Genomic DNA, 124,389 nt, shown 5'->3' on the forward strand with positions numbered 1-124,389 from the left:
GGAAGTCCTTTGTTTTTCTCTCTCTTTCTTTTTTTCCGGCTTTCTGGCACTCCGTGAAATTTATGACACAGATTGATAAACCGCCAGAAATTATGCCGAGCAACTCAGACTCTGCTTCTTCCTCCCTACCCCAAGTGGGGAAGCTGCCTCCCTCCCACGCATGAGCAAGAAGGGCTGGGGCCACCCGGGGAAGGGCATGACGGGTAAAGCAGTGCCCTCGAACAATTAAGCACTGTCCCAGGCACTGCACACCCCTGTCCCGGGAACAAAAGCGTCACACACAAGAGACCTGACTGTGAAGCCTCCATCCGCTTTCATCACTGACCCCCGGGGCAGTCAGGGCACAAGGTCAGTCCACTTAAACTCCAAACTCGGCCAGAAATAGAGCTGGGAAGTGGGCAAGGGTGGCCAAGTGCAGGGGTCCCCAACCATTTGAGGGGTTCTTTGACTGAGCCATTTCATTTCATCAAAGACACATTTTTTTCTGGAAGGAAAATGGAGAGCGGTGGGTGTGAAGGGAGTAAGGGAGAGGCGGGGTGTTCACCGTGAATTATGGCCACTCTCAACAAGAGTCTTTTACATCGCAGAGGTGAGGAGAGGATGGGGTAATTGGGCATGCTAGACCCATGCATAATGAGGGCAAGTCTCTGCCTGTTTCCCACCCTCCACCCTGCCACTGCTCACGAGATGTGGTCCCCCATATGCCCCATCACTATTCCACTGCGGGGCTCCACACCCCGAGGGCTCAACCCAAGGATCACGAGCTTTGACAGCACCTCGCCAGACTGGCAGTCCTGCTGGGCTGTGCGACAGCCTGTGGTCATGCCCCTGGTGTGGAAAGGCTGAAAGCTGCCTTGTAAATTAAAAACAATCAGCCAAGCTATGGCTCGTGCTTCCCACCTTCAGGGGCTCAGAAAACCCATCAGGCTTTAAGTCGCTGTGTTTTCAGGTTGTAAATACTGCCTTTGCATGTAATGTTTTCATGCAGGTAACAGCTGTGCCTTCCAGGGGTCAGCACGGAGCAGTATACTAGTGGTACGTAAGAACAGATGCTCCTGAGATCTATCTCCTCAACTAGGAGGAGAAATCTGTGGGGACAAAGTCAAGGGGGAATGAAACGTGTTTGGTGCATATGCAAATACAATGCATCTGTCATGGAGTGTCGTCCATTTCATCAGGTTTCTCCCCTCTGTTTAAGCTTTTGATAATCCTAAATCCAGGAAATTTCAAAGGAAGAACAATTAAAACACCCGGCCAAAAAAAAAGTACAAAACAAAACAATTGATCAATGCACAAAAATACTGCTTTTCATCCCCCAAAATGTGAAATTTCACCATCCAAACTATGTCAGTCTGAACTCCAAAGGGCAGCGATACTGTGCTCTGCTGAAACTTCATGGGACAAGCGCTCAGGGCTTGGTGCTCCTGTGGGGAGGGATAACTCCAGCTTGTCAGCAGAACGAACTGAGGGTACATCTCATTCTGGGAGGAGTTTGGATACAGCAGTGACAAGACATACAGGTTGGGAAATAAGCACTCAGGTCATTTGCAGCCACGTTTTCAATGTTCTCACCCCTTCCTCTCTGAGCTGGTGGCCCCAGGATGCCTGTGCTAACAGCAAACACCCACCCTAGTATGTGATGAACCACCCTTGCCTATGACTGTCCCCAGGGGATCCACCTGAGTGGGGCCACCACCACCTCCCTCTCCCACCTGCACCCTGTAGAGACCCCTGCAGGGGTCTGGAGCCCCCAGCAGAAGTGGGGCAGGGACAGAGCAGGCAGGCTGTGGAGTGGTGGGCAGGGATTACAATCCCCACGCTCACCCACCGAAAGTTCCCCCAAAACCAGACAACACAGCTCGAGGGAGAGCAGTCGAGGAGGATGTTAGCTCAGCAGTAGTCGTGTTGACGCTGACAACAGTAGCAGAAAAGCAGCCAGAAACAGAAGATTCAGCACAGAGCCAGTACAGAGAAATGCAGCTGAGTGCCAAGAAGCTAACTAGTCATGCAACGTGTGATCTGCTTGCAGACTCCTTATTACACGTGATGAAAGACAAGCAGAAGGCAGTTTGAATCTCAGAGCCTGGGCTGACTTTTCATGAGTTGTCTGTTTGGGAGTGGAAAAATGTCTGTACGTGCAAACTGAGGCCTCTTGATCCAAGCCATACTGGGAGACTGTAAGCAGTGAGCCCACTTTTCAGGATAAAGCTACGTTTCAAATTTTTGATACAACAATTAATCAGACCTATTCTTGAAAATGAACAGCTTCCTGGGATTTTTTTACACCTTGGCTAGCCTTATTTTTTTTTATTTTTAGATAACTGTTTTCATCAGTAACTCATTACTTTTTGCCTTGGGAGGAGGCAATCACCTGGATTTCTAATATTGAGACAGCCATGGCTTTAGGGCACGTGCAGATGCATTCTTCATCTCACGCAGAGAGAATCCAATCGATCTTGGACGCGTTGGAGCGACTGTACACAAAAGGCAGGATCAGTCAGCACGCGCGTACAAAGGCCGATGCTTCAGGGACATACTGAAGGACACACACGATGCGCACACACCACTGGAGCCGCACAAAAGCAAGGCACATCAGACCTACAGGTTTTGGCCTTGTGAGTGTCAGCAGGCCTGGTTTTATACCTCAGGCCAGTTCTGCCTCTTGTCTGTCTTCCTAATGGCAGGAGCTCCCAGGAAAGGAGACATTCGCTGCGTGTTCTTTTCCCCTGCAGCTCTAGCAGCAGAAATAGACCCAGAAGAAATGAGGTCCTGGTACTTCTTTTAACTGGTGTGTTGCACAGCCATGCACAAGGCCCTGAGTAATGATTTATGCTATGCAGGTGTCCTCCTAGGTGTGGGGGGACCTTTTCTTCCTCTTGCAGTAAAACAGGAGAAATCTCCCACAACTGCAAACCCAGTATGCCTGGGCCCCTCTTCCCGCAGCAGAAGTTCTCAGCAGCTCCCACACGGTGGAGCTCCCCCCTTAGAAATGCAGCCCAGCTGGCTGGCCTGGTGGTCTCCTCCGGGGTGACCCTGCAAAGCCCAAGGTCACGAAGCGGGAGGCAGCACAGGGACAGCGTGGGACTCCCAGACCCCTCACCCACCGCACGGAGCAGTCCTGCCGCGGCGTGGGGCGGGCTGCAGCCTCTGCCGACAATCTGTTGTATGACATTTGCTTAAATCATCTCTTGTCTGCATTAGCTGTCAGTTTGGGGGGGGAGGTTTATGCAGGATTTCCTCTGTGTTTGGCAGTGCCCAGGTAGGCAGGGGCCGGACTTCATCAGGGGCTGCAATGTAACTGTATCACAAATATGTTAACTCCTAGTTGTCAACAGGGAAGTTATATGCTCTGAGGAGGACAGGTGGACAGAGTTTCATAAAAATGCATTTCAAATTAACTATTTAAGAAGAAGAAAGTTATGGACAGTTGTTTCGATCCAAGAATTTGAAAGAGAATTACACAGGACAATGTTTCCAGATGTTGCAGGGTCTCTCTCGGGATCACAGCATCGCAGAATCCATCCAGTTACATTTTCACCATCTTGAGGGATGGATATTCCACCACCTCTCTGGGCTGCTGCAACAGTGCTTATCCACCCTTATAGCATTTTTTTTTCTTCTTATCTAACTGGAATTTCCATGCTGCAACTTGAGGCCCTTGCCTCTTCCCCTTTGCTGTGCAAAAGCCTCGGGAAGAGACTGGCTCTGTCTTCTCTGTATCATCCTCAGCCGCAGTCAAGTGCTGTTGTACCACTGAGCCCCAGTGAGCTCCTCACATGCAGAGATCAGGGCCTGGCTCATCAGTTCTAGTGGTTCACTGGTGTAAAATTCCTGTCACTGTCCCAGGTCAGGATGTCAGTCTCTTCTCCTCGGAGAGGTCCTACCTGAAGGACTGCATTTCTCATTCAGCTTCCCTTCATAAATAAATCGCCTCTTAGACCCGTGACTTCAAAGTGATTACTAACAACACGCTCTTGCCCTTGTACTCCAGCGTTGTGGGTGGCTTCAGTCAGTGTTTTGATGTATGCAGTCAAGAGGTTCATGGGGCTGCACACTGCAAACACTAACCACCCTCTCAGCCAGCAAGAGAGGTCATTGCCATCAGCCAGTCCTTGTTCGTGGTTGCGGAGGACTTAGTTCAAAGAGTAATGCTTTGGGGTTTTTTGATCTGTGTCAATAAGTCAGGTTTGGCTGCCTGGTAATTGCTCAGAAGCCAGCAGCAGCTGGAAGGGATGACACATAACGCAACAGGCAGCCGCATTCTTCCGGGAAATCAAAGCATTCCCCCAGTGATGGTGCTGTCTTGATGGAGGCGGCAAATTCATTTGAACACCCAGCCCCTACCCCCACATCGCAGAGGAGCAAAAGGCGCAGGAGCTCGCCAATCCTGCCATACACATGGCAGCGCGGTGGTTTTGCATACAGCTGTGCTGACTGGCTTCCAAATCCCTGCTTCCACAGGTCGCTGCTGGCCTGCCAGCAGTAGGGCTGATCGCGCCAACCAGTCTCAGAGCTCTTTGTGCCGCTGCTGTCGTCTGAGTCATCTGTCTGGGACGTGTTCACACTCACAAATATCTTTCTGAAACGCTCCCTTCTGTGGGAGGCCAGCGCTGGGTGCGTTTGTGTAGGGTACATAGGTAACAGCTCTGTATTTTTCCAAGTGAGAAATGCAAGAGAGCGTCTTTTCCTTGGGGTGGGCACACTTGGGGTGCCCCTCCTGGTGACTGAACAGCCGATAGCCCACCGCGACCCACTAATAAACAGCAGCCACGGCGCTGCCGTTCCACGCTGTGCCGTGAGCCCTGTTCAACTCAGCCGTCCCCATCCTCCTCTTCAGCTGCTGCCACCACCACCACCGCAGCTCCCCCTCTGCGACCTGCTGAGCCCACGGGCCCTGCCTCCCAGCGCCTGGCCACGACCGGGGACCTCGGAAGCCTCAAGCGGAGCTGGACGCGGCCCAGCACCTGGGCTGGAGGCTGCAGGCCTCGCTCCACCATATCGCCCAGCCCGGCCTCTGCGTGCGCTGTGGTGGCTGGAGGGGCCCGAAGGCCTCGGGGCAGGGGGGGGACGGACACACACGACACCCCCGGAGGCCGAGGCGACCCCTCCGCGGGGAGCCGGGCCGCGGGGATGCGCCGGGGCCGCACCGCCGGCGCCGCTCCCAAGATGGCGGCAGGAGCGGGCAGGGACCACCCCCCCCGCGGGTCTCCGTCCCCACGGCAACGCGGCACGACGCGAGCGGAGGGGGCGGGGCTCCGCCTCGCTCCCGGCTGCTTCCGGGCTGGCCCCCGGCGGTGACGTGTCGGCGGGCTGACAGCGCCGGGCGGCGGGGGCCGCGCGCCGGGCGGCCGCTTCCGGTGAGCCATGGGACACCCCCCCCCCCCCCCCTTCAGGGCCGGCCCCCCGCGGTTGCCCCGGTGACGGTTTCGGTGTGGGAGGGGCCGCGGGTCGCGCTCCTTCCCCCCCACCCCCCCCCCCCGGGCCCCGTCACCGCGACCCCTCCCCAGACGGTGTCTGCGGGCCGGGGCTGAGGCCTCGGGCCTTGGGGAGCCTCCCGCCGCCGCGGCCCAGCGCCGAGCTGCCGGCCGGGCCCTCGCCCCCGGGCGGCGAGGGGGGTGAAGGGAGTGGAGCATCTCTGCTCCGAGGAAAAGCTGAGGGAGCTGGGCTCGTTCAGCCTGGAGAACAGAGGGCTGAGGGGGGACCTTGTAAATGTCTATAAATATCTCAAGGGTGGGTGTCAGGAGGATGGGGCCAGACTCTTTTCAGTGGTACCCAGCAACAGGATAAGGGGCAATGGGCACAAACTGAAGCACAGGAAGTTCTAGCTGAACATGAGGAAGAACTTCTTCCCTCTGAGGGTGACGGAGCCCTGGAACAAGCTGCCCAGGGAGGATGTGGAGTCTCCTTCTCTGGAGATATTCAAGACCTGCCTGGACGTGGTCCTGTGCAGCCTGCTGTAGGTGACCCTGCTTTGGCAGGGGGGTTGGACCAGATGACCCACAGAGGTCCCTTCCAACCCCTAACGTTCTATGATTCTTTACTGAAAGAGTGGTCAGGCACTGGGACAGGCTGCCCAGGGCAGTGATGGAGTCACCATCCCTGGAGGTGTTCAAAAAACGTGTGGACATGGCACTTGGGGACATGTTTTAGCAGGCATGGTGGTGCTGGGTTGATGGTTGGACCTGATGATCTTAGGTTCATAGATGATTCTATGAAGCCAGGAACAAAACAGAGACTTTTAGCAGATGTAGCGGGTGGAACTGACAGTGCCCTTCGCAGCCATGGGGCAGGCAGAGTGTGTGAAGGAGGTGCTTCCAGAAGGGACTGCGCTTGGTTCTGTGCTTTGGGAATGCTGTGTGCAGGTGGGTTGCGGAATGCGCGGTATTCAGATGTGGGGACTTCCTCCTGTCTCATTCAGAGCAGAGGGTTGGAGACACTTGACATGGCTTTCATTTTCGGTGTAAGAACAGAGACCACGACGTGACATTTAAAAAAAGCAAGGAGAGGGGGGCTGACAAGGGCGACAGGTTGATTTTGTGCAGTTTTCTGTTGGGATCGCTGGTTTATTGGGGTTTATTCTGTTCTTTCCTCCCAAGGAGTTCGGAATAAGCAGTTTTGGGTGAACAGGCTCCACGTAACCAAAACGATGTTTGCAGATTTGGACTACGATATTGAGGAAGATAAACTGTGAGTATTTTGTTTGTCTTTTCCTGGGTTTTTTTTGCTAACAATAGAAATAGTCTTTGCAGCCAAGGTGTTATGGGAGTGGATAAATTTACCTGCTCCCGATACTGTGTGCTGAGGAGTCAGACTTGCTGTTCAGTCCTGATTCCTTGCTCCCTCTGGGGCCTGGGGATGAGGCATCGCCGTGCTGGCGAGCAAAGGAGAACGCTTCCCGTTGCTCTGCAGTGACTGCCCTGCCATTTCTGGTTGCAAAGCAGTGCTGATGAGTCTTCAGTAAATTAGTTACCTCAGCCAGAGAAAACATTATTTACAGCAGAGGAAAGGTAGCTAATAAGAGGCGGGAAGAAGCAGGGAGAGACTCTGGACTCCTTAGGTCTGTCTGGCATTTCCTGAGGAAGTAACAGGCTTGGTGAGATTAACAGTGAATTTGACATGGAGCACTTGTCTTGCAGCTGGTTTATGCTGTGCAAGTTTTCCTCTCGCTCTGGCAACAAGAGCAGATGAGACGCTCCATGAACCATGGTAGTGTTTCCTCAGTGCCTAGCGATGGAGGAGGGTGTCTCTCCCACCTCTAATCCTTGCGTGCAGCCTCAAAAAAGAGAGCCCAGAAGGTCTTTGTGCTGGCCCGTGCCAGTGGGCACTACGGCAGAGACAAGGCAATGAATTCAAACGTGCAGTGCCCATTATATTCCCAGTTTGTGTTGACTGGGATGCCGGAGCTGTTTCACACGCGTGCGGCTCTGCCTGCCATGTTCAGTTATTCGTTCCCCCTTTCTCATTGTAGGGGGATCCCCACTGTGCCTGGGACCGTGACCCTGAAGAAGGACTCTCAGAACCTGATTGGGATCAGCATCGGGGGGGGAGCGCAGTACTGCCCCTGTCTCTACATTGTCCAGGTGGGCACTCGGCAGGAAGAATCAACCACCTTTGTAAAACGGTGTTGACCTGAGAGATGGGGAGCGTGGAGAGCCCTATGCTGTTTGTTTGCCTCAAAGGGGGACACATCGTCTCACTGTCCAGTGAATAAGATTTTCTTACTCTAGTACCAAGTAGTTATGGAAGAATTAAATCAAGACTTCTGAAATTATCCTTCTCCTTGGAGAGCATGTTAGAATTCACAGGGGAACAGTGTGACATTCTCAACATCAGGAAGTCCTGTGCTTGAGGAGGTGCATCCTGGAGACAAGAACTTCCTGCGAGAACAAGATGATCAGCCCACCTCCGATTTAGGGAAAATTTGAGGCTTCACCATGAACAAAATACAACTGAGTTAAATAGGAGGAATGTAACTGTCCCTTTTTCATTCTTCAGCCCTGCATTCACCTTTCTCTTCCTCTTGATCCCAGACTACCTATGCTTTTTCTCCTCCCCACTAGGTATTTGATAACACGCCAGCAGCCTTAGACGGCACCGTGGCAGCTGGTGATGAAATCACAGGAGTGAATGGGAAGTCCGTCAAAGGGAAGACCAAGGTGGAGGTGGCCAAGATGATACAGATGGTAAAGGTGAGAGGTAGGAGGGGGCCGCTGGAGCTTCTGGGTCATAGCTTAGCTTTTTGTCCATTGGTAAAGGAAGCCACTGCTACTTGCTTCCACCACAGCAGTTTTGGATTTGCTCTTTCTACAGGGAGAAGTGACGATACACTACAACAAGCTTCAGGCCGACCCAAAGCAGGGCAAGTCTTTGGATATCGGTAAGACTGGTTTCTTTCTCCCTAGAGTGTTAAAGTGACATGGGGGGGTGAAAGACTGGTCCCAGCTAAAACCAAGGTAAAATTCTCATTCCATCCTTCCTCTTAACTCAGTCGTTTCCAAATGAATATTGTCAAAGAGAATTAAAGGTTTAAAAAAAATCCTTCCCTGACTGATTGAAATAGTCTTGAAAGTTCGTTAGAGGCAGGAGGCTTGTTTTTGTGCACTGTGTTTATCACAGATGACGAAACTCAACTAGATAATTATTTAATACATGTAAGTTATGCCAACCTATTGAGATTTTAGGTGTACACAGAACTGTGAGTGTCGAGAAACACTGGTTGCAGTTTCTCAGCTCAGATAACACTGATGAAATACACTGAGTTTTGTATAACCATAAATTTTATAGGAAAGAGGGGAGGCTTTATTTCTAAAACAAAGTGGGTGTTTGGAACTAAGCCTACACAGCTGTCTCCATTATATGGTCTATCTTTCTCGCTTTCCTAAAAAATCTATCTGTTCTTTTTGCTTTCGTTTCTTCTCATGGTGATTAAGGTGCTAATGAATTGACAGGAGTTCAGGGAAATGGTGAGGACTGAGGTGGATTTCTGGGGAAACAGAAGTGTGGTGAGAATATGGTATTTTCCAGAGATGCTGAACCCTGTGACTTCAGCTGGGTTCTTGGGAGCTGCAGGCACTTGGCACCTCTGCAAGTTTGCCTCTAAATAAATATAGCTGAGTCGTCTAATTCCAAAGAGGGCATAATTGTCTTCAGTAATTTGCAGCGTATGACCACCAAAGACAGAAACAAATTCCATCAAGGGGCGACAAAAGGGTTTAACTAAGATCCAAAAGACAAAAGTAAGCAAAGGGATAGCTTCGAGCATTAAATCCTGTTTGCCTTGCTTTCAGCCTCGTCTCCTGACTTCAGTTTAAGTAATACAGCAAGCAGAATAAGCAAAGTTTAGTTCCAAATATCATGACAGGTATCTTATAGTGAAGCGATTTACTGGAATAGTCTTCCAAAAGAAGTGCTGGAGCTCTGTTAATTGCACTATATAGGATGTGAGAGCTGGACAGATAGATAAGACAGAAGTGCTGTGCACAGCTGGACCCAACATCTAGTGTCTATGGTATTCTTTTTCTGCTTGCTACCTCAGTAGTGAGTGAAACTCAGTTTATTCAATACCTGAGAAACCAGTGAAGTATGCTAGTGTGCTTCTCAGGCCTATAGAAATGACCCTGACCCTGGTTTACCACTCTCTTTTGCCCTTTAGTATTGAAGAAGGTAAAGCATCGCCTGGTAGAGAACATGAGCTCAGGGACAGCGGATGCTCTGGGGTTAAGCCGAGCCATACTTTGCAATGGTAAGTATTGTCTGGGAGGACATTTTCTTAAGGGAACACTTACCTTCTTGTGCTTACCAGCTTTTTATTGTTACTTGCATGTTCCTCATTATTCCTTTGTAACTCTTTCCTTTCGCTATGCCTCGGTGTACTGATTTTTCTGAGTGATATATCCTGTCATTGGGGCCATTTAAATATTAACTAAGGTCAAATTAATTTGATGACCTGCTTAGTAAATGCTGATAGGTGATGACCCCACACTTTAAAACTAGTTTGCAGTTACTTTAAAATCTTCCCGTGTTGGACCAGGCGATAGGCTTTAAAGGCGAGAGAAGTTTGAACCAAAGATACAAAACTGGTGTTTTTCCAGTTGGTCAGGTCTTAACCGTGTCCTGGATTTGACTATTGTAATTCTGTATTCTGATTCTTGTTTCCATTTAGACGGATTGGTGAAGAGATTGGAGGAGCTGGAGAGGACTGCAGAGTTATACAAAGGTAAACAGACACCAGATGGGAGGGAAAGATGCCTCCGTTCATGTTTCCGTGAGGTGACTTAAATGTTTTTTCTGGCTTCCATCACAGGCTTGACAGAGCACACCAAGAGTCTTCTCAGAGCTTTCTTTGAGCTATCCCAGACACACAGAGGTAAAGAGTCTGAATGAAGGGAGCAGAAATCTTTGACCTCCAGTTTCAGGAGTGTTAGTTAGTACTTAGAGGTGCGATTCCCTTACCCAAAGAAAAACTAAATGTTTCAGAAATGAGCTGGGAAGGGCTGCCCTCCTGGCATTAGCGGTCACGGTGCTAACACAAGCCCTGTCTTTCACATGAGATGTTGAAGAAATGCCCTGCCAACCCCTGCTCTTTAGGGAATAGGTGGCATCATTCCCCAGCTATTTGCAAGGTTATGGGAAGGAGTTGTAGTGTTGGAGGCAAGATTCTTCTCCAGGGTCAACCTCTTCTTTCATCTGTTTCTATTTATTACCTTTATCCAGCATTTGGAGATGTTTTCTCTGTCATTGGTGTACGGGAACCGCAACCAGCTGCCAGTGAAGCCTTTGTGAAATTTGCTGATGCCCACCGCAACATTGAGAAGTTTGGGATTCACCTTCTGAAAACAATTAAGCCGGTAAAGAATTTAAACATAGGAGTACAGGGTCTGGAGAAGAGGGGAATCTAGAAAGACAGAAGCATGTCTATGAAGGTGTGGTGTTAAAGATCGTTCATTGTGGGAAGAACTGTCTTTGTCTGCTTTCCTTCAGGGAACTCTCTTCATGAAGACCCGAAGAGGTAACGTAGTGAATATATCAATCTTGTCCCTTTGTCTTTTGCACAGGAGTATAATTCCTCTCCTTTTGGGGACGCGGGGGTAGTTTGATCAGTGTAGTCCCCAAAGCCCTTTTGCTGGTATTGGTACCTGTAGTTAAAAGATGTCACTAAATTTAAAAGTGTTTAAGTAAGCAGCCCAGGAACACTTTAAGGATTTCAATCAATGTATTTGAGTGAGAGTCTCCAGGGGATCTGTCCACTTAGTTTAGCAGAGAGAGTATTAAATGTTGATCTGAGCACCACTTTAATTGCCATGTTGGATGGACAACATTGGGTAGTGGGACTTTGATTCAGGGAGGGCGGTGTCCAGGACTCACTGAAAGTGAAACAAGATTTTTTGAAAGAAGACAAATTCAGACTAGAGTGAGGCATGCATTTCTAACGCTGGAACCACTTCCCGGTGACTCTAATGGGTTCTCTAACCACGGTAATTCTGAGTCAAGATCAAATATTTGCTTTCAGATGTGCTCTAGTTAAAAAAAGTTAACTCGAGGCAGTCTCATGACCTGTGCTGGTTAGAAGGTTGCACTTGACGAATTCTAGTCATGCTTTTTGGTCTTTCATTCAGCAGCAGGATGTTTGCCTTGCAGATGCTTACTGACTTGAATACGTATCTGAATAAAGCCATTCCTGACACAAGGCTGACTATCAAAAAATACCTGGATGTCAAGTTTGAATATTTGGTGAGCTACCAATTTTTTTTCTTTTTTAAAAAGTTGAAATTAAGTTTCATAGAATTGTAGTTGAAATTAAGTTTCATAGAATCGTTGCTTGAGGGTCACATATAGCCTGTACCATCACACATCCATCCTTCCACAATCCATGCAAGAATGCTTTATTTTTTCCAATTCTTTGTCTATGGACGGATTACTCAGATTCAGACACCTGCTTTTTACTCAATACTTCTCACTGGCAAGAGAGAGCTGCTAGAACCTGGATGACTTATTTTCTACACCACCAGATTAATTTCCTTATTTATTTGTAAAGAGTTCCTGTGCAACTTACGTTCTTCAACTCCTCTAAATAGCTCACCAAGCCTCAAAGTCCATATTTTTCAGGTAGTTTTGAATAGTCTTTCTTTAGCCAGATTAAACCACTGTCAAATCATGTTTGTTTTCATTTAGACCGTGCCTTTTTTCCCCTTTCTCTATTCCACTCACCCCTTGTTTCCTACACTCCAAAAAATAGAGTAGGGTTGTTAAGTGCGTCTGTTCTATAACTGTAGGAGTCTATTTCCGTTTACCAGCTGAGAGAAGTATTTGGAGCTGCAGTCCTAAGGCAAGTGAATATGGCAGCATCTCTTCCCACATCAATCCTTCCCACAATTCATCATTTCCCTCCCCCCCCCGCTTTATATATTGCCTCCTCATACTTTTCTGTTACTGTGTTTTCCCAAACAGTAGATGAATACAGGATTTTTCTCTTACTCACGTTGCACTTATCGGAAGTATTTGCTCCTGTAGTATAAATAATAAGCACCTTCTCTCTCCCCCGCTGTTTTCTTTCACTGTCTTTCTCTAAATAGATTTTCTTTCCACCTGGGATGTTTAATATACCGTGATCCCACTGTGCTTTCCCCAATGGGGAAATGCTGCACCTTTGAAGGAAGGCTTGGAATGGTACAACCCCGTGGCTATGGGCGATGATGAAATTGCTTCTAATTCTTAATATTTCCTTCTTGTTTTACTTTTTGCATTTTTTCTCTTGAATCCTACGAAGTCTTACTGCCTGAAAGTCAAAGAGATGGATGATGAAGAGTACAGCTGCATTGTGAGTACCAGTACTGTGACAGTGACAACTGCATACTCTGTTTCTGCAGCTTCCCTGTGCACTCTGCCTTATGACTGCAAAAAGCCCGCTTTGCCTCTGTGCACCCAAACTAGTGAATGCATTGTACGAATGACACATGTTTGACCTTAACATATTAGAAACTGGAGATGCTTAAATGCTTCCTGGGAAACACTGCCAGTAACTGTCACTGGTGAATCACTGGTGCTGTGGAATAGTAAAGGGCCCAGACATCTCCTCTGCAGCTTGTTTGCTCGGTGGTTGCCTGTCTTAGTGTTTAAGTAATATTAGCTTGTGTAAGGAGGATTAAGGTGATGTTGTCACAGATTCCATTTGTGTGTAGGGTGCAGCTTATCGTTAATTCTGGACTTGTGTCTGAGAAATGGAGGTTTAGCTCCTCCGCAGCAAAGTGCATGTGAAAGCTGCATTTGTCGTTGAGGAAAATTGATTAAAGGATGTCTCTTAACAATAGGTTGTTTTGGTAAAAATAGATAATTTAAAATCAGAATACTTTAAAAAAAAACTGGCAACTTTCTCCAGTAACAGTTTGCTGTCTGGTTTAATTTTACAACTGTAATCCTTAACAGCTCTGTTTAAGATAGCTAAAGCTGTCCCCTACCCGCCCAGTCTCCCTGCATAAAACCAAGATCTTATTTTATCCTAGGAATTTATCTCAGAGCAGGAATTCGATTTTTTTTGAATGCCTAGTACCTAGTGCCAGGAAGGAGGAAATCTTTCCTTAACAGTTCATTTGATTATATCTTTCCTGCTAAATGGGAAGGAAAGTGTGCTGGTCTTGAACAGCAAGTAACATCTTTGGGGTCTGGCACATGCAGTGTGCATTACCAAGCCGTAGTCTGTAACACGGATTTTTATGAGTGTTATGTTTACAGGTGCAAGAGAGGAATGCTGTTTTGCTGACAGACCTAACCTCTTTCTCTCAAAACTATTTTGTGGGACAATGTATATGTCCATTCCTACTGGTTTCCAGTATTGTGTCTGGATGGTCACAGACACCACAGGGTTCCCTGTGTAGATGTATGATATGTCATGCAGTCAATGTAGGGTGAAGCTTGCAGAGGAGGGCAGAATTTTTTGTGTGATTGATGTGAATTAATATAGTCCTCAGACCCTAGACTTGCTTGTTCATAATGCCTGTCTTAATAGTTCAGATAAGAAGCCATCCCACATATCCATGCTGGATTGAAAGGTGCCTGTCCTTTTGCCTTTGCTTAGTAGTGATGCTTTTCTTTACCCTGGCTGGCGTGTATTTGGCCTGCAGAATCGCCCCACTGGCTGCCAGGTGTTGATGTGGCTCAGCGTTCCTCGTGTTTCGTGCTTCCTGACTGCAGTTCCAGTGAGCCTGAGAGGGCTGCGGTAACCCAAGGTCATCGTGAGCCCGCATCAGCAGGCAAGCTCTGCGTACCAGCACTGTTGTGGGAGTCTAAAACGGTGCCATGTTTTTGGCAGGCTCTGGGTGAACCCCTCTACCGGGTCAGCACTGGGAACTACGAATACCGCCTTATCCTACGCTGCCGGCAGGAGGCTCGCACACGGTTTGCCAAGATGAGGAAGGACGTGCTGGAGAAAATAGAGCTCCTAGACCAGAAACACGGTGAGTACCGCTGCTGCGCCCCGCACCTGTAGGGGCCAGGCGGACGTGGCTTTGGCCTTCATGCTCCTCCTTCATCTCAGCTCAGAAGTCTCTGCTGAAGAACCCATCTGTGGCTGTGCCCGAGGCATCCGCCCTCAGGGGCCAGAAGGGATGAATGCGTAGGAGGCTGTGTCTAACGCTGTCGAGGGAGGCTTGATCGCAGCCTTCACGCTCAGTTTGGGAAGGGGATTTTCGCCTAATTTCTTCCCAACTTGTCTCCACTGCAGTGCAAGACATCGTGTTCCAGCTGCAGCGTTTTGTCTCCACGATGTCCAAGTACTACGACGACTGCTATGCCGTGCTCCGAGATGCAGATGTCTTTCCCATTGAGGTGGACCTTGCCCGCACAACTCTTAACTATGGGCAGAAGGACACGTACACAGATGGGACAGAAGAAGAAGAAGGAGGAAGCGAGAGAGAAGGTAGCGGGAAGGAGGATGCAAATGGTGAAAAGCTCATTGATGATGCCTGAGTGTGTCGGCACGGCCAGAGGAAAGACTTTGCAGACTGTTATAAAAACTTTTATTTCACATGGCGATTCATCCTCCGTGACTTTCTGTGTATGTCCAGCCTGGGGTTCCTCCTCTGCTTTGGGTGGGGGTGGCTGGTTGGAGTGTGACCAGCCTCTGCTTTCCTCTCTCCTCCCTTGCTTGTTTGCCTGGATATTCCTTTTGCCCCCAGAGACTTCTGCTGCCCGACCCCGGTACTGAGGTGTGGGGAGGGAAATCTCCTACCATGCCATCATGCGACTCTGTGCAGACAGGACGCTGCTGAGCATGTGGGGTGCACCACTCCCCTCTGGCACGTGGAAGCCAGTTAAACATCTGGAGATGACTGCAAATGGCGAGAACAGCCCCCTTCTGTCCTCCCCTTGTGCCATGGGAAAGCATCGGCACCAGCATTGTTCTTCTCACCCCACTGCTCGCTGTCTTCATGCTTCCGGTTCTCTGACCTGTTTTAAGCTTGCTCTGTCTCTTCCATCTGACCCCATGGGCTGCAGGACCGATTTCTGCAGGATGATCACTCCCACCACTCCAGCCCTCTGCACCGCTGTTTTTAGGAAACAGGAGCAAGTCTGAGCTGATGCCTGGAACTGGTGGTGGTACGTGTGATCGGATCACCCCCCCATCCAAGGGGCTGCGGGAAGATCTCGAAGCAGGGACTGGTGGGAGAAGGTGCCTGGCGTGCTGGGCTGCTGCAGCCCTGCTGCAAAGATTTGGAAGTCTCTTCCCCTGACTACCATCCTCTTCATAGTCCGTGAGCTCCTGCGCAGCTGGCACCATGTGCACGCTCCATAGCTACACGCCAGGGCTAGAATCCTGCAGGATGTGGCTCTGCCCTTCCCTGTGGGAAGGAGGGACCTGGCTTGGGAAGGAGCCCTCCTACTCGGCAGAGATGCTGGGGTGAACGTGCTTGTCTGAGGCAGACGGGTTCCTGGGAATGACAGCAAAGCTGCGCGTTTCCTTCCCATCACTCTCTCTTAGGGCGCCTTGCGATGGGCAGTACCCAAATGTGCTTCTTGAGGACGTGCAGCCAGTCCTGCACACTCTTCCCTCATGTGGGTACCAGGAGGAGCCACCTTAGAACCACAAAGGAGGTGTCTCATCCTTCAGCTGGAGGGGAGAGACCAGCAGCCTTGTGGAGAGGGGAAGACGTGGCCTGTAGGCAGGGGCTTTGCGATTCCCTAGTGCTAAGCGTGAATAGCCCAACCCCCCCCAGCCAGCCATCTTGTGCTGCCTCCGGGCCAGCCAGGAGCAGTAGCTATGCCCCGTTCCTCAGCATAAGGGAAAGGGAGGAAAGGAAAACCAAGGTAAATGAGACTGCTTCTTCCCTCTTTCCTTTTCTCTTCTCCTCTCTCCATCCTTGTGGGCTGATCCCAGATGCAGACGGCACTTTCTCTTTTAGCGGGCAGCGGAGCTGCCAGGAGTGGTGTGCTTCTCAGGCGAGGGTTCTGACTTCTCTGTCATTACATTCTAGTGGTGGAGAAGTTATTTAAGGGCATTAATTTATGATTGTTTGTTTTGTTTTGTTCTGTTTTCTCTTTGATTTGTTTTTGGAGCTTCGTCATCTCTGTGGGTGCCTGGAAGAAAGCCATCCATGGTCGAGCTACTCTGGAAGATTTAAACGGACTCTGATGTACTGACGGTTGTCTCTAGTAAAGAAAAATGTGACATTTCATTTCCTGTCCTTCATGGGTTTTCTTTAGTGATTTTTTTGTTCATCCTCCATTGGTTTTAATTGTAAAATATAATCACAGGAAGAAGGTGGGTCATGTGCTGGCCTTAATTTTCCTACTCGTACTGGTGGATAATCTCTATGCCAAGAGGCAGTGGTCACTGCAGCACAGGTTTCCAGAGGAGGAGACTTATAAATGCTGTTTATAAGGCCAGTCCTCCATGTAATACCGGCTTCTCTGCCTCTTGGCTTCCCAGGGGAACAGCAGTCCTGGAAAGCCACCAGTTGCCTCAGCCCGGCCGGGCACTGTCCTTGCACCCTCCAGGGCCGCCTGCTCCACCCAGCTCAGCTGTTGCATCCCAAGCTTGAGCTGATGCCGATGTCCCTGATCCTCTTTCAGAGCTGTTTGTTGTGCCAAAATATGGAGCCGTTAAGTGGAACAGAGAAAACGCTTCCGCGGAGCCTGCCTGGAAGCCAACAAGGCAAAGTGGAAGGCAGCATAGCCAGGGTTTTGCAGCCTGGCGGGTGGAGGGGAAGGGAGAGGGCTGGGTATCTTACAACGCCGTCAGTAGCAAGATCGGGTGCCCTAAGGGCTTTTACATGCTTTTGTGGAAAGCTTTAAAAGCAGGAGGCTTAGTGGGAAATGTTGACTGGTGACGAGGAAACAGAGGGGACCTTGTTCTAGCGACCTGTCTGGTGCTGACAAGGGTGGTCGTTTTCACACTGTGGACCCTGGGCCTCTGGGAAGTTGTCAGCTGCTTCTTGGAGGGGCTGTTGGTGAATAAGGAAAACCCAGCCTGGGGGGCAGGGGCTTGGGGTCACTGGGGAAAGAGCTGTGGAGTAACTTTCTTGAGCAAAGCAGAAATAGTGATCTTACCTTGTGAGGAGGGGAGAACAAGATTGCAGAGCAGTGAATGAACACCTGCAGGGCTCCATCACCCTTGCTGCTGCTTCTCGTTCTCCCAGAGCTTTGCATATGGAGTTTGTCGGGGTGCTTATTCTGATTTGGGATGTGTCTAAGGGGATTTGAGTAGGAAAAAGCCCAAAGACACCACTGTGACTGGCTCATAAGCAGAGCTGTGGTGGGACCAGGTACAACCCCACGGGGTTTACCTTCCTGCCTCCAATTTCCAGTTCCTGTGTCTCTTCCTAAAGACATTCTTCATTCAGCTTTCTTTTGCTCATCATTTACCACTCTTTGCTTGGGAGCATCTAAAATGAAACCCTTTCCTTCCTGTCCCTGTACACCCATTGAGTCTAAACGGCTTTATGGACCCTGCAGGCTTTGCCCATTACCCATTCATTTGTAGTCAGTCTGGTCTGGAATGAAACGCCTTTGTCTGACGGTCCCAGGAGCTGCCTGCCCTGGAGCCCTCTGCTTTGTTCTCCATCCCTCGCTGCAGTCACAGGTTCCCCCAGGGCCGCTTGAGGTGAAGCAGTTCAGGAAAACGGAAGAAAGGGCTTTGGCCAGGGGTGTTTATAAAAGATCCAGCCCTAAAGCAGATTAAGAGTGGTTTAAGCATGCTGGGTAAAGGTTGTCCTCTCTGAATCTAGAAATCCACCGCCACAGCGGGGGTGGAGGGGTCATGCCTGCTTCACCACGTGCTCCAACACCCTCATTAGTGGCACCCAGGGGCTGCACGGCTTGTCCTTCTGCCTTACCTTTGATTCCTTTACTTAAAGGGGGTTTTCTCTGTTTAGAAGGAAAACACACACATGTCTGGTGCTATTCCTGCTGAGTGGATAATCGCTTGGGACACGGCTGTCTACCTGCCCTGAGACCCCCACCCCCACAGGGGCCAAGTTGTTCCCTCCACACGTCAACGGGTCTCACTTCAGCTGAGATAAAGCTGGCTCGCTGCTATTCCTGTCAGCGAGGCCCCGTCCCGTGGCTGCTCGCCTAATGGTATTAGCCTTTCTTAGGTGTCTTTTCCTCTCACCCCCAGCAGCAGCCTCTAACCCAGCGCTCCCCTACTTGGAAAAGCAGCATCATGTGTCACCGCCCCGGCTTTACCACCCACAAACGATGCTGCCGACGGAGGTGGTTGGAGCTGGTGTCCCCCCGGTTTGGCCGCGCCCGGGGGAGGTATGGCAGGGGACGCAGTGTCTACCCCCGTGCCAGCTGCAGCTGGAGGTGGCCCGGATGACAGCTGTGAGTTACACCACCTCCTAAACCTACCGCCAGCTGGCCTGGCACGATCCCGACCGTGGAAGTGCGGTGGAGAAAACACTGACACCAGACCGAAGCGTACCAGACCTGATAAAGAGTCTCTAATTGTTTGTGTTCTGTATTGTGACAATGCAGAAGGAAAAGGAGAGTCCTTGGCACCCTCCTCGAAAGACTTTCTCCAGGGCTGGTTTGGAAGTGAGGAAAGAAGTTTTGATTTTTTTTTTTCTTTTCAGTGTTTGGGCTGCTCTGAGCCTGTGCTGTACCGGCATGAGTGTAGGATGCAAGCAGACGTATCACTGGGGAGGTATGTGGACATATGTACAAGAGGACCAGCTATTCTTTGACTCTCTCCCTCTTACTTCTTAGATCTGCTTTTGTCTCGCCTTTCTCCACCCCATATCCCATGTACCCTCCCATGCTGAGGTGCGTGCAAACGAGGCCAGTTTTATACATCCCCGTTCCTCTGCCCTGGCTAAAAACTGTCCCTCTCCACTGTCTGGTCAGCGTTGCGGCCGTCTCGTGCCAACACCTCCCCGTCCCCCTCGGGACACCCGCCTCCCTCCCCGCTCTGCTCCTCAGCCACGTGGTTGGCCTCCTCGCTGGCTGCCACCATGGCATTGTCAGTGCTGTGGGACGGCTGGTGGTTGTCGCTGCTGTGCTCCTCAGCTTCCTGCACGTCGGACTCTGCTTCCTCAGTGTCGCTCCCGGCACCCACGGAGGGATTCTTCTCCAGGGGAGGCTCCTTCTTCTTCCCTCGGTTCAGGCAGCAGTAGGTGGCCATGGCCAGGAAGAGAGCGGAGAGCACCACCTCTGAGCCTGCCAGGTAGAAGATCACTTCGTAGTTCTTGAGAGCATCAACCAAGCGGCCTGATGGTTGGAGAAGAAATGAGACAATCAGCTTCAGCCTACGCACTCCCGCATGGACAGCCCAGCACAGGTGGGCAGCACCTGCGTCTGGCTGAGGACTCATTTCTCAAGGGAGGAGTGGGAAGCCTGGATATCTAAATATCGTCCTGGGCAAGAGCCACATGGTACCACCAGAGAAAGTACTGTAAGAGTGCGGGGTTGGTGTTTCCCTCATGTGGACAAGGTTAATAATTGTGATGTTATGGTCTTGTGTTGTGATGGGCCATCTTCTTCTTTCCAAGGTGAGACGAGCCTCCGAGGACTTGGCTTGTCCAGTCTCAGGGAAGAAACAAAATTTGAGAAGCTGTTGCTATTTCTTAAGCTATCATGTCAGGAAAACTGTCAGAGGGGGAGAAGAAATATCTCTTTGGCAGAGAAATCCCCTTGGCTAGCCCACCTCTGATGATTACTCTGCCAAAGAGATGTTCTCCGTGCATCTTCTGAATGCAGCAGGGCTGGCAATGGAGGGAGGGTTCCCAGTCCTCAGTGCTGGGGAGCCTGAGCAGCCACCACACTGCCATCAGGATGGCACCCACTGAGCTAGGACGGGGCCGTGGTGACCAGAGGCTTCATCCTTGTCCCACATCCTCCCGACTGCTCGTGTGACCTGTCGCTCTGTGGTGCGTGGCCCGCAACCAGCCCCAGGGCACGCTGAGGTGCCTCCCAGTGCAGCCGTGGGAGCAGGCGGTGAATTCCTCCCCAGTGAATGTGCCGCTGTTCGCCCAAGGCGGACAGTGAGCGAGGAGCCTGCGTGCATGCATGCGCGTGTGTGTGGGCGTGCGGCTTATCCCACGCCAAACCCCCTCACCCCCCGGAGCGGGAAGCAGCTCAGGAGGATTACACCAAACAAAGCCACTTTGTTCAACCCCCTTCTTCCAGCCAAGCGCCGCTCCCCCGAGTCCAAGCCGTCGGGTTGCCCTCAAGCTTCCCGGACCAGCGGGGTCCTGCAGCAGCGGGGCGAAGGTGGGAACTGCGACTTGGGTCCCCTCAACACCATTCTTTGGTGACCCTGCACCACCTGCGTGGGTGTGCAGGGTACTGAGACACAGCTGAACTGAGGCAAGAGGGCTGAGGGATGTCCCCCATCCCCACCCACCGGAGTGCCGTGCTCCTTGGAGTAAGGTGCTGTTAAATCCCCCTCTCGCCCCATGATCTCTGCAGCTGCCTCCGAGACACGTATTTCTTGACCCTCCCTGGCCTGGGACTGCTGACTGCCCCACAGGTTGTAAGATGGGACATGAATAATTGTTAGCACCGAGAGGGTCTTCACTCAGCCACCAATATTTACCTGAGAGCTGGGCAGACTTGCTGAGGGCAGGTTTCACTCTGAGCTGGGGGTACATGCTGGGCAAAAGCTCGTTCACACAGAGGTCTTCAGTGATGGGCTTTAGCCCACATGTTGCAGCTGAAGGAAGGGAGCGCAAGACGCGACGGAGTGGTTCCTCCCTGGGGATTTGCCCATGGTCTGTCCCTGACCCTTCCTCACAAATCACACATGCAGGAAACTGCACTTTGTTTGGAAATGATCCTTTGGCATGATTTGGCTTTCTAAAACCTGATGAGACACTTAACAGCAACCTACAGCAGCCCTCTGAGTGAAGGGTCTCTCCCCACTCAGCAGCCTGGTTGTGGGCTGTTTGTGGGGCATGGACCCTAGACTAGACTGGTTGAGAAGCTGTGTCTGAATCCCCTTTAAAAAAAAAGTAGCAGCAAATGCCTCAGATGGCTCTACAAACTGTTTTGACTTGACTGGCACCAAAACGCCCGTGCCTGGGGCCAACACAAATGGAGATCCTTATTCACAGCACCAACAAAAAGGCCAGGAACACAAAGGACAACTTGAAAGACCCTCACCTTGTCCTACTGGAGACTCTCAAAGGTTTTCCTGCAGCGTGTGCCTGACCCTACCCATAACATGATCTTATGCAATGTTGGCAGTGAAGGCAGAGACCTGGATCCCAGCATGAAGGAGAGGGAAGCGCCACTGAGCAGGACTGAGGGACAGTGGAAGCCATGCCACTCTGGAGAGCTCTTTATACCTTGCCTCTGAGCAAAGCAGTGAGAGAAATATCACTTGCCATTTTCTGCACCTGCTCAGATTCAATGTAGTGGCGCGTGTAGTGAGACTGGGAGCTCTCACTGCAGATCTCGGCTTCCAGGGGAGCTTTGAAGCTGAGACATAGGGTCTTTCTTCAAGCACTGTGCCCACGCCCAATACCTGCAATACCGTGGAATGGCAGCCCGACGAATCACCTGTGGTTTTCAGCAAGAGACCTACCTGCAGAGGGTGGACCGATGAGAACAGCAAAAGCCTCGATAAGTAGGACCAGCCCGATGGCACTGGAGAACTTCTGGGAGCCAACGATGGCCATCAGCACCTCGAACTGCAGTGCCCCCACCATGCCATAAGAGATGCCAAAAAAGACGCAGAAGATGACCAGCCCCGTGTAGTTGCTAGCCCTGGCACTGCAGATGTCTGTCAAGCCATTGAAGAGCATAGAGAAGCTGAACAGGTATGCCACGTGAGGGCGGACCCACTTCAGCCCTGCCACCATGCCGCAGGCTGGGCGGGCAAAGATGTCTATGAAACCGATGATGGAGAGCAAGAACGCAGCCTCTGTGTCTGGTACGCCTGTGTCCTTGGCGTAGTTGACCAGCAATATGGGGGGCACAAAGAGACCCAAGACCAGGATGAACTTTGAAATAGTGTAAATGATAAACCCTCGGTTGGAAAAGATGCTAAAATCCAGAAGCTTCTTTCCTTTCTTGGGCTTCTTCTTGGCTTTCTTGGCTTTCTTCATTCCATCAGTGGTGCTGATTCCTTCCTCTGATTTTCCTCCTATGGGCAGCATCTCCTTAGCTTCGTATTTGTCCTGAGCCTTCCCCATCTTCCGCTTCATGCCCATATCCAGGGGTCTCATGACTGCCCCACAAGTGCAGCAGTTAAGCAGAAGGCCCCCCATGATAAGGAACCCTCCTCGCCAACCAAACTTCTCCAGCAGCACTTGACCCAGTGGAGAGAGGGAGGAAAGGAAGACGGGGCTCCCAGCAGCAGCCAGTCCATTGGCAAGAGGCCGACGCTTGTCAAAGTAGGTGCCCAGCATGATCAGCGAGGGCTGGAAGTTCAGTGCCATACCCAGACCTACATGAGGGTGAGAGCCAGGAGTGAGACAGAAAGTGCGAGAACATGAGATGTGGTTTGCAACAAGCTGAAAACTCTCCTCAGACTATCCTAGTCCTGAAGGCCCATGATGGGATTCACATGTTCCTCACAGATCTCTGCTCCTTCATGTTAGTGGGCTGGCCCAAGAGAAGATGGGCTAAACCAGCCTGTCTACCTGAAGTGTGTTTGACTCAGGTAGCTGTGGCCATGTTTAGACAGGACATGTGCCTTAAACTGGAACTTTGCCTCCCTCCCCTACCACTATATACTGATGCCATCCCAGTTGCCACAATCATTGGGCATCACCTGCATTTCTTCTGTCCCTCTCCCCTCAGCCACAGGCCCTGCCTGTTTAGATGCAGTAGACACATCTCTCACAGGTGCAATGTTCCGGCCTAGATGCCTCCTGTAAGCAGGTGCAAACAAGTGAGGGGACACCTGATGCTAGCCATGGCAATGCTAAGGGGGGACACAACATGGTCTTGGCTCTTCCCCAGTTAAGTCTATCCCGCCCAGCTCCTGGGGCTCTCACCTGTCAGCACGCCAGCTGTCAGATAAAGCTCAATGATATTGGTGGTGAAAGATGCCAGGATCATCCCAGAAGAAGCTAGCAGCCCACCAATGAGCATCACGGGCCGGCAGCCAAACTGGTTCACCATGATGCTGCATACTGGTCCTAGGAGGAAGCAGAGGAGACAGAGTAGGAAACCAGAAGGAGGTAGGACAACTGGGAAGGTGCAGCCTGCCCAAGCGGGCACCTGGGGAAGATGAAACACTGATGACAGAGATCACTGCTTGGCTGCTCAGATACACAGCCCTTGGGCCCAGCCAAGGGAGAGATTGTATAGTGTGGAGACCTCTGTTTTGCCCTGCCTTCAGCCTCTTGTTCCCTGGGAACAAGAAGGGGCTTGGTGTGATACAGAAAGCACTTCAGCAATGGGAGCAAACCCCGTGTTAACTGCCTGAGAGGCGGGTGGGGTGACCCCTGAGTTCTCCTGGGGCAGGGGAAACAGAGACTTGAAATGCAACACACTCTAGAAGAGAAGTGGTGGGACTATTGTACTCTGCATGTTGGTTCATGACCAACACGACCAACAGGGAGCATGAGGAGAACCCATGGAGAAATGGTCTGGGCCCATAAGAGGGTTGGGAAGGCACAAGTTAGGGAAGGGGAATTGTATCCAAGCATCACCTGTCCCGTAGAGCATGGCCAGCATGATGGAGGAGATCCAGGCTGTGTCACTGTAGCCCACGTGGAAATCTTTCATGAGCTCCTTGAAGTAGACACTGACGGCTTTCGGGAAGGCATAGGAGAAACCGGTGATCACAAAGCAGCCAAAGAGCACGATCCAGCCCCAGCCACCATCCGGGGGCTTCACGGGAGCAGGGAGCTGCCCTTCCTCTGGGTCAGCTCTCCCCATCGTCTAGCCTGGGAGGGGAAAGGCAGGTCAAGAGGAGGTAGGGCAACAGAGATAGAGAGAAAGATAAAGAAATCTCCAGGTGCTGCAAGACGAGAAGAGCAGAGCAGGCAAACATTTACTGCAAGGTTTCTCTCCATGCCCACTGTCTCCAAGCTCCGAGACCCTCACCAGGGGACCACATCATCTCTCTGCACCTTCATCCTGCCAGGCAAGGCAGGACCGCTCCAGGGTGCGAGGCCAAGCCACACTTGGGCAGAGAAGGGAAGACCCCCCCCCAAGCTCAGGGCACCCCACAGCTCTGTCACCCTTGGTCAGAAGCAGACAAGCAGGGTCACAGCTCCTAGTTGAGACTGGAGAGCTGCACCTGACGTGGTGGGGCATCAGGATCTGCAGCACCCTACCTTGCTCTGGGGTCCCAAGATCACTCTTTGAGCCTTTTACCTCCTGGTCTGCTCTGTCTGGGAGGCCTCCAGGGTCTGCCCTGCTACAGAAGCCTCCAGCAGTGGGGCAGAGGAGGTCCATGAACCCCACTGTGCTTTCCCCTGGGAGGCTGCTGTGCACAGCCCTCACCCTCCCTTCCTCACCGCGAGTGGCCAGATTTGGGAAAATTGGTGAAGGGGGAGAGCACGGCAAAACCGGTGGTGGTGGCTACTCGCATGCCAGAGAGATTAGGGCTCTGTACCTACATGGAGGGGCCAGAACAAAGCCTAAGAGGGGAGAAGGAGGGAATTAGAGGGGATATCTTGTGAGTTGCTCTCAGGGCTGTTAAGCTGCCCAGGAATTTTTCTTCAAATGGCTGCTGTGGACATGTTTTTCTCATTTCTCCCCAAGGTACCAGGTCTTTGCCGTAGGCCTTCTGGCCTCAGTTTCTTGGTCAGCCAGGCTTATTTTTGCACCCGTATGCAAAAACATCACTGGCCTTTGATTATTGATGCTCCCAAGTAGCATCAGCCAGGCATTATAAAATAGGGGGGCTTTCTCCATGCCTGAGCTGGACTTTGCCAGGTCCAGTTTGCTGTCTCACCGTCCTGCTGGCAGTACACCCCCAGCGTGGGTCCTCTCTCCTCCCAGCTCCCTTGGCTGAAGGACTACGAGATGGCGGCAATGTCCCCATCCCTTGGCACTGGGAGTTGTGTGAAATGCAAGCAGTCAAATGCTGACTGTGACTGCCGAGGGGACAAGGACACTCCAATGGATGGGACAAGAGGGATAGCACCTGGAAGCTTTGGATCTGGGTGCATTTCTCAAGGAAGTCCCTCTTCTTTGTTTCCTCTAAGCAATGGGGACGACTTGTCCCGATTCCCATAGCACTGATTGCTCTGCAGGTTAAACAAGTGCAAATTCTTTAGGCAAAAGCATGGATGGCACAGGCAGAGTCCAGGTAAAGGACCCTTGCTTGGCAAGAGGTGGTCCTACCCCATGACACCTCTGAATCTTGCAGAAAAGGAGAACGACTAGTCTTTCTCAGGCTGCAGGAGCTTCAGCATGTAGAGCTGAGGCTGGAAATGGGGGTTGGAAAGTGCTCTGAGAGGGGTCTGAAACCATAGTTTAGGGGATGCTGGAGCAGGGACCTGCAAGGCAAGACAACTAGGCCAGTTCCGGACCCCTCCACAAGGGACATGGCATCTGCACCCACAGTGCATTGACACGAGGAGGCCCAAAATGGTCTTGGCCAGTTGGTTTTAGTCAGATGCCCAAGCCAAGGTTGACCTGTGGAGGGAAGGGTGGAATCAGAGTCACCAGCCACTCACAGTGGTATCCCTCCTTCCCCTCCCCAGGGAATCGTTGCTTCTGAAAACACTTGAGGGTTTGTGCATGGCAGCACCCAGTTGTCTGCCACCACCACGGGTCCCCAGACTTTCAGGACCCCATCAGCCGGCTACAAAAGCGCAAATGTTTCTCAGTCAGAGCTGGTCCTCGACCACCACCACTTCACCATCTGCTGCACATGGCTGCCTCAGATGAGAGCAGCTGACATCAAACACGCCCTGAGCCTTTTTATCCAAGCTCCTCTCCCAGCCTCGCTCTGCTTGATCTCATCCTGCACCACAAATGAAATTAATCAATCAAACCATTGCAATTGATCTTTCCCCCCACCCCCCAGCTTCCTAGCAAGAAAATATTTGTCCATCTGTGGCATGTTCTTCAGAGATTTCTGTAGCATCGCCTGTCAACGAGGAGTCCACTGCCTTTGATTTTGAAGAGCACGTTAGACAAATATCCATCAGTGCTGTGTGAGTTTGGAGCTGGATGGGTACCACTGCAGAAGCCACTTGCTCAGGGCTACACAACCGTACAGCAAGGCGTGAAGAGGCTTTTACCTGCCTGCAGACAGATGTTGGCTGAAAAAGATGAGGTGCACCAGAGGAGCCCACCTGGGGAGATGTCTCCAAAGCCAATACGCTGTAACACAGCTCTGCTGGAGATTTATCCCAGCTCTGAGCCAGGCAGCTCCGAGCTGCCTTGCTCCTGACACCACAGCCCATACGCTGGCTCTTCTCCTCACGACCGCACACCGTGGGCACACCGTGTACCTCTACAGCTTGCTATTATCTTTCTCCTCAGTTAAGCAGCTTTATTCACAGGTAAAAATACCACGGGTACATTCACACGCACCTGAAAGCTCATCGGCATGGGCACCTGCCCTTCCACAGAGCTGGCTGCTGGTGGGTTCCGGGAGAAGACCTGCACCGACACCAGCAGTTACCAGCCCAGGCTGGGAGGGTGAAGGCCATGGCAGGTTCAGCTGTGGCTGCCAGTCCCTGGGCACACACAGAGCACGGAGCAGCCGGTGCTGGACGATGCGCAGCAAAGCTCTGCCGCGCCAGGCAAGCTGCGTGCAGGAGGGTCTGCGTGAATGCTAGGATGGCTCCTAGTGCCTCCACACAGCACGGGTGGGGTCTGTTTGATAAATGCAAGGACCACGATTCATGCCACCAGCCTCCCCAGCCCACAGACAACACCCTGGGAAAGCATTCATTGGAGAATTAAATCAGTGCAAGCTGTCGCATCGGCAGCCGGTGCTGGGATGCCATCATCTCACCGCGGCACTGACCTGTGCAACGAAGCGACAACCTTCTGAGCACGGGATGATCCTCCGAGGGCCGAGTGGACCCGTCAGCAAGCCCTCCCTTCTCCCTCTGGCTCGCGCTTCCCAGCTCTGGACGAGGACGCCCGCTTAGATGGTCCCGCTGGCTCTTTGCTCCATGGTGGACACACCGTCAGCCAGGCACGGGGAGGATGCCCGCAGGAATCCAGCGCCCGTCGGGCAGCGTCTAGTGCCCCGCTCCTTCCTTTGGGACGACTATGTCCTCGCTAGAGAGCTAATCCCCCTCGCAGCCTGCTTTCCTCCAGCCCCGATGCTGCCCAGCGAAGCCGCCCGTGGCCGACCCAGGGGGATGCCCCGTGCGGGGGACCCCCTTGCCTCCCGTGGGTGCAGGTGGTGACCCACGGCCCTCCCAGCGTGGATGTGGGTCAGCAGCCGCTTATGGTTTCAGGTCGGTGGAGGCCGGCGGGCGCTGAGTGGGCAGAAAGCACTTCTGCACTTTTAAGAGGCTTTTCCAGCCAATGGGGAGGAGGTGGCTGCCTCCCGTGGCCCGAATCCCCCTGTAATCCCGCAGCCCAGGGGCTCCTCGCCTCTCCCCCAGCAGAACGGGGCGAAGCTGGGAGTGCCAGTGATGGACCCAGCCAGGAGGGAAGGTGCCAGGGCGGGGGGCAGCAGATGATGAGGGCACAGACCCGTGCTTCAGTAAGGGGCACCGGCGAGGTTCTGCAGGGCACGTGCCCAGCAGACAGCGAAGACAAGGTGGACCAGTGGAGGAACCACGGCTCTCCGCGGCTCGGAGGGTGGGCTCCAGCCCGCCCCGGGCAGCCGGCTCACCACCTCCTGCCGAACCGAGACCCCTCAGCAGCTGCCGCTGCCCAGGAGGGTGCCTGGTGGGTGCTGGGGACCAGCTGGGCTCTGGCCATGCAGGGAGAAAAACCGCTTTCCTTCCAGGGAGGGGGCCGGGGCTCGCCCCGGGTGGGATTTCAGGGAGTGGGGAGGGAAAGGCCAGGGCTGTAAACCCCCAAAGCCCCTCAGCCCCCCACTGCTGTGCCTCTCTGGTGGCAGGGCGGGGGGGCCTGTGGGGGCTTTGCAGCGCTCACAGCCAGGGTTTAATTTCTATTAATAAGGCTAATCGGCTAAAGCCCTGGCCATTGCTCGCACTCCCTCCCTCACCGCCCCTCCCTGTGGCCCCCAAGGGTGGGCCCAGGCTGGCGGGCACCCGCAGGTCCCCAAGGGAGCGTGTCTCCCCCACGCCGAGCCACCCAGGGCAGCCGTGATGGCCCCAGGGCTGGCAGGGACCCTGCGTCCTCCTCCCACTGCGTCCTCTGACCGAGGCGAAGTCCCGGCCCCTGGAATGGCTACAGAAGCATCATTCTCCATTTTATTAAAAAAACCCCAAATCTTTTCTGCAGGACAGTAGGCAAAGGAGCAGGGCAGCAGCACCGGGTACTGTCACCTGTCCCCGCCTCGCCCCAGGGCTGCGCCAGGGGGAGAAGGGGCAGATGCTGCCATGAAAGGGCACGGCTGCCAAAGGGGTCGAGAGCAGAGAGCTGCGCACTGCGGACCCCCGCAGCCGGACCACATTGATGGAAGCCTTCTTGTGGCCTCCTCCCTTCGGGGTTCCTTCTCCTGGTCGCAAAAGGACTGCTGGGTGAGCGTCCTTCTCTGCCCACTGCAGGGCTGGCAAAGCTTCGCCTTCCCCACCCTGCTACCCCATGTTGCAGACGATCCTACCCACCCGTCCCTCCACCTCCCACACCAGCAGCATCCCCTCTCCCAGGCCCCCAGCACCAGTAACACCAGAATTCTCCTGCTCGAGTACAGTAACATCACACGGGGAGGGTGGACGGGGGGCAATCCAAAAAGAGCAGCAGGGATCTGCTGCTGGCCAAAGCACACCAGACAGCCAGGCACAACGCGGAGGGAAGGGAGGGGAAAAGAGAGATTACTCCATGAGTGGTAGCACTAGGTCGCTGCCCAGCTGGGGTCACAGCCTGTCACTCGTATGCCTCCCCCTTCCCTGCTGAACTTCTCTGCTGTCCGCAGCCCCGCTTCATCGGATGATGGGTGCCGAGCGGTCGTTGGTGACCGTGGGACGAAGCTTGACTGTGGCGAAGGGGTTGGTACCTCTGGAAGGGGAAAGGAAACCGGCAACCATCAGGAAATCTGTGAAGACCATGCAGGGGTCTCGCTGACCAAGCAAAGGCTACTGAGTCCTGCCAGACGGCCACCTCCATTGCACAGAGGAGAGTGTGGTAAAGCTGACTGCTGAGTAGGTTTTCTCCCTCTCTAACACACCCTGCTGCAGGTTCCCATGCGGTCCCCCTTGGTCTCCTCAGGGCTTCTCACCCTCCCTCTTCCATAGGATGAAGAAGGGACACTAGCATAAGGCTGTCCCTTGTGGTAGCACTCTACACTTGTGGCCCCTGACCCTCCAAGCAAGGAGTCAGGGAGCAGAAAGAGGCCACAGCACCGTGCCAGAAACACGGAGACACCAACCCAGCTGCAGGGGGAAGGACAGCGGGGATTTACAGCAAGTCTCATCCCCACAGACCTGACTTCTCAAAGCTAAAAGCCACACCTCTTACGCCTCAGCCCTTTCCAAGCAGGCAGAGCTGCCTGAATCACGTAGCTCCACGCTCAGGCTGCAAGCTGCTACTGTGGCTCTTCCAAGATGGATTAGGAGGAGCATGCAGGTCTGGCCATCTGCTCAGGGTGTATCACCAGAGGGAGGAGAGAGCCTTCCCAGTCAGCCAGGAAAGCCCACCTCTGTGGGCCCACCGCCTGTTCTGGAAAGTGGCTGTGTGTTCCTTCCCCCCAGGCACTTCCCTGTTCCTCCCACATCTGATAATCCAAAAGATTAAATAACAACAGTACTGTAACAATGCCCCCCTGTCTGACGATTCCAGGGCACAGCTCCGCGCCTCACTCACCGTGGGAAGAGTTCAGGGGGCTGCTCAAATGCGCCCAGTTTCTGCGGTGAAAAGAAAAGCAGCAGTGAGCGATCTGGGGTGAGGAGGGGAATGATGAGACAAAAGCGGGGCAGGAAACACCACACACAGAGAGGAAGATTTCACAAAACGCTTAGGTGAGTTAGGACCCCCAGCCCTATTGACGGGGCTCTGACTCCTTATTCGTCCAAACTTTGCGTAATCCCACAAGTTCACTGCTACAGATAACACCCTGATTTCTGTGGTGGGAGGTTCCCCCTACACCACAGGTTCCCCGTTCCCCTGGGACACCTCCCTTTGTCTTGGGGGAGAAAGGAGATGCCTCAGATCCCCAAAGTGTCGTGTCTGAAGAGCACAGCAAGCCATGACAGTCTGAGCTACACTTCACCCTGCCAGCACAGCCAGAGATGCCCCCCTCACATTGCCCACGCACCCTGGAAAAGAGTTCATCACCAGGGCCTTCACATGGTTCCTGCGTCCACAGGGAACTCAAGAGCTGTAGTGCTGCATCCCACCCTACACCACACTGCTTAAATGTGGACCAACCTTATGGAGAAAGATGGACCTAGGCCCTGTGGCCCTTCTTCCTGGCCAGTAGGTAATGAAGGATCAGTGACAACTGGCCTACCAAAGCACACCGGTTTCTGTAGCTGGTGGCAGACAAGAAAGCCACGTGTGGCTATCTGTGTTCCAGCTGGGAAGTCAAACACACACCCATTTGCTGCTGGCTCAACTGGAGGTTGTGTTGGGCGGAAGCTTAGAGCAAGGCCAAGTCTTTCCAGACTTCTCTTGAGGCTCAGTTTCTCTGCTATGGTACTCTAAATGTTCCACATGCTTCATTGCTCAATCCCAGGTCTATCCCTACACCTTAGACCCGGGAACCACATGGAAAGCAGTGGCCCAGAGGTGGGTACAGGCTGCAGAGTCTGTTCCCCTCTGTGTTGTGCAGCCTGAGGCTCCTCGAAACCACAGAACAGGACATGAAGGGAAAAAATAGTAATTAAACGTTAAATTTTTCAGTCCTTTGAGCCACCAGTAGCCTGCAACCTCGCACTGGCCTGGAACCATCGACCAGAGATGAGGTTTCCCAGCTTGCTATGAGACTGAGCAAATAACGCCCCACCGGCAGCACCATCCTTCCCTCTCCCAGGTCCTCACCTTTAACTGTCCTCAACTTTAACTTTGACTGTCCTCCCCACTCCATTCCCCACAGCTGGAAGCAGTGATAACAGGAGCCATAAGCCAAGGGTTGGACACAACTTGTTCTAAGACTCTCCAAAATGGCTGTGCTTTCAGCCTTTGCCCCCTACCTTTTCCCCTACTCCAGCTGTGACTTTAACCCAACCTTGGCTTGAATTTAGAAGAGGAGCCCTATGAAACTCCCCTACATTCTCTGAAGGGAGAAGTAGGATGGCATCTCTGTTAGCTGGTCACCCGCTCCCAGCCCAGCCTGATCACTCCATGGTCCTACTATTAGCAGAAAGAGGTGCTGCCCTGGAGCCACCAGAAATCAGGCTGGGAGGTCATGGAGAAAAGGACTGAACTGAAGGGCCCCTGCTGAGCAAAAAGAGAGAAGAATGACAAGGGCAGTGGCAGAAAAGCAGTCCCTCGAGAGAGGAAAGCCAGGCACTGAGGACCTGCACACAAAAGGTTGACTGGCAGGGGCCACCAGGACATTGTGGCATGGGAACAGACTGGGTGAGACAGGCCAGTGCGAACACGACCCCTTAGGTCAGGAAGGGAGGAGGTCACACACCAACATCTGGAAGGTGTTTTTCTTTCTCAACAGGCCAAGGCAGAAAAGGTGTGCCTTGGAGGATGAAAGTCAGCAGTGATAGAAAGACGTGGCCCACTCCACACACACCCACACCAGTCACCCTCCTGCACTCACCTTGGAGCCAGAACTGACCAGGGTGGCCACCCCACTCTGGTGACTGCTAGGACCCACTGAGAGGGGAGCTGGGTTCAGCAAACTGGGCTGGGCAGCAGCAGGCCAGTAATTGCTAGAGGAAGGAGTGCTGGGACGGTCCAGAATGTCATCCATACTGTGACTGCTTCGCAGTGGGAAGGACCTGAGGAAGAGGAGAAGGCAGTGGGGTGAGAGTTAAAGACAAGGGACAGGGAGCAGCACAGGTGCTAGCCACAGCATGTATCTATGGGATGTCTCTGCAGAAAATACACATGGCTTGGACTGGCCCAGCCACGAGCACCTTTCAGAAGATATTTCACGTGTTAGGGGAGCCATATGGGGCAAGCCTGTGAGATCTTGGGTCATGGCAAGGCTCTCAGCAGATGCTCCAGCATCTGAGGACTGCAGGTCTCCAACGGACACACCCCAAACAGGTAGCCCATCGGTGTCACTGACCTGCCAGGAGCCACTCCAGCTCCTACCTGGCCAGTTGCTTCCCTGTTACCTGGTGGCTGGCTCCTCCATCTCCCTCGCATCCTCCAGAGGCTTGACATAAGCTTCGGGGAACCAGCCGCATCTAGGGCACAGAACAGAGATGAATGAGGTCCAGGCAACATGGATTGTGGTTCTTCAGACCCAGCTGCCCACCACTTCTGATTTATACCCATCCCACGCATCAAACAAGCCGCTGCTGCCGCTACCATGTGTGACAGGGTTTCTGCACATCTTTCATCCCTGGGTGGGGCACAGGGTTATTGCGAGACAGTCCTTGAGCTTGGAGCAGGACTCGCTTATCTCAGAGGTTGTGCAGAACACCTGCTACCAGGAGCAATGCTGGTGCAATCCAGGAAGAGACGCTCTGATTGAGCGTGGTCGCCATGAGCAGCACACAAGGAAGCTGTGGAAATCCCTTCTCCTCTAGGCAAAGCAGCTCCACCCCAGAAACCCCTCCACAAAGAAAGGCACTGCTTTTGCTCATCTCACGCCTGAGTGTGAGCTTCCCTGCAGAGCAGGGTGCAGGGATGCTCTGTGGAACAGGGCAGGCTTTGCACACAGGCGTTGGCTGGCAGCACCACAGAGAGTAATTCAGTAAGCGCTGGGTGCAGCAGTTTCCGTGCTCTGTCTGTGCTGGAGGGTGCGGCGGCAGTTGCAGTGTGAGCTGAGAAATGCCAGGCCTCTCAGGTAACTCCGGCAGTTCACGGCCTGGAGTTGGGTCCCATGACAGGAGTTGCTCAGTCACACAAGCTGGGACGGGGCCACTGCATCCCTGGCTCTTTTACCCAAAGCTTCTGGAGCTTTCTCAGGCAGCTCGTCCACGGTCACCCTGCCCCACTGCATCTCCTCAGCTCAGAGAGCCCCCGTGCATCACCATGTCCCACACAGATGGTGGATGAGACAGTGCCCAGGGCACACCAGGAGGGGAGGTGGGCAATAATTTTGGGTTTAAGCGTCTCAGCTCCAGACCCAACAAGCCTGCATCAGCCTGCTGGGCCAATTTACAGCACGGAAGTCACGTACGTGGACGAGCCCTCCAGCTTGCCATACAGCCAGCCGTTCTGCGCGTCCGGCATCAGCACCGTGATGACATCCCCAGGGTCAAAGCGCAGCAGGGTCCGGTTGGCGCCCGTGGCGTGAGGCACAATAGCCTGCACTCTTGCCATGCCGCTCCTCCTCCTGCCTTCGCCGCCGCTGCTGGCCTCGCCGAAGGAACCCGAACGGGAGGTACGGCCAGTTGGGAGCAAACCTGCAGGGAGGCATCAGCAGAGTCTGGCTGGAGTCCAGCACCCTCCTGCATGACCCATGCTGCCTCGAAGGGACCAGCGCTCCCCCAGTCAAATAATGACCCTGGAGGCACAGATGGCCTTTCTCTGCAGGCAGAGGGCAGGACATAGCATGCGAAAGGGTAAAACATTCATCTTGCAGGAGAATATCAACTCAAGCTGAAACCACTTGCTCTGCACTATGTCCTCTTTGGCCAGATGTCTAGGGCATAGGCACCACCTGCTAAATGGCTGGCTGATGTCCCTCTTCCCAACCCTGCTAGAGAAACTGAGAATTTGGGTTGTTTTCCTCTCCCCCTGCCCTTTTTTTTTTTTAAACACTTTAAGCTGAAATTTTTCAGGAAGGAAAAGCAGGTGAGACATGAGGTAACTGGCTGGGTTTTGTAGAGCAGGGTAATATTTAACCTGGTAGAGCAAGGGAAGGTGCATTACCAAAATGGGAACTCCAGTAAGAACCAGCCCTCATGGTTCAAGGAGCCTTGAAGATTGCAAACCTGTGGGTTCCCCCCATCACACAGCCAGTCAGGAAACCTGGCCTTGTTCTGCACAGACCCTGCTCTGAAGGTTGTGCTCATCCCTGCTTCATTCGGCCTTGCCCTCCCCAGCTCCCGTATCCACCGTCTTCTCGCCATGCTTAGGAATGTGGCTGAGGATCAGCAGTCTGATAGAGCAATGGGCCCTCCCCAAACCCAACTCTGTTCCCAGAGAGGCCAAACCATTGTGTGTGTCCCCAACATTGTTCCCAGGCATGGGTCATACTGGCTGATGGTGTCCTCCGCAGCGGCCGCCTCTGGGGCTCTGGTTGAGGAGACAGCATCATTTCTGGAGGCTCTGGAGAGAAGACGCTGGATCTGCTCCCAGTCATAGGAGAAGCAAAGTCCCCAAGGGGTCTCTGGGGCTGTTGGAAGGAAAGCAGGCTGAATCCACAGGGGCTGCGTCAAATGGGAGATGCTCTGAGAGATACCCAGTCCCTCTCAGAAAGCCAAACCCAACACGCTCCCCCACTGCAGCCAGACACACGCTTCCCTTCACCTTGGAAGCTGGACAAGGCAGCAAGTACCACAGCCAGCCAAGGGCAGCCTGAAAGGGGCAGCTGCAGCCTCGCCACCCCCAGGGCGGAGGCTGTCTGTGGGCTCCTCACCATCTCAAGGTGGGTGGGGGCGAGCCGGCCCGATGGATACCCCTGGCCGTGGGAGGCTGCCAGAAGCCCCTGTGAGTGGCTGTTCGAGGGGTTGCGGCTGGCCTCCAGCTGCTCCTTCCACTGCGGCGCCTTGGTCTGGATCACGCCCCGGGCCTGGGGATGAAGAGAAGAAGAGGAGGCGATGGACAGGGCAGAAGAGCCACAGAGGGAGCCCAGGGCTGCCACCTGCTTTAGATTAGGGACCAGGTCCTCTCACAATGAAGTTTGTGGGAATGGCTAAACAAGCCCTGCAGGAGTGAATCTCTAGGCTGGCACCCTCCAGCAGAGACCTCATGGTCTGAATGACCCCGCCACAAACACCTACATCGCCCTTCCCGCTCCCATCACTCACACACCCAGCTAACCCCACGCGAGCACCATCCTCACCCCCAGCCATGCTCTCTCAGCCCAGTACAGTCAGCCTGGACCCCACAGCAAGAAACGAAGTCGAGTTTCCTGTCCAGTCCACACACAGATGCTGCCTTCACCCAAGGGGAGTCTCAGCCCCGGGTCCCTCCTGCCTGTGTTTTTTCCCTCCAGCCACGCTGCCTGCTCCCCGGGCTCCGCTCCCCGGCAGGCCGGGGCCGTACCCTGCCGTAGAACTGGAGGAGAGTGTTGTAGAGCATCTGGTGCTTTTCAGCCAGGAAGCGGTAGCGGCGTTTCTCCTCCAGCTCAGCCTCCCGCTGGCTCTCAGAGACGAACGCCTGCATCTCCGAGCGCAGTCGCATCACGTTCTCCTGGGCCACAGGGGAAAGCGGGAGGAAGGGATCAGTGTAAATGCGGCAGAGCGGGCTCACATATGGCAGGGGAAGGGGTGATACAGGTCATCGTGTCTACCGGCTTCCCAGTCCACTCACAGTGCTGGAGCAGCACCGAGGAGCTAGAGCAGAGTGCCACGGACCAAGTCCTTGCTCACTGAAGCTTGCTAAATGAGGCAAGAGCTTGGCAGGAGTGAGTGCCACAGGTCAGCATCACCCTGCAGAAAAGGAGTTTCCTCCTTTCCAGAGAAGCCTGCTGCCTTTTGAACACTAGGGACAACGCCCTGGCTTTTAGGGAAGGACAAGACTGCTCAGAAAGCAGTCCTGGCTCCAAATAAATCACCCAGTTCTTCTTCCAACTCCCCTTCCTGCACTTGCTGCTCACCTTCATCTCCCGGACATTTTTATCACGGGCCCTCTCCATTCTCCACAGTTCTGCCATGCACTTATCCAGGTTGGTGGCTCTGCGCTGGTACTCCAGCTCATACTGCTTCTGGCTTTCCTGCCAGGGAGAAACCAGGCTGGGTGAGGAATCGGAGGCCCAGCCACACTGTGATGCAGCGGGGGTCCTGCTCCGATGGGTAGCTGAGCATCTGAGCCCCCCTGAAATCAGGCTTCACCTGGACCTCTTATAAAAAGTCTTTCTTTACCTTTCTTTTCATTTTGAAGGGCCCCAGAGTGCTAACGAGCCTCAGGATCTCAGGAGGAAAAACTGGTGCCCAGCTGCCCCGGCACTGGGAACAAGCTCCCAGGCGTCTGTCCCCCTCCATGACACTACCCACCAGCATGGCCAGCTGGGCCACAGTGCCACAGGACCCACACCCATGCAAAGGCTGTGGTTCGGGAAAGCTGGGAACTTTGCTTTTGGGATGCCAAGTCTTTCAGCCCCATTGAAGCATTTGTCAAGTCCCACTGCACAAAGGAGAACAGCTGCCTGCCCTCTTTAGCCCTCCATCCCCAGCCAAGCTATGGAGGGTTTGGTCCATGACAAGAGAAGAAGATAAGGACCCCTAACTCCCGCTGAGGAAAGTCAAGGAAACACCTTAAGTGCTCAAGCAGAAGCCCTTGGGTAAAGGGGAGAGGGAAACAAGGAGAGTTGAGGAGGAGAAGGGAGTTCATCACTCACACTGATGAACTGCACATCCATTTTGGTGTTCTTCTCCATGTGCTGCAGCAGGTCCACGTGGAAGGTCTGAGCCTGGAAGAGGCGAAGGAGTCATCACCCTCATCCCTTCACCAGGAAGAGGCCAAGGAGTCATCACCCCCATCCCTTCACCACATGAGCTAGTGACTCCTTTGCCACCTGGACACCACAGAGAAGCCAGAAATGGGCACGTTAGGGCTACCACGGAGCAGCCCTGCAGGCTGGGGGTCGACACCCAGAACCCACCCGATCATTAAGCCCTGAGTTTCGGCACGGGCACAAACAGCAGTGTCTGGAAGGGTCAGCATCCCCTCCGCTGCTGTCCCACCACTGCCACCCAGGGAACAAGGGGACGGCCTCGCCACATCTGCAGAGCCGGGCATTGCTCAGTCTACTGCACCCCTGCCACTGTGCTTGTGGAGAGGTGGTGACAGTCCACCAGCGGCACCAAAGACCGAACAACAGCCAGGCGCGGGGCATGCCAGCTCTGTCACATGCAGCAGGGACAGCAGGGAGGCAGGCCCCTGCCAGCAGGCATGTCAGAGGGCGGGAGATGCAGCAAATCGGGCAAATGCCGGCACGCTGTGGTTAAGGAAGTCCCTTCTTTCCCCACCTGCACCAACCCCTGGGAAAACCACTCACCACAACTTCCAAGTCAGAGCTCAGGAGTCGCTGCGCGTCAGACATCTGCATCAGAATTTCACCTTTGGGGAAAGAGACAGAAGAGGGTGGAAAAGTCCGGCAGCCATTTCCTTGTGCACCCAACAAGGCAGACCAGTAGCGTGCGACTCAGGCTGGATGATATACGGGTATGAAAGTCCAACAGATATCACAATGCACTGCTCTCTGCACCCTGAAAGAGGCTGGTAGCCTTCCTCCCCAGGGCTCAGCTCCACCACCGCTCCCCAGGCACTGCCAACGCAGGGTTGCTCCAGCCCATGAACCTGCCAGAGCAGCGCTCTGCTACAGCACATGGTGCCAGCGGGAAGCCTCGGCTCTGCCTTGGGCTCTGGGTGCTGGGTTTCTGCTCTGTCACAGCCCCTGCGAGCCCCATTTCCACCCCCAGTGGCACCCCAGGTATGGTGCACAGTTCTGGCTGTCCCGCAGGAGAGCAGCTACAGCACCTGCTGCTGATGCTGCATGCGGTCCCACTTCACCATGTTGGCGTTACGAAACTGCGAAGGGACGAGACTGATGATGGGGAGCAGAAGAGTGAGCTGGCTGGTGCAGATGAGGGTATGAGTCTGCAGAAGGGACACGTCTGCTGAAAGATTTTTACTAAAATGTTAAGTATCAGAGGAGTTGCCTGAATGTATTTCCAGCAGCCGTCATTAGGCTGCAGAATTATTTGTGCAGCTGAATGTAAGACCCTCAGCTCCGAGCTGCTGTTTCAGCTGGCTGCAGGCTCAGGAGGACAACATCCCATCAGCTGCTCTCAGTCCGTGCTCTCCAGCTTTTCCCTCACACCTGCAAGGAGGAGCAAAATGGTTCCTCCAAGGTGAAAACTTCAGCTCTGGGGCAGGATGCCTCAGCGAGGACTGGTTTCCATGAGAGGTCCATCTCAGAAGCTGGGCTCAGTCATTGATCTCAGAGAGATACAAGAGAGAGTGCTGGGGCCTTGGGGGATGTTCAACGATACACAATAAATTTCACTCTCACTGGATGGACAGGGCCTGGTGCTGTGAAACACTGTTTAGAGGAGCTGACTTCCTTCCCCCAGTACCTGGGAAGGTCTAGCTAAGGGGGAAGGCCAAAAAAATGTAACTGTGGCTCATCACAGGACAGAGGACAGCAAGTGGGAGGGCCTTACCCAGCACATGTGAGGTGGAGCTCTGCAGCGCTTGCTCTCCAATCTTCTCGATTGCCTTAAAATACACTTCGGCCGCTTTGGATAACGCTGTGAGGAGAGGAGAGGGGAGGTGAGGATCTGGCCTGCCTTCCCACCATCACCAGCCCCAGCACGCAGCACACAGGACAGACAACCCTTGGTACCTCGCCTATAGGCAAGGGCACCCCGTCTCCCCATCTGTGCCTAACGACAGCAGCGGGTCCTGGAGCAGGGGGAAAGTGAATAAGAGCAGCTGAGGACACGCCATGGGGGGGACCAGCAGCCCTGCCCTGGGTGACAGCAGTCCCTCCTGACGCACAGTGGACATTCAGGATGGACAGAGCAGCATGACCAGGAGCGTGGGCCATGCGGGACCCCACTCACCGTGGAAGGCACGCAGGTAGTTGTTCCCCAGGTACACCAGATTCTCCAGCGCGGGGTTGAACTGCTCCAGGATACTCTGTGGCCAGGCAGAAGCACGTTAACGCCAGTCTCCGCCACGCCGCAGAGACCTCATCAGGTCGCTGCCCTCCTGCTGCGGTTCGGCTGGGTGCAGCAGGGACCCGGAGAGCTGCCCCAGCCATGACGCTGGATGGCCGTGGTGATGTGCAGCCACGCACAAAGTCAGCTCCCTGCATCAGAGGTAGCTGGGACCTTCGGCTGCCATGAGTCCCCTCCAGCCAGCTGGGAGAGGAGCAATGCCAGAGGGCAAGGTATCTCGCTGGAGAGCCAAGTGGTCACCTGAAGGTGGCTTTCTCCCAAGGCCCCACACCCGCTGCAGACAGGGGAGTAACTGCAAGGGGATGTGAGCAGCCTTCCCCCTCACCCCTGAGCCTGTTGGGGTGAGGGCCACCGCTTAGTACCCAGGCAGGAACATGGCGTTTTCGTGGCCAGGATTTCGTGCCCTGCCGGAGTCAGCAGATTGCTAAGAGAAGGGATGGACTGCTTCAGACCAGCCTCTCCGCTCCCACCTGCTGTATTTATCAAAGGTTTTTATTGCCTACAGCAGAGATCAGAGGCTGGAACAAGCAATTCTCCCTTCTCCCAGCCCTCGCCACCTTGGTGCAGCACCGATGTGCATAGGGAAGCATTTGTGAGATCTGACTGCTCTTCCCAGCAAGGGGGAAAACGGCTGACTGAGTTCCAGTTTCCTACCAGCAATCAGGCCATGTCACCCTTCAGAAACACGCTCCATGTCCAAACCACCCCGGTTACCGTTCCTTCCCGGATCTGCCTTAAGACCCGCACAACCCTCCCCTCCTGCCAGCCATCTGCTCTCAAACACAGCCCACAGGAGCTGCTGCACTTCAGCCCAGGAACGGATCCAGCCCTCGGCTGTCCGCCCTTCAAGGGAGCCTCTGGCAAAAACCAGCTCCTCTCCGTCCACCCACACGTCTTCCCTACACAGACAGGAGCAGCTTCTGGTGTCAGCACTCACCTTATAGATGGAGATGGTGGATCTGTAGGACAGGTCCATCTCCGGAGACTTTTCCCTCTCCCACGGAGAAGCAAGGGGCAAAGGAGAGCACAAGGTGCTGTACTGGCCCGGAGGATGCCGCTTCTGCACAGCTGGCTGGATGGCAAGAGCCTGTCACTGGCAAGGGAAGACAGCAGGAAGACACAGACGTGCTACAAAGGGAATGGAGCGCTGCTGGAGTTTAATAATTCACCAGCCGAGAGGCTGGAACTTGATCTCTGGAAGTAACCAGACTCCAGGGAGAGAGGAATCCTGCGACAGCCAGCAAGGGCACGTGACTGCCTCCCTGCATTATTGATTGCGGGCTTGGTACCCAGCTCTCCCTGCCCCGACACCTGCGGAGCCGGCCACCTGCCAGAGTCACCGCACTACGGCTCGCTGCCGCTGTCACTGCCACCGCTCCGAGGTGGCTCGCTCGGCCTCGCTCTGCCGGCAGAGCATCTTTGGGTCCCTCGCACACGGCTTGCGGTCGCAGGCAGCGGATAGCAGCGGCTGGGGGAGAACGTCAGGTAAGATCAAAACAGGTTTCACCTCTTCCCTGCCCGCCGTTCCCCCACCTCTAGCTCTTCGCATCCCTCCCGCTCCCGGTCTCAGTGAGGCTCCGTGCCTGAACCTTCCTGCTCTCCCTGCCTGCGTGGAAGGAGCCCAAGCACAGATCACTCCGGGAAGTCCCTGCAGATGGTGCAGGTTTATAGAGGGGGTAGACCACATGCCAGGGACAAAAAGCGGAAAGGAGCTCAAGTTCTCACCATCCCAATATGTGGGGTTTCATTTTTCCACTGGAAGGCAGCCCCTCCATTATGCAGCAAAAAGAAAACCTTTACTCCACATTAAAAGCCAGTTAATTCCACAATCTCATTTGTGAAAGTGAAGATCGGAAGGCAGATAATCAGTTTTTAGCCCTACTCGTGACTCAGCACCCACACTCCTGCCAGGGGTATCCCTTAGGAATCAGGTCCAGCAAGCTTGCAGCAGTTACCTCGTCCAGGAAACACGCAGGAATACCAAAGTTAAAGCCCCATCTCCAGTCATTTGCATCTCGAGGGTTTTTCCGTGTTCCTCTTTTTAGGCCAGACCAACTCCGAGAGGATTCTTACATGGGAGCTGGCTCAAAGCGTCTCCACTGGCTGCAGCTGGTAAGCCCAGCATGCAGTGCTGTGCTTCGTGGGACAGCCAGCCCCTCACACCACACGCCTGCTCCCAGGGCTGGCTGCAGGGACAGGCCGCTCACCTCCTCAGCCCGCCCAAAGCACACAACGCTGTGTCTCAGGGTGCCCAGTTCCTGATTTTCTGCCTGTAAGAAATTCAGAGGCTGCAAGCTCAGAACCCCTCCAGGACTTTGTACGATGGAGAGACAGACAACCACGGACTGCATGACAGTGGAACCAAATGCAAACCTCTCTTTATTTCAGGTCACGTTAGTTTTGCATAGAAGCACTGTTCACAACAGCAGTCCATCCAGTCAAAAGCAAATGATTAAGAATTCAGTTTGCCAGGTTACTCCTCAAAACGCCTCCAAATAGATAGATAAATTATTTATAAATATGAAAATTTACTGCAGAAACATTGAGCAGTATAGCATTCACAATGGGATTTCCAGCAGTAAAAAAAGTAAACCCACATTATTACAGGGTCAGCTTCTTTGGTGGGAACTGATCTCAGAGCATTTCAGTTCCACGTTAAGAATAACGATCAATGATCTTTCTGCCAAGGCTATTGTCCCTCATCTCAAGCTTCCTGCAAGTAAAGACAGGCTTTCACATCTCAGCCCTTGAGCAAAGAGCAGCAACAGCAAGCCAGGAGGCACGGAACAGTCTGGGGGTCCTGCTCCCACCCTGCCTGCAGTCAGTATCTGTGTTGCCACCCCGCCTCGGAGGGGAAAGGGGAAGGTGCTACAGCAGACAGCTGGCTCGGGAAAGGTTGCCCCTTCTCCCAAGGCCAGTCGCAACATTCTGCATCATGTCTACTGCGTGGATTTGGAGCGTTTCTGCTCCCCTTCAAACCGGGCGTGTTGAGGGAAGAATCCAGTGGGCCAAGTCATGCCTGAAGCTCTACCTGGCCTTGGCCCATCCTGTGACATGGGAAGGTGCACGGTGCTTTGTCAGTGAAGGAGTTGCACAGACAGGAGACAGACTCCAGCTGGGACAGCTCAGGACAGGTAGGTGGGGGCTCTGGCTCCTAGGAAGGGCTGTACAGTCAGAGCAGGGCAGCAAAACCGAGCCCAGCAGCAGAGATGGGGCCACAGCACGAAGACAACTGTCAGCATTTCACAGCTGTCTGGGGATACATGGGTGTGTTCCAGAATACATGTGTATGTATGTCTATTAAATATCCTTAATTCCTCATCATTATTAGTCGTAGTCCCTCCCCCTCCTCAACATCTTGGTTCAAGGGCAAGTTGGAGCCATTTCAGTCTCTGCTGCTCCTTGCCACGGGGGTGCTGAACAGGAACCTGCAGGCCAGTCACTGGCAGAGATGTTGCACCAGCCGCTCAAACTGCTCCCGCTGCTGGTAGATGTAAAGCTGGGTGTCCCAGAGAGCGTTCACCAGCACGGTGTCGTTCACCTCGTCCAGCATCACCTCCGTGTGCAGCTGAGGGCTGAGCCTGCATACGACAAGACAGCATCACCAGCTGGGCACGGGGGCGAACGCGACGGGGCAGCGAGCCTGCCGAGCTCCAGGTTGCGCGAAGCGGCTCCTGCCGTCCTGGGCATTCGCTCCCCCTTACCCAGGAGGCTTGCAGAGCGCAGGCCTTCCGCCCCTTCGAGGCACAACCACACTCAAGGCTGACACTCAGTTCAGCAGCTGCACCACCGAAGGCACGAGCCTCAAAACACGCTGTGCATGGTGGAACAGGGCAGGATGCACATCCCCAAAGGACCCTGTTAGACAGCATCCGCTGAGTCCCTGCTAACCGACCCCGGACAAGGCGTGCTCAGTGGGCCGTGGCATGCTCCGGTGTGTCACCGAGGCATGAGGGGACAGGTCTGGGCAGGCATGCCGCTGGAGGGGACATGATTTGGGATGGCGCATGCCACAGCCAGGTCTGAAGCGAGAGGGCTAAAAATAGGTCTGTGCAGAGAGCGGAAAGGAAGCTCCTACCGGAAATATGGGACATCCGTCATCTCACACCAGGCTCTGGCACGATCCACAGCTGGGCCATCTGCGTCAGTGCACTGCAGGAGAAACAGGCCCACAGTTAGAGCCTGACCGTCACGCTGCTCCACCCTGCCACCAAGCCAAACTTGCACAAGCTGCAGAGGGAGAGGGAAAACCAGGAGCAAGTGCATCCTGGATGGCAACGTTCACCACCAATGAGTGGGATGGCTTTTTGTTTGCTAGTTGTTTTTCTTTTTTTAACATAAGAACAGTGCTTCTGGATCCTTGGGACACAAGCAATTGCACCCTACAGATCCTCCATCTGCCACAGCAGCCAGTGGATTCCCTTAAAAAAACCCCCAGGACGATCCGAGTCACAGCTCCCTTGGGATTTCACCTCTACCCATTTCTGTCCAAGCCCAGTACCAGTGAAGCCTGTGACTAGTGCAGTCTTTCTGCGCTATCCTGGGACAGCTTCCCTGGGAACCTTGAAAAAAAAAGACAGGGGAAGCAGAGGGACCTCTCTGGGTATTTTCTGGCTTTAGGAAGCTAAAAAGAGATAAAGCAACAGAATTAAGGTTATAGTCAGAACCTCAGTTCTGATCTTTCTGGCTTTAATTCATTTGGAGTGTTTTCATGCGCAGCATTTAATGAGCTTCTTTCTGAAGCATGCAAGAAAGTATGCCTATTAAACACTCCTAACCACGGCTCTGAACCACTGCTTTTTATTAGTGATACTCCCACTTCTCTAGCATTTGCTGATTTCCCCAGTAGGGGTAACAAAGCTTTTCTAAAGAAAAATGAATTGCTGTTTTCCGAGGCATGATGGGTTTTTTTTGGTCCAGGTTGCTCAGATGATCATCAGTCCTCCCTGGAAAGATACAGAGTTTAACGAACTCACACCTGCAAATGTTCCCAAGGGTCACTGACCACCATCCTTTCCTCAGCTCCTTTCAGCTGCAGAAACCTCCCTTGGCACTCAAAACCCCAAAGAGGCAGACAGGCCTTCAGACCTGCTGTGCTCCCACAATTTTTACGTTACCCAGTATGTCCATTCCTTGAACTGGCCATGGTCAGAGCAGTTCCAAGGAAATACAATTTTCTTCCAAAAGGAAGAAGCTGAAGACTGGAAACCTTTGCTCCGTCCCTGCAAGCATCCCCAGGGCGCTTCCCCCATCCCCTCTTCCCAGTACTCACACAATCCACCACCATCTTGCCAAGCTCCCTGGCCCCAAAGACAGTCTTCGCCAGCTCCCAAGGGTTGGAGGGGCGGAAAACATCCACAGAGCTCACCGGGACCTGCGGAGGCTTCCCTGTCCCCAGGGAGACCACCAACCCCAATTTTCTTACTTTCTGCCTCTGACCCTGTGGACAAGCATAAGATTTGTTTGCAAGGACCAACAATTACGGCGAAGCATGTCTTTCACAGCAGTCTTGGGGAAGCTCTGAAAGCCAAGGCAAAAGGTTTGGTAGCCTTTTCTCCCTCCCATCCTCCCCCTTTAGTACCGCCTGGTGAAGCAAGTATAATCCACATGACTTCAACAGCTGCACTGTTCTGTCCCTTACGGCCCTGGCTGCACCCAAACCCATCGGATCACCCCAAGGATGAGTCCTGGGACCAGATGACAGTGAAACAGCCCAACTCTTTCAGACATTTTGGCAACACACCTCCCCTTGCAGCTACAGGGAGCAGTAGCTGCCAGTAATTAGTCATCTTTTTGAGGAACTTGCCACAGCACAGAAGGCATTCACTCTTCAGCCTTGCAGAGTGCCCTACCGTTGTCTTCTCCATTTATTTTTGCACAGAAAAAGACCCTGCAGAGCTGCGTCAAGGGCCACACACAACCATCAACTGAATCATCCTGGCTCAAAGTAGCAAGCACAGGCTGATGGGGCTGCCTCCCTGCCTCACACCCTTGCCAGAAGAGGTATTTCACCTCTCAGACACCATTCCCAACACAGATCCCCCTCCTTACACTCCCTTCTAGGGTGCTGCACTGCTAACTTGTTCATCCACTAGAGAGGCATCCATTCCCAAACTCTCTAGCCCTTCAAGGAAGGCTCAGTAGAGCAGATAAAGCTCGTTACCAGCCAGGGATGGGATTTCTCTCACCTTCTTGATCAGTGTCTTGTTGTACTCGTGGATCTCTGCCATGGCATCAAGGGTTGGGTTGTTGGCTAGCAGCCCGCCATCCAGAAAGCGGCCTATCGGCCGGAAATACGTGGGAGCCGCGCCGCTGCAGCGGGCAGCGCGCCATACAAGTTGGTCTGGAGGGAGAGAAAGCATACGGCCTCTTACAACAACTTTCCTGTGTGCAGGCAGCACCTCGCCTTCACCGACACAAAGCAGGAGGGCTCACAATCCCAGAAGGCCCTACTCTGAATAGCTGTGTCCCAACAGTAGGGCTTCTGCTTGGACGCACAGGATTATTTTGGGGGGCTTTACACAGAAAGTGGTGAGAACATCTTTTATCCTGGGTCAAATTCATTCTCTACCAGCTTCATTGCTGCTACTTTGATGGTGGAACAGTTATGTTTGCTAGACGAAGAAAGAAGCAATCTGGAGAGGGCTGCATGCTTCGGTTACACAGCTTTTCTGTGTCAATCTGCTCCTGAAAGCCCAGGGAAAGGTACTGACTGTACGCAGGACTCCTCTAGCAGAACTCTTCCTCATGAACCTTACTAGCCAGTCCCTGTTCCTGGTACAAGAGAAGCCAAGAGAGGAGGAGAGTGGAGAAAAGGGAACCATCACTAGGACCAAGCTGCAAGTCAAGATCAGGGATGAGGCATTGCTGGGACACCCCGATTTTCAGAACAATGGGAGGAAGAACAGGAAATCTTCTGTCTCTGAGGGGTGGCCCCCTCCCCTGCCAACCAGCTGGACTGCTGTGTGTCAGCATTTACCTTCTGGCTGAGTGAGTGGTTTGAAAGATGCGGATGTCTTGTATTCAGTGGAGGTTTTTGTCTCTGGTACGGGGTAATTCCGGAAAAGGTGGAGCTCAGCTGGCTGCCGGTCACACAACGTCCCTGTCACCATAACCCTGGGGGAGAGGACATGACAGAATAAGAATAAAATGGAAAAAAAAATGTACTTACGGCTTCAATAGTCTGGACATCACACTCCTCCAGATCCGCTCTAAGGAGAGGCTGAGCATCTCTGCTGAGAGGGGTCTAGAGCACACTCAAGAGAGCAGCAACTAGCGCGGCCCCAGGCACGACTTACTTGGGTTTTTGGACATCGGTCATTTTGGTGTTTTCTCCAAATTCCTTCTTCAAGAACTCATCCAGGGGCTCCGACTCGTAGGGTCGGGACCCCCGGAACACCATGTCCTTCATGCGGAAGTACAGGCAGCGCATGTAGTCCATGGACTTCCCTGAGACGGGCAACAGCATCAGCAGGAACAGCGGGTGGCAGGAAGGGCAGGCAGAACAAAGAGCACGTAAGAGCTGGGACTTTCCAGAACCAGCAGGAGATGGAAGGCGTCACTCCCAATCCCATCCCCTTCCCAGGCTGCCTGTCGTCTGCTCAGACCTCAGCAGCACGACTGGGAAGGATTAAAGAGGAAGGGCAAGCTCAGAACGTAGTTCCCCGCTACAAGAAAGTGCCGACCACCTTGTGAAACTGCCATGGAGAAAGCAGGAAGCACAGACCATTGCAGTCTGCCACCACGCACTTCCCAAAACCCAGAAAGCTGCTCAAGACCAGCTGATGTGGGAATCGAGCACAAAGCCAGGTCTAGGCTTTCCTTCATTAACAAACCTCCCTTCCCCCCTTTGGCAGGGACAACAAATCTTAGTCGGGACTCAGAGAGGCAGCTCCCACCCCGCATCCGCTCCCCACAGAGGAGCGCTCAAGCCCACAGGAGCGAGAAGTGGCCCATTATTTGCGTTGTCCTCACCATGTACAATAGCCAAGGCCAAGATGCCCCCAGTGCTGGTCCCCGCAATCCAGTCAAAAATCTCACGAATGGGACGGCCCGCAGCCTTTTCGATAGCCAGGAGAAGCTGGATGAGCACCAGGCCTCGGATGCCCCCTCCATCCAGGCACAGGAGGCGGTCGTGACTAGAGAGAAACACACACAGATGACTGGGGGCTGTGGGACAGCTTACAAATCACAGCACGCTGTGTGGGAATGTGACCCTGGGGATGGGAAACCAGGCCAGTAACAAGAACGCTGCTGTGGACAGTGTAATCAGTGAACACATAAATCCAGCAGTGCTTCCAGATGAAAATAAGAGTGGACACGGCCAGATGCGCCTTGTCAGAGTTTGTGCACCACCACTCGCTCTTTTAGCCACCTCTAACCTCCACACCAGAGCGTCAAGCCGAAAACTTATCCAAGACCCTTAGCACAGGAATGGGTATTGTGTCACAAATAAAAAGCAGACAGCCCAAAGTCCCTGCTAGCTGCACTTCAGTGCCAACCCTCCCTCCGCTCCCAGCAAGGTGAGGTGCAGGCACTGCCAAGGCAGTGCACAGCCTGGCAAAGGAGCTGGGTGAGCATCGGGGCAGCGCGTGGAAATCACAAAGCCAAAACAGCGTTTTGTGGCCAGCTGCAGAGGGAAGGGACAGAGCAGGGGTTTCACCTGCTGAGGTCGGGGTCCACTGCAGCTCCAAAGCTGCAGGCAGGAACAGGCGATGGTCGTTTATGGGAACAGAGATTTATCGCAACAGGGTGCAGAGGGGTTTCTGCCAAAAACTGCAATGTCAATGGACACTAAATAATGTCAGCTCTGAGGACGCCGCACCCACAAGTATGGGCAGGGAGAATTCACACACACGGATTTCACCTTCAAGTTGCACGGGAGCCTGGACAGAAGTTGTTCCTCACTTACTTTCTTCTGCCCTCACTGGGCGAGTCCACAACATCTGGTGCCTTCAACAACTGTCCGAGTGTTGTGGAAACATACAGAAGGTCCTTGTACCCTAGAGGGCCATGAATATACAAAAGGAAAAAAAAAAAAAATTAGAGACCACTTTGCTACTTGAACCCTCCGATATGTGCCTCAGAGATATTAGTCAACTAAATTATACTTAATCAATTAGAAAACCTTCAATTATTCTTTCTACTTTCTCTCTGCCCCCAGCGAGCTTGGTCAGGTTACCCAAACCTCCCATCCCTGTGGTACATCTTTTCCACCATAATCACACAGAGAACATCCAAATTCCTTCCCAACCGAATGAAGCTCCCTGCAGGAGACACAAGCCATCTTACCCATAGTCGCCAGGTATCCCCCCCTAGATTAAACTCTGCACCAAAGAGGAGAAACCCCGTCCTTTAGAGCAGGCAGCTGGAGGTGCACTGGCAAAGATGAAGGATTTGTAGAAGCAGGCGATGAGCACAGTAGGCAAGAGAGAAGGCAGAGCCTAGCAGCATGCCCACTACGTTGTTCACTGCAAGCCGTAAGATAAAACCTAAATCTACTCCTGCAAGGTAACCTAGGCAGGAGAGCTGTGGGGACAGGGTGGCTTGTCATTACCCCTCAGCTGACGTACACCCAGGCCACCCTGGGTGTGGGCCACCAATCCAGCCTAGGTGAGAAGCCAGCCTGCGAAATCAAAAGAAGAAAGAACAGGGGGAAAGAAGTTAAATACGTCTGCCAGAACCCAGGCCGCAATGTGGCTGTGGACGACAGTGAATGTGGTGAGGAGCTTCTTTGAGGGCCAGAGTCCATGATGAAAAAGGGCGTTGCTCTGTCACTGCATCAGAGCTGAAACTGCGGGGGTCACCTTCACAAGGCCATGGTGAGCAGAAAGACCTGGTCTTATCAAGCCAGTGAGACAGACGCACTCCGGGCCTGGGGGAAGGTGTCCTCTAGCACCCCCGGAGGGCCTTTGCAAAGGAAACCACCAGGCTGAGGGGGATCACAAGCGGCTGTTATCTGACTGCATGCCTCTCTCACAAGGGTCAGAGCCTCCCTGCAAGCCAATTCGCCCACTGCCCACTCCATAAGCCCTCATGCTGCCTCTGTCCGACTTCCAGAGCTCCCCGGAGGAGGAAAGCCTGGCACTCGTATGTCCTAAGGTAGGCTTTTCCTATCCATAACATAAACTCTGTGACCAGGGTCTCTTATCTGTGGGCTTCACCCCTTCTCTCTCCCAGCTGATGGCCTGAATCTGGATCTGAATGAGCAACGCTTCTCATTTCCTTGTGCCCAGCACGACACTGGGAGCTCCTCAAGGCAGACCAGCAAGTACCTCCCCTTCTGTACGTGACCCAGTGGTAAAATGCATGCAGGCAACCAAGGCCTACACCTCTTCCCGAGGGGTGAGGGAATCAGTCTTCCCTTTCATTTTTACAGAGCTGCGTTATGTCAAGTCTATAAAACAAAAGTTTAGAGTACAAGAGCTTAGAGTACACACACAGGAAAAGCAGAGAAAAGAGACAGGATCCTGCAACAGCTGAATGAGGACAGAGTCACCAGACACTGAGAGCTAGGAGACAGTCCCCAGAGCACAGCCCATCTGAGAAGAGATCCGAGACAGCACTGTGAAGCAAGAAGGGAGCAGAGCGAGGGAAGGCCAGGGAAGGCTTTACCTAAGCTGTTGAAGCTGCTCCGCGAGGAAGGCTGGCCTTCCAGGAAGAAGGAGGCGGCAGATGGTGCCAGGCTTGGGGACTCGGGGTTGGGTGGGTGGCAGCGTTCGGTCCCTACAGTTTGCAGCAGGTCTAAGAGCACTTTCCGGTTCGCACCTTAGGTGACGAAGGGGGAGTCACAGATCAGAAAGAGAATCAGTGCACGCACACACCGGGCGCGAGGAGGGGGGCTCTGCCAAATTCACAGCAGCCCTGACCCTCACAAAACCTGTGGGCTGACCCAGTGAAGGGGAAAGCACGTCCCAGGCATCTCTCCCCAAACACCAGGCAGCAGGACTTGCGCACAGCAGGGGTACCCAGTGCTGTGCAGCTTCAAGGGGGCGTGCCACACAGTTCTTGCCACTGAAGAACCACCCGTGCCTGCTGACGCCTGGGCGGTTCAGCAGCACTGCGTCATCCCGTTGTGAGCCCGCAGTGCCTGACATTGTGGCTTGAAAGAGGGGAGTGCGTGCCAGCTTTTCCTCTTGCATCTCTGTCTCACAGAAGAGAAATTCATCACGGGCTATTAACACAAAGCCTATGCCACTAGCTCAGGAAGTGCCTACCCTGTGAGCGACTAGAAGCTGGGAAAGCATGTTGGAGAAGCATCCCCCATGCTTGGCCTGTTTTCACCTCTCCCCAAGACACTGTTTTGGCCACCAAGGGGAGACAGGATGCTGGGTTCACCCTGTAAGGCTGCTGACATGCTCCCTCACCTTTGCTGCTCCTGGCTGCCAACAGCCCCGGCGTCTCCCCGAAATCATTGGGGATCTCAACATCTCCTCCAAACACGACGATCGCTTTGATCATATCCAGGTGATCATGCTAGAGGACAAGAGAAAGCTCAGTCAAGAGCCATGCTCCCCTCGGCTCCATCATCTCTCATTCCCTCCCTCATCTCTTCATTAGCCAAAGCACCCACAAGGGATCACCCCATGAAAGACAACAGCTGGAATTTCAAAGAAGCCTGTCGCTGCCTCAACCCTTCAAGAAACTCCTCTCTCTCATTCCCAGCAGCCTCTGCAGAAAACTCACCTTCATGGCCAGGTGCAGCGGCGTGTTGCCGTCCTCACCCCTGGCGTTGGTGTGGGCCCCGTGCATCAGCAGTACCATGGCACAGTCAAAGCGTCCCCTCTTGACCGCGATGTGCAGAGCCATGTCAGCTGTCCGGCTGGTCAAATTCACCTCGGAACCGTACTCCAGCAGCAGCCGTGTCATCTGTGCCCAAGCGTGCACGTGCCAGGTCAAGAAGAGAGAAAGCGGTCGTGAGGACAACCACCTGCATGCTCACACGATGCAGGTCTCACGGCAAGCAAAGCAGGGCAAGAGGAGGGACCGGAGGGACCTTTAGCCTGGACGCAGCTGGCTGGCAGATGCCAGATGCATTGTTCCAAGCACTGGAGATGGGGTTTCTCTGTCTTTTACCGCAAAACTATTGGTGGTTTCACAACCTGGCTTGAGCTTCTGGATGTTTTGGGACTTCTACGCAAGTATAGCAACTGGCTGAGAACAATGGATAAAAAACAGTTCCTACTCAGACTAGAATCCTTGCAGCTGGAGGGAAAAAGCTTGCTTTCTGATCTTCTCTTTTATAAGCCAAGCAGGTTTATGTCTGCTCTGAAACTCCACAGCACATTTCTGAGAGTGATGTGATACTGCAGGAGGGAAACGAGTCCTGCTATAGGAACGTCCTCTGCTTGCAACAAGCACTATTCAGGTGCTCCACCATGGCATACCACCCACTGATCTGCCTGTCTCTGGCAGAAGATGGACCACATGCCACCGTCCTGTGCCTACCTATCACCCTCCCTGCAGTTGTCAAAGCATCAGTCTGCTTCCTTCCATGAAACTGTCAGTCAAGAGAAGAGAGCTCCCCCCAGGGGAAATAGTGGAACTGGTGCAATTTCCCCAACAAGAACGGGAAAACGGACAAGCTGGCAGTTTCCCAGCCAAGGACAACATACTAGGGATGAGCCCACCAGTTTATTTCACTGCAAGGCTCCACTGCTCCGTCCCCCCCTGGCAAACAGCGCTGATCAGCACTGGGCAAAGAGAATCAAACATCGGGCTGCTGGCTGGGCGCTGGCACTCCCAGGACTCTGCACATGCACTCAGGAGAGGTCAGCAGCAGGAGGAGGAATTAATGGAGTGCTGCGTGGCAGCACAGGCCCTCGCCACGGACTGGCTCCATTTACCTCCGCCTTCTTCGACCAGTGCAGCGGAGTGGCTTCATAGCGCGGGTCCCTGGAGCGAACCTGGCTGGCATCCGCCTCGAGGATGGCCTGGGCACACCTGGCGAGGACAACGAGATGGAGGGATGGGTGGCTGCCGTCTCGACTCAGGACCTCCACTAACATCAGCACCTGCCTCCCGCCCAGAGCCTTTCAGGAAACTCTTCGGCAGCAGCAGGCCCTTTGCCACACCTGCAAACTCCTCAGCTGCAGTTCTGTTTTGCTCATTTTAGAAAGGAAGGGTGCAACAGGAAGCATACGAGCAGCACTGTGTTCAGAGGAAGCAGGAGAATCCCTTCCCGATTCCAAGTAGTGGAGCAATATCTGGGTACTTCTCCAATACAGGAATACGGCATTTCTGGAAACGCTCAAGACCCGAGGGGAAATTCTTTGCTTCTCCCTCTCTCTCCGTGGAAACATGGGGATAAAACTGAAATAGTTAAAGACTTGCTGAAATTAAGAATCTGTGTACTTCCCTATGAGTGAAAAATCACACCTGTTGTGAATAGACTAGTGTCTAGTGCCTACAGAGTGTGGGTAGGTATACTCATGAAACAAGCATATGCTCTCCACTCCGAAACACCACCAAACAAACAACGTAGAAGAGATCAAGCTCCACTGCAAAATAAGGGACCTAAGCACATTTTTGGCTTGTGAATGTGCCTCTAATGTTGGAAAGCACTTTTCAAAATCCTGAAAAATTAGCAACAGCTAGTGTTGATTTGAGAGCCCTACTTGTAGAGCTCGGACACTCTGTGAAAATTAAGTATTATAAAGCACATGCAAAGAGACTCAAATTTCTCCAGGGAAAATAAAGCGGAGTAAACATCATGTCTCTTTTGAATCAGTTCCAGAGTGTGTTACCAAGAATCAAAAGTATCTTTGGCCCACACGAGACGGGAACAACTAGGCTTTGAAATGCAAGCTTATTAAGATCAGAGCACTCGAAGACAGCAGCACAGCAATTAGCAGCGCTATTTAAGCATCACTAAACCATCTTCTCACAGATCATTCTGAGAAAAAGTATTTCAAAAACTCCCTTTCAAAAAAAATCTGTGTCTTTCTCCTGATGTCTGATACTAAAGAATATATATAGATAAATTCATGGAAAAGCTTTTTTTTTCCTGAAAGCACTTCTCTGTTCTTTTGACAACTCTGTGACGCAGCAGAGGACAGCACGGGACATCATCCTACTGAGCATGGCCCCGAAAGGGGTCCGGTCTTGGACACCCCCAAGCAAGTAGACAGACCCTCAGACTGGAGGAAGAGCCCTGTTCTGGCACCCCAGCAGTCACTTACCCCTTCTGGGAGAACTTCAGTGCCACGTGGATGGGGTAGCCCAGCGTCCCCATGATGCTGCAGCTGGCACGGCATTTCAGCAGAGACCGCACCATGTCCTCTTTGCCCAGCTGGCAAGCGAGATGCAGAGCGGTCAGCCCTTCACAGCTCAGGTGGTCCAAGCCAACAGTTGGGGCTCTGCCCAGGAGCTGGGAAGAGGAGACAATAGATAAATAAATAGACAGACATGGAAGAGCACCATCTCACTTCCCGAGCTCCGAGGACTGACTCCCGAGCACTGGGTTCCTCAAGATGCTGCAGCCTGTCCTCTCCACGCCTACTCCCAACACAGTAGCTACGGAAACGCTCCTTGTTTTCTCTCCCCAGAGGGTTTATCGCTGCTCTCTGTGATCTCTTCCTCCGACCCGGGTGCTTCCAAGACACCCCTCAGCCGAAAAGGGCTCACACCACCTTGAACAACACAGCTCAGCAGACTCCCACCGTTACCCATGGCTCAGCCCAACCGAATGAGCGCGCTACCTAGAGACCGCAGTTTCCTCTCCTGCTGCGGCCCCGGCAGTTACCACGGCCAGTCAGCAGGCAGGAGCTCAGCCTCCCCTGCAACTCCATCGCTGCTTTCAGATACAAACAGGAGTCTGTTTAAAACACACATGGGGATATGTTTGAAGGAATTTTCCTATTCTCCCTGTAAATTTTAGACCCTGCAGACTGTTTTGTTACACAAAAATATCCCACTGCCGTACTGGGGAAACCTTGCAAGCCCTGGTGCACACAAGAGAAATGGGAATTTAGTTTCTTTCCTCTGGTTTAACAAGGAATCAAGAGAGAAAAGAAACAAACAAGAGACAGAACAGACCTGGAAGTATTTCTCTAACAAGTCAAGTTGCTGCCATCAGAGAAATAAAGCAAGAGCGTATCTTTTTAATACAGAGGTCCTAACTGCCCTGCTCCACAGTATGGCAAGCCCCGATCGTCATCCCTCCCCCAGCACACATTAGGAAACCCCAGCACAGTCTGGCAGGCAGCGGGAGAGCTGTCACAACAAGTATTGGGCAAATGTCGGGGGGTGCAGCCGTAGGGGAGAGCCAGTCTTGCGCTCGCACCGGGTGCTGGGGAGCTGACAGACGCGAGGAGCCAACGGAAGGCCACCCACACCCTTGTGAACCCTGTCACTCTGCCCAGCACTTCTCAGCAATTGAGAACGCCTCTGGCCTCAGACTGTCTCTGCCCCGAGGCTCAGACCGCTGTCCCCAGCGCAAGGCTGCTCAGTTCAAACAACAGGTTCTGCAGCTCAGGAGAGCCCAGGCAGCTCCGAACTGTCCTTCAGACTGCAAGCAACACATGCTCCCCCATGGCAGACCAAACACAGGCTCCCCCACAGAAACACTGCCCAAAACCAAATACCCTGCTCGGAGGAGATGTAGCAGGGACGGCCAAGGGCCGGGGGAAAGGCAGGATGAAGGCCTGATGCAAATGCCAGTGAAGGATGCTTTCTGAAGAAATTTGCTTAATATCCTCGTTCCACTGCAGGCTGGAATCTGGAGCCTACTTACGGGAAACAGCAGCAGTAAAGGGAGAAGAAAGAGGCTGAAATCAGCCTCCAGCATTAACTTGATGCTGCAGCAGAGAGAACTGACTTTCTCCTCCCCTGTCTGCAGCTGTTTTCCTGTCTGCCTCCCCACAGCACAGAGAGGACCCCTTCTAGTCCCACTCCCCCGCAGCTCTGAAATCGCTCCCACCTCAATGATGTGGGGGCTGTTCCCTCGCACAGCATAGTGGAACACGGTCTCCCCGTTCCTGTCAGTGATGTCCACCCGCGCGTGGCACTCCAGCAGCTCCAGCAGGCACTCCATGTCTCCCTTGCGGCAGGCCAGGTGCAGCGGGGTGCAGCCATCCTCGCTGTCCGTGCTGTTCACGCAGCTGCAAGAGAGGAGTCAACGTGAGGCCGAGGAAGGGCTGCGAAGACGAGGACGTGCAGCCGCCCTGCGAGCTGATACAAAGGTATCACTTCCACTTCAAGCCCAGCTGGTGCGAACCATGAGGTTCATGAAAGCCCGGCCTCTTGCCAAGGAAGGAGCACAGGGAAGGGCCACCAAGCAGCCCTGCCATGGACCCTCTCCCTGACACGCTGCTCCTTCCTCTGCCCCCCATCTGGGAGCAGCTGCCCCTGCCCAAAGGAAGGCAGAAGACAGGTTACGGTCAGCAGCCTGGCAGGGGTGCTGCCATCAGTCCCCTCAGTCCCCTAACTCCTCACTAGTCTCCCCTACCCTCAGTGAACTTCCCCATGGAGAGAACAAGGTTTTGTGGCCAAAATACATTTCCAGAAAGACAGTCCTCCTCTCTCGTGGTTTACAAAGTCAGCCACAACCCCTTCCAAAAAGGGGCTCCACAAGGGTGGTAAGACTCTAACTAGTGCCTCTTGCAAAACACTTCAATCCTTTAGCGTAAGCACCAGAGCTCCGCGCTTTAACGTCCACAGCAGCAGGTCAAAAGCCTGCCAATAAGCTCACACAGCGACCACCGGACACCCCTTGCTACCACATCTGTCACTCAGGCATGACATAGCAAGGCCTGCACTTTTAAACTCCACCTCTGCAGCACCCACAGGTGTCAAACTCCTCCAAGCAGCAGGCCCCATTGCTTTGGTACATCAAGCCAGGATACCCTAATCTGGCCTAGCCTGCCCTCCCAAGCTCGTTCCCAGCACCAGGCGCACCGGAGACCCCTCCCCACTCCTTGCCTCAGAACGTGGTTGTGCCGGAAGCTCTCACGACGGCCAACCTCCACGGCGACATGTGCCGAGGACCAGCTGGGGTGGTTGCGGAAGCAGTCACTGAGCTGCTGGAGATCCTCCAGAGACAAGGGCTGGTGCGAGCTCTCGTAGAAAGGGCGCAGCTGCCTCGCGTACTGCTCAAAACGCACCAGAGCATCTGCTTCATTGTTGAGCTGGAAGAGCCTGGAGGAAAGGCAAAGCCAGCATTGGCCCTACTCAAAGGAACAACATCCACCCCATGTATCTGAGAGAAATGGCTCTTCTCCAATTGTTAGTGCTGGGGACTTTGCTATTCTTCCTCATCTGGTGTCGCAGAATCATAGAATCATTAAGGTTGGAAAAGACCTCTAAGATCGGCAAGTCCAGCCGTCACCCCAACACCACCACACCTGCTGAACCATGTCCCCAAGTGCCATATCTACACGTTTTTTGAACACCTCCAGGGATGGTGACTCCACCGCTTCCCTGGGCAGCCTGTTCCAGTGTCTGACCACTCTTTCAGTAAAGAAAATTTTCCCTAATATCCAATCTAAACCTCCTCTGATGTGACTTGAGGCCATTGCCTCTTGTCCTATTGCTAGTTACCTGGGAGAAGAGACCAATGCCCGCCTCACTGCAGCCTTCTTTCAGGTAGTTGTAGAGAGCAATAAGGTCCCCCCTCAGTCTCCTCTTCTCCAGATTAAACAGCCCCAGCTCCCTCAGCCGCTCCTCATAGGACTTGTGCTCTAGACCCCTCACCAGCCTCGTTACCCTTCTCCAGACACGCTCCAGCACCTCAATGTCCTTCTTGTAGTGAGGGGCCCAAAACTGAACACAGTACTCGAGGTGCGGCCTCACCAGTGCTGAGTACAGGGGCACGATCAGCTCCCATACTTGTTCCAAGGGAAGGGAGCCTACTTCACTAGCAGAGAGCACCTCCTCTTCCTGAGGAACATTAACTTTTGGGCTGAAGTATCCCATGCTCCAGATGCTAATGCAGCAATGGGGACAAGTGGAAGCGTGTGTACCCACAGCCGCTCTGACCCGAGCACCTATTTCGGAGCTGCCCGTTTCCACAGCACTTAGACTCTGTCCCGCCCTGTTCCTGCAAGCTGTTTTCGACGTTGCCTCCTCCCCCAGCACACGCCAGGGCCTCCTGCTCCTCACGAGCCTGCATTCCCACCCAACGCTTCGCCCACGGAGCACTGCCACGGCCCGGAGAGCGGTTTGGATCGCCGTTGGTTTCACGATGGCTCAGGGTCTGCCACTTACCGGAAAGCGACCTGCGGGCTCTGTGGGTTGACCAGCAGGCAATCCCAGGAGCGGGCCAGGCTGTTCCGATACAGAGCCACCCTGCCATCCTCCCTCAGGCGGGCGTGAGTGCCGTACTCGGCAGCCGACACCTCCCTCACCCGGTACGGGTTGGTGAATATCTGGGTGACGCTGCTGATGGTGTTCACCAGCTGGCCCAAGAACTGCATCGCCCCGCGGGCCTGGTCTAGCCGCTACCCCGCCGCCTGAGGGAACCCGGCCCGGCCCGGCCGCCTGAGGGAACTCGGCCCCGGCTCGGCCGCCTGAGGGAACCCGGCCTGGCCGCCTGAGGGAACCCGGCCGCGGCCCCGCCGCCTGAGGGAACCTGGCCGCGGCCCGGCCGCTGCCCTCCCCCGAACCCAGCGACAGGAAAGCAGAACCGAGAGCCGCCGGGGTGACGCGCGCCCGGGAGGAAAACCCAGCACCGGAGGCTTCTTCCCCGTCTCTTCCGGGAAGAGCGCCCGCTTCCCCTCAGCGCCCTCCCTCTCACGGGCCTGGCCCCGCCCCCTTCGCCTGCCCGCGCTGGGAGGTGCCGCCCGCCGCCGGGGGGGGGGGGCGGAGAGCTGCGGCTGCGCCCGCGGAGCAGAACGGGCCCCGGCGCCCTCCGCCCGCCAATCGCGGCCCCGCCCCTTCATCGGGACGGGCCAATCGGCGGCGCCGCGCCCGGGGAGGGGCGGGCGGGGCGGGGCAGCGCGGCGGGCGCCGCTGCGTCACTCCCGCCGCCATCCCAGAGGAGGGCGGAGAGGCGGGGGCCGCCATCTTGCTGAGGGCGGGGCGGAACGCTCTTCTTAAAGCGGCAGCGGCCCGCGGCGCCCGGGTTGGGTGGGCGCGTTCCGCTTACCGGGCCTGCGTCGCCCCGCGACTTGGGATGAGCACGGCGGTTTTGGCGAGCGGCTGCGTTCACACCCCGGTGCGTTCAGTCCCCCGGCAGCGCGCGGCGGGGGCGGTGCGGCGGCCGCTTTAAGAGCAGGGGTGGTGGCGAAGGGGGGGGTTGACGTCACCGCATGACTGTATTTTTATGAATGAAAAGAATCCGCGGGTGAGTAATCGCGGGGAGCGGGGCGGGAGGCGCCGCCCGACGGCCGAGCCGGCAGCGGCCCCGCGGGGACCAGCGCGGCCTCCCGGTAAGCGCCGGAGGGGGCGGGAGGGACCCCGGCGGGCCCCCCCACCCCGCCACGGCCTCTCCCCCCCGGGGAGGGGGGCGGTGGGGCCCGGCACCGGCTGGAGGCCGCTTTGCCGCCGCCGGGAGCGGGGAAGGTGGGGGGGGGTCTCCGGTCGGGGCCGCCCGCTCTTCCCTCCCCGCCCGCTCTTCCCTCCCCGCCCGCTCTTTCCTCCCGAGTCCTGGGCACCGCAGCTCCCCCGGCTCCGGTGGCGGCTCCCCGGCCCGGATTGCATCAGCTTCCAGCCGCCCCGGCTCCACCTTCCCCTCCGGCCCGGCCCCCCTCGCCCCTCCGGGGGGCTCTGCTACCGGCGATGGGCCTCCCCGGGGCGGGGGGGGCTGCTGGGCTGCGCCCCGGGCTCCCGGCCATCTCAGAACCGGGGCACAGGGAGGGACCGGCCACCGGTGAGGGGACAGGCGCCGCTTCGGTGACTTCCCCCCCACCCCCCCAATCCCGGGCCGCTGAATCACGGGGAGGCCACTGCTCGCCTGCCCACGCTGCGTGGCCGCGGCCCCGACCCTTCACCCCCGGAGCCTGCGGGTCCCGGTGCGGGGTGGGCACGGCCGCGGTCTCGCCCCGCGGGGCTGCTGCTCTGACTTTTCCTCTCGGCCTCGGGCGGGTCTGGCCCCGGTTTCCTCCCCGGGGGGGGAAGCCCCGGCCTCCCGGCAGCCGGGCTGGGGCGTTTCGGGTCCCCGGGGCAGAGCAGCACCCCGACCACCTCGGGCCGGGATGAAGGAGGGAGGGGTGCTCCGGCTCTCCCCCGTTATTAATATCTTCTGCAGTCACTATGATTATTATTATTGTTACTACGTACTTTTTTAAAGGGGTAGGGATGACCCACGCGGCCGGCGGGGGGGCCGTGGGCAGGGGGTCAGCGGGGCCCGGGTGAGGGGCACGGGCAGGCAGTAACCAGCTCTTCCCCCCGCTGCTCAGCAGGGCCGGTGTGAGGCGAGGATGGCTGCGGACGGGCTCTCCAGCAAAGCCCTGAAGGTGAGCACCAATGGGACCGGGGAGGGGTAGGGGTCAGGTTTGGGGAGGGGGGTCTCAGGCGATCGTCCCCTCTCTCTGGCAGGTGAAGCGGGAGCTGGGGGAGAACACGCCGCTGCTGTCGGACGAGGAGCTGATGGGGCTGTCAGTGCGGGAGCTCAACCACCACCTGCGGGGCCTCTCCAAGGAGGAGGTGGCGAGGCTGAAGCAGCGCCGGCGGACGCTGAAGAACCGGGGTTACGCCGCCAGCTGCCGGGTGAAGCGCGTCTGCCAGAAGGAAGAGCTGCAGAAGCAGAAGATGGAGCTGGAATGGGAGGTGGACAAGCTGGCCCGGGAGAACGCCGCCATGCGCCTGGAGCTCGACACCCTCCGTGGCAAGTACGAAGCCCTGCAGGGCTTCGCCCGCACCGTGGCTGCCCACGGGCCCCCTGCCAAGGTGGCCACCGCCAGCGTCATCACCATCGTGAAGTCCAGCGCCAACCAGGCCGCCTACTCCTAGTGTTGGCCTCTGTCCCCCGGCCGGGCATGGCCCCCCCGGGGTGCCTTTTCCCCCAAATCCCCTCCTGTACCCTCCCCGAGCTCCTTCCCACCAGGACCTGTGCCTGAAACCCTCCCTCTCCTGTCCCTTGACCTCCAGCTCCCCTGTGTAGGGAGGGCTGCTGCAGCACGGGTGCTGGGGTGGAGGACAGGACCCCGCTGGTGGCCCCCAAAGCCCCGCAGCCCCCTCCCCTCCAATCCAGCCCCGTCCCCTGCTGCAGCCCCCCTGGCCAGGCACCCCTCGCCCTGGGGGATGCGGGCAGGAGAGGGTGAGCCTGCCCAGGCAGCGGTGGGGAAGCATCCCATGGCTCCAAGCTGGCAGGAAAACACCCAGCACCTCTTTTTCTGGGGAAGGGCATGGGAGAGCTGATCGCAGGCCGGGCACTCCCAGGAGCGTGTGCCAGGGAGTGGAAGGAGGAGGGAGAGGTTTTGCAGTGATGGGTGGAAGGGATGCGATGGTGAGGGGTGCCAACATTGGCCCCACAGCTTGGAGCAGGGGGGGAGGTGGCAGCATGGCTGGAGTCTCCAGGGGTAGAGATGGTGAGGGAAGGTGGCAGGTCCAGAGGGTGAGAGAAAGTGGCTGCAGGTTGGTGCCTGGTAAGGGAGAGTGGGAGGGGAAAGTGCTGTGGCAGCCTGCGGTGCTGGGTAGCCCAGAGGTGATGGGGATCCCTCGGGCATGGCAGAGCTGGGGGACGTGAGTGGCCCAGCCCAGGCTGTTGTACGCAAAGGGGAGCAGCAGTGGTGCTGTTTTATCTCTCTGCATCGCACGCATCCTTCACACCTCTTCCTGCCTATGGGACGCTCAGTCTGGTCTCTAACACAGCAGCAGGGGCAGGAAGGAAGCGGAGGCAGCTGGAGCAGAGATAAACACTATTTTGCTCAGTGCAGGCCGGCTTATACAGCCCCACCAAGCGCTCCCTGGCGCCCCACTGCCTACAAAGCCGACGGAAAGGTGCTCCTGGCCCCCGAGAGCCAGAGCTGCGGAGGCAGAGAGAGGGATGGAGGTGCAGGAGGTGGGAAGCAGGGGAGGAGGAGGAGGAGAGCATCCCTGCTCCTGGGAGCTGCCTGGCAGGCAGGTAGGCTCCTCCCTTTGGTTTTCCTCCAGCTTGGACACGGGTGTGGGACAACCGGCTCTTCAGCAGGCTGAAATGCTGGAGAAGGGCTGGGTTTGCATTTAGCAGCACTGGAAAGGGAGCAGGAGGCAGACCCTTCTCGGTTATCTGCTGCTGTGGACGATCCCACCGTTTCTGCCCCTGTCCGGGTATTGCCACGCCAGCCGCCCTCGGCTGCAGCCTCCGTCCCTGCCGGGGAGAGGTGCCCGCCGCTCGTGGATAGGGCACTGTGGTTGGCATCCCCCCACCCCGACTCCTCTTGGGTTTATTTATTGCACGAACGTAAGTTATTTTCACGTCCTCTTTGCCATTCCGCCTCTTGGCACAGCCAGGATGTTGGTACAGAGCCGTACTTTATATTTTATATATGCAAATCACATTTTATCTTATATAGAGCAAAAAAATACTTATTTATTTTCTGACTTACGGTATGTGTCCTACCTGACTCCTCTGTATTTTGTAGACTTTACAAATAAAGCAAGTTCTTTTTTTTTCCACAGTGTTTGTGTGTTTGGTCATTCTTCTCAGTGAGATGAGGTTTCTGAGCTCCCTCTAGCCTTGCTGCAGGACATGTTCAAGCATGTGTCCAAAAAAAAGATGGGATGGGGGACAGCTCGACTTCCTAGAACAAACACAAATTTATACTCTCTGGAAAAAAGGGGCTCAGTGAGCAAGCTTAATACTGAACATCACCCCACAAAGTGCTTGCTTTCAGGGTCAGTTTGGCTGTGCTGAATCAGCTTTTCCTAGGAAAGATGATGCTTTTTGCTAGAAAAATTCCCTACCAGGCTGCCTTTGGAGCTGGTGCAAGAGGAGAGGCAGGTGCAATCAGGGCAGCTCTACCTAAAAAATTCCCTGCTGAGTGCTGTCAGTGTCTGACTTGGGAACAGCAAGGAGCTTGTGACCGTGGGTGGCAGGAGACCAGGAAGGAAGCATGGCAGGCAGGTGAAGCCTGACCTCCCCATGGGGAAAAGCCACCCTTCCTCAGAGCTGAGATGGAAGTGATGAGTATGTTCCCCGACACCCAGGCAGGCCAGGTCGCAGCAGCTCGCAGCGCTCACATGGTACTTCTGGGTTCTACATTCACCTTCCCTCTTGCCACTGCAACCTGCCCCAGCCCCACCACCGCTCGTGGAAGAGAAGCCCAGAGCTGCTGTTTGCTGGGGCCTGTGGCAGAGAATGCAGCCCCCTTCCTCTCACAGGTGTTCTGCACTGAACACCCAAGATCAGGACTGGTCTTTACTCCAGGTTTTTGGCAAACAGGTTTTGCTCCTGCCCTGGACCACTAGTGACATCTCGGGCCCAGGCTGCTGTAGCACAGCTTCTCCATCAGCTCTTGCATACACAGCGTGTCCTCTCAAAAAGAGGACTAGGAGGACAAGACATAGCCTCAACCCCTGCCATGAGCAAAAACTCAAAATCAGCTCTGAGAAGTCACCCAGACAGCACCACGCAAAGGCAGCTTAAGTACAATCTATATTATCTCTATATTTTTATTTGTCATCATATTTGCTCATTTCTGCAGAGTATAACGTCACAAAGACCAAAATAGAAAGAGCAGCTTGTCGCTGAGCTCGCATCAGTTAAACACAATAGGTACAAAACTAGGTGACTCTGTCTTATTTATCATACATTTTTTTTTCCGTTGTTTATATACAAAGAACTACGCTATATGGAAAAATAATAAACAAATCCCATGGGTATGTTACATGGTAAACAAGAAGGAAGGAAGGAAGGAGAGGGGAAGCAGGTGAGGGAGAGCAGCTCCAAGGGCCCACTCCTGGAACCAACACGTTTGTTGGGGCCCTGGGCTACCGCAAGCAGGCCTGCAAGACCACATATGCCTGGGCCTCCTCGGTCTCAAGCTCTGGGTCTTGTATTTGTTCCTCCATGCCAGAGCGGCTTAAGAGCCAGTCCTTGCTCTGGCACTTACCTGTTATGAGGGAGAGCAGGAAGCTCAGAGATGATTTTGTGTGGTGTTAAAAAAAATATATATATATATATAAAAAATAATGATGCATGGCAGCTGGCTGTTGTTTGGGCGCTAGTTCTTCATCAGGCTTTTCCAAAGGCAGCTAGTGCAAAAGGGTTATACTTTAAACCACTACACACAGGAAGCTTCGAGAATATCCAGATCCTCTGCACAGCATATATATGCAGCATACATTTCAAAATAATTTTTAAAAAAACACTTCCCCAAGCCTGGATCATCTTCAAGCTCAACAGGGCAAGCCCAGAGATTTCAGATCTCAGCCACCCCACGCAAGAAAGATTGGGGACAGTCACCAGTGACACTGGGACATCATCAAGGCCTGCAAATGCAAGGGAACAGGAGGAAGGGATCATGCCCCGTGCCCCATTTCCCTAAGAGAGAGGGGAGGTTTAACATAAATATCTCACACTAAAGGACTACTAAGCAAAGCCATGGAAGATGGAAGGAAAGCCCATTCAATCTTCAGCCTCGCCTTCCAGGCGGCTTATGGCATGAGGAAAAGGAGCTTTACACCAAGCCCACACAAAGCCTGGCAGACAGCGTTTGCACGTCCACTGAAGCAGCGACAGATTTGGGAAAAGCAGTAACTAACTGCATGGCATCGCAGGATGTGTGCAAATGGGGAAATCCAGCAGCAGAGAAGCTGCTGGATCCGCTGGCCCTGCCTCCAGCTCCCTCAAGAGTCAGCACCATTGCTGCCACCTGCTTCACTGTCCGCAAGACACGCGAGTACGGAAGGAGACACCGTTCTTAAGCCCTCCCCTACTCTATCCGCACAGCAGGGAGCAAACCCACCTCTCTTCAAGCCCTTTTTCCCCTGCTCCTGACCCCACACTTCTGGCAGGGGTGCTGAGGAAATGAGGTGCTCTTTGCTCACAGTCGCTTCTGAGAAAGCAAAATGAGCAAGCGCGTAGATTAGGACACAAGAGGAAAGGTAAACGCCAGGCAGTACGCCAGACCCCAGTCCTCCTAGCAGAGCAACAAGGGGCCATCTGGAAACGCACGGGTCTGCTGACGGCCCGGTAGGCATCAAGCAGGAGAGGAACAGAGAAACCATAGCCAAGAAAAACACAGCAGCTTGCTCCAACCTCTCCATTTTGCTTTCTGCTTAGAGGTAGGGGCATCTGATCCGTAGCACTTGAGTGTGCTCCCCCCTCCTCCCCTAGACAATTTTAAGCAAGCAAGAGGCATTTACTGGTCCCTGGATAGATCTAGAAGCATCATTCTTATTTTGGTTTCACTAAATACTTAGGGGCCAATCTAAAATCCAAGAAAAGCAAGGGGAAGCTTCTTTTCCCGCTCCCATGGATGCTGGCTCCACCCTTGATAGCATCGCAGGGCCTGCAAAGTGTGCAGCAGCAACTGCTGCCTGTGAAACCAGGAGGGACAATTTTAACCAGCCAAGTCATGTCAGGTTTCAAATCTGCTCCAGTTTGGCCTGGAACAGCTATGGAGATAAAAAGCAAAGGAGGAGTGTGCAACATCCCTTCCGTAACGCTTCAGCCTAAGGGCAAAAACTTGTGCAGCTCACAGGGGAAGTCAGTGATGACCAGCATGGGGAGAGCTACCCGCGAGAGACCAGGACCTGCTCTGGCAGCTACCTGGTACAATCCACACCTTTAAAAGGGGCAGCTATGTCAGTGAAGGACAGGAAACAAGAAGTAAAAAATGTCTCAGCGTTTACATATCTTCCTTTCCCAAAGAGGGATGAAAGGGCCAGAGCTCTACAAACTTCTACCACCCATCATGGCCAGTCCTCAGTCCTGTCAGCAGAAGACAGATGCTCCACAGAGGCTTCTCGCCACGGAAATGCAGGACAGATGGGAAGCTTGGACATCTGGTGACTAGAAATCCCCGCCCTCACAAGACAGTAATTCCATCCCTTCTGAGCTTCAACAAGCATCAGCTTTGATGGGGAGTACAGGGGATGCGGGGAACGGAGGAACAGGAATAAAGTCCTGTCCTTTTCCCCCTTGCTCACTGAAGTACAGGACTGCACAACCAGGTGCTGAGGAGCACAGGGGCAGATGTTCCTCACTAAGCATTCAAGGCAATGGCTGTAGAGAGACCAGTCTCTGGTCTGGTCCTCAGGAATGCTTATCGCTGCATCCTAATCTCACTTCCCAAGGATCACAGAGATGTTAGTACCAGGGAGCTGGGAGAGAAAACTGTGCCTACGCCAACCATTCAGGAAAAGGAATACAAAGCAGTCAGGTTGTCCAGTTGGAAAAAAAACAGAAACATTTTTGGCCACAATTCCAAGCTCTGGCCACTCACGCTCCACATCAAGCTGGGCAGGTGTGGGAGGCCAGAGCCCCAAATCCTAGAGCTTTGCTTCAATTAATTCCAGTCAATCGCTGCTGTAAGGAATGGGCTCAAGAATGGAGTCCTGGCCATTCTCCCACCTCCACACCGCTCAAAAGCTAATGGGAAGTGCCCAATTCTGCAATCTGCACTCTCTAGGAAGTGATATGACTTGTGTGTTTCTGCTTTAATAAATTAAAAAAACCCATAAAAAAAACAACAAGAGAAGGAAAATGACAGTCTGTGCTGGCAGTTTCCCCTCCTAGAATTCATCGTCAGAGCTCAGCAAGAGGGTCTTCTCGTTATCGCGGGCACCCGAGCAGCTATGGGAGCGCGAGATAACATGACTGCCATTGCGCCAGGGTGGGCCATGCTCCAGCGTTGACTGCTGAGTGTACTGCTGGTAGGCTGGGGAGAAGTTGTGGATCGCATCTTGGACAATGTCGTGGGGGTTCATGGTCTCCTTGAGGCTGCTGGAGATGCTCTTCATGGGAGCACAGCGACCTGTTGGGGTAAGAGGGGGAGGGACAAGTGAAGAATACTGCTGCCTTCCCCCACACCCCTTAACACGAAGGTAAGGAGAACAGGGAACATGCACTCTTAGATCCTGCAGAAGTTACTTTACAGACTTCCTTAAGCAGCTGCTGAGGAAATTCTGCACAAATGGTGTCAAGTTTTACCAGTAGTGCTCCTAAATCCAGCCACTGCTGGCCAAGTGAATCCACCGCAGCACCAAACGGGGGACATGCTGTGAGAATGGGACACACCCACAGCAGCAAGCTCTGCTACACACTGCCTGTGCTGGCTTGGGTGTGCAACGAAGACAGTAAGGCAGGGAAGTGCTCATGTAAAAAGGGCGTCAGAAGACAAAAACCAAGGAAATTCTAAAAACCGAGGAGAAATGGTATTTGCCATTTTCACTCATTGGAAATTAGACCGACAGGCGGCATCGGAGTGCCCACAGGAAAGCGATCACAGAAGTGGAAAGCAGCACAAAGGAGGGAAAGGAAGGGAACAGGCACTACTAGAGGCAGAACCACCCCACGAGTAAGGAGTGTCACAGTGACAGCGTGAAGGAAGCAACAGTTGGAGACTGTCCCACCCAAGTGCTGAGCACAGAGGAAGGCTGTATGTCCTTCTAGGAGCTGCCATTTCTCATGCCTTCTAGGTCCCATTTCCAGCGTGGGCTCCTGGCTCTGCTCAGCCCTGGGGACGAGCTCCCCAAAAACCAACGCATGCTGATCATCTGTGGCAATTACGAAAGTGAAGGGAGGCTGGGGCGAGAGAGCAAACCAGCTCCTCCGAGAGCCTGTGCTGCTCTTTGGAGAGAGATTCACACAGTCCTGACAGAAATGCTCTAAAGCTAGGTGGCTGTCTTACAACCTATGATCCAGACAACCCTAAAGCAGCTGTGTGAGGCAGTCGAGTTACAGACCTACAAGGAAGGGGGAACAAGGGACAGAGTAGGCAGTAGACAGGCTGGGAATCAGAACAGAACAGCATCCCAGTTAAAAAAAACAGAGACAAACACACAGAGCATGCTGTACCTACCATACGGTCCATACGATGGAACAGCTGCACCAGGGACCAGTGGCCAAAGCAAGGGAGAGATAAAAGGGAGAGGAGAGAGAGAGAGACAGAGAAAGAAAGAGAGAAAGAGAGAGAGGAAATAACAAGAACTGAACAAGACCCACCACCGACACATCCCCCACTGTACTGGCCAGTTTACCCTTTCATCACCCGCAGATCTCATCTCCCCCAGCTGCAGCCACTGTCCTTCCAAAACCTCTGGAGCTGGCTGGGATGGAGGGGTCATCTACATGAACACTGCCCCACGGCGGCTGTCCTCCCACACCTCAGCACAAACTCCCCCACCAGGAAGGAAGCCCTTTATTTGGAGAACACTGAATGTACTTGCTTAGACTGGGCATAAGAACCCCCTTTTCCCACAGATAACATCTACCTCCCTCTTCCCCGGAATAAGATTTCTCGCAGCCCAGCCCTCTCGAAGTCGTTACAGGAAGATCCTCCTCCTCCAAGCCAAACATGTTGCCAAAGCACAGCCTCATCTTCCCGAGCCAGATTCAAAACAGAGGCTGTTTCAGGCCCTGTCCCTCCTGCCTTCAGTCTGTTGCGCAATCTGGAGCGATGGAGTTCCCCTTTGGGCAGACGGGAAGGCGGACAAACCCACTCTACCAAAAGGATGCAACTTCTTGCAGCCCTCGGGCCTGCAACAAGCTCTCGTGGGTGGCATACTGGGGAACTGAAAAGGGAACAATGCAATTCAGGCAAGGTTTCTGCCCTGCGGAGCTGTTGCACAATTGATCTGTTCAGACACCACGGAGGAGGAGATGTGATGTTTTTCCAAGCACTCAGGTTGGGAGTCATATCAGCGTGGTGGTTGCTAGAGGGACCAGTCTCCACCCAGTCTCATTACCAAACAGACGTGCCACACGCGCTGGCATATTTCCTACCTTGGGCATCAAGTCTCTTGTCCACATACACCTTGTATGTGAAGGCATGGCGGAGGGCGATGGCTGCAAAGAACATCTCCACGCAAATGATGAAGTCCTGATAGCCAGCAGCTACGGTGCCTTCACCCACAGACACGTTGGCAGAGTGGATTTTGGGGATGGCACCACACTTTTCCAAGATGGCTAGCAGCATCCCTAAACAAAACAACAAGCTCATGTAAATGTGCAGAAAACATGATCGCACACTAACTGCAAGGAATGGAAATAGCTGTCTGTGCTGCATGTCCTAGGTGCAAACCCATTTAACACAGAAGCTACAAACAGAGCAGGCTAGATACTCCCACCCACGCTCACCTGTGCAACAGAGAAAGGAGGAATAAATAAGAGATACATTTAAGCAAAGAATGTTCCAACACTGACCCTCTTCTGTTCTCAACTGATGCATAATCTGTGGAACCAGCTGCTGCAGGACTTAATCTAAAGTCCAAAAGGGTAGCAAGCAGTCAGATATTTCTATGAGCACTTCTGTGACCTCAGCACTTCCACTACCTAGAGCAAAAATTGACGTAATGGAGCTTTTCATTTAAGCACAATGTGGTTTTGACACACCATTGCAAGAAAGATATTTTTCCATGTCCATTGCCAGGTGGCTGAAGAATTCCAGAGAAGGCAGAATGTGTGTGACCAGATGGCTCAAGGTGATAAAGCAGACAGCTTTTTAGTCTGTCTGCGGACAAGGAGGATGGGCCATACTTCAACAGCCTAAATTCCACCTAACTTCCTACTCAATTAGTCTTTGAAGTGCAACTCTGTAAACTTAAGTAGGGCATTGAACAGGGAAATGCTTAGAGCCAGTTAGTAAGAAGCACTAGGCTTAGGCAGAATTTCAGCTTGCTGAATGTGCCTCTGCATCATGTGTACATATTCTGAATGTCCTTCTGCTCAGTGGTGTTCTGTGGCAGCACACACTGCATTCAGCCAGTTTTCTGCTTCACATGAATCACAGACACACCATTAAAATTTTATTTATAGAGCACTAAAAAAAAAGTACTAAAAATTTTTAGATGTGCCACTTTAATCAATAAAATGGCAGCATGCAGAAAAAGTGCTGGCAGCTTGTGCTTTATGACTGTTCCAAGAATGTGAAGGACTCTTCATCCAAACAGCTGATTTTGCCAGGCAGATATGCGTATGCACATGCACACGCACAGGGGTAGTAAGGATTCAGGAGCGCAGAAACAAAGATGAACATGAAGCAACGAAAGACTGTAAAACAAACATAATAATACTAAGACGGAAAGACATTTCAGCTATTAATCAGCATCTGCTCTATCAACTCTAGTGTCTCAGCCCCTGCAGAGGGCTCTTTGTGCCTACCAAGCGAAGGGAAAAGCAGCTCACCTTGCCAGAAGGACAGGAAGATGACAGACTTCACCATGAAGAACTTGAGGACTGGGCTATAGGGACTGAGTAGCTCACGTGTGGCAAAGTAGAAAAGGAAGAGGGCATACAGTGCCAGGCTGACAGAGATGTTGTAGATGATCGTCACGTAGAGGTAGCCACTGGTTACACTGAAAAGAGAAGATACATGAATGCCTGAAACTTCAGTATGATCTTTTCCCCTTGCTGCTGTCACTGGGGAGTTCTAAGACCCCACTTCCTTCCTGTGTCCCTGTCCCATTCCCTCCCCCAAACTGAGGTAGAAAAAACCTGAAACCAACAGGCTTACCCCTGCCCTCTTTTCTCACATGCATATTCAGCCCATGTTGTCCCTCCGTCTTTTCCCATGGCCCAGAACACATATGGACTATAAGCACAGCTGGGCAGAGAAGGGGCAGCTGACACTTTCTAGACAAATAAACTTACTCAAAGTCACCATCCTGGTACTTGCCGAAGGCCTGAAGGATGACTGTGCTGATCGCCATGAGAGGCTTCACCACACAGAACTGCAGGGTAGCCTACAGGAATGAGAGAGGAATAAGACGACCAGAGGTCCAAGAGGCCAAGTTTCCAAACAACCACCATGACAGTGTCTCCACTGGGACAACACAGCAACACAACACAATCCAGCCCCAACATGGAGTCTGACCCCACTGCTTGTTAATCGATTGTGCTTGAGGGCAGCAGCACTCAACAGGAGATAAAAGAGATTCAGAAGAAGGATGGGTGCTATCTACTCTTCCAGGATGGGAAGAAAAAAGTATCTCTGTAGGTTGCACGTAGAAACTGCTCAGCAGCGCTCCTCCAGAGCTGTCTTTCACAGGCTGTGCTGCAGTGCATTTATATATGGCAAAGGCCCAAGAAAAAAAAAAAAAAATCCCATACTGTGCTATGGTACAGACACAGCAAGTTTAACAAAGGGATACCAGGGAAGGGAAGCAAACTCCAGTCTCTGGCTGCCACAAAGCTAGGCAAGATGGTCCCCTGGACAGGAGGGGAATACAGCTCTCCGAGGCAGAACTTTGACAATTGCCACCATGTTACGACATTTTGTATACACACCAATATGTGTTGCCAGACAGAAAGAAGAACTATTCATTTGTGACCCACATGACCTTTACTGAATCTCCCCAAAGGCTCTGGGATCAGTTCAACCCATTCTGCCAGTACAAATCATTGCTCCTGTTGGGATTCCTCCTCTCTCAAAGCAACCCCATACTTCATCTTTCTGGATGTGCTGAACTCCAAGGTCCTAAGACAGCAGATAGACACGACCCTAAAAATGTCACCCATGTCTCGCTGAAGGAGGCTGGAAGAGCCTGAACAGGTGTTGACCTGCACACATGTGGGGAGGGCTGTGTATGGAAAGAAGGCAAAACCAAACAGGAATAATTGCTTTGGATACGATGCAATTTGTTAGTGGTCATAAGACTTCAAGGAGATTAAAAACCCCAGCACATGCCAGTTAGTGAGTCACTGTAAATATGTGAACTGGAAAAGGTCAAGCTAATTTGTAAACAACTCTGTCCTCCGAGTTTCCCCTCCTTCCAATTTGGGGATGTTTTAACCATTTCCCTGCAACCCAAACCACCATGTCCTATTTTTAGTTGCTTCCCTAGAAGATGCTATGGCATACAGGAAGCACATGGATAGTGGTGTGACCCATCTATGACGGTCACCAGACACAGACCCAGCAAAGAATCTTGATAAAGACATCTTTAAGGAAACAAGCTCTCCAGATTTTACACCGCAGCCACCAGCACACCACCCAACTGCTGCAGCTGACTGACCCACAGCTTAGGGTGGTGGTGAAGATGGAAAGAAGGAATGGTTATAACACACAGATTCCTTCAGGATGAAAGGGGCTGGAAAAAGCAGAAAATGGGCAGATGGTGGTGGGAGGCAACAAGAGTGCCAGAGGTGCTGAGAACAGTGATAAAATGGGCAAGGTGCTCCTTCCAGCACATTCCTCTTCCTGATCATCACGATGGTGGATACCACACAGATCATCACTGATGTGTGCTCTGTTGCCTTTTTGCACCAGCCTTCCCAGGAATTTGCCTTGAAAGGTCTTACTCTGCCATCCTGGAAGTCTAGAAGTACCAGAAAGCGAGTCTTGGTGTCAAAGACTTCTCACCAAGGCAAAATTTAAGCTCGAGCCAAGAAGGACGGAAGTATTTAAACATTACTTTGCAAGACACCTCCCTCACAGCCTCCACTACAGACTTAGCAGTCTGCAAAGCGCAGACCTGACTAGAAGAATTGCTGTCAGACAGCAGCAAAGAAAAAGCAAAATATCCACCTAAGCCAGTTACCAAATGAGCTGAGGATTTGCAGAAGCCGGCAGACACACACATGCCCCTGCCAAAACATAAAAAGTGCTTCTAGTCTTCACTGGTGTGAAGAAACTTTCCAAACACAGCCAGGTGCAACCCATGTGGAGATAACCACCAGAGGCTGCAGTACATGAGAAACAAGAGGCCTAGGGGAAATTATTTCTCTAGCGTTCACTCACCTTGATGGGCATCACCTCTGCTTATGACATATTTAAAACATAAAAGTTAACATTAGGAGCAAAAAGAATAGGTAATGCATCGAATCAAACAAAGGGTGTACAAATGAAGCCCAACAGAAACAGGTGAAGCAGTATACTGTCAGCAGGTAAGAAAACAAAGTATCAGGGAAGAAAACCGGAAAGCCATGAGGACAGAATATGGGACAGAGAAAAGAAAAATGTGGTCCTTTGAAAAAGGCCAATTGTGCTGCAGAGATTAACACTGGATATTTAGTATGAGGCTGAATTGTACCTTTGATATTTCTGCATGTTGCTAAAACACAGAACATGGGTCATGATGTGGAGGAGAAGCCAGGGCAGGTATCTAGACCAAGTGACTGGAATTACAATGACCTGAGCCCCTTCAAAGAACCAGACGTGCTTCACGCTGTCTCCAGAGAAACCTCATGTGATCATTTCAGCAAGTGAGCAAAGCCTTGAAACTCACCTGTGTTTCATGGCAGCCAGAGGTGACTGACCTGGGGTGAGCAGACAAGGGCTGATCGAGGTTTAGATCTCCACCATTCCCTCCCCCTCGACATACCCAAGTCAGCATAGACAGGCACCCATGGTGGGCAATACTCGGTTCCTCCTACAAAGAATTGTGTCACGCTTAACCTCCACCCCCTCCTCAACTCCAAAACCACAACAGCAGCACTGGGAATTCAGGAGGCTGTTACACAACTGTGGGGTGTCTGCAACAACACAGCCACCAATTTCTTAAAGTTGGGACCTCTTCCATCCAGAAAGGGATGAGGGAATCAGAATTTCTTCCCAGGGCTACATCAGATCCATGAGATAAATTAGGCCTTCCTGATGCAGGGTTGAGTAGTAAAATGTTAAGATCATTCAAAACAAACCCTGAAACACCCCCTCTTCTCAGCAGTCTGCAGGCCTCTCAAAATGGTATTATAAACCCCCTCAAAGGAGTGCTCATCTCAGTAGTTCAGCAGCAAAAGGCACCACTGCCACCCACACACATTTCATTCATTTCTGGAGGATGGCACAGTTCCTCCAGCCCATACCTGTTTGCAGAACCTCAGGAATCCAATTGAATAGGTCTTTCCCCACAGGCAGCAAGTCCCATACACACAGCTGGACCTGAAAGAGCCAACACAAGATGACAGGGTTCAGAAGCAAGATTTGGGCTAGAGTGCAAGATTCCTACCTTCTTTGTCTATCTCTCTGTAGCAAAGTTGCAGGACTGGTGCTTTCTCCAACCACGATTACATTTACTCTCTTTCAGAGCCTGATCCCACACTACAATCTTTCCCCCACCACCACCTTATTTTGTTTTTTTGAAAACTGAGTAACATGGGGAGAAACACAGACCCTGGAGGAAGCACACACAACCAACTGAAGACAGAAAAGATTTAAAGGAGGGTAAGTGAAGAATAAAAGAAACAAATGAGTAGGCAGGTGTCCAGAAAAGCTGTGAATCAGTCCAGCTTGCCTAAGAGGATGTGATCAGCCTGATCTGTCTCAGAGCAGGGTACTGGTAAATCATCACCATCCGTGCTGCCCAGTCCCAGCAGACATTTGCCACCTGACACAGTTTTTCAGGGCAAGGACAGAGGCACAGTAGATGGGCACAGAAGGATGAGTGTGTCATGTTGTAAACAGTATAAATACTCACTCAATTGGTTTCCCTCTGATCTCAGACATGATGGAGCTCTCCCCTCCCAAGTACTCATAGCAGAGGCTGAGGAAGTTGTATATTACAAAGGCTGCAAAGACATCAGAGTAAAATGACAACCAACTTCAAAACAGGTGCATGGACCGAGTACAGGCAACAGACCAAGCATTAGCAGCGACTGCTTATGCAGCATCTTTCCCTTCAAAGTGCTCCAGATTGTTTGCACTGTGTTTATCATCCTACCTCAGCATTCACAAGACTATCTGAGCTGGAGTTTGGCCAAGGTCCCAGGCCAGTTCCATGACTTATGCCAAAAGGGTCACAGGACCATTTAAAACTGTGGTCAGCCTGTTTTACTTGGCATCTGTAAGATGGCATTCTTTACAGGGTTCCTGTGCATTATTCCAGGACATTACACTGGTAATAGATCATTTGGAAAAGTTATCTCTGATCCAGCAATCCTATCTTATCTCCTGTATTTAACCTTTTAGGTGATGAACACAGTTTCTCTCTCCGAGGTAACCAGACTGTACACATAAGAGTTGGAGAAACAGAGGGTTTTTACCAATCAGTGAAACACTGTTTTCATGTCTGGTGGAGATTTTTGAAAAACAGGCTTTGTGCTTCATTTCCTCAGAAAGCTGACATTTCTTGCGTACTGAATAGCCTTCTCTTTGGGCCACCTCTTTTCTGCCTTCCCCAGCAACCTGGTACAGATGAGGAAGAGCCTTCTCAGACTGACTGCTAAATACTCTGCCCCATTTCAATTCTCTTCAAGGATCAGTTTTGCTGATACATATAAACTGAGGTGAAGACACTGTGGCGAGGGCTCTCATCATAACTACAGACACATATACTTTTCATGGGATCCACACCCACTTAACTGCACGTGGAGTAAGCCTGTGTGTGCTCTGTCTGCCACTCTCTTGACTTGTTATAATCCCTGCTGGACCCTCACACAGTTGTGAGATTTTTAAGGCAAGGATTGTATTCCTAAATTTGGCACGTACAGCCTTGGGGCAAAATGACAGATCACACGACCCTCCTTTCAACATAATTTTCTGTGATAGGCTATACCTGGACATTCCCTGGAATGCCAAAACCCAAATTCTGGTTTTGGCCCCCAGCACCAACATAATACAAAGAGAAAATAACTTGAGATGGAAACAGAAGTATCAAGAAAATTTGAAATAAGAACAAAAGCCTAATAATGTACAGTGCTGAGAAGCTGACTTCACCAAGCAGCCAATTATTAGACCTGAGGTCAATTTTCCTACATGGATGAACTTCCAAAGTCAGAGACAGACACCAACTCTAATTCTTCCACAAGTATCCAAACCATACCTTGAAAGAGAGGTACTCTATGCTCCCCAAAATGCTCATAGTCTCAAAACATTATACTATGGCTTGTGGACGTGCCTAGCTGGCAAGAATGCTACAGCATATAAAAGCCAGTGGTATACCTGCTTGTATGTATGTAATTGGGATATTGTTATTCCATCTGTAATCCTTGTTATTGAACAAAGATAAATATGTTCAAACAACAATGATTTTCCTAAAGCCTTAATTAGGAGACAAAATGCCAACCATGGAAAACTTATTTAAATACCTGTGGTAACCCCTTTTGCGTACAATTTTCCTGCTACTTAGCTGACAGCTCCCAGCACCCAGAGGAAGAAAAGCTGAGCTTTTCTTACTGTCCTCCAGTGACCCCTGCCCTCTGATGTGGTCATTACAATACCAGCTGCCCAATCCACAAGCACTAGTGAAGAGGTGACATCAGAGGAAGAAAACAAAACAAAAAAAAAAAAAAAAAAAAAGAGGGGGAATATCTGCCCCTCCATTCCCAAAAGAAATGAGTGCTAACTATCGAAGCTCACAACACCAGCAAAAGAACTCTTCTCCCATTCCTGATCTATATTCATCAGATGGTGCTCATGACATCAACATAACAAAAAAATCTACTTCTGTCAGTGTTACTGACACCCAGGTTTGTACAGCAGCAGTCACGTGAAAGAGCAACACCAAAAAATGGCTCTTCCTAATGCACACTATGAACTGCAGCCCTAAAATGGCCCAAGACAGTTTTAAAAATTTATTAGCAGGGTCTTCTCCCCTCACTCCCTAACAGACCTCCTCCCCATTTTGCAACCTCAAACACTCCCAAAAAAACAAAGTGAGGTGGATGGCAAGGGAGGGAAGAGAACAAAAAGGCTGTTTCAAAGCAGTCCCCAGAAAAAGCAAGAGAGAGAACCTGCTGACCCAAGGGCTTTCACCTCCACTTACAGTCTTCTCTCACAGCCCAGTGTGCCAAAGTGAACTCCGCAGCATGGGCTGCCTCCTGAGCAGATGCTCGGATGTTTGCAAACTCCCTGAGTAAGCGAGGCAGAGGGATACTGGCTGTTGCTAGGAGAGGAGTTGTGCAGAGCAGCAGGCTTCCTGCTAGACCTGCACACGCATGCAGGGCGGGGAAGGAGGGAAGAAAAAAACCCAGGCCCAAACAAAGATGCGTTCTGAATCACGTGTGTGCGTTTGCCATCTGCTGCTGCATCTCAAAGCATTGTCATGGATGTGAAGGAGGGCCTGCTGGTCCCTTCAGCCGATTAACTTGTTCACATGGCCAGGGGCACCTCTCTGCAATGCAGATCTCATCAAAGCAAGTGCACCAGCGAGTTATGATTTAATGAGGGTATGGTGATTAACAGCCCTCAAAAACACACTGCTGGAGTGCAGTCTCTGCTGCTGGGTGGGTAGAAGGCTCCTTCCTGGATGACATCAGGAGGGAAGTTTAGACAGCATTTATTGGAGAGTAACCATTTCTCTCACATAAAATGCTAGTGGTATCATCTGCAGCAGATGACCGAAAATGAAGCGATCAGCAAATCATCCTGAACACGGCACCCTCTCTTGTGTAGGACTCCAAAGCACTTTACGCCTCAGGAACACCAGCACGTGGTAGCTGTGCTATCCTGCGCCATCACACAAGTGGCCACAGGATGGGACCAGAAAAATACGTCGCTAACAAACTGTGCCAAGAAAACAGGACAAAACAAGTGTCTGGCTGCTAAGTAAGTGCTGTTCCAAGAACCAGGAGCCAACTGATACCTCACTTTAAACACCCACCTAGAATCAGGCTTTACACCTTCCTGAAGCAAAGGACCAAATAAAATCATAAATTTTGACTCTACAGAACATTGGAGGGAAGGCTCAACATCTCTTGTCATGCTCCTAGGCCAGTGAGGGAGAAGGTCAGGTTGGATGGGGCTTTGAGCAACCTCATCTAGTGAAAGATGTCCCAGCCCATGGCAGGGCCGCTGCACTAGCCGATCTTTAAAAGTCCTTCCTGACCCAAAACATGATTCTATCATTTTCAGTCACCGAGCAAGCCATGGTCATCCAGCAATGCACACCATAAAACTTGGTTTCAACAGGTGACAGTGATGCTTTCTCCATGTTCCCAATCAGAAGCAAAAGTTCTCTCAGGGCAGAGACTTTCCACCTCCCCCATCTTCTGTCTGACCCCTCCTTACCTTCATAGCAGTCCCGCACTGTGCCAAAGTAAACATAGTACTGGTCATTGGTGAAGAACAGGAGACTGAGCCATGAGTCGAAGGCGTAAATGGGTACAATGAAGAGGATCCGAACAATGTAGCGCTGTTCATTTGGGCAGCTATAGCAGCGAAGATGCATGTAGATCTGAGAGGATGGAGAAGGGAGACCAGGATCAGTGGTATATGGAACAGAGAGGAGAAAGAACTTGAGAGTCAACTAGGCCAGGAAAAAAAACCTCAGTAAATAAACTCTCGATTGCCTCCAGCAGCCTCAAGGTGATGAACGTTTAAAAAAAAAAAAAAAAATCACTGTCGTCATATGGCATTGATACAGCATCCTTTAGTTTGCAGAGAGGGTGAAGGAGGAGAAAAAGGAAGGGGAGGCATTTCTAATCTAGTTTCTTATATGGAATTCATTTACTGTAATCATCACCTTGCTCATATTCTTTGTTCATAACCTTTTTTTCCAATTATCAGACTTATATTCCTGCTATTCTGTTTTAAGTACCTACGATTCACAACACTGCAGGCTGCTTTTCTCTGAAGAGAGAAGGTGCATACACCTAAGCGCATGCTCATTGCAAACACTCTCACTCTCTTGGCAGTTTTGGATGCTTTTGAGACTTTCACCTGAAACAACCTGAGAGAGCCCTTCACAGCACTGCCAAGAGCTGATAAGCCACAGCCCATCTGCTCTAAAAGTGCCATTCTGCACATCAGTGACAGCATGGCCACAAAGCGTCAGCCACCAAGCGAGCACCGAGCTCACGCAGCACGCTCAGAGGAACCACACAGTCACACCACTTGTTTTGTCTGACTGCACACATGCAAATCTCTCTAAGTCACTGGCCGGGGGGAGCGCAATGTCCCCACCCTACCCACTCCCACCGCTCACAGTTTGTTAGCCGTCATTAAATCCCACACCTAAGATGTTTTTTCACATAATACCCACCTCCTGGAAAAGGTATTGACCACAAGCACACCCTGAAGACGAGCACCACTGCTGTAATGGCCTAATAACACGGCCAGCACTTTGGAGTGAGTTGTGGGTAAGCTCCGTCGGCCACAGAGTCAGCAGAGGGCACGTACTCCAGAGGCCAGGCCTCCGCACAGCAACCCTCATCAAGCTGCTGCCCCAGCTGCCGGGATTAGTAACAGCCAGTTTATTACATACGTGCCTCACGACTGACCAATTCTGCTGGCTGAAGAGGCACAAGCATTTGTCTGAAGACTCACCCTGCATTTGTGGGTGCTGTGAGCATTCTCCAAGGTCTAATGAAGCACACATTGATGATTTTGCCTTTCCCTCATAAGGGAGAGGGGGTTGTCTCTTCCCAGCTGTCTGTTGCTCATCTCTCCCTGTCTCCTGGCAAGATCTGGTAAAAATCAACTGAAAGGCTCAAAACACTTGCGTTTCCTCTCCCTAACCAATGAGGAGCTCACAAAAGCCCCATTTCCTGAGGACAAGTTGAAAATAAACTAAAAAAACTTAGGGATATTTTTTCCTTGTGACAATCCCAGTGACACACCTCACGCAGCACAGGGACAGCTGACACCAGAGTTCAGATGACTCCAAGCTTTGCCCTTTGGATGTCACAAGAGCCCTGCGATCCGTGCACCTACAGGAGGACATGAACTGCTGCCTTGTAACAGGACAACAGCGTGTTTCAATCAACAGTGTCTCTCTGGCACTGACCTCCATTGGTTTCTGTGGAGAGGGGCATTAATGTCTAACCGTGCAATGCTATAATGCAGAGGAAAGATTTCTTCCTACCCTCAGTAGGCAATCGATTTGTGCTCTGAAACAGAAGGACCCACGGCACCCGTAATTGTTACCCAAGCTGGTGAAACTGCAGGAGTAACTCTTATTCGTCAGTGACTAATTCATTTTTTAACTTCACTAGCCCCTGTACTCCATCAATAGGCTGTAGTTTTCTAGATCCTAGTCATCACTCAGGAATCTACGGACCAACAGGTACAAAACACAGGTTGATAAATAACAGGGCTTGTGTTTCCCCACTGTGTTTTTCAGTTCACATGACAACCGCATGAAAGAGAGGTACGGAACAGGATGCAGGGTTTGACTTGTTCTGGCTCTCAGAACACCTGCCCCAGAAAGAGGGGAGGGGAAAAAAATTAAAACATTTCCTGCTACTCCTTTCCGCAGCAGAGTTCAGTGTGTGGAATTCACTGGCACAGGAGATCAAAGGCGGTATGTTAAACAACAGATGACCATGATCATTTAGTTAACAGCTGACACAATAATAAAATAGCTAGATTCAGCTACAAGACCTGGGAAAGGATGGCTTGAGATAACACACCTTTCTGCAAGTACTCAAGAGATGGCCAAATGATCTACACCTGCTAGTTTTAAAGAGTTTGCTTCCTCTCCATTCACAGTACAGAAACGGTCTGAACCTGGGCAGAAAAAGGCCTTCATATATAAGTTGCCACCTTGATCAGCACAGATAACATATTAGACCCCAAAGCAGAGGTCCTGGTAGAACTCCAGAGCCTGCAAACCCCATCACACAGCTGTATCTGGCAGAGATATGCTAGGGTATCATACGTGTTCCTCCATGTGGGGAAAAGAAAAGGATGAGAAGTAGGAGTGACAGGGTTTTACCTGATGGCAGGTGATGAGCAAAGCTGTCCACACAAAGAAACCTGAGATGGCCTGAGCAGCGGTGGTCATGAGGAATATTGGCTGCTCCACAGCTGTGGGACTGCCATCCTCTGGCATCCGGGAGAAGTTGGGAGCCACAGCTGGAGTGGTGGCAATTGACCCCAATCTAGGGGCTGCAGTGATGACAGTCATCACTATCATGGTGCCTTCTGGTGTGAGGTTCCAGTTGGGATTGCTAGAGAGCCGCCCACGAGCCAAGACCTGTCAAGGAAGAGAACCACAAAGCAACTGAACCCAGCTGAAAGGACTCAGGAGCATAACAGTAACAGTACTTTGCATCTCTCACATGCCTTTCACCAGGCTGCTCACATGCTTTACAAACGGGACCTGGGTAAGTCTGCCATTGCCAGCCCTTGTGATACAACAAATCATGTGGTACTCAGGAACCTCTCTACTGCTCACAACACAGCCTTCCCGAGACCACGAAACACTGCCACTGCCATTGTCATCACCCTTCTACAAGAAAAATATTTAAGAACAAGATGAATACAGCATTCATCTGAGATCAGAAGGAAGTATCTAAACCATCCATGCAGGAAGATGATGGGCACACATAATTTAACAGCTCTACTTTCCACAAAAGCACTGGCTATTCTGCCATGCCCTAGTCTTAGGTTAGTCTGCCAGAGCCTTAGTCTTCTGCTTTCATCTGGAAGGCAGAAGAACAAGCAGCAGCAAGCAACAGGAACATGCACCACAAAGTGTCACTGCGCAGAAAGGGGAAAATAAGAGCATCCTTATTCCTCCAGCAAGCAACCCCCATCTCTCCTACCACCATTCTGAAAATCACACTCAGTCCAAGGCCCCTTCATTGGAAGGATACGCGCTGAAAGCTCTGCTTGATAGAAAGGAAAGCATGAAAGTGATGCTTCTCCCAAGTATCATATGGCGTGGTACACTTAGCCAGCCTGTCATTAATTCTACTAACTTAGCATTGTTTTCTACACGATATGAATTTAACCCAATTTAATTTCAAAAGCCAGCTGACCCATGAAAACACACCCAGAACACAAGGATATGCAAGATTTCAAAGCAGCATGACCTTCGGTCACCCTGGATGAAAAGCAATAATTTTCTTTCAATGGAACAAATTCTTGAAGGTCTAAGATCTAAAGCAGCTACTATTTTCAATTTGGTTGTAAGCAGGCTCTAACGTGACCTCTGGATTGGAGGAAGATAATCCACTTAAACCAAGATCACAAGCAGGCAGCCATTGGTTCTATCCACTAGCAGAGCTGCTTCTGATGCAGCTGTAGTAAAGACACGGTTATCAAGGGGAACAGCATAATATTGCCTCCTCTGATAACCTCCTAATAGTTTTTGGGATATCCTTTCTGTAAAAGTGCAAGGTGTAGCTCTTGCGCAGGTCTTTTGAATCAGCAGATGGAAAGGGCCTTGGATAGCCCAACGATCCATCACCACAGTTTACAGCTGCAGCATGGAAGGACACATCTGTCATTTACTGACAGGTCATGGCATAACACAAAAGAGAACTTGCATTCAAGACTAACTGCCCCAGCCTTTCTTCACCTGATGCCACAGCACAAACTGGGCAACAGGTGCCCAGTAACAGCAGAGGGCCAGGAGCAAATCATTTCCACATGCACACTACAGTGTGCAAATGGCCCCTCCAGCACACACTTCTCCAAACCACACACTTGCATCAGCAGAGCACAGCACTCTGTTGTTACTTACGCCACATTTCACCTCATCTCTGCTCTCTTCCACAGGAGGAAGAGAACAAATACAAATCCTGGAAAATATCTGGGTTTGTTTAAGCAGATGTTCTCTTACTATAGAAGGAGCTGCACAACTGTTATGGTTTAATATACAAAATAATCATAAAACTTGGCTTTTCTTCATTCTTTCCAGCTGTTCTTTTTCCAAAATATCCCTGCTCCGAGTTACAGCTTTCCATAACTGCATGTAATGAAGGGTAATTCCCTTCCAGTCCTGATCAGTACAGGAAGTACAACTGTCACGTTTTGAGTTTCAAAGCACACACACACACACATCACATTATCTATACTATATCTAAAAATTTGGAGAGATGAAGGCTAGACAGGAATGTTACAAGGTAGCAAGGGGGGGGTTTATTGCTTTGAGAAGAAAGAGGTTTACACGCAAGTGACTTCTGAAGCAACTGAACACTCACAGCACTGAGAGAGCTTCCACTAAGCTCACAAATCTAAAATGAAATCAGAGCAGATGCCTCTGCGGTTAACCTAGCTCTAAATGAAATCCAGCCAGCTGCAATCCTGCACATCACAGTGCACTTTGGGAGCTATGCAAAAGAGGAAGCTGCTAAGCCCTTCCTAAAGTTCATGGGGGAGAGGTTCTCTACCGCAGACCACCAGTGGCAGGAGGGACAGGACCTGGAGCTCCACACTCCAGCTCATCAAACCACACTGACAGCACAGACCCAAATGCAGCGCTGGTAACATCAGCAGAACTGAAGATCTGAAGAGAAATTCCTCTCCTTCTCTGCACTCTTTTTAAAAGAAGCTGGAACAGCAAAAAGCGATCAACAAGCATTTTCACGTGACAAGGGTTACGTACTCAGAAGCAAGGACACTTACAAGTTCAAGTTGTATATGTAACCTTAACACTGCCCCCTTGTGATTATACATCAACTGTCGTTAATTACATGATTATGCATCATTCTTCGCCTAATCCCTTTTAATTCACACAGCCATTGAAACCAATAACTCGTTTCAGCACTGTGTTGTGAAAGAAAACACGCAAGCTTCCTTAACCAGGCATCCACTTCTCCTACCCCAAACCCCAATCCACCTCAGCCATGAGCACTCCCCTGTTCCTCACAGCTGCCTCAAAGGACTACTTTTTAATCAGATGATGCTTTTTATTGGCATAAGCATCAGCTTGCAGTTCATGCTCCTTGGTAGTGAAACACAAAGAAACACCGTACTCCTGAATCTGCAAAATTAACATATACCTTCCAATTTCCCTTCCAATCTCCTGAAGTTCCATACACCACTGCTACAGTGACAGGTACAAGCAGCGCACAAAGCTATTACGAAAGACTACTGTATGCAAGAAGTTGAAAGTGTAAGAGCAATTCTGTACTATATTTAAGAAACAGGTAACAGCAGAGATGACTGGAGCCTTAAGCAGGTGAGCGGATTTCAGCTCATTCACTGTCACCATCTCAAAGTCTGCTAGCTCCTCTTTTGCCTTGTTAAAACGAGCATCACTAGGACAGGCTGTGGTAACAGGCCTTGTTTCTGAGATGCCTCTTCACCACCATGCAGCAGGACACGAGCCCTGCACATCATTAGAACAGGTTTCCAGCAAAGGTGATGCCTGGGAGCACATCACAGCAACCACGCTGCCTTGACAAGCCACAGATCGAGCATCATGGTGTAAGCAGCTTCCCTCTTACCTGACACAGTGGATGTGTTTTCACACTTGTTTCTTGGACACCTACCTCCACCACAGCCCACGTCAGTGCCACAACACACACCTTCCTGCTTCCTCTCACACCTGGGGAAAAAGGTCCTTTCCAACAACCACAAAGCTATTTCACATTCACCTCAATTCTCTCCATTCTCCCACTTTGCTACTCGAGCTGTGCAACTGGCTGTGATCTCTTCTCCGTGTGCTCCTCCCAGCTGGCTACATTTATCTGTTTTTTCTTGCGCATTTTAAGCTCCTTGGGACAACTATCTTTTTGTTCTCTGCCCGTACAGTTCCCAGCACTGCGAGGTACAAACCATGAGGAAGGCACTTGACATTACCATATGGCAAATTAGGGGTATTTAGAAACCCTAATTACCAATGCAATACAAACCAAACCCATGTAACACATAACAAATTTTGAAGAGTTCTTTACTCTTCTGACATATCCCATCCCCTCTGCCCATCTCTTTCACCTCCACCTCATTAACTGCACTTCAAGGGAGAGTAAAATTACTTGCACGCTTATTCTTCCTCTCTGGAGGGCTCTCCTAAACATATCAAAGGAAAGTATTTCAACACTTCTAAATTTCGCACTTGAAGGTTTCCCCATCCCCAGCTGACTACCTTGCTCCCCCCTGAGGTAACCTGCAACACACCACATCCTCAACAGGACCAGGAGAATGGACAGTCGTCAGGAAAAGCACCAAACTTTGGTAACTGGAGACACACACGCAGAAAAGTACATCTGGGTAAGCACACAGGGCTTTCGGACACAGGCTGAGGTGTATTTCGGGATGGCTGCAGGAAACTTGGATCAGCTGGTAGGATGCCTGTACGTGGGCTCCAGGAGCTTCAGGCAATGCTTAGGTCTGCATGAGGTCTGTACTCTACAACCCATGCGTGGCAAGCAGAGATGACAACGCCATTCCCAACAAGCTGTTACGTGTTCCTGCCTAGGTGACATTACAAGTTACGCACATTAGAGCAAGCCAGGACCTCATACTGCTAGGGCATTAGCTTGAACATCAACTTCATACCGGCTTAAACTTATCTAACAGATCTTCTGAAAGCACTTTAGGAGTATTAGGGTCTGCTCTCAATGCAAGGAGGAGAAAAGAAAATAAAGCAAAGCGTATGCTATTTATATCACGATAACTATCCTGATAAAAACTTAAGAGACACAAAACACTGTTACTGAGATTCTTGATAGAGAACAGGCTCCAGCCTGCCTGAGGACGCGTGCTGTTACAGACACCGCACCGATGTAAAGCTAGCGGGGGCGTCTCAGGGCCTGCATCCCCAGAAAACCAGCAGTGCAGTAATTCTCGATCAGGAGCAGACTGCCATTCCTGTATCTTTTGGAAACAGAGGCCTTCTGCCTCCAACATTAACATAGCAGCTTCTTCCACCAAAAATAAACTCAGAACAGTAAACAGAAGGGACGTGGCACAAGTGAAAACAAAAAAACTTCATTTTGGGCTTGTGTAAAGGCATGGAAAATGTTACCACTGAGGAAGAGCTATTTCTGCATAAAGATAAACAAACACAAATACATAAACCCCATTCCTAACACAACAAAAGTGGTGTAAGAGAAGGAAAGAAATGTTCAAGCTCTGTCCTTCAGTTCCTAGGGGTACTTCTGAACACGTACTCAGAGAGCCTAGTAAAGGAGGAGCAGGCTGCCTACTCAGAGCAAAACTCGCTCCGTCGTGTTGCTGGCGCCAGCGGGCTCGCTTTGTCCCAGCCTCGGTAGGAAAGGAACCCCGAACGACATCAATGAAGCCATTCTCTGCCATCTGCAAACACAATCTGTGTTTTTAAAATAGATCATCTCCTCCAAGGCTAAAAGTATTTCATTTCTAAACTGCTGAGAGAGCAAAGAATGATACACAAAGTTATCCCACGAAAGAGTCTTAACAGCTAAGCCTCCTTCTGCTATACTAGATACGATCCAACAAGACATGCATGACCTGGCTGCATGGTTCTCCTGGAAAGCTACGAGGCAAGAAATTGCTCCTCCTTAAAACCTACTCCACACTTACTGTAGTTTTAAATATCCACCATGCTGAACTTTGTTTCTGTTAAGATACCACAAAGCCATTTTCCACTCCCCTTTTAACTTCTGATTCCTCCGAGAGTTTCTCTATTAAACTACCCTTATTCTGGACCCAAAAAGACCAATGCAGAAGTGCCATGTGGTAGGTGATTTAAAGTCTGAATTTTCTGCATCTATCACGACACAAGCCAGAGCTTTACATTAGTGAAAGCAGGAGCTGTATGGTTTTCAGAATGTCCCCTAGACTTACAGGGAGTAAAAGAACACACGGCAAAATGGTTCAAGGTTTATTTTAGACTATGTTAATTATTGGGATGCCTAGCACTGCCAGCTGGGATCAGCTCTTTCCATTGTGCTAGGTGTATATATTGCAAATTCATAATTGATTTAAGGTCTTTTCAACCCCCAAAGGCATGGCGTCACCAGCTGATCTGACAAAAAGTAGCAAAAGGAGAAGGAAGAGAGTTAGGACAAAATAACTTAATGCCATACAGTAACTGACAGCAATAAAAGAAAATCAAATGCTTTTAAATATATTACTTCTTAAATTGCTTTAGCTCTCTGGGGTGACATCTAGTTTGGTTAGCTGTATGAGACATGAAAAGGTCCCAACAGTGCATTGTTAAGCTCTCCAGTAGCATTCCCAAAACAATCTGCGAGTTAAGTATGTGATCTGGGATGCAATTTTTACTACTACAACTCATTTACATTTTACTGTTTATGCTGGGCAAAGCTTTCCTCATCTCAAGTCAGTGAAAGTCACCCCACAGCATGCACTTCATACACAAGCACCCATATGTAACTCCAAACACGTGAGCAATACCGTGCTCAGCTAGAAGACCGGCATTCAACACGATTTACAAAAACACACAGTGATTGAATCTACAGTTACTGCGCCTTGTATCAGCTTAACGCACGACTCCTCTCCCTGCACAACAACTTCAGATCCAAATGCAGTTCTTCACAATGTTATTTCTCCAGAGGTGTAAGCAGTCTGAATGCTGAAGAGATTTTGCCCGGTCACAATTTTCAAAACAGTTGTCAGCATAGTCAGTGAAACAAGAGAAAAGTGTCACTGGGACATAAAACCAGTAGCGTCAGCGGAGCAGGGAGACCCATTAGCATCAGAAGCAGAAGGCAGAGGAGTCAGGCAGCTAGGAGGACCGAATCACAGGGCACGGTACACACCCACTAAGACATATTCAAGAGATGATCCGACACCCACGTACATGTAAGGGCATACCGTACACACGAACAATTTAACCTTCAACTTCTTTTCCCATTTTAAGGAAATTAAACTCCGAGTATATCACAAAAATCTTCTCCACTTCCAGTTCACAGAACCCCCCACCCATTTTGCTAATCCATACAGAGTCATCCAAAGAGAGAGCAGCTTTCCCTCCCCATGCACCCATTTAAAAACTCAGAATCAACAATAAAACCCTTTTACCCTGAGCCGTGCACTCTTCTTTCCAGAGTTTTTTTCTGCTCTATTAATTTCTGTTGTCTCGCTGTACTCACACAGCCCTCCTCCCTCCATCCCCCTCCTCTTTTTTTTGTGGACTGACCCACATTGTGATAGGTCAACATCCAACATCCAGTCTTTTTTTGGAAGGAGACAGGGAAAAAAAGAGAAAGGAGGAGAAGGGATGTTCCCCAGCCTTCCAACTGCTCCTTTAAGGGCAGGATCAAGCATACTGGGGCCTTGCGCTGCATACCTTTCACATATTCCCAGCAGCCCCGCTCCACACAAACCCATAAAGCCCTCTGCTCCCAGGAGAGAAACACAGAAAGACTACAAAGGTATTCTGCAAGTAGCAGAGGGGAGGGAGACAACAACAAAAGGTATGTGTTGTAAACACTTCTGTCAGGCATAACAAAGGCAGTTTGCATTTCGTTTTCCACATTCTCAAGAACAAACTCTAATCAGAACTTATTCCATCACCACTTGCATTCATCCTTCCCCACTTCCAAGTGCCAAAACAGAGGAGACAACAGTTTTAAAGTTGCCACATGATATACAGTTACTCTAAGAAGAATCAGAAGTCAAACTGTGCAGTAGGATCGAAAGCCATTGACCCTGTGGCAGTCACACATGAAGGGAGTTTTTTTTATATTGAAGCATACTTTTCCACACAGAATATAACATACAGAATCTATCAGATCAGATCCATACTTAAACTGAGCACGCAAATGTGCTGGAAGAACCCAGACATCTTATCACATGCCTAGGCAACTGTGCAGCGATGCATATGAGGGAGATGGCACATCTGACTTCCCTAGCAATCCTTCTGATGCAAGTATACAGCAGTAATGAGCACTGTCAGTGGTTCACAACAGAGCACCCAAAGCCAGTCATTATGAAGCCATTCCGTTATTGCCAAAATAACATCCGATCTGTTTATTTATGTTTGTGGGTTGTTGCTTTTTTTTTTTTTGCTTGTTTTTAAACTCCGGACATGAGACACATGCTCACAATTCCCAAAACTCACTGACCCCTAATTTCATTACTCCTGTTCAACGCTGCCTCCTCCACACTTATCTCCTGCCCTGCTGCTCCATGCTACAGGTGCAGACTTCCAAAAGCAGAATCAGGCGCTCTGTATTCCCGGACTCCTGGAAGAGGAGAGCTCCTCCTCACACAAGATGCCAAGACCCAGACACATCAGCATGGCAGCTTTGCTAATTAAAGAATGCGCCCAGACAGAGCACTTCCCTTATGCAAAACCTACCTCTGGAAGCTCACAGGTAGAGTGCAATGCCTGAGGGAGGAAACCATTCTCACCCTTGCTGGCTAAAGCACAGCAAGCAGACAGCATCAGTGGGAGAAGCCCCCTTCCGAAGGCTACTGACGCCATACTCGTGGCTAAAGGCTGCTCGGCCTTTCCTGACTCGGCACCGACACTGGCCACAGAGGTCTGCAGAGAAGTCACCAGTACTGTTAGAAGCTGACAGATGCCAACAGCTACTAAAACACAGTTCGAGGCGATTCTGAAGTCTCCCTTCTCTATCACAGAAGTCAGCAACAGAAATGCATTTCCTCTGTGCAGAAAGGGGCACACCAAGCTTAAAAAAAGACAAAGCTTCAACCCAATTTTTCCAGACACAGTAACATTAAATTACCCAGTTAGATGAAGTTGCCTAAATGGGAATTTATATGAATAACTTCTAGCTTAAAACTCTACTGTAAAATCAGTGCCATTACAAAGCCATTGGGACAGGTGAAAGAAAGTCTGAAAGTCAGGAGAGTTTGGAGGAGGAGAGAAGCCACTCCCGGCTCCTGGGGAATAATTAGCTGCAAATAGCAGCTTCACTCACCATTAACGAGTCTTTCCTAGCAAAACTGGCAAGGAGGAGACAGATGTGGTGAGAAATTCACCCTCTTCTAACTTGCCTTCTCAGATGACTGGCTTGTCCAGGTTCATTTTAAGTAACCTGGACAGAAGCCTGGCAGCTTTCACTGCTGCTGCTTGGGCTGGATCTGTGCTGGAGATGACCAGACAACTGCAGGCTCCCAAGCAATCAGCTCAGCAGCCTCCAATAGCATCCATGTCATGTTCCGCAGTCTGAGGAGGGAACAATGGGCCAGCAAGGTCAGCTTTTAAGGTATTATTTCATCTCATCTACTTTTCAAAGCCTCACTGCTGCGCTACATAACACGCTGCAGTCGTTTTCTTTGCTGAACCAGAGAGACCTTTTTCTACCTTTTTGCCAGGGAATTTGATCGGGGCCAGATGTACAACATACCCAGGCTGAGAGGAAAGCTTTTGGGTTAGACACAAAAAAATCTGAGGCCGTGACACCGTCTCTCCATGCTCTTGGTCGTTCTCTGTTATACAACATCCTCAGACAGCTGATCCTTTCAGTATCATCAGGCTCCCAGGCACTGTGACTGTAAGATAATTATAGCAGTATTCCCACCCTTTCAATCCAGAGACAGACTTCAGGGTGGGAAGATAAATATCCAGGTGCTCTACGGGTTAAAGGACATTCACTGCTGCAGGCAGAGCATGTAAGTTATTTCCCTTTTCAGGTTTCCTGTACATTATGCCTCTCGGGGGGGGGGGGGGGGGGGGGGTATAAAGACCTATTCAGACCCAGATACAGCACGGTTCTTGGGCAGCTTGCCTACACACGGCATTTTCCCTGGACACAGTTTGCTCTGTTGCATTCACAGACATGTTACTTACACCATCACAAACAGAATCCCCATGCAGGTTGTGCTGATTTTTTAAGACTAGAGAGAACTTGGTTATAACACAAGCAAGTACTCCAGTACCCTGCCTCTTCCTAGAGGAGGAAAACTTCGAGGCAAGACTCCTGGAGGGTGGCTGCAGCTCACTGCTTCAGCTGGCAGAATTTCACCTCCAAACCTTCCTGGGGAATCGCTGCTCTGAAAACATGTCCAGTTACTCTCTCTCATTTTCAAAAGGGCGTTTCCAGTCCAAGCACTATCATATTTACAGTTGTTTAAGCTAAGTGTTTTAATCCATCTTATCACAGTGTCAAACTGCTTTCAGAGTCTGGTAGGGTGCAGTGTCTTCGCAGGAAACCGCTCTTCCACCACAAGAAAGAAAACCCCAAAGAGTTTGGGAAGAGGCGAGAACAGCACACAACACACACACCGCTTCAAGCCAACAGATGGGCAAGTCAGCACACAAAACCCAAACCTGATGCCATTCTCTACAACATCTCAGTTTTCCAGGGCCTCAGCGAGTACAATCAATCACAAGCTTTAAAACAGAGAAAAGCTTCTGCCCCCAGCCATGACTGTTCAATAACACAGAGCGGTTTTGTTACGCAGATAGCTAGCAGCAGTCAGGTACTAGGCAAGCTCTACTGTACAAAGGTTAAGCGCAATTTCTCTCTGAGGCTGTACTGTTCTCTTGATTCTGCAGACAGCCCAACCTGTACATTCACCACTGCTTTATAACCTCGGTTTCCTTAACTTTAGCCTGAAAACCCTTGTGAAAGCTAGTCACAGCAGCGGCCCTTCAGAATCAAAAAGTCTGATTTGCAACTTCATATTTTACCTCAACCTTCAATACTCAGAACAATGCAACACTGGGCTCTCAAAGCAGCTAGAACCAAGCAACAAACACCTGCTGAGGAATTCACTGCTCCCACCAGTCATCGCTGCAACAGCTCCAGCCTATCCTTTGAGCTGCTGGAAAATGAAACAGGCACTTCTGCTAGAAGGAGCAGGCAAGAGCTCATCTCCACTACTCCAAACATAAGCCAATTAAACATAGACCCAAAACAGGAGGGGAGGAGGGATGAAGGCTGAGTTCCATCACATGAAAATTAAAAGGTTGTTGTCTTAAGTCAAAACATGCTTACTAGACGTTTTAGTTAACTCTGCAGTAGAACTGGATAGAGAAAGGGACTGACATGGGGGGGGAGGGGGAAGGCATTTTAAAAGTTACTTTAATTATGAGTTGGGGGGAAAAAAAATATATACTTCCTTTACTCATGAGAATAAAAGAACCCTAATCCCACAACTGCAAAAGCTCATTTCCCAGCCTGCTACCAGCTAACAGGCAAACAAGCTGACAGAGAACAAGGCAGATTTCTAGCTGGATTCTGTCAAATGATTAGAAATCAGCCAGTTTGGAATGCTTTCGTTACGCCCAACCAGCTAGTCATGCTGAACTTTATTTTCTGACCAGCTTGTACATGTCTAAACCTTCTAACTGCCATGTGTCCCAAGGAGAGGGCCAAATAAAAATACAGAATCACAGAATGTTCAGGGTTGGAAGGGACCTCTGTGGGTCATCTAGTCCAACCCCCCTGCCAAAGCAGGGTCACCTACAGCAGGCTGCACAGGACCACGCCCAGGCGGGTCTTGAATATCTCCAGAGAAGGAGACTCCACAACCTCCCTGGGCAGCCTGTTCCAGTGCTCCATCACCCTCAGAGGGAAGTTCTTCCTCACGTTCAGCTGGAACTTCCTATGCTTCAGTTTGTGCCCATTGCCCCTTGTCCTGTAGCTGGGCCCCACTGAAAAGTACAAAAGATGCCGGAGTGACCTGCAGTCATTCCTCCCCCTGCCCCACATCTCCACAACACAACCCGTTCTGTGCTCTGAACTGACTATAAAGACCCAGGCAGAATACAAGCAAAACATCTTCCCACCCCACCGAACTGGTTAGAAACACTGACTTCAGCAGCAATGCTTTCCCCATCATTTTACAGCAAGACCAAATCGCTTCTGCTCCAGGCGCAGAAACAGCCACCTGCTGCATATGTGCCACTTAAGCTTTACAGCACAACCATAACAACGACGGCATTAAGGACTTCAAAACTGCTCCACTAGACCAGGGCAGATTCGAAGCCCATTTTCTTGGGGACAATGGTGAAAAAAAGCCTGAAGTAGGCCTTTGTGGAATACCTACACCATCAAAAAAACTCTCCCTAAAGCCCTATTGTTTAGTACTTAGCCGACATCCTAAAAGCGTGAGAGTTTATCTTTGTTAAACAGGACAAGTCTTTGTTAGTGGGATGTACGCTTTATTACATTTGCATCGATTGTTGCCTTTTTCTTGCAAGATAGGAAATAGACATTTCTATTCATCCTGTTAGCCTTCACTCTGTTATTGATCAGTGCCTTCTATTTTTCCCTTCAACGGAGGTAAACAGTCTTCTCTCTGGGGAAGCCTATCCATGCCTTCAATAACCACTCCTGTTCAAGCTCCTTATGTGGCAAGAACGGTTTAAGACTTTCTGTAAGGAGGAAGCATCTTCAGTATTTCCTCTAGATTTCCCACTCCTCTTCCTCCCACTCTGGACAGCTTCGTGGTGTTCCAAAGTAGCTTTCATAGAGCTGTCCCTGAAACGACTCCAGCCCCTTTCCCAGATCACCACTTACCAGAACCCAGTCACACACACGTTCTCCCACAGCCCTCCTTCCACCACACGCTGCCAAGACCGGATTAGCCCTCACGAAGCAACTGAGAATTTCAAGCCACCGTGAGCATCCGAACAAGCCCGACCGCCACTCACCTGCGATCCAGTAGTCACAGCCCCCTCACCCACCTTCCACGCCAGCGCACACGCGGCTCCTGGCAGCCCACGCAGCCTGAACCGGGGAGGGAAGGGGAGCACAGCAAACACAAGCCCGGTGTCCACCGTCCTTGCTCCGGCACCACGGGCCGCGCTGGGCCCACGCGTGTGCGTGGCTGGGGAGGCCGGGCGGGCTGCAGCAAGGCGGTGCTGGGGAGCAGACGGCGTGGGCTGCGTCTGGGGGTGTGGGGGGGGCTGTGGGGTGCGTGGGCCGCGCTGGGAGCGTGTGGGGAGAGGGGCGCGGAGGCCACGCGTGGGGAACGCGCTTGGAGGGGGAATGGCAGGGGCCTCACAGAGGGGAAGGGGGAGGAGGAGGGCTGCGGGGCCGCACCGGGGGGGACGGTGCAGGCCACGCCGGGGAAGGGGAGGAGGAGGAGAAGGGACTGGGGGCAGGTGGGGGGGGCAGGTCGCGGCCTACACCGGGCCGACGCGTGGGGTGAGTCTGCGGGGGCCTCACCGGGCACCCCCGCGGCCCCTCAAGACTCCGCGGCCACCCCGCCCCCGCCACGTCTTACCTCCCGCTGGGCGGGCGGGGCTCGGCCCGGCTCGGCGCAGCCCGTTGGGGTGAGGAGGGCTCGGGTCGGGCCCTGCCCCTCGGCCCCGCGGGCGCCGGCAGCGGCGCTGAGGGCCTCAGGAGCCCATAGCGACGCCGGGCCCACCCCGGCCCGCCGCGCCTGCGCACGGCGCAGCGCGCCCCGCCCACTCCCCGCGCCGCACGGGCGGGGGAGCGGGGTGACGTCACCGCCTGGCTCTTAAAGAGGCCGCGGCGGCGCCGTCAGGGGAGTGGAGCCGGGTGCTGTCTTCTACGTAGGGACGGTAATGGCCTCAGGTCGCGTCAGGGGAGGCTTAGACTGGAGATCCGGAAAAATGTCTTTACTGAGAGAGCGGTGAGGCACGGGGACAGGCGGCCGAGGGAGGCGGTGGGGTCACCATCCCTGGAGGTGTTCGACACATGCAGACGTGGCACTTGGGGACATGGTTCAGCAGGCGTGGGGGTGATGGGGTGACGGTTGGATGTGATGACCTTGCAGGTCTTCTCCAACCTTGATGATTCTACCGTTCTTCCCCACAGGAAACCAGATTTAGGAGGGGAAAAGTCCAGTTCCTTTTCGGTCCCTCAAAAACCCACTGGGAACGGAGGCAACAGGAGCATCGCCCCTACCCCTGCACCACCCCCTCCCCTCCCACCCGAGGAGCTGGAAGCCCCCTGCTGCAGGCAAACGGAGGAGCCGCTCTTCCCGCTCAGCTGCTGGAGAACAGGCTCGGAAGGAATTTTCGAAGTCTCCAAGATCCACCATTTATTCCCAGCTGGTGTTTCTGAAAGATCAATTTCAGGAGTTTTCACACTACCCGCAAGAAATATGCCTCTCACCCGGATAATGCTTCCCTGCGCTAACCACAGGAGCAGCCATTTAGAAACAAATCAGTATTAAAATTTAGGAATTCACTGCCAGACAGGTCAGGCAGCCGAAGGAGGAGAAACCCAAACAAACCCCACCACCACAGACTCCAGAGCAGCCGGTGCCACTCCGGGGCAGGCACAGCGCTGTCGACAGGTGCTCAGGGCTGCTGTTCTGACCCCTCTCCTTCCCCCGCCTCTGCGATTTGAGGACAGAATAAAGCAAGAAAATACAAACCCCAGGGTGCGCCTCTGCCGAACCTGGCACACTGCCAAAGCCAGCGGCGTGGAAAGGTCCCATCCCGCTCCTGCCCAGGGCCAGCCGCACAGGATGCCAGAGGCTCAGATCCAGGAACCCAGAGATCCTGAATCAGATTTCACATGGCTCTCGCTGTTCCAAGGCTGCAACAGCAGAGATCAGCTCAGATTTATTTTTAGGCGCTCCAGCCCTGTGCCTTTTTTTCCAGTAATTCTGATCAAACTCGTTCCTGGAACTCGGGAACAGGTTCGGCTGCAAGACAGAGCTTCCTGCATGTAAGATGTCACTCCCGGCAAGGATGCCAGGGAAGGACGAAATCACAGATGCTGGCGTCACTTTATCATTTTCTACTTTATTACTTCAAATTAACAACCACGATAAAGCTCAAAAAAGTCCAATATTTACACAGGAAAAAAGTACAAAATCCCCCCCCAAAGTTCTTCAGGTTTTTTTTTTGTTTTTTTAAATTACAAAGTAATAAAAAGTTTTGCTCTTTAATTAAAAAAAAAAAAAGAGAGAGACAGTAAGAGGGGTAAATAAATTAGGAAAAAAATAGGGAGGAAAAATAAAGTGTTAAATAGAAAGGATAAAAACAAACAAAACAAAGACTAACCCCACCCTCCCCGCCCTGCCAACAACCCATCGGCTCCACACTACGGTGACAGTGTGTCTGCTACAGGCCATAGGTCGCAGTGGTGATCATTGTGTTTCAAAGGCCCAAGTGCCACAAAGCAGCTTGAGTATTCCTAAATTATATTTAAAAACAACTAAAATGGGGGGGGAGGAGGGGATACGGGTGGGAGAGGGCAGGAAGGGGTTGTGCATGTACGGTGGATCTTACTCGGGGGTTGCATGAGGGAAGGAGAGAGCAAGAGCCATCGCTCCGAAAGAACACCAAACTCCAGTTTCTGCATGCCCCTCTCTTCTCCTCAAGTCCCACACTCTCTCCGCAGGAATTAAAACAAGTTTTAATTAAAAAAAAAATTTAAAATAGAAAAACACGCACAGCCAGACAAAAAAAAGACCCCGCTGCAGGGATGGGAAGTGGGTTCTCATCTTCCTGTATTTCAGCTCCAGCCTTCCCATCTTCCATGGGACCAGGTACCACTCCATAGAGATCCCTCGGCGCCGAGGACCGCTTGGATCAGTGAAGTCTGGCCCTTCTCCCGACAGCCAGAAAAAACCCGCAGAGAAGCCACCCAAGGAAAGGAAGCCCGAGTCAGTGATTAGGCCGTTGCCACAATTCCCCCTCACAGCTTAAAATTAATTTAATGCTTGAGAAAATAAATTCTGTTATAATAATAAAAATCAGACTCCTACCATCAAGTGTGGCTGGAATCTGATTCCCTCCTGGCCCACAACGCTCCTGAAAAAAGAAAAAAAAAAACCCAAAACAAAAAACCACCCCCCCCCACCATTCCCTGCCCTCAGAAAAAAAGGAGAGCAAAGTTAAAATTTGTATGGCTAGGAAACACATGATTTGAAAATTTAAAAATAAAAATTAAAAAAAAAAAAAAAGCAGAAGATATCCAAGAAGATGGAGGGGGGAAAAAAAAAAAAGAGAGAGAAACCAAGACCAGGAGCGGAGTCAGGAGAGGGAGCTGGGGGTAGGCATCGGCAGGGCTGGGGGGGCTTCGGAGGTTTTCCCGCATGGCTCCAGGTTGTCAGCTTCTCGGAGGTGCTCGCGCTGGGGGACGCAGGCGACCCTCTCGGAAACGGCTCACACCAGCGCGGGGGCACAGCTTGACTCCTCGTCGTTGGCAAAGAAAAATTCTGTCGGGGTTTCTTTTTTTGTTTTTTGTCGTTTTTAGTTTTTTGTTTGTTTTTTTGGGTTTTTTTTGTTTTTTAAAAGAAAAATACAGTGAAGACACTAGAAAGAGAAAAAAAATAAAAATGAGAAAAAGGGAAGAGGACATTAGGAGAAAAGGCTCTGCCAAGCACTTACTGGAGTGTAACAAATCAAATCAGCCCTTTCTTCTACACTCCTGCCGCCCCTCAGAGTTACCTTCTCCAGCTACTGTTATTTCCTCTACAAGAGGCACTCACTAGCTGTGCAAAATCTCGCACACTTGATTACAGGCTCAGCATTCTCCTCCCCAGTCACACTGCCAGAAAAGTGTTCATTAGGAACTAAGAAAATGGCTCCCTGGCCCAGCACCTTTTCTCTACCCTCCTGGAGAAATGGAAGCTACCTTCACACCCAAGATAATCCATGCCCCCAAGGTTCTGGCAGCCAACCTTACTCTTCTCTCTGAAGCCCCAAAACATCTCAAAGTAAGGCGAAGGGAAAGGAAGTGTACCAATCCCTCACAGCAACATCAAAGCTTTAACCTAATCCCTAATCCCAACGATTCCATCCTTGGTGGATCCCAGGCACGAGGACAGGCTCACCTAAGCAAACACTGGTCCAGTGGCAATTGCTCCTCACTTCCCAAGGTGATCAAATGGCACACTTGTCTACAAGAGAAAAGAAAGAGTAGGTAAGGGATGGAGAGGAAGAAAGAGGCATGAAGGACACCAGAACAGAGAGGCTGCTTGTTTCTCTTAGGATATCCTCCCTCCCACGAGTTTGTTGTCCCACTTCTCCAAACCACTGCGGTCTGGAAGACAACCAGATGAAGGCTTACTCTGAGCAAAGCAGAGCTAAGAAGACTGCACTGAGCATGGCCTCCAGAAAATATGTAACCAAGGAGCGAAGATGTAACCTGGTACCAGTCTGCTCACCACACTGCAGAAGCTTCAGGCACATGTTAGCTCCAGCAGATAGATAAAAACCGCTGTGGGGCCCCTTAGTCCTTCTGGGACACGCAGGCCAAGGCCACCAACATCGTAGCAGGGACTTACCTGTGATGCTGAAATCCGTGACACTTCTTGCCGCCCTGTGAGGTCAGAGGAGGAGACGTTGGCAGGAGCTCCTCGGTGTAACCTCATGCTGACCTTCCGCTCCCTGTCCACTCTTGAGATTGCTCTGGGGGACGTGTTTCCTGTCCATTCACAGAAACGTGAGACAAGAACACCAGTCAATCTTTCCAGCTTCCAGCCAACAGCAGGGGCGGCACCCTCTCGCAGCTCTCCCACCCCACTCACCGGACTGTTGGATTCGGGAGGTGGGGGTGGAGGCCATGGGCTCGGTGACATTGCGAAGGCGGTTGGCAGTGGCTCCAGCAGGCGGGCCGGGGGGCAGCGCTCGCGTGGCCGACCCACGGAGTTGCCCCATCCTCTCTTCTCGCTCATGCTCTCGCCGCTCCCGATCCATATCCTCGGGGTTCCGAGCTGCTCCCTGAGGAGGAGAGAAACCCCCATGCCACGCATGGCTGTCAGGCAGGAGAGACAGCAGCAGCCCCGGACAGAAAATGCACGATGCTCCATCGCACCAAGAAAGCAGAGCTCCATCCCCAAAACACGTTCTCCCCCCACCATCTTCCACTCCATCCAGAGAGGGCCTCATTGTCTTCCATGAAGAAACACAGAAGAAAACATATGGTACTACAGCTGTCATTCCAATCCACATCTGTGTCCCACCTTCAAATATAGTTCTCTCCTGAAAAATTATCTCTACCTACCTATGAATCTATTGACACACACGGTCCATCAGACACACTCACTAATACAACAGTAGCTATACCCCCCAGTTAGCACCACCAAACAACTCTGGCTCTTTTCACTCTACCTGGTCCCCTTTCTCAAACTGCTCACCAGGGGTAAGCACAAATGACAGGCAGTTTCCAACTTTCCTCCCCCTCATGATACGAATCAACCCCTGCCCTCCAGCCCTTCCCCCCCACACACACACTCACAAATTTAAGCATGTTCCAGTCAAAGACGTAGTCGTAGGAGAACCCTTGGCGGTGGAAGAGGTTGCGGAAGAGCTGCCGCAGGTATGAATAGTCAGGTTTGTCGTCAAACCTCAGTGAGCGGCAGAAGTTGAGGTATGTCGAGAACTCAGCTGGAGGGAGCAGAGAACAGTTGGTTGTGGAACACCATCCAAATACCCTGGTCCCACCACAGACCCACCGCAGCCCCACCGCAGCCTTTCAGCAGCAGTGTGCCGGGTCAGGACGGCACAAACACAGAACTGCGTGATGAAAAAAAGAGGGGGCTGGTTGCAGTGCTTCAGCCACCGAGAAGATTCCATCCCTATTTTGACCAGGGGAAATGCTCACACATCTCTCTTTTCTGGCTGCTTCTTCAAGCGAGAGGTAGCAAGTCAGAGAGCCTGCTGAAGGTGAGTAGGAATGCAGCCCTAAAGAACAGGCAGAGGTGAGCTTTGGGAAGCCAGGCCTACATGGTGTGAAGATGACCAATACAGGTCAGAGCAACAGCACAGACAGGACGGGACGTGAATTGTGAAAGACTAGTTGTGCTCAGCTCAAACCGGACCAGACCAGAGGTCCCCCTACTCCAGTAGCCTGTCTTGAGCAGGCTGTCTTGCCTCTAGACAGCTACAGAAGAGGATGACGAGGGTAAGCATGTCTGACACTTACATTGACATCATCCCAGTTCCCACTTATTTTCAGCTCAGGGAACTTCCTGATCTGGATGTGCTTTCTAATTATTTAATAACCCTCAGTGGATCTCTCTTCCATGTAGTTAGTTGTCCAGTCTCTCCTTGAACTCCTGTAAGCTTTAAGAATCCACATCATCTTCTGGGAAGGAGTTCCAAACATCTACTACCGGCTGTGTGAAGAACCACATCATTTTGTTTTGAAGCTGGCAGGAACCAGCTTTGTTTCTCTTCCAATACAAGAACTGAGGCCACCAAATAATCTGTTCCCATCCAAACTTCTGGAGGCTTAGCAAGCATGTAGACTTCCACTGCCTCTCTATTCACCTCTTTTCCAGGTTCCAGCCCACTCCCTTGTTGCTTGTATAGAAATCACCTCACCTCTGATCACCCTTTTGGCCCTTTCCTGGACCTTTTTCCAGTTCTGCTGCATCCTTTCTGAAATAGTGGGATGGACCAGAGCTGCACAGGGCATGCAAGGTGCGAGTGGGCCTTTAACAGGTTTATGCATACTGTTTGAGCTTTTTTCTTTCCTAGTAATTGCCAACACCTGATCCGCTTTCCTCAGCAGCCATTAAGCACAAAGTCGATGCTTTCACAGAACTGTCCATTGTAACTGCAACACCTCATTGGTGAGTGGCACTGGTCAGCTCAGAGCCTACTAGTCTGCATATGACATGAGGACCAAACCTTCCGTCTCCTCTCACACACATCACTCCACATTTACCTACAAAGAACTGCATTTGCTGCTTCATTGCCTGGTTATTTCTGGGATTCATCACAATTGGCCCTCATCCTCATTACCCAGTGAAAACTCAGGATCATCAGCACACCTTCTCACCTCACTGCCCACCCCCCTTCCATACTGTTTCTGAGGTCCAAAAGATCCCTCTTGGCACTCTCACACCCTTACTAACACAAGGCTCGACTCTCCACAAAAACACATTTCCCACTTCTGAACCAGAACTGTATCACCACAGGTCTCTTATCACAGAATGGTAGCGGTTGGAAGGGAGCTCTGGAGATCATCTAGTCCAACTTTCTAGTCTTATCCTTCTCGCCACTGGTGTCAGCAGCACATCCTGGTCTGGGGGTACTGGGCATTGCCCTTCAGGACTCAAGATTCCATGGGGTTTCACCACGAGAGCAAGCCATGCATCAGACAAGGGAGCCATCAAGATCAGAGCACTTACAAGGGTACCCTTTGCAGAGCACCTCAATGGGCGTTGACATCTTTTTCTCACTGATCCTCTCGTACTTTTGGCGCTTGGTGGCAGCCTTGAGGCCCTGCCAGGGCAGCGAGCCCAGGTTGAAATACATGAGCACATAGCCCAGGCTCTCCAGGTCATCACGGCGACTTTGTTCTGTGAGAAGTTACAAAGGAGCAAGAAGTGAGCAACAACCAAAACTGCTTTGGCAATCACAGAGCTTTGGAGGTGAACATGGAACAAAAAAAAAAAAAAAAAAAAAAAAAAGAGCAATCCCTCTTCCCTTTTTGGTAGATTTCTACGAATAGACAAACTCCTAGAAGACATTTCAGTACAAATTCCTGTGAGGATGTTCATACTGCAAGAGTTAAAGCGCTCCTCTCCCCATACAGCCCAACCCACTTCATAAATGAGTAATTACTCTGACTTCCTCCTCACTTGGACAAGCCTTAGTTCACACAAGAATTCAACAGCTCAAGAAGTGCTGCAGCGACACTGCCTACTCTGCTCTTCCCAGTCCCAGAGGAAGGGCACCTACAGTCCTCCACCCAGAATGATACTTCACCCTGGGGATTAGTCATGTAACAGAGGTAAGCCCAACACAACTTTTTCAAACACATCTTCTGATTAACCAGTTGATACTCTTTGAACAGGACAGAAACGAGGAACTAGTGACCCCTTCTTGTGGTAAGCAACTTTGTTGATAGTTTAGAGAAGCCTAACATTTAATACTGTGCAAATACCTTTCTGGATTGGTGGCATTTCTCAAGCTGTGGAGGAAAGAGGCATGAATACAGAGGTATACTTTGAACAAAAGGTTCCCCTCCACATGGGGAATGACTGTGTAACTGGCATCACTACCAACTCTACTCAGAGCAAGGGTTGCCGCTAACATTACCTGCGATTGTGAAGGCTTGCTTTTAGATGCTTATTTATGAAACAAACAAACAAAAAAAACATTTCCCAAACAAAAAGTTCCACATAGAACATGTTCTCTGGAATGGCCAAGCCATTTTAAGTTCCAAGTTAGCTCAAGATGGAGCTGATGCAGAATCTCAGCAACTAGAAATGTTGACTAGTTAACTTCTGAAATTCCTCCCAGCTCCTCCAATATGCCTACAAATTCACCTACAAACTTTGCCAAGAAGCTCTTGCCCTTGTTCCCCTCCCAAATAATACACAATAAACACTTTGGAGAAAGTACTTTCCATCTTGAGGAGAACAATGTACATAGATAACAGGCAAAATTTGGCTCGAGGGAGAGCACAGGGGTAGAGGAAAGACTAAAGAGATTCACCTATTGGATTAATTTACTACTACAGCACATTTTGCTGGCTTTAGTGCCATGTCCTGGAAGATGCTGCAGATTATGTATTGGTCTGTGGGTTAGTTCTCAGTATCAGTTACATGCTACCACCGGCCCCATTCAAAGGCCAGTAGATTCTTACTGCTGCCCCTTACTCTGCTAGCTGAACTGAACCCTCACAAAGGAGCAGCTGCAGCAGGTCACAGATCTAGACATCCAGATGTACTGACATAAGCTGCGGGTCACCATCAGCCTTTCTTCCTCCTGCATCTCTCTCATAACCTTTTAGTGTTTTTGAGAACTAGGGGGCTTGGCAAGTTAAAACTATTGGGGGGGGGGGGGGGGAAAGCACTGTAGTTGTTGTAAAGGAGGGTCTTGTCACTCCGTAACTGAAAGGAAAGAACCTTTGGGTCAAAGCACATGAAATTCCGTAAAAACACCATGTTCCAAGACAGGAGTAGAGGAAAAAGCAGCCCTGCAGATCCCTAAAGTGTCTTACTTTAAGAATGCAGAAGTAACAGCATTTTTTGACCTCACTAACTTACTGCCTCAAGTTGCCCACTTTAAAGGGGCTAATACTTCCTAATCTTATCAGGCTGCTGCCAAAGATAACTACATGACTGGCTGGGAGATGCTTAGACGCTATGAAGGAAGCAGGGAAAAGAAACATGCGGTTTTGCATTTGGCCTAAGGTTGGGATACGTGTACTCTCAGAGGGCTGTGATTACATACCATGCACACACAATAAATAAAACTAAACAATATTTGATAATGACCGACATCCTGAGACAGAAGGCATGTGAAAATGGAATCAGAATGCAAATCCAGGGCCTGAAAGCACAGGAGATGAGGGTATCCTCAATCCTGCAGTTTGCTGGCATTTGACTTATTCATGCTGTAGCTTTAAAGCCAGTTACCTGGGGGTTCCCTGTCTAGAGCATGGTGATGACCCTCAGAGGAGTGGGGAAAGGCAGGGCAGGAACCAGAGAAACCTACTGAACAAGCAAATCTGCCTTTTAGGAGTAAATCAGGATCTTGCCTCCAAAATCTTGAACTCCATACCGACTAAGCCAGGCTGGACCACACACCTCCACTTGCGTGGAGCCCAGAAGCTTTGAGCACAGCCACCGACCCCATCCAGAACAGGCGACATTCTGTGAACGTTATGCCTAATGATTTGGGGAAGTCCAGAATTAGAGACTTGAGGTTAGGGAGCCTGAAATCAGTGGAGGATGCTACAAGCCTTTACTGGAGGCAATGAGAGGTGCTAGAACACCAAACTGGGCAGCTCACTAGTATCTATTACATGCATGCAAACACCTTAACTGTGCCTTAATACAGCAGTATGATCAAGGAAAAACAATTGCAAGCACAACACCTGATTATTAAAATGGTGAATGACAAATGTCCGATTGTGCTGCATCCCCGACATCCAGTATCTCAGGTACATGTGGTCACTGTAGCTCACTTAAAGAATTTCAGTGAGGTTCAAATCTATGACAAGCCTAAAGCACCAACATAATGGGTCACAGTTATCAAGCTACCTCAAAATATTGTAGCTGTCTTTCACCTGTAACCCTGCCTACAAGATCCTGAATTAAACCTTGGATGATGGTGAAGAACAACAGTTCCTGGAGCCCATTTCTTTGTTTCATCTTCAGTCATTATTAAACATCTCCACATTTTTTACCTTTGCCTGACCTCATATACTCACATCCTACTAGATAACACTAGACACCAAAAGTGAAGTAGAGTTAGGCAAAAAAAAGTTCACCTCCACACACCATAGAAACATTATTTAATATCACTACTTTCCACTTATAGAAGCTTTACAATCATTGACTAACTCTCACAGCATCCCTGGGACACAGGCACAAAAAAAAATATCTCACTTTACAGTTTGAAAAGAGAAAGCGAAAGACAAGTGACATGAATGTGTGCCCAAAGCAAGTCAGTCCAAAAGGAGGATTACAGCCATGACCTGTGACACCACGTCACTCTTCCTCTCTCCATTTCATTTCAGCTTCTCAACTCTCCTACATTACATGGGGGGGATGCTGCCTTTGTAAGACACTCATCCTTTCCTCCCTCACTCACAAAACCCCCTCCAACAGAAAACACGAGGTCACCTCCCCACACAACCCAGCATGATCTCTCAAACCTAACCCGCTCTGCAAGCAATCTCCTGACAGTTCCCTCCCAGGGAGGTTCTCAGCCAGCCCACACCCTCACTCTCTTCCCAAAGCAGGGTCCTCAAGAGGAGCTGAGTCAGGGGTGAGCAGCAGGACAGTGAGCCACCTGGAGAAGACATGCCCAGGCAAAGACAGGAGACTGAGGACTTGTTGCCTTGGTCACAAGGTCCATGACAAAACTTGTTTCTTTGCAGTCTAAAGGGCCTCCAGGACAGTGCTTCCCTCCACCCTGATCCTATCCAAAAGTGATGCTGTTCCCACGCAGGACTCCCTAGAAATCAGCTGTCTTTGCTGAAATGATCCATCTGCAAGCAGTCTTAACCAAGCACTGGTTTTCCTGACGATAGATCTAATTCTGCACACGCTGAGACCACACTTCCCCTTTCTCTCCCCACTGCACAGCAACAGCCTTTCAGAACACACAAAATTATCTGGAATGGGTGACAGAGGGCAGGATGAGCAGAACTTCATGATCTGCACAGCCTACACTGATGCCATCTAAGACACGCGTTTGGGGAGCAACTGCCCCCCACCTCCTGTTATCCAGACAGATCCCACCAGGCTTCTTCCAAGACTGTCTCCTGGGCACCCCCTGGCATCTATTTCAGACTTTATAAGCTCCAGAGGGTGCAAGGGACTCTCATCCCCAGAGCATGTGAAAATTGACTGGAATGCGTGAACCAAAGCCTGCACACTCCAATGACTCCCCCAATGGCAAGTCTCCAGCTGTGGAAACCCTCCCTGATCTTGCCTCCTACTTTTTCCCCCAGTCACTGGGAGAAGAATGTGTTTCCTCCAGACATCGGAATGCCCAACCCTTAGCTTGCACATTCAAATAAAGGCATTTATTCATTTGCTATTCCCGTCACACGAATACCCCGGCACCTGGTTCCTTCCCTCTCCCTAAACTGTATTAATGTAACATTAAGACAGATAATTCAGTCTCTGAAAAGTAAAAAAATTCAGAATGACGGTTCCCATGGCAATGCTGCTAACTCACAAACGTGTCTGTCATACACCCTGTGGCAAGGTCTTGAGCAACAGGAACTCCAACTGCAACCCTCACAGCCCTGTCCCCTTTCCTCTGCGCAAGTCACGTAACCTTTATGCCATTCGGGGGAACTATCTGCAACGTGGAGATAATACACCCGAGACCTGTTGCGCAGAGTAACTCACACCCAGACTTTCCTGAAGCAAAGGGCATGAAGCGAGTAACGGCTGTGCTCAGACCAATGACATATGTGATTTGCCCTTGGATTAGTGTTCAGACATTGTATTTGTTCATCCTGATACACAAGCCAAGCACCAGTAGTAAAGGGCTAAGCTGGGGTGGAATAAATAATAAAGTCCTTAAAAAAAACGCCAAGCAACCGCACAACCAGACGTTTAGCCTCTCGTGATCAGTTCAGACAGAGCAGGCAGAAACAAAAGAATCGACAGACATAGTAGTGAGAATTATTTTGTGCATGTCTCCTTGTGGCAGTTACCATGGCTGTGGAAATCTTGACTGAGAATTCAATGGAGAGTCAGTTATATATAAGCAGGTCAAGCCAAAATACAGAAGACCAACTCGGGAAGCTCTATGAGAACTATTTTTAGTTACGTGGAAGAGGTCAGGAGATCACAGCCCACTCTCAACACACAACACTCCCCATTTCAATATAAATAAGGCATTTTCAGCCTACAGTTATACAGTATTAAGCAAAGAAGACAGTGGGAAACTGCAGGTCAGGTCCTGACTCCAGATTTCTGAGAAACCATCTGCAAATGGGGAGAACGGGAAGCCTTCCCTAGGAAGAATGAGGACGTAAAATCCTGTGGAAGCTGTTAGTTTAAAAGGTTTGAGTTCCTTACTCTGATTTCCAAATTCCCAACTTTTACATTTCAGAAGGTCTCCCAGAGATACAAACCGAGCTGCGAGCACAGCAGCTACTTTCCTGGGTCCGCAGGCAGGGCACCTTCCATGCTTCTGCTCTTCGGATTTGCCAGTTGGTAGCAGAACCAAGCCAGCCTGCTAAGAACAGACCCTACGGTAACTACAAAAGCCTCACACTGTGGACAGACAAAGTTTAGCAGAGGAAAGAGGTCACACACTGTTTTGTTTCTAGTCAGGGAACGGAAGAGAAAGCTGCAAGAGGTTTTCACCTCTGTTTCTCACAGCAACCAGGTGTTGTGCATCAGGGGCTCATTCCCAGGACAAGAGTCTGGGTGACTTCAGGAGGTTTAAGTGCAGCGGCTACTAACCTGCACAAGGCTTTCACAAAACCTGGGATGATGGCCACCACCCGTGTAAGACCTGGCTGAACTCTCAGCACTCTTCCCCAGCCTAGTTTTATCCCCCCAGTATCAGCCATAGAGACTCAGGGAAGCCCTGCCTCAATCTCTCTCAGCGGTGAACGGGGCAGCGTGGTTCACAGATACACACATATTTTGAAGGCCCATGACAGCTAACCCTCAATCAGAAAACCTGGATGTCCAGGCAGCAGGGAGCCTCCCCTCATTTCAGCTTCTTGTACATTTCCAACACATCGCTGTCCCCACCCTCCATGGTGGGTAACAGAAGTATGACCATACTGCAGTGGCCCTGTATCCTCCAGCTCTGACAGCTACAGAGTAATCACTGATGAAGGCACTCAGGGGTCAACAAAAGAAGTTTCAACTGCACATATCCCTAAAGGCTCAGTGCCTGCGAATGTCTCCTTTACACCTCTAATCAACCTGCAAAAACTGTGCAAGGCAGAGCTAGTAGCAGTAAAGTCAGGGAGATGACAGCCTTGATACTGAAGCAGGGCTTTACAAAACAGCACACAAACACGTACTGGTAGACTATTTCTGCCTTCAGGAGCTCAGAGGGCCCTAAATGGCAGGAGAGGCAACACAGGCATAATAGTTTAGTTATTTGCCCACCATCTCAACACAGGTCAGCAACAGAGCCAGGCACAGAACCCACCGCCCTCCTCCTGGGGACACACCATGTCCCCCTGGTCAGTCCCACCAAGGGACAACAGCAGGCTCACCGATTCCCAGGTGGGTGTTGATAGAGGCATAACGGGCTGTGCCAGTCAGATTCTTGTTTTCCCGGTAGGGGATGTGCTGGTGGGTCCGGGCATCTCGGTACTTCTTGGCCAAACCAAAATCAATGATGTATACTAGGTTGCCTTTTTTGCCGAGGCCCATAAGGAAGTTGTCTGGCTTCACATCCCGGTGGATGAAGTTCTTGGAATGAATGTACTCAATACGGCTGATCTAGACATGGGGGGGGGAATAAATAAATAAATAGTGAGACAAGAGAGAATGAAACTTATCACAACTGCAACTGTTAAAAACAGTACCCTGACCAGAACACCAGCCTGTCAGAGGAGGGAAAGGGACACTTTCCAGAGAATATCAGAGATGACAGCCAAGGAAAAGACACCCTCTGGAGGCAGAAGGATCTGGAGATGGAGGTGGAATTCAGTCCTGCACACCAGCCCAGTCCTCAATCCAGGGAGGTCACCATTAGCACCACAAGGAAGAAAGGGAAGCAAGTTTGTACAACCTAAAACTTTGAGCTTCAGCATTTACACCAGTCAACATCTAAAACTTAGCCAGGTTGAGAAAGGAGAGGGTCCAGAACAGCTAAAGGGTCTTAAACCCAGGGCATGGGCAGTTCAGTCAAGATAAGTAGCAACACCAATCATTCATCACACAGGCAAAAGCATCTATGTGTACAACACTAATACACGGTGAGCAGCAGGGGAAGGAAGGAGGGATGGAGATCAGGAAAAGCCAGGCCCTCAGCTTCATCAGGAAATAGAAACCTGGCAGCCACTTGCTGCTAAATGAAAAAAAGCCTTGGATACAGCAATTCTTGAGCAGAGGGGATGGGACTGGGGGGGAGGCAAGGAAAAGGAGAGTAGGCACAAATGCTTCAGAGGAAACTCACCATCTGGTCTGCCAGGAGCAGAACTGTCTTGAGACTAAATTTGCGGGAACAGAAGTTGAAGAGATCTTCCAGGCTGGGCCCCAAGAGCTCCATCACCATCACATTATAGTCCCCCTCTGCTCCACACCACTTAATAGAGGGGATACCCACTGGGGAAAAAGAAAGATTAAGCCCTTGGAACAGAGCAAAACTGCTGCATCCCCTGCTGAGATGATCATATGTAACACCAAATCATTTCCTTTCTAAGGCCCTCCAGAATAATTTCCTTCTTCAACCACTCCCCCGGCCCCATCTCACCTCCTCCCTGCATCATCTTGTAAAACTTGCTTTCAATGTGGAGCTGGGGATGCTTGGTTTTGACACATTCCAGTTTGATGGCCACCTCTTCACCAGTTGCAATATTGGCTCCTGCATAGAAATGAGGGTGAAATGAAGATTGTGCAAGCTTCCACTAGTGAAGCTAAAAACTTTCAACAAGGCCCGTAAAAATGCCAAAACTTTAAGATTTGCCCTGAAATTTGTTCTCGGTGACAGAAATGAGATTCGGCCAATTCAACTTCACGCAGAGTTTCCAGTGCTGCCATTTGCAAAGGCAAGTCCAGAGGAAGGCACATGATAGAAAACCAGCTCTGATCTTGCAGACAGGCTAGAACAACAGTCCTACAATGTGTTAACTGCCTCGTTATCTCAAAAGATAACTTTGGGAGAGTTAACTTTGCCAGACTTTGGGAGGCCGATCTGTATGTACCAGTGGAAGTTTTAGCTCTCCCTGATCATATACTTACTCCCTGAACCCAAGCCAGCCCCCCAGGCAGTGATATGGAGTACCTCTTCCTGAGCAAAATTACTGGTTACCTCGGGTACATCATTTCAACAGAGTAAATTAGTTCAGGAGGAGACACTGCTAACATTCCCAGCTACCTCTGGTTTCTCCACAGCCCTGACCTGCTCGATAAAAGCAGTTCCCAAATCTCCAGCTTCTCCCTCTCCTGAGGGCTTTAATAATACCTTTATCTTTTGCCAACACAGAAACATTTGCTATATCCTAAATTAGAAGCATGAAGAAACAAACTCAATCCAGTAGTGAATTAAGCTACTCAGACGCCTTTGTTGAAGGTATTGCTAGATAGTTTGTGATGACACAAACCCACCACCCCACACGCTTCTTTCTGAAAACAACTGAGCTGCCAGCCACGAAAGCCAGCACTCTGCTCCCAAAGTGCACTGTCAAAGGCGGAACAGGCTGGTCTTTCTCTCGTACTAGCTGAGAGGATTCCAGATGTTTCACATCATCCTAAAACGGAAAGAATGAAGATCTGTACACAGGTCACAGGAATGACACTCGACTTGCTTCTCTCTCCCCACCTCCCATGCCTGCTCCACACACACAAACAAGCCCTTCCTCATATCTGGAACTATTAAGACTTGCACTCAAAACACAAATCAGAGAGCAGCTCTGATCATGAGCAGCTTCCAAACACTGTCATAAAATAAACTACTCCAGAACACGCAATGCCAGACTTCAGCTGGACTCAAAGGTGATGTTTTGTAGATATCCCATAGCTAGTTTTGGTAGGCCTGGCTAATTCGTGCCTCCTGACGCCTGTGATCAGGCTTTCAGAGTCCACAAGGACAGCTGCAGACAGATCTCTCCATCCATCCTCTTTCACACACCGGCTCCAGAGCCAGGGACCAAAGAGACAAACAAAATGTTCACACAGCTGGATCCCTTCCGCCCCTGGATCCCAAGCAGATCCATCTCCTGTTGAAGAGTTCTGGTTTGTACACAAAGTTAGCCACGAGATGCCTGCTACCAAAAAGAGGTCATCTTGACACTACAGCATCAGGTTGAGACAGAGAAGCTGCTAGGAATTTGTAAGAGAGGAACAAAAAAGATCAGGGCCTAGAGGGATTGATTTACTAAGAAAGATTAAAAGAGCTAAATATGTAACATAGACAAGAGATACAACTAAGAAGGGTGGGGAGGAAGAATGGGACATGACAACAGTCTGCAAATATTTGAAGGCTGTAAACACTAAGGAGGGACAGGAATTATTTAGGGTGCTCTGAGGGAGGGGAAGGAGGAGCAATGGGATTAATTTAATAAGGGTTTTTACTCAAGAGCCAGGAGAAGGGAAAGGGAAAAAGCCATCCTGAGAGCTAGAGCCATTTGTCCAATGGTTACTTGTGGAAAGATGTTGACGTTTTCCACTTAAAAACTGATGGCCAGCAAAACAAGTCTGTGCGTTCCCTTCTCTCCACCACAGGACCCCTGTTACAAGCATCAGGAGTGCAAGGAGAAAAAGAGCAGGGAAAGGGGCTCAGATCACAGTAAGAACGTGGCCCCAGACTACTATCTACCTTTTAAATTAGTGTTCCATCACTGGCCCTCATTCAGCATGGAAACACCCAAGACATCCAAACGCTTCCTTCCCTTTGTGAAGACTCCTCCAAATGCTCTGCAGCAGCTTCCTTGCCCGTTCCCTGGGGGAATTTTTCCCTTTCTCAGTCCATCTGTTGACACACATGCAATGGTAAGTCTTGTTGACTTTTGGCAGAGGTAGCATTAGCATTTCGAGTGAACTCTGCTCCCTAAAGTTGAACAAGTTCTCATCTCCACGCTACCTTGTGTGTTTAGGAAGATGACAATGCACCCATCTACTAGGCTGTCTGCAGGTGGGGAGTGTTATCTGTGAGCACACACAGCAGGAAAAGGGAAAAGAGGAGTAAGCATCCAGAAAACTTAGATTCTGCAAAATGTGAATATGCCATTCAACTGATCAACACAGCCTTCAGCCCCACACTCTCCATAGCCCACACACAGGTGTTACAGTCTCTTAGAAAACCAATCCTGCAGCCTGGAACAGCAAAAGTAAGACCAATTGGACCTAATGAGGAGCTATTCTTGCTGAGGGGGTCAGCAACTGAACACATTAGGCTCACCCCCTCCCCAACCCCCCACATGTCTTCAGGTTGCTCCCTCTACCATTTTTTGGTTAAAGATCTACCCAGACACAGACTACCACAAGCGAGGAGGGAATTCACGGGCAGGAGTCTCACTCATCCTTTGTTCCATGATTTAATCACCATCTCTTTTAAAGATACAAGTACAAAAGCAACAGTTCTTCGCTCCCTCTCCAGACTGGAAAGCACCACGTTTCAGACAAATGCAGCAGAGCCTGCCTAGCTTCAGCCACTTGAGAGACTTATGTAGGATTGGGGATAATTCCTAACATCAACCCCCAGTCTCACTCCGCTGTGGGGGCTGCACAAATTCAACTCATTCATCACAAGCTGTATGAAACCGGGCCCCAGGGACAGAGGATGTCACCGGCTAAACAGGATCTTTTTCGGAGCGAAAGCCTTGCTGCATGTCTGACACAATAAACACCGCCCTCCCTGCGTATCAGGCAAGCCAACAGGCACATCCCCCCCCGCTCTCTCCACCGCTCACACTCCCCTCGCTCCCCTCTCACTAGCTCCAAGCGAGAAGAATGGAGATCTGGGAACAGATGGAAGAAGTCAGATAGGGCGAGAGAGAGTTAACAGGCCAGGAAACAAAGGGAAGGCACTCCCCTCCCTGCAAGGGAGGAGCCTGCCACCAGGAACTGTCCCCAGCCAGTGCAGGTCCCAGCATGCTTTGTCTGCCCCACCATCCCCAGCTCCTCTCCACCGTCCCCAGCTCCTCTCCAGTGCATCCCAGCCCGACGATTCACACCACGTCCAGCAACACTGCCCTGCCTCTTGGCCAACACCTCTGACAAAGCATCTCTCCTCTGACAGCCTGCAGGTCTCGGCAATACCTCCACAAACTGGGTTTCGCTCTTCTGAGTGAGCATTTTTAGAGTCAAACAGGGTAGCCAAGGCCCAGGGCAGCTGGATGTTATTTCTCACTCTGCTGAGCCAATGCTGGGGGAATCCCCCCATGGCACATCTCTCCCCCAACGCAGAGCATGGAAGCAAGGCATCGTGCTTTAAGACCCAGCAGAGGACTAACAGGAGTCCATCCTTTGTGCGTGCCCATGTGGAAATTCCTTTCTGACAGAAAACCCACAAGTGAAACCCAAAGAGCACACGCAGCACCCACTGGTTACAGAGCGGGTGAAGGCCCTAACATTCTGAGAGGAAGAAGCTGCGAACAAACCCTACAGCCCATGCTTCCCTCCAGAGACGACAGGGCTCATCTGTCTCTGCTCCATCTCCACACCATTATCAAGAGAGAGAACTGCAAGGTGAATCCGGTGCAGAAGTCTTGTGAATGAGTCCCTCTGTCTGCAGAACAGACCGTGAGAGGACAGCGCAAGCACAAGCGTCCTCCAGACGCACCATCAGAGACTACATGCCCCATCCCTCCAGGCTGGGGAGTCACCCAGGCTCCAAGAAGTCTCGCTATCACTGCTTCAAAACACGCTGGCTTGCACCTCAATGAACATCACAAGGGCTTTGATACTGCATTCAAGTAACTTGGTTGAACTCGGCAGTCAGAGGCATGCCGCTGTGCTCACCACACCAGGGCACTGGGGTTTCCTCCGCCTCTCGTGTTGTTTGGTTACAGGCAAGGCGGGCACAACCCCTTCACCAGAGCCTGTGTCTTCCACGTCGCCCTCGTGCAGGTGGGTGATCTGTTAGGCGATGCAGACGCCTTTCCATTCAGTACCTCCCTTCTTTCTCCACACGCTTCCAGATGTTTTACAAGATCCTGGCAACTTCTGCTGTCCTAGAGACAGTCTAGAAGGCTTCGAGCCCTAGCACAAGTGGTAAATGCTGTGACTGGGCAATCACCCTTCTTTTCTTAGCACCTGGGAATTGAAAGTACCATCACCCGAGACACTGCCTGGCTGCAGGGTCAGAGAGGAGTGACACACAGGAGCAGGCTGCAGTGAAGGCAGCACACGGTGGAATTGGGATCTCCGATCCATTATTTATATCTTTGTTCATGCTCTGGATAAAGGTGGCAACAAAGCCTGCTACTGATGATTCCCACAGGATACTTAGTCAAGAGTGGCTGCCAACACCAATCAAGAGAGAATAATAAGGCAAGAGAGAACTAGAGATAAAAGCCAGAGGTGGAAAACAGAAGGTGATTTACAAACACGCAGAGAAGTAATCTGAACTAGAGGCATTCAACGAAAGAAACTCAGGGAGGGATGGGAAGATGTTGCGGAACCTAGAAGAGATCTCCTCCAACGCAGCTGACGTGGCGTCAAGGCCAATTCTGCAACCTGATACAGTGCTGGTGATGGGGAAAGCCAAGCAGACCCAAAGCAGTCTATGCAGACGCATCACGTTACAGATCACGCAAGGGTAGCCCCTCCCCGCCCAGCACTGGAAATGCCACACCTCGAATGCTGTGTAGGCTCCAAGTTGCTCAGCAAATGGACAAACTGGGAAAAACTCATGGAGCAGCAAGAGTGAGGACTGGTGAATGTACTGGGAAGCAAAATACAACTCAACTGAGCAAATCAACAGTCAAAGAGCATATGATGACCATCTGTAAGTACCCAAAGGGTGGAAGCACCAAGAAGGGAGAGGACAATCATTCTGCTGGCCTGCAGGGCTACAGCTAAACAGGTAGCGGTGAGAACCAGATGACAGGTAAAGCCACGCCAGCTCTCATGGAGGGATCAATCAGGCTACTGGGTAGCCTTGCCACTCTGGCCCCACATGGTTTGAGCCAATAAAAAAACATCAGCAGGCAAAGCATCAGGGAATGTATCTACACATCAGCATGTTGGCTTGGAAGAACTTCTCCCCAAGTGACCCGCCGTGGTAACAGGAAACCCAGCGTCTCATGGGCTCTGTCCATTGAGCTCCTAGCTCAGGTCATTCCAGACACTAAACTCTAAATCCCATTACAGATCTAACAGATCTGGGCCCCAGGACTTTAACCAGGCCACCCTCTCTGACCTGTTTCAGACCTCCTGGACTCAGACCTCTCTCTCTCAAGTGCTGGACCACCTCTTCCACTACCAACCTTACCAAAATTTTATTCCTTCTGCGCTGAAGGAATCTCCTCCCTTTCCACCACCGACTCTTTACAGTTTATACCCACACACCCAAGGCTCAAGCAAAGGAAGTAAGAGAGCTGGAGTAGGATATATGACAAACATGCCCTGAACAGTCCACATCTAAATCAGTCTGATCAAATACCACTGCGTCCCCAATATCTGCAAGGCAAAGCTGAGCTCATCCCACCTCCTTTGCCATCAGAAGACCTGAGCAACTAGCAGTATTCCTTGAAGCTCTTTTTCCCTCCACCACCTCCAACCTTACATGGTGCCCACAAATACCAACAGGCAAGAAAAACAACCCCAGAACAATGATGTAATTGAGAAAAACAGCTTTGCAGGTGGAAGGACAGAGACTCACACTCACCTAGGTAAATGTCTCCAAACGAACCGCTGCCAATCTTCCTGCCCAGCCGGTATTTGTTCCCCACTCGAAGCTCCATGGTTCAGTCGTGCTGAGAAAAGCAGCCCAGAAAGCGCAGCGTCAGAGCAGAAACAGGAAGTGAATCATGTAAGACTACAGAAGAGATCTCCCCACTTCACCCAGAGGCTAGGTTGCAGTGTTTAATCCTGAAATATTTCACTGTCTACATGGCCTCTGTCCCCTCTCCTGATCTCCCGGATGTCCAGGGACAGCATGAACTAGAAACACTGCAGGAACATGACCGTTTCAAGCACGTCTTCCATGTTCCCATTATGGGAACGAAGAAGGATTGAGTCTCCTCCCCACCATTTTGTTCACAGGCTGGGGTGGGGGGGCAGGAAATTCCTCCTAAGGTGTTTTCAGTGGGTGGTCACTTCACACTACCATGAAGACAGACGGCACTGCTCCTTGTAACCTACAGGACCGGGCACCTGGAGAGTGGTAACCATGCGAGACACCAGAATAATAAACATAATAAATAATAACAGCATAATAAACCCTGTGAGAAGGAGCTCGCTCTGGCCCAGCCCTAGACCAGCACCTTGGTGGTGGTGAAACACAGGACCCAAAAGCTGCGAGAGACAGACAGGCGGCCAGGAGCAAGTGCCTCCATCGCCCCTAGGCAGGGGCTGGCACAGGGAACAGGGAAGAGACATCTCGCTTCACCAAACCCTGCGAGGCGAGGCCCACACTGACTAGGAACACCATTTGCTTATCTCCTTGCACTTCTGCTGATGGGATCACAGCCTCCTTTGGTCTACCTGAGCCTCTCCATCTCTGTTGCTTACCCAGATGTTCCGGCTGTTTGTTTTTAGCAGCTCAGGCCTTTCCTCCTCCCTTTCCCTGAGGCGATTAGCTAACCCTTTGACCTGCTATACCCCATTGGGGCTTAGCCTGCTCACCTTCCACAGAAAACCAACTAGGTTGAAGGACCACAGCCACAGAGTTTGTCCTCCCTGCCAACCTCAATTTCTGCTGCAAACACCTTGGCCAAATACAGTTCCAGCAGTTCCTCCGCTAACAGCCTGCCTTCCCTCACCCCTGCCGTGGACACCAACTTCTTCTACGAACCGAGACAGCCAATGCGTCTCCTTCTAGAGGGATTTGCCACACTCCTAATTTATGCAATGCCACATTCTTAGCTTACAAAATACACGGAGCCTGTTGGGGACAGGAAAGGTGAGGAATGATTCATGTTTTCACACGCAGGCGAGAGGAACTTTCCCTTGCTGGAGCTCAGTGGGAAGGAAGCATCACTGAAGGAAAGGAGGGAGGAACTGCCCTGTGAGACACAAGTACAAAAAAAAATAATCCCAGCTACCGGATTCTGGGCACACTATAAATCCAGAGCTGCTTCTCCTGCCCCAGTAGATGGGATTACAGAAAGAGGAATGGACGGGCTGCAGAGACGTACAGGGAAATAATCCTATCAAGGCATTCAGGGGACATTGTGCACCCTGAAAGCAGAGCTCCAGTCACCAGAAACCACACACAAAACACTCAGAGGTGGAGTCCCCTCACCTAGTATTTACTTATGTATGTGGGTTTCTGCGTGTCTAAAGTCTACAAAACCCTGTGGCTATTTCTGACTTTCTTACTACCAGGAATGTAGGCAGAGCCTTGGGAACCGAACCAGGAGGCAGGCGTACCTGGGTGAGGGTGCAGCAAACAGACACAGTTTCTATCCGCTGCCTGCTGTTCTGTATAACCACATTAACACACATCCGCCTTGCTTACACTCCTGCTCCAATAAATGATCAAAGGTCTGTGTCCCCGGGAACCCGCCACACCACCATCAGGAAGACAGCTCTCGAACCTCCTTCCTTCACGGCCATGTTCACCCAGGCCTGCAAACCCCCAGCACAACTCCCAGCCAGGACGAGCCTGGACCAGCAAGCTGCAGAGGGTGGGCAACAGCTCCCGGCAGGGCCCCCTCCGCACGAGGACACAGCGGTCACTGCCCTGCAACACCACCGGCCCAAGCCTAAATTTGGTCCCACCCTTCCGGGACAGGCAGGAGCCAGGTTAAGAAGGGGTTTCTCGCACAGCGAGGCAGCAGCCCTTCTAGCCGATTAAGCAACAGGCTCTGAAGGGGAATCTAAAAAATGCTCCGGGGCGAGGGGGTGGAAGAGGGAAGCAGGATAATGGAGTGAAAAAATCACGGTCTCGCACAGCTGTCATTTTGCCTTATCTTCCCCCCCAGCATACACAAGTGTGCTTAGAAAACCTGGGTGGAGGACAGCCTGAGAGCAACAGCCTGGATTGACGGCAAGGGGAGTGGGCAGGACACACACACCCCACCCTCCGGCAACTGCTCCAGGAGTTCAGACATCTACCACATTTGCTTCTACTTCACACGCGTACCCCTACCATTTACAGCTTCCGCCCTCATCATCTGATCTTTGGATCTACTATCGCAGGAAGAAGAAAGAAAATTCTATGTATAAAATTTATATTATTGTATAAGAAATTTATATTACACTCTATATTATATTTATAGGTGTAAAATTTAAAAAGCCATCCTTCCTTCCTCCCCTCAGCAGGCTTAACCCCCCCAGCCCTGCCACCCTTTCTGCACTCTCCATCGTTCCCAGGGGCTGCAGGGCAATCATTTAGTTAGACCATTTAGTTTTCCATACGGGATTAAAGCACATACAACCTCCAAGTGAGTGCGCGCTCCGCATGAGCGTTTGCATACGTGAACATCCAGCATTACACAGACACCTACAACATACTACACAGCCTCAAAAAAAAAAAAAATTACTATCCAGCCGCCAGCGCTGCTTCCCCACACACACCATTTTGCACCAATCCCCTTTTATATAATATAAAATACCCACGTACGGGCACAAAGGCCATTATATAAACACACGATAGAGTTGATCTCGCACCGCTGTGCCAGCGCCGATGGCGACCAAAGATGCAGGGACCGTCCCTAGGGGTAGGAGGGGGGACAGGAGGGCCACCTCGGTCCCACCCGAGGGGGGTCGGGAGTTGAGGAGATGCCCTGGCTAGCAAAGGCCACGCAAAAACCAAACCCACAGCTCCATAATGGAGGCTGCCGAGCCCAGCACCGCTCCCGCTTTCGGTGGAAGTGTGGGGAGCAGGGGCTGCTTTGCCCACAGACCATAAAAAGGCTTTACATGGTGGGGGGGGGGGGGGGGAAGGTTTGTGTGTGTGCGCGAAGGGAATAAAGGAAGAGGCTGGCAAGACAGTAATTTGAACTGGCTTAAAAATGGGAAGGTAAAAGAGGAAAAATTACATTTTGATTGAAATGCAAAACATCCAACCCCTCCAGAGCCTTTCACACTCATGAAAAGAAGAGCATCAAATAAGATTGGGGGGGGGGGAAGGGGGAGAAACCCCACGTACCGAGCATTTGGACTACATTTGAGGAAGAAACAGCCACAACAGGAAAACGGGGGGGGGGGGGGGGGGGGGGGGCACGACACGACAAAAAAAAATAATAATAAATACGTCCCCTACACCCCCACCCCCTACAGGCAAAACACTACGCGAAGGCAGCCTTAGCCCGGCTGTTATTTTTCCGGGTAGCCAACAAAAAGCAGGCACCCCCGGGAACAGCGCTGAACTTCTCCCCGTCCCACCCCACCCCCCCGGCTCCCGGCCGCGGACCCCCACCCCTTCCCGCACAAAAGGAAACACCGCCACCCCCACCCCCCCCCACCTCCAAGCGCAGACCCCCCGAAACAGGCGATGGGGGGGGGGGAGGGGCTGGGGAGGGAGACAAGGAGCATCAGTGAGTGGGGAGGCGGTAAATCACGCAGGGGGCAGCCCCCCGCCCGGACCCCCGCAGCCCCCCGCCCGGAACGGCCTCGCACCCCCTCGCGCCGGCCCCGCCAGCAGGCAGCGAGGGCCCCGGCACGGGGAGAAGGGGAAGGAGGGGGATCCCCCCCCCCCCCCCCCCGAAAAAACCCGCCGCCACCGGAGGGGGACCCCCCCTCCCCGCACACCCACAAAGGGGCTTTTGTCCCCCGCGGCCCCCCTGGCCCGGCGCATCGCGCCCTGCCCTGCCCGCCCCCTCCCCCTCCCTCCGCGCACACAAAGAGCCGGAGGGGCCGCCTTTCCCCCGGGGTTTGCGCCCCAAGATGGAGGCGGGCGCCCCCCATACCCACCCTGGCGGGAAGGGGGCCGTGTGGGGCTGCTGCTCCGCCGGCTGTCAGGGGACCAGGCGGCCGCGGAGGGAAGGATGACGGAGGATTGGGGAGGGCTGGCGGCGGCCGTGCCCGGCGCGTCCCTCCTTCGCTCGGCTCAGCGCGGCGCGGCGCTGCCTGCCGCCTCCCGCCCGCTCGCCGTCCCCTCCAGCCGGCGTGTGCTCAGCGCAGCCCGGCGCTCACCCAGTTTCCATTGAGCCCCGGAGCCAAACCCACTGATGTCACCCAGCGCAGCCCCAGCCCTCCTCCTCCTCCTCCGCCCGCCGTTAAAGGCGCAACCGCCCGCTTACCACCCGCCATACCCACTCATCCCGCCTCATCCCCGGCCAGGTGGAGGCCGCCCCCCTCTCCCCCCCGGGGTGGATTTTAGGGGACATTTCCCCTCAGCCGGGCTCCCCGCGGAAGGTTTCTCCTCAGCGGGGCACTGTGGGGGGAGTGGGGCAACAGCCCGCCCGTAGTACCCCGCTGCGGTGGGGGGCAGTGGGGCAGCCCCAATATGGCGCCGTGGCCGCCACAGCAGGGTCATCATGCCTTGGCCCCGCTTGGGGACTCTCACAAGGGTGCCGGGTCCCATTGCGATGGTGGTGGGTGCTGAGCGGGAAGGCCCACGAGGCGTCAGAGCCGCCCCAGCCCTGCAGAGCGGGTCAGGGCTCCTTGGCCCGCGCCCCTCGGAGCGGGGGGCACCCCTTGGGCGAAGCGCCTGCAGATCCCCGTGGACAGACGGAGGCCCGAGGGCCGCCCGCGGGCAGATCAGCACCCCCAGACCCCGGGGTGTGCGGCCATGTGCCGCAGCGAGCCCTGGAGCAGCTCAGGAAGAGCCGGCTGGGCCGGGGGGAGGCAGCTGCGGTGTCTCAGGCCCTCACGGGGGTGCAGGAGCAGACCCCGGGCTGGGGAAGTGTTTGGGGGGTCCCGGGAGGTCGTGGCTGGGTGGGCAGTAAAGAGTGGGGTGCCCTCTTGCAGCTCGGGGAGCACGCGGGGAAGCTGGGGGCCAGCGCAGGGTGAGAGGGAAGGGAACCGCGGTGGGTTGCGGGGAGCGAGAGCCAGAGGCTGCCAAGCTTTGCAGGCAACGGGATGCCCTCGTGCGAGAGTCATCGCAAAGTCAAGAACTGCAGTTCCTGCGGTCCGGCTAATGGTGGAGGAGATAAGCGTGACAGGGGAAGAGCTCAAGAGCCCCCATACCAGGCCAGCCCATGGATGCATCTGGCCCGGGACCCCCATGTCAACTTCCAAATGCACAGAATTGGCACCAAGAAGCCCAAGCTGCAGCACTGCCGGCACTGTGCGGTGCAGAAAGCGGTCCTTGCTTCACGTCATGCCAAGATGGTGGGCTGCAACGCTCTGCAACCCGCCACCAGCCAGCGCCTGTGCTGAGCTGATGGGCCGCTGAGCCCTGGGAATAGTTCCTGTTTTATGCAAGCCTTTGGGAACCAGCGCCATTTCCCTCTCTCACTGCCGGGCCAGTTTTAACACAGAACTTTGCCTCCATTCCGAGAAGTTAAACTTTAATGGAGTTTTTCGTAGTAATGACATTTCCTTACACATGCTCCATTGAACCTCTGTAGTTTCACAGCTTACGTAACAGCGAACAGATAGGAAGGTTGGTAATAAAGTACGCAGCTGCTGCCGAAACCAGCCGAGGGCTTGCCCTCCTACCCTGGGTGGGTGCACATCAGCCGAGAGGGAATTTGCTGGAGCCCAACACCGCTCACGACTTTGCTGGGAGTGGCAGGCCCGTACAGGCACTGAGCGAGGTGGGCTCTGCTGGAGAGGGCTCCTAAGGGTGGATCCGAATCAGATCGCAGGAGAGTCGGCTCTCGGCATGGCCGGTGGGAGCAGAGTTTGGGGTGACGCTGCCTGGCAGGCGGGTGTAGGGTCTGGGGGGGCGGTGGCCATGCCACCTCTCCCCCTGTTCCTGGCTGAGGCGGTGGGAGGGAATTTGAAGAAATCCTGAATGTAGACAGAGCTCTTGAGGATGAAAGTGGAATGTGTGTACGGACACTTCAGCTACCTTTATTTTAATCATTTAGGGCTTAAAATAAGAACTCTTTAATTAGAAACATTCCCTTAATTGAATTGTAATCAAGCCTTTAGTGCTGTTAGCCTGGCTAACCATGTGATCTAATAATACCCACCTTCTCTCCAAGCATTGCCTCGTTACACCTCTTCTTACGGAGTGATTTATATTAGGGAGCCCGGGCCAGGGGCTGCTGGTTTTGGCTGTGCGTAGCAGCCAGTACCACTGAGACCCTGTCTCCGTCAGGGCCGTCAGTGCCCAGTGGTACGACCGGTAACTCCTGTCCCAGCATCTGAAAAAAGGTGGGCGTTTATATATATAACACAAGCAGCAGGACCCTGACTAGAGAGGTTGGGGCTGGGTTGGCCTCGGAAGAAATTTGAGGGACAGGCAGAATCCATGCTCACAGTCTGTGCTGGGTCGTCTCCATTCCTCTCCAGCTACCAAACTGGTGTGCAGTGGTAGCCACAAGCATCTTTTCCTCTCTGTGCACTTCTCCGAAAAAATGGACATCCCCTCAGGTCTAGCCCTGTATTAGGCAGCAGAATACAACAACAAAGGCACATTAAGGCTTTGTTTAAACTACAGCGCCTGGAAGGCTGTCTAACCCCACAGACCCAGCAGTGAGCCACAGCAGCACTCCTAACCCCATGCCAGGAGGCCTCGCCTCATCCCTGCTCCCTGGTTTGCCTGGGAAGGATCTTTGGGTGTAGAGCATGGAAGGGAGCCAAGGCTCCAGCCAAGCCCCTTCGCTCAGCAACAGAGGGACCGGCACCTGGGACACCTCATGTTTACCTTTCACGGGCTTCAAACATGGCCAAAGCATTCCTGTGATGAACCAGGGAGCGCTGCTGCTGAAGGGCAGGCAAGCAGAAGATGGGCTACACAGGGTGGCTCTGCTTGCAGGCCCTTTGCCTGCTGTCCCGTTCGCATGGGAATGTTCCCGGGCAGTCCCCAGTGCTCAGACTGCAGTGCTGTAGAGGTAACTCACAGCAGTGTGTCTTGGGCTGGTGTATCTGAGGGGGCTACACCTCACCACAGACCCACCCAGCCTCACCACTGCCCACCATGTCATTCCTTGGGTAGGAAAGGAGAAGAAGGGCTAGAGTTGCCCTGTTTATTCACAGTGTCACTGCTGGGTGGCCTTCCGGTGTCACTGTATATGATATTCATAGCACCTAGTAAAACTCGTGGGAAAGCTGAGCTCCAGTGATCTAGCAGACCTCAGAGAAATGCCAGGTGGCAGTTGGCAGCTCTGCCTAATCCACAGTGAGCAGAATCCTGTTTCACCCACTGTCCAGAGGAGGACATGCTGCTTTGAACAGCAAAGCCATTTCTTCACAGAGATACTTGCCCGTGCCAGGAAAACGTGAGGAATCAGGGAAACAGCAGAGAAAGCCTTGACTCTGTGCTGAAGTTCTACTTCTGCAAGGCCAGTGAAAGCAAGAAAAGAGGAGAAGTGAGAAAAAATGCGTTTCCACGTGCAATTCAAGAGCAGAGGTTCCCACGGAGGCAGGTACCTGTGGCTTGACACATCCAACAGAGCAGAACAAAGTTGTTCGAAGCATTAACTTGCAGTTTATTCAGAATATGCAGCCCCCACTCAAAAAACAATGGTTAATGTTCACAGGGTCTTTTTTACAGGACACACACTCTAGTTTCTCAGTACTTCCCAATTAATAATGGATTTGCCTTTTCAATACTCATACCAAGCAAGAGAGTAGTGTTTTACAGAAGACCCAGCATTCTTGGAGGGAAGGTCAAATGCAGCCTGCAAGGTGGGGATGCTGATCTGAGGCTTTGCCACAGCGCTCTGCATTTTAAAGCCTTTTCTACAGTCAAGTGCAAGTCCCCGTTCACATGCAGCAGGGAGCAATAAATACTCCGACAAATGAGACAACAGGATCCCAGGATAGCACAAGGCTAAAAACAAAGCAAAATGCCAAAATAAATAAAACATAGCTAATAGCTACCTCTGAAAAGGCTGCTGTGAGTGATTCGCTCAGCATCAGGTAGGAAATCCGCGACAGGCAGGGATCCAGGCCAACACACAACTGTCTCAGCAATGAGTCACTCCTTCTTCTTCACACTTTTTTTTGGGGGGGGGGAGGGGGAGGAAGGTGATGCTGAGTCCCTGCAAAGAGCCTACTTCATTACACAGCCCAGACTCACCCAGAGCACCATCTAACCTGTGTGCTGCAGGTGTCCTGCAGAAAATTAATCTGGGGCCACGTAATTAAAGACTCCAGCGTAATTCATATGCATGAGGACATTGAAGGGCAGTTGTACAGCCAGCCTTGGTGCTGCCATTTCTCAGTGATCAGAAATGTGTGTTCTGATATAACAGATAGCAACAGTGGCTTGTTGTCCTCAGTGAGGAGCAGAGCTGATGAGAGGTGAAATATGCTGTTGGGTGGTGTCTGGGGTAACAGCACAGGAGCAGTAAGACTTGGGAGAAGGCTCTTGTTCAGGCACTGGAGAAATCTGTGGTCCCAGAAACACAAGCAGATATGGCTATCCACCCTGCTCCCCTTGCCTCCTCCAAGCTTTCTCACTTTTGGCTTCCCTTCTTTAGGCTTGTCACAAAGTCCTGGGCTCTGGGCTCGGCCATTGCCCCGTTCCAGGTCCACCTCACCTGTCCTTCCCTGTCTCTTCCCTGCCCACAGCCCCGGGCCCAGTCTCCTGCCCAGACAGTACCCGTCCGGCTCAGCTGTGTGACCTTGGCCAGTCAGTCCCAGCCTTCCCACCACGTGCTGTCCCCCTCCACACGAGCTGTTCCCTGTCACCAGTCCAAGCCTTCCTGGGCAGTTGGTCAGTGGCAGCTCCCCTCCATCCCCAGTCCCCGTCTATCACCAGAATCCCCCACTCCCCAGGCAAACGGTTTGAGGACTGCCTGCCTCCCTCCCATCCCCTCTGCCCACCCTGCTGCCGATCACGCCTCTGCTCTTCCCATTCCCCATCTCGCTGCCTCAGCCAGCTCTGCTTTCTGTTCCCAATTCCCCTGCTCAGCCAGCCCAGGTCACTTCAGCAGCTCCCAGGCAATAACCCCTTGCCCAACCAGTCCTGGCATCTCCCTTCAGCTCCTGGTCTCACCAGCTTCCCAGTCTCTTTTGCTTTTCCCCAGATTTTTGGTCCTTTCCCTTGGAGTTTCGTTCCTTCACTATTCAAATCAAGGGCTTTCCTCCACCAGGCTTCCCAGAAGCCAAAAGAGAGGTGGTTGGGAGCGCAGGGCAGAGGGAGGCATTGGGGAATTCAGCCTGGTGCCAGACACAGAGCAGCAGGATGTGGCCCTAAAGCAGAAAGGCTTCCCAATTTCCTTGAGCCCTGCTCCTCCATGGGAAAGCCCATACGCCGTCACGCCAGCCGCAGAAGCCAAGAGAGGGTTGGGCAATTTAGCAGAGGCTGAAATCTTCGTAGCTGTGACAAGTCTTCCTCCTGCGTTTAATAAAACCATGTAATTTGTCCATACTGGTGGGGGAGAGCAGTGGTGTTTCATGGAGCTGGCAAAACACAGCCTCCGTGACACAAAAACTGATGTCCTGCCCAAGGCAAAGCCCTTGCTTGAAAGCCCAGAAGATCCACAGCTTTCATCCCCTGGGCCATATATATACTTCCTCCAGCCCAGGGAAACCTACTGGTGGGCCAGCGTTTTCAAAAAGAACTAAATAAACGTGCCCAGTTCAAGCTGAGGCAATCACTTTCTATGGAAAATTTTTGGCCCAGTGGTGAAACTTTGACAAAGTTATAAGCAAGTGAAAACAGGGTCTTAAAAGGGGAAGTACTGGAAACCTTAATAATAGGAGCTGCTCCTGGCCACACCTGTAATTAAGGGCCTTGATTGCTTTTTTCCATATACCTCACCTTTTTTATCCTAGTGGTATTCCCAGCTTCTGTCAATTTGTGACTGACTCTATTACACCCACGCTGGCTTGCTTTGGTGAAAAAAAAAAAAGACCTAATGGAAAACCCAGCCAAACAACAGGAATATTCAGGTGCACCCTCAGAGCTGTGTCAGGTCAGGGCAGACGTAGCAGAGAACCACAGGACAGGGCCAAGGTTCCTTGGGAGGAGCTGAACTCAGGGCTGAATCAGCAGGATCTTGCTTGAAGACATATAACCTCGTCCTCCTCACCTGCACGCTGAGTGCTCTGTGGGCACCAAGGCACCTGAGTGCCTAGAGGGTGGTGGAAGAACCTGGCCCAGCAGCCTGGGCATGACGCAGGGGAGGCACCACTTCTGCCTTGCCATGTCTTGTGGATTCCTGCTCACCTTGAAAGCAGCACAACTCCCTCTAAGAAACTCCAACCCTTGTATTTGTTGGAGAAAGGGAGCTGAATTG

General features: G+C 51.9%; 7 protein-coding genes across 20 annotated transcripts; 2 read left to right on the forward strand and 5 right to left on the reverse strand.

The window, feature by feature from the left end:
- Window positions 1-5,281: 5,281 nt before the first annotated feature.
- Window positions 5,282-16,706, forward strand: PICK1 (protein interacting with PRKCA 1). Its single transcript, XM_075428770.1, has 13 exons — window positions 5,282-5,357; window positions 6,597-6,687; window positions 7,469-7,580; window positions 8,061-8,189; window positions 8,311-8,377; window positions 9,653-9,742; window positions 10,163-10,216; window positions 10,304-10,366; window positions 10,714-10,847; window positions 11,638-11,730; window positions 12,767-12,817; window positions 14,306-14,450; window positions 14,717-16,706. The coding sequence occupies exons 2-13, from the start codon at window positions 6,647-6,649 to the stop codon at window positions 14,959-14,961; spliced, it is 1,224 nt and encodes a 407-aa protein (XP_075284885.1). The 5' UTR covers window positions 5,282-5,357; window positions 6,597-6,646; the 3' UTR covers window positions 14,962-16,706.
- Window positions 16,707-19,294: 2,588 nt separating this feature from the next.
- On the reverse strand, window positions 19,295-24,324 carry SLC16A8 (solute carrier family 16 member 8). Its single transcript, XM_009937790.2, has 4 exons — window positions 24,096-24,324; window positions 23,436-23,579; window positions 22,019-22,882; window positions 19,295-19,701 (listed from the first exon to the last, which is right to left on the reverse strand). The coding sequence occupies exons 1-4, from the start codon at window positions 24,322-24,324 to the stop codon at window positions 19,307-19,309; spliced, it is 1,632 nt and encodes a 543-aa protein (XP_009936092.2). The 3' UTR covers window positions 19,295-19,306.
- Window positions 24,325-28,750: 4,426 nt separating this feature from the next.
- On the reverse strand, window positions 28,751-40,564 carry BAIAP2L2 (BAR/IMD domain containing adaptor protein 2 like 2). Its single transcript, XM_075428310.1, has 14 exons — window positions 40,360-40,564; window positions 39,306-39,381; window positions 38,904-38,990; window positions 37,736-37,797; window positions 37,076-37,147; window positions 36,335-36,451; window positions 35,782-35,928; window positions 35,153-35,305; window positions 34,771-34,909; window positions 33,749-33,974; window positions 32,736-32,807; window positions 32,213-32,393; window positions 30,304-30,344; window positions 28,751-29,499 (listed from the first exon to the last, which is right to left on the reverse strand). The coding sequence occupies exons 1-14, from the start codon at window positions 40,396-40,398 to the stop codon at window positions 29,424-29,426; spliced, it is 1,488 nt and encodes a 495-aa protein (XP_075284425.1). The 5' UTR covers window positions 40,399-40,564; the 3' UTR covers window positions 28,751-29,423.
- A 1,214-nt stretch (window positions 40,565-41,778) lies between these two features.
- On the reverse strand, window positions 41,779-58,155 carry PLA2G6 (phospholipase A2 group VI). 2 transcript variants are annotated; one of them, XM_075428567.1, is made up of 16 exons: window positions 57,627-58,155; window positions 56,343-56,558; window positions 55,342-55,522; window positions 53,603-53,790; window positions 52,268-52,364; window positions 51,108-51,290; window positions 50,789-50,897; window positions 50,037-50,189; window positions 48,334-48,424; window positions 47,397-47,560; window positions 46,721-46,871; window positions 46,402-46,538; window positions 45,611-45,765; window positions 44,695-44,862; window positions 43,501-43,574; window positions 41,779-43,003 (listed from the first exon to the last, which is right to left on the reverse strand). In XM_075428567.1, exons 1-16 carry the CDS (start codon window positions 57,833-57,835, stop codon window positions 42,862-42,864), a joined length of 2,418 nt encoding a protein of 805 aa, XP_075284682.1. In that variant the 5' UTR covers window positions 57,836-58,155; the 3' UTR covers window positions 41,779-42,861. The 2 variants fall into 2 exon arrangements, with proteins under 2 accessions (XP_075284682.1, XP_075284683.1); XM_075428568.1 differs by lacking the exon at window positions 50,037-50,189.
- A 267-nt stretch (window positions 58,156-58,422) lies between these two features.
- MAFF (MAF bZIP transcription factor F) lies at window positions 58,423-61,960 on the forward strand. 12 transcript variants are annotated; one of them, XM_075429130.1, is made up of 3 exons: window positions 58,423-58,575; window positions 59,759-59,815; window positions 59,874-61,960. In XM_075429130.1, the coding sequence occupies exons 1-3, from the start codon at window positions 58,534-58,536 to the stop codon at window positions 60,309-60,311; spliced, it is 537 nt and encodes a 178-aa protein (XP_075285245.1). In that variant the 5' UTR covers window positions 58,423-58,533; the 3' UTR covers window positions 60,312-61,960. The 12 variants fall into 12 exon arrangements, with proteins under 12 accessions (XP_075285245.1, XP_075285246.1, XP_075285247.1 ...); XM_075429131.1 differs by having other exon boundaries at window positions 59,762-59,815; XM_075429132.1 differs by having other exon boundaries at window positions 58,425-58,575; window positions 59,898-61,960.
- A 969-nt stretch (window positions 61,961-62,929) lies between these two features.
- Window positions 62,930-93,302, reverse strand: TMEM184B (transmembrane protein 184B). 2 transcript variants are annotated; one of them, XM_075427825.1, is made up of 10 exons: window positions 93,152-93,302; window positions 80,040-80,300; window positions 77,393-77,558; window positions 73,863-73,953; window positions 73,252-73,327; window positions 70,099-70,190; window positions 69,634-69,803; window positions 68,233-68,427; window positions 67,310-67,333; window positions 62,930-66,262 (listed from the first exon to the last, which is right to left on the reverse strand). In XM_075427825.1, exons 2-10 carry the CDS (start codon window positions 80,238-80,240, stop codon window positions 66,021-66,023), a joined length of 1,257 nt encoding a protein of 418 aa, XP_075283940.1. In that variant the 5' UTR covers window positions 80,241-80,300; window positions 93,152-93,302; the 3' UTR covers window positions 62,930-66,020. The 2 variants fall into 2 exon arrangements, with proteins under 2 accessions (XP_075283940.1, XP_075283939.1); XM_075427824.1 differs by lacking the exon at window positions 67,310-67,333 and having other exon boundaries at window positions 93,152-93,234.
- Window positions 93,303-94,621: 1,319 nt separating this feature from the next.
- On the reverse strand, window positions 94,622-118,236 carry CSNK1E (casein kinase 1 epsilon). The gene is made up of 11 exons (XM_075428130.1): window positions 117,998-118,236; window positions 113,805-113,892; window positions 107,727-107,837; window positions 107,430-107,578; window positions 106,522-106,750; window positions 99,992-100,162; window positions 98,092-98,240; window positions 97,382-97,574; window positions 97,139-97,278; window positions 96,686-96,751; window positions 94,622-96,164 (listed from the first exon to the last, which is right to left on the reverse strand). The coding sequence occupies exons 2-10, from the start codon at window positions 113,878-113,880 to the stop codon at window positions 96,719-96,721; spliced, it is 1,251 nt and encodes a 416-aa protein (XP_075284245.1). The 5' UTR covers window positions 113,881-113,892; window positions 117,998-118,236; the 3' UTR covers window positions 94,622-96,164; window positions 96,686-96,718.
- Between the last annotated feature and the right edge of the window lie 6,153 nt (window positions 118,237-124,389).

Source organism: Opisthocomus hoazin, chromosome 8, assembly GCF_030867145.1.
Source record: "Opisthocomus hoazin isolate bOpiHoa1 chromosome 8, bOpiHoa1.hap1, whole genome shotgun sequence".
Classification (NCBI taxonomy): Eukaryota; Metazoa; Chordata; class Aves; order Opisthocomiformes; family Opisthocomidae; genus Opisthocomus; species Opisthocomus hoazin.

Excerpts from the sequence above, each read along its gene's own strand:
- PLA2G6 (XM_075428567.1), bottom strand. The coding sequence starts at position 57,835 with ATGCAGTTCTTGGGCCAGCTGGTGAACACCATCAGCAGCGTCACCCAG. Across the intron at positions 50,190-50,788 it reads GGCAGCCAGGAGCAGCAAAG|GTGCGAACCGGAAAGTGCTC; the intron begins GTGAGGGAGCAT and ends TCGTCACCTAAG. Across the intron at positions 48,425-50,036 it reads GAGCAGCTTCAACAGCTTAG|GGTACAAGGACCTTCTGTAT; the intron begins GTAAAGCCTTCC and ends ATGGCCCTCTAG.
- MAFF (XM_075429130.1), top strand. The coding sequence starts at position 58,534 with ATGAGCACGGCGGTTTTGGCGAGCGGCTGCGTTCACACCCCG. Across the intron at positions 58,576-59,758 it reads GCGGCTGCGTTCACACCCCG|CAGGGCCGGTGTGAGGCGAG; the intron begins GTGCGTTCAGTC and ends CCCGCTGCTCAG. Across the intron at positions 59,816-59,873 it reads TCTCCAGCAAAGCCCTGAAG|GCGATCGTCCCCTCTCTCTG; the intron begins GTGAGCACCAAT and ends GGGGGGTCTCAG.
- TMEM184B (XM_075427825.1), bottom strand. The coding sequence starts at position 80,240 with ATGATAGTGATGACTGTCATCACTGCAGCCCCTAGATTGGGGTCAATT. Across the intron at positions 68,428-69,633 it reads CTTCCTGTCCTTCTGGCAAG|GGATGCTGCTAGCCATCTTG; the intron begins GTGAGCTGCTTT and ends TGTTTTGTTTAG. Across the intron at positions 67,334-68,232 it reads CAAGAGACTTGATGCCCAAG|CTGTTCCATCGTATGGACCG; the intron begins GTAGGAAATATG and ends TCCCTGGTGCAG.
- SLC16A8 (XM_009937790.2), bottom strand. The coding sequence starts at position 24,324 with ATGGGGAGAGCTGACCCAGAGGAAGGGCAGCTCCCTGCTCCCGTGAAG. Across the intron at positions 23,580-24,095 it reads GGCCATGCTCTACGGGACAG|GACCAGTATGCAGCATCATG; the intron begins GTGATGCTTGGA and ends GCTTCCTCCTAG. Across the intron at positions 19,702-22,018 it reads CATCGGTCCACCCTCTGCAG|GCCGCTTGGTTGATGCTCTC; the intron begins GTAGGTCTCTTG and ends TCCAACCATCAG.
- BAIAP2L2 (XM_075428310.1), bottom strand. The coding sequence starts at position 40,398 with ATGGACCTGTCCTACAGATCCACCATCTCCATCTATAAG. Across the intron at positions 35,306-35,781 it reads TCCTCCAGTTCTACGGCAGG|GCCCGGGGCGTGATCCAGAC; the intron begins GTACGGCCCCGG and ends CTTCATCCCCAG. Across the intron at positions 33,975-34,770 it reads GCGGAGGACACCATCAGCCA|GTTTGCTCCCAACTGGCCGT; the intron begins GTATGACCCATG and ends GCCTCCCTGCAG.
- CSNK1E (XM_075428130.1), bottom strand. The coding sequence starts at position 113,880 with ATGGAGCTTCGAGTGGGGAACAAATACCGGCTGGGCAGGAAGATTGGC. Across the intron at positions 100,163-106,521 it reads CAACACCCACCTGGGAATCG|AACAAAGTCGCCGTGATGAC; the intron begins GTGAGCCTGCTG and ends AACTTCTCACAG. Across the intron at positions 98,241-99,991 it reads GCTCTGCAAAGGGTACCCTT|CTGAGTTCTCGACATACCTC; the intron begins GTAAGTGCTCTG and ends TGCTCCCTCCAG.
- PICK1 (XM_075428770.1), top strand. The coding sequence starts at position 6,647 with ATGTTTGCAGATTTGGACTACGATATTGAGGAAGATAAACT. Across the intron at positions 8,190-8,310 it reads AGATGATACAGATGGTAAAG|GGAGAAGTGACGATACACTA; the intron begins GTGAGAGGTAGG and ends CTCTTTCTACAG. Across the intron at positions 14,451-14,716 it reads GCTCCTAGACCAGAAACACG|TGCAAGACATCGTGTTCCAG; the intron begins GTGAGTACCGCT and ends TCTCCACTGCAG.